This window comes from Diadema setosum, chromosome 10, assembly GCF_964275005.1.
Source record: "Diadema setosum chromosome 10, eeDiaSeto1, whole genome shotgun sequence".
Classification (NCBI taxonomy): Eukaryota; Metazoa; Echinodermata; class Echinoidea; order Diadematoida; family Diadematidae; genus Diadema; species Diadema setosum.
The window spans coordinates 31,276,365-31,420,543 of NC_092694.1; the positions used below are offsets into that span (position 1 = coordinate 31,276,365).

Genomic DNA, 144,179 nt, shown 5'->3' on the forward strand with positions numbered 1-144,179 from the left:
ATGCAACAGACCTACACATAATGCATCAATAATGTGATATCTTGAAAATGTTTTAAATCACTGATCCGAAAGGGATCTTTAACGTGAATAAAAACTAAACTAGTACTAGTAACAGTTTTCTTCATATTTGTGTGCATGTAGTATGTGTGTGAGTGTGAGTGTGTTTGTGTGTGTGTGAGTGTGTGTGTGCATAGACTCAAACAGAGACAGAAAGAAATCATCAACAAATCATTGTTGTCTTGTACAGGTCCAACAGAGTGAGATTCTGTGTGTGATACTAGTAATCAATAAATCATTTATACCCGATTTTTTTTTTATCATTTCTCATTGTTCAAACCGATGTGGGAGGTGTGAAGTGCAAACATTATCATTTCGATTTGAATATTCAATCATTCTTTTGAAACCATGCAAAGTATTTTTCGGCATGAAATATGTAAAATTTGAATATGTCGGACGTATGAAGTTTTGTCGACGTTCGCATCCTTCGCAAATCGTTTACCAGTGTTTACCATTCGTATTCTATATAGTCTGCAAAAGATCGACAAATGGGCAAGGGGGTTCGGAAGCGTCGTCAACTCTTTGTGGGTATCGTTTTTAGTTCTGCAGGAGTTCCAAAAACAGAAAGGACATTTCATGTGAATTTTTTATCCTTCTGAGGTGATTTGCTCGTGATTTGTTCTTGAAAATGTCTTTAAAGCCTCGTCATATGTGCCTGACGTGCGCTATCTTCGTGAAACCCCAAACAGATCCCGATATGGAGAAGTCTCGTGTATAACGTTCCGCGAAAGCAGAGAAGTTTTGTTTTTTATCATTAATTTCGACAGATCCGAAAACTATTCGTGTACTTTTTGAGACATTCTCACGAACATTTGGGGCATGTTTGGGGGCAAATCCGCAACAAATGACGTCTGACTAATATGAAGCGCATGGCCGAGGTGTGTTACTTCATAATGACTTCATTTCATTTTATTCAATTTGACTCCATTTCATTTATTAGGTTTTCTACTAATTGAAATCATATCATACATCTGCACATCAAACAATACAGATATGTTTTTGTTTTTGTTTTGTTTTTGTTTTGTATGTGTTTTGTTTGTTTTTTGAAAACCCGTAAAGTGAATGAAATGTCACTTGGGAACGACCTATGGGGGGGGGGGGAAGGGGCTACAGGTAAGCAGATATTTGTAGCGGTAAGTCCTCAGAAAGGAAATCGGAACACACACACACAAAAAAAAAAACAACAACAACACAACACGCATGCATTCGTGCTCAACCAACGCACAACAGAGCTAAATGAAAGAGAGAGTAAAGCCTCACATCCAACTGACCCGCTGTCAGCAACTTCCTAAAGTCACTTTCTCGCTCTACTCTTCTAGTATGGTTAATAGTCTCTGTGGGCTTGATCTTTAATGTATCGATTGATCTAGGCTTTTAACTTTTAGTTGTCTCGTCTCTTTCCTCCTATTTCTGTTTCTTCTTTCACCCTTTTTTCCCCTTCTTTTCTCATTTCCCGCACACTTGCAGTTTTAAGTTATTCATTTTTTTCCCTTTTCCCTGCGCCCACACAGTACAAGCACAGTCTTTTGAGTGGGTGCCTCCATTTTTTTTTCTTCACAGAATGTTTAAATATGTTCGTATGAAAAATGCCTCACTTTGTGATGACTACTGACATGTACATTCCTTGCTACCTATGCATCCCTCCTTGAAATGCATGTCGAATTTATACTTTTGTACATTCTGTTGAAAGAAGTGAAAATAAAACCTTTGAATTGAAATTGAATTGAATTGTAAGACCAGCTATAGTGTAACTCAGATGAGTTGTACAGCCATCTTCTCTGATGAAAAATATATAGAACAGTCAAACAAGCAAACAAAGAAACAAAAAGAGAAAAGAAGGTTTTATTTGACTTCAACCCAAGACCGCTGTCTATACTCTCCTTGGAAACATTCTGTCCGTGATTATTGGAAAATTTGCGTTGCTCCCAGTTTAGTCACGTGATCTTCGTGTATGTGACTTGCCCTAGTTCAGCAATGTTACACACGGCATTGGCACATACGTCGCGAGAACGGCACACAAACTGCGCACAAGAATGGTTTTCGACTCCGTTGTCGGAACACATTCGGAGGAAATCTCCAAATGTCGGACTTCGCCATGTTTTGTTTGTCGACATTCGCATGCTTAGCAAATTATTCTCCGGCTCAGTGAAAAATTCCCTCATAAGGCTGTCACCGAAGACCGTATAGTGTATTGTATGTAATTTTCAAGAGTGTTAAGGTACAACGAGCGCCTCAGGAGCTAAGTTCATACATGACGGTACAAAAAAAAAAAAAAAAAAAAAAAAAAAGGACAGCCCATACTCGATCGCGATCGTATCTGCATCCATCTGGGGTACGGTACCGCTAAACGCGTCGAGGTCTCCCGGCTAGGACGGTAACCATGGTAACGAAGACGAAATAGAGGAACCAAGCAAGCAATATCAGCGGCTGCTTAAAGATCCTCCGGGAATTTACATCCATGATAGCCTGCGGGAATGAGATCCTCCGGGAATTTACATCCATGATAGCCTGCGGGAATGGAAAAAGCAGCAGTTGGGAGGGGATAGACGCAGGGAGAAGCGCAAGATGTTCTAATCCATGTGGAGCACCTCCTACAGTATAATAGGGCTAAACTAGACAATAATACGCTGTGATGCAAACTTCGTCATGTATATCTCAGAGGTTAGACCTATGAACTCCAAATCTGATTTAATGTTGTTATGATGCATGTGATTTCTCTAAAGGCACACCAATTTTGTCATTTAGTTTCTATGTTCTCATCAATACAACACATCTATATAATAGAAACTAGAATGGACCTAACGTTAGGGTTCTTTTTACTTGAACTAGATGTAGGAATTAACAACTGCTAAGCTGTCTTTCATTATTGTGCCTAAATTTCTTGTCGAATTCGAGATTGTTTTATATCTAATCTAGATCTACATGGATTTTTTGGGAAGGCAAACAACGGTGCTCCATGAAAACAAATAACGCTGAGCCGTGATACCGTGGTGCCGTGGGAGAGGTTCTTTATCCCGGATGTTCCTTAATCCGGAAATAAACAGGGCCCGCTACTTCGAGCATTTGTGGCTTTAATCCGAAAAAACAGAAGAAAAGGGCCCATTAATTCAGTACTCCGAACGTTCGTTATTCTGAAGATGAAATAAGGTTCGTTAATCTGAAAAGGGAATAGGGTTCGTTATTCCGAAAATTGAATAATCTTTCGGGAAGGGGAGTCCTCGTTTCTGTCGAGTAAAAGTAAATGAGGATGGGAAAAGGCTGATCTATGAAGAAGTCTAGAGACTGAATTTCTTGTCAAATTCGAGTTTGTTTGTTTTTTTAATCTAATCTAGATCTACATGGATTAGAGGAAAGATTTGTTGCAGAGACAGGTGACGAACTCTTCCAGTGTATCAAGTCATGTGTAGTTGCCTGTTTGTATCAAAGCGAAGGGCGGACCTGTACTCTCTGCAAGTGTTATTATCACTTACTATACTTAACGGTTTTATGGAAAGACTTTCATGAGAAAACAGAAAGATATTTGGTTATTTAGTTAAGATATTTGGGGCGGGGGTATCAACATTGTACAATAATATTGCGTTTCTCTAGTTCTCTCCTTTTTTCTTCTTTTTTTTCAGAACATGACTGTCTTTATGTTGTTTCTCAAGTGTATTACACACAAAAAACAACAACTGCAAATTTTAATTGAATAAGAATTGTCTTTTCGGCTTGCCTCGCAGCTAACTTATGCTTGGATGCTGTGGATGATGGTACCCGGAGCTCTGGCCATGGTACCCACCTACTGCGACGCTGGTAAGCCAAAGGAGCATTATCAGACCTTGATCGCAGCTTAATCGCCGCAATGAGTGCGCGTATCTCTGGCTTCAGTCCTGTCTGTTGCTGGATGATGTTTTCTTTTTTCCTTTTTTTTCCCCCTGTTTTTCTAGTTAATAGACCTATTGATAGTTTCCTTGCGTAATAATTCACTTTGGTTAGATTATGTTCGACCCAAACTTCAGTAGCCCTCTACCATGGAATCTGCATGTCCCATACAATGTTTGTAAAAGATGAAATATAATTTTAAAGGGCTCTTTAAAACGATTTATTGAAAGGGAGGAAAACCCGATATCGCGCTGGGTGTGGGAACTAGTTTCACTGCTCATAGCGTCTAGAAGTGGCTAGAGGTTTTAAGATCGTGAAATAAATGAAAAACTGAACTGACTGAACTGAACTAAAACAACATGCACCCATTGATGAACTCCCAAAAAGATCTTCTCGAAATGTTCATTTTACTGATCCTGAGGTTCACGTCTTCTACACACTTGATCCCACGCCAGATCAGTCTAAAAATGGCCCCGAATCACCGGCGCCCTACTACACGGGATGGTATAATTCGGATACTCCTTTAGACGGTACCGACAATGAAACCTTGGCGTCCGTGAAGTTGGTAAGCACCTGATTTCAGAGCTTTGTTTATGTTGCGTTTGGTGTGTGCGTGTGTGCGTGTCTTCCACGTGCAGACTTCAAAGAATCTCACATTTTGGATATCTATTGGTAAAAAAGGACTTTGGTGTTTAAACTTTTTCGCTTATTGTCAACATAAATTGCTTTATTTGAATCACTTCAAGCTGTCGCTGATTACCATTTTCTCCTCTCTCTCTCTCTCTCTCTCTCTCTCTCGCTGTTTTGATTAATTACGCTGTCTTCTTATACTTACTCGGAACTGGAGGGGGCATACTTTAAAACTTCATACCCATTTTAGTCGCGGAACAATGGGAATACAGTAAAATTACATTCTTGCGCATCTCGACTTACATGTATCACATACATTGGTGAATATCTTCTTCTTCTTCTTCTTCTTCTTCTTCTTCTTCTTCGTCTTGTTATTCTTTTTTTTTCTTTATCTTCTTCTTTCTTTCTTTCTTTCTTTTTTTTTTTTTTTTTTTTTTTGTTCAAAGCAGGTTTTGTTTCTTCAGCACCGGATATCGATTCCTGACATGGTTATCATGTTGCGTGTACTTAATAACTTTTACAAGAATATACTTCACTATGCTTCACAGATTGATGCGGGCGTGTGCGACTCGCCGATCCGGACGGAATGCCGGGTGCGTATCTCACAGATAACTTCGGGAGCAGCAGGCCAAGATTTATCTCAAGACTGCGGCAATGCATCGAGCGGGCTCGTGTGCGAGGATGCAGAGCAGGCGCCCGGAGAAGAGTGCTTCGACTACGAGATCAGATTTTGGTGTCCTCCGGCGACAGGTGTGTCCATGGCATTTATTGGTGGCGTCCGTGGTGATGAGGATGCCGATTATTATCATTATCATTATCATTATCATTATCGTCAATATTCTTATTGTTATTACAATGGAGCAGTTATAGGGCCGACTGAAGAGTCTGTTTGCAAAAACCGATAAGTCCATATTTGTCAAATGGAGATAGTTGCCATTAAAGGTCAAGAAAAATAAAGAGAATAAGAAATTTTTGCTTCTTTTGGCCATAACTTCAAAAATATACCTTAATATGTACTGTCCAATATATCATTTAAAAGGTATTATTTGTACTTTATGACAGAGACCGTACTTCAAAATCTTCAAAAATGGAGTTATCGGTTTTTGCAAACAAACTCTGCAACTATTACTGTGAACATCGTTATTGCTGTGTTATCAGTTTTACTCTTTATCCCTTTCAGCGGCGAGGTGGCTCAGTGAGTATCGTACTTTTAATCGAATGTCTTAATTCAAGCGAGCCTTGTGTGTTATTATGTAGTCTAAAAGAGGCAAAATACTCTGTTTCTCGCATGAGATATAAAAACGGCGGTCCAGTGTATGAAAGAGTCACAACCCACGCACGTGAAAGAACCCTCTCCATTCATTCATCGTGAAGTGGTCCGCCCCAAGCACTCACAACTGAACCCCATGGAAGACCAGGTAGTGCAGCAGGCTGACTATGGGTTATCCAGCCATAATATCGGACAGAAAAATGAAATCAAAACAAACAAACAAACCCTCCTGAAATCATCCAGTTCTGTTACAGTTTTACGCCCATAGGTGCTGTAGCCTAACATGTGCCTTTGTGGTTAACCTCGGAGTCGAGAGTATGCAATGCAGTGGGTTACGTAGCATAAAGGACAGAGTACTGATATCGTTGCTCTTGTCGTTGTTCTCAGAGACGTAATACAAGCCATTTACCTGTTCAAAGCAGCAATTATGTGTAGCTTCATTAGTACGACTCCGCGTATGATTTTGGCAGACGCTCTCCCAGCTCCGACTCTGCACTGGGAGTGGAACGGTCGGACCTCGGCGTCAGACAGGGCTCCAACTGACTGCACAGGCCGCAAGAAGATCACATCTACCATTTATAGCAGCTCCGCCAAAGGTCCCGATGGAGTCCTCGACAACGTGACGAGAAGCTCGCTGATCCTGAACGAGGCGCATAACGCCTCGAGACACGTTTGCGTCACCCGTAACGACAGGACCGCCATGGTCGACCTGGGGAACTTTGCCGGTCTCTGCGTGACAGAACCGAGCTGTTGCACATCCGTAAGCTCGAATTGTACCAATCTATTATGGGACTAATCCAAATGAGGGAAAAAAAGTAGAGAATAATGATTTGCAAATGGGAAATGGCATTCAACACAGACATACTAAAGCTTTTCGACATGCACTCATCAGAGTAAAATCGCATGAATGAACAGAAAGCCAGAAACGAAACAATATAAAGGAAGCGAAGGATTTGTAAATGGAAATTTTGAAATTGGAACATTCCGCTTGAGTATCTGGGAATGAGAAAGAAAAAAATAAACACTTGTAATTTCATGTGTTTGTAACTGTGTTTGTCTTTTGACGATAATGTGTGTCAGTGTTTTAGGATATGAAAATGACAGTAATAACACAAGTCATGTAGAATATGCGATGTCGTCTTGGACACACTTAAACAAAAAGTGTGAACTAAATCGGGCTTAATGTACAATACCTACAAGTGGATAATTATGGAACCCCCTTGGTTTGATCTTGTATTTTGGTTTTTGGGGGCCCTATGACACTTATTTAAAGAAACGTGCGCTCCCCAGATTGTTGTGGTCTTTCATTACCTTGTTTATTGCTGTTGAATTAACATCTAAGTATTATTATGTTGATTACCATAGCGTAAATATTTCGCTTACAATGTATTGATATTTTGTACGACAGGTACGCAGAACACATCTCTTCTAAGTCATCAGGCGCATGTTCTGCAAAAATTCGAGACTTTTTTTCTTTCTTTCTGTGTATCATAACAGGGCCTCACCTTCAGTCTGTGGATGAACATCATCAGCGAGCCGACTGCTATTACGACTATTATTACTTCCGGTGGTCATAAACTGAAAAAGCGTGGATTTTTCCTGAGGAGTATGCATGTGTTTACTATCATATCAGTACACAGTTAAAATTAAGTTTCTTACTATTCTATATATTGGTGGAGTGTTCAATACATGACATTCACTGCAATAGTAAACCACAACGCCAGCATGTAATTGCCGTTGGACAGTTTCTGATGCCTTTGATGTCGTCACCATGTACCTATTAATCTCGCAATATTCATTTCGTCTATTTAACTCAGACAAGGGGTCGTTGCTCTTCATACTCGGGCCAATATAGGTCTTAGTTAGAATCGTGTCCATTGACATGACTGACGCCCTCTGATGTCCAAGGTGTTATGTAAACAAACATAGTGTGTGATGTTGTTTTTCTTGCATGAGATCAAGATTTCGCATCTGGTGGGGGAAATTGATTCATTCAACGAATCTAATCACCGATTAAAAGAGCGTCTCATCTTTCATCTAGCGAGAAAACTTGATCACCAGTTTGCATTAAACTGTATTTCGTCGATATAACTCGATTGGGTTCTGTTCAAGCTTTGCTGGTGTGTTTAGTAGTGTGTTATGGTTGGCTGGTATATAGGCCTATAAGCACTCTAGACTATCATACAAGAGATTCATTTAATTGTTCACTTAATAATCACATAGTGAACAGGGCGCAGAAATGTAGGATAACAAAAACACTTATAACATGAGAGGAAATTGAGGGAAAACATGAACGTGACTAAAGCAGCAAATAACACCATTAAAAACAAATCATGGTGACTGAAATAACTACTCAAACAAAAAATCAGTCATGCTCAATAAAGATTCTCATAAAGATACTGGAAATACTGTAATCGGGGCGCTACAATTATCGTCAATTCGTCCTGAAAACAAAAACAATCATGGAAGCAAGATAAAAATTTGAGGTTCACACCTGAACCTTTACCCCCCCCCCCCTCCGAATAATATCTTGCTTTCATTTAATATGCCTTGTCCGCTTTGGACTACTTAACATAAAATGTAAGTCGGAATTTCGCAGATTTGGTATTTGTTGCATGTTCATCGTGTCACTGCCAGGGACATCAAGCCTGGTGGTAGTGTCGCTGCCCGGAAAGCAGTAGATGACAGGTTCGAGTCACATTGGCTCCTTTTTCCGACATGCTTGTTAATTTACAGATCAGCAGTTGCGACCTTAACAAATTTCATTAGTAGAGGGAGACAAATTGAAGAAACTCACACCTGAAAAACAATCATCTTCATCTAGTTCACTTTGATTGTTTACAGACTATAACCCATTCTCACCAACATGCAGCTAAGCAAGGCGAGCTTCTCCGCGTGGAAGTTAACTTTGATGGAAAGAGACTTTGGACGCCCAAGTTTGAGGAAGTTCCAGTGACTTACGGAAACTGGGCACACTACACCATCACCTGGAACACCAATGAGAGAATCTTCTTCATCAACGGAGTAAATGTGTTCGACGACAACGAAATACCTGGCTCTCTTTCTGGCCAGGAAAGTGGTTACGAGTCGCTGACTGCATTCGGAGTTCTTTACCAAGTGTTCGACCCAGAAAGAATTCCAAACATGATGCTCAGTGATCTCAAGATATTTTACACGGAATTCAACGAATCTCAGGTCGAAAAGCTATACCAGGAGGAGGTTGGCTGTAAGTATATTTGGTTGTCTCTTGAATGCACTAAAGCTTCTTCCATAATGATCCGAGCCCGTAAAACATGTAAAGGAATGGGAGCAACCATATAATATTGCACAGGATATCTCCACTATTGTAACAAACACGCCTGCTGTATGTAACTAAGTACCTAAAATTGAAGAGTCTTTTCTTTATTTTCTATTTTGCAAATAAACACTTAAAGCATATTGGACATGGTCATAGTTAACCTTTCCAAGTTTTTGAGAATGGCGTTTAGTTTAATTTCCATAATCTTATTAAAGTCGTATTCAATGGGATATACGGTTTGAGGAGTAATGTTTATCCAGCATCTTCACACAAGCATGCATGCTTGGTTACTTTAAAAACAACAGCATTCTGTTATAAAATTTACCAACGGGAAAAACCTTTTTCTTTTTCCAGTTATCTATGGCAGCAGATCATTTTTTTTTTTTTTGGGGGGGGGGGGTTGGTAACAAGGTCAATGCCCCTTACCGATTTTTTTTTTGTTTTTTTCTTCTTCTTCTCTTGTTGACCAGCCAAAAAAAGTGGGGAGGGCTGCGCCCCCCCCCCCCCCCATCCCACCCGCCGGTCCTTCCCTGCGGAACAAGTCAGTAAAAAAGGCGTGGGAGAAAACAAAAAAGATATGAAAACAGTAGACGACCCAGTTCATTATTATAATCGATTTTTAAACAACATCGCAATCGTCGTTTACAAAATGATACAGAGAAGCCATGTCGCATATATGTGACAACAATTCAAGATATTTCCTCCCCCCCCCCCCCTCACTGCAGCACTCTCCGTCAGTTCCGAAGACAATGTCCGCATCCTGTACAATCGCCAGGTCAGTGACCCCTCTGACCCGAACCTCCTTGTTGAATGTCTGGCGAGGGGGCCGTCGCAGAACAACGAACCGACCATCAACTGGTACATACTGGATGAGGACGGTTTAACCTGGTTAGCGCTGAATCAATCCGCTTTTAACTACACGCGGTACGACAGCAGCGTGTCCAACAACTACAGAACACGATCTGCCGTTCAGCTGATTCAGTATACCCGGAACCAATCAATTGTCTGTGAGGCGGTTGACAAATCAACGCTAGCGGCCCAGTCTGAAGGTGTCACAGCTACAGGTAGAGGATGATGATGTTGAAATGATAAAGATTATTATTTTTATTATTATTATTATTATTATGATGATGATGGTGGTTATTATGATTATTATTATTGTTATTATTATTATTATTATTATTATTATTATTATTATCATTATTTCCATCATAATCATTATAGTGATAACAATATATTGTAATTTAAATTTTCCATTTCGTAGTTTCTTCAAGAAAATAGGACCTTTATATTGATGTGCGCAAAACAGGAGGCCTAATTTATTCACAATATTATGGGAAGAGGAACTCGTTTATCATGGTCATAGCGTAAATTAATCGGAACCGGAAATCTGACAATACAGTGGGGGAAAAGCATCTTGGAACTAATGGTAACATACATAAATTAAATAATAGGAGCAATGTATGGCCAACAATAAGTTGGGATAACGCCAAATTGGAAACAGGAAACCGATGACATAATGAATGCTAAGAAGGAGGTGTTTCGTAGGCCTACATGTCTTGGTTGGTATAATATGTGGTAGTCCTACACTATGTAGATCGAGGACGGACTGTATTATCACATCATCATTGATAGCCGCTGGTAGGCCCTGTTTTCAATCAACTCCCTAAAGGACACTGCCTCAAAATGTCATCTTGCCAAATTTAAACATTACGGGCCCACGGGAAAGAGAGAGATGGGAAGGAGTTGAGAGCCAAGGAATGTGGCACTTTACAACGGATTAAGAGCCCATACATAGTCACCATGAATGTTGCGTAACCATACTCTGCCCTTATCTCAATTTACATGCAAATTGCTTTTGCGACTTTCTTGCAGGTTACTCGTATTCGTGGACCCAATGGTTCAGCACAGACAATCCAAATGGTACTGGTGACATCGAAAGTATCATTTCCCTGCATCAGGTAAGTGCAAATTATACCAGGAAACACATGGGATGTTATAGTTTTGGTTGAGATTGGGCTTCAGGTTTTTTACTTTCTTGTAAGATAGAAATTAGAGAAATTACTTATTAGATATGAAAGAACATGTACCGACAATGTAGAAGAAGTTTATTGAATGAGAAGCGGACTTGAAATCGCCCAGATCTCCATGAACAAATCTGCCCTAATAAAAGATGAGTCCCGCCTTTTATTAGGACTTTGTTTTGGATATTGTCAGCCATTTCCAAACCGATTTTCATCAAATAAACTTCCTTCATATTGTATGTTCTTTCATATTTCATAATCAGTTTCTCATTATTTTACCCAAAAAAAAAAAAAAAATACAAAATTGAAGATCTATCTCAATCAAAATCTGCACCAGCCTTTAACAGTCCAGATAGTATCCCATTCAAAAGACACACACGGAGTGAATAGACCTATATGCTGAAATTTTTGTTATACGCTAATTATTACTACACGAGAACCCCAAAAATATCATTTCATTCGATTTTATCAAAAACTGAAAAAGCACTTAATTAGTGTATTAACATTATGCAGAAATAAGATGGTGCCAGACACACCTCGGAATGTGAGTGCCAGGTAAGAAAAAAAAAAAATAATGATGATAAATAAATGCTATTAATGATATGAAGATCAAAATACGAACAGGATGCAAGTTACGCCATTAAGGCAAGATTGGTATGATATTCGAATCATTGATCTAATATGCTGTAAAGAGAACCCGCTTCCGTTCACCAAGGAAACCTGCGAAGAGCCGACAGACATCGAGTGCCGAGCGAAGTACACTCAGGTTCCCGCCAATGCCACAATGCAACTTCTCGCTGTCGCTTGCACGTTAGAGGGCGGGCTTGCGTGCGTCAATTCCCAACAGAGCTCCGGTGATAATTTCACCTGTTTCGACTATGAAGTGCGACTACTGTGTCCACAAGGTAATTTTTTACATTGCGGTTCCTCGAATTGAGATGTTTACTCAGAATATCAGACAGCTTTTGCAGATTACCGGGTTTTTTTGAGACACTTTCGAACATGTCTTAAAAATCGTACGTAATAATGATTTTTAAAAACCCACCGAAATAACTTCATTTATGTCCAAAAAGATAAGCAACAGTTGACTGTCACTCAAAAACACTGTTTATGTCATGTTGATCTCTGATATTATATTAATTGTATAGTTTACGTAATTCGCGGTCATCATGCAAAGCAGACCACCAAAAGTTACTTCCTTGAAATTTTGATTCCGAGTAATAGCGATCGGATAATCAACATCGACCAGCTCCACTATTGGGTCATAACTCTTTGCTACATCTTTGTCATTAAGGTGTCACATATTAACATGATAGCATGATTATCAAGTGTAAATCACCATCGTTGACATTGATAGGATTCAAATTAAGATGAACAGAAAGTACAAGCATATTATCATGTTTTTATATCTAGTAAAGTCACGGACACTTGAATTATACAAAGAAGGCACAAAATTGTGTAAAGTAAAGTGTCTGGATTATTAACAGAAGAATATCGCATTTTTGCTATGTTGAAATACTGGAAGTTTAGTATATTTACCATCAACACTTCAAATCAAAGGGATTCTATTTTCTGCTTTTCTTTGTTTTGGGTTGTTTTGGTTTTTTTTTTTGTACTTTGAACCTTCCGATTTTCATGATACGCGCATGCTGCTGTGCTATGGTCTTTTATAATGGACCCATAGGCTTCAATTCAGCGATACTCTCTGGAGTTTGTGGTCAAACTGGTAGCAAAATAATTCGTGTGCACATTGACATGTCTCATTGTGTGTGTGTGTGTGTTTGTGTGTGTGTGTGCGTGTGCGTGTGTCTGTGTATGTGTGTGTATGTTTGTCTGTGTGCTTGTTTCTAAACTCGTGCACAGAACCTTTGTACTGGACGGAATGGTTCGATGTGGACCAAGATGAGAGCGACGGACAAAATGAGGAATTTTCAACTCACCTTCAACTCGTGAGTGTTTTTTTTTAATCATAGCCAATAATTTTATGTTTAGATAGTTTTCCCTTTCTCGTATCCAATGTTAGTACATAATACTGTATACGTATATAATGCATATAAGATTATATAACATTCTGTGAAGAGTTTGATCGAAAAACGGTTTAGACGCCTGAGCATTTTAGAGTAAGTCTAACATCAGAGAGAGCAAAATTAAGCCTTTTCAGTGATACATCACTTGTTACATAAGTAAAAATACTCTTGAATTTAATATGATCACAACTATCCCATGGTTATTTCCTCGTCTTATTTTGGTTTCTTTGTTTGTTTGTTTGTTTGTTTGTTTGTTTGTTTGTTTGTTTGTTTGTTTGTTTTTTTTTTGGGGGGGGGGGCAACTTTAATCTCAAATATATCAAATATATTATATAGAATCCAGAATGAACGTTTCATTTTATATTATATCCCCCCCCCCCCCAACAAAAAAGAAAAATCAATATGAGTCTGATTTTAACAAGATATTAATTGTTGCACTTGTAAACTGTTCGTCTTTTTGTTTTTGAAATCACGTTATTTCCTTTTCCCAATAGTCATTTTACCTGACTGATGAAAGAAAATGTCTATTAAAAAAGACTTGCTTATATAGTGTAGTGGAATCATGGGCTATCCAGCCATCTTCTCAGATGAAAAATGAACAAAAAAAAACAAACAAACAAACAAACTTGTGATGCGACACATCTAATTTGCATAAATAAGTGAGTGTGACCTGTATCACCGTTCATACGAAGGTACACTTTGATTTCAGCCATGGACTATGTAAATTTCGCCTGCACTGCTATGCGTCACATACGGCTCAGGCCAAGACATCCAGTAGGCCTACTGAACGAAAGCTGACACGCGTTTTGCAAGCGCGCCCATTTCAATCTTGTTTTAGTTCATAGACAATTGATTTAAACTGTGAATTTGATTGAAATTGTCTTTATGAATTTGGAACATTTTGTCTCACTAGCTTCAACTGCAGACGTGTTTAATGTATACAAGCAATAACATAAACTGACGTGAGTGTCGTTAATCTTTATCTTCAGAGTAACACAACGCTATGCTCGGCTCCCCTCTTCGCCCAGTGTCGGGAAGTGGGGTCAAAGGTCATCTGGACGCCTACCGCAAATCGTCTCTCTTATCCTTACGTCTGTACGACCGACGGACTCGTGTGTCTTACGGCAGAAAACAGTGGTTGCCATGACTACGAGGTCCGCTATGCCTGTCCTTACAACGAAGGTGTGGATTTTTTTTTTCTCCTATGTATTAGTACAATGATTTACCCGGAGATTACATGAATAACAACATCTGTTCCTTGCAAGAGCTCATGAAGTACAAATTCTATTTTGATTATAGGGTATTCAAGGATAATGAATTTGTATTTCACAAAAGGAGCTACACACTAATGAGATGTAAGTCTTTACATTTCAGAAATGTAATTTCGGGGCTTGAACTGCAATTGCTTTGTAAACGATCAATTATGCTGTAAGAACTTTTCAGTGGGACATTATTTTCATGAAGCATTATTTTTGCTCTGACAAATTTGTCGGACAAATTTGCTCTCAGCCAATCAGATGCAAGGATTTGATTAGCTTATAACAGTTTGACAGAAAAAAAATATCCGACACTACGCCTCATGAAATGCCCCCCCCCCCCCCGTGTACTACTCCTATATTATATTATGTATATTACAATTACATACATACATTACAACTACGTACATACAAATCGTGTATTGGTCTATTCCATGATTCATTATGTCCTATGCACATTATCTTTTGGTTCTCCATATCATTGTTGATATGGTTGTGGAGCAGTGAAGTCCTCCGGTGAATACTGGGATCTCAGCGGCCGAACCTCCGTCGACGGCCCTGACCCTGGCGACTGCTCGACCCACACCACCAACATGGTATATTCTAACACAGGAAGAGCTAGCACGAGTAACCCCGGCTTGAGCTACACCGACGCCCCTGCGCAGGTTCAACCTCTTATTACCACTAGAAATCAAGCTATTTCAATGACAGTGTTCCTCAGAAGGAGTATACAACTTCTATTCAAAACCGTTCTTTAACTTGATAGTCGTATGAGTTTCTTTTTGTCTTATTTTCTTCGTCATTTTCGCATTTGTTTTTTTTTTATTCCTCGTCTTTTTTCACCTCTTTGTAGTTTTGAGTTTCGTTTTGTCTCAAGTTCTTCGTCATTTTCTCGCCTTTTTCATTACTCGCCTTGTTTTTACCACGTTTGTCATTCCTTTTTGTCTATTTCCTCTCACTTTTTTCTATTTTTATTTAAAAGTATGTTCTTCTCCATAGAATTAATATCGTCACTTTGGAAGGTTTTTCTCCTTCAGTATTTTCTTCTTGTTGTCTAATGTCTTCCCTGTCTTTAATGAACATGTCTATCACATGTCATTATTTCTGCCTTTCTGTCGATCCTCCATCCTGCCCATCATCCCAAACTTTTCCTTTCTTCTTACAAGAAGTTTTAGATATGCTTTTGAAAGGAGAGAACGAAGGAGGGTAAGTAGGAAGAATAAGGAAAATTATAGGACAACTGTAGGAAGGGAAGAAGGAATAAGAAATGAGAAGAGGAATCATAAATAGAAGGGAGGAGAGATACCACATTTCAACCATAAAAATGTCTTACCATCTGCATCTATCACCCTTTCTGCAAGGCAATGCATGGCGTGATACTCCTGAGATTACGTTCTTCACTGTTATGCATGCAGATGAGCCAGAAATGCGCCGTGAAAACCAGCGGCACGGCAGGCATCGACCTCGGAGATTTCTCCGGCGAGTGTTTGTCGAAGATCGGCTGGTGTCGTGACGGCATGACTGTATCCATGTGGCTTCGGCAGTTCACCGATGCTAGCGGAGGAGACGTGGTGCTCTTCGGCAGTGGCGGGGAAAGAATCTCGGGCGATGCGTACGGCTACGACGCATCGAACGGATTCATCTTCTCTCAAATGAGTACGCAGGTGGGGTATACACACTATGAAGTACGTCACTCTTTTTACCCACGCCGATGAAAATCGGCAGGGGGTCATGTAATTTCCTATTTGGCTTTTTTAATTATTATTTTTACAGTTAATGCAGATATCGAACAAACTCCAGTTGGACCTATAACTGTGTTTTGAATACAACAGTTACAGGATAGAAGAAATTATTCATTTTTAGGGAAAACAGGAGGAAAATGTTTGATAACTCTGTGACCGTTTTTGTCTTTACTGCTTCCACTGTGGTCAAACAGCTTATCTGGAAATAGAGCGCGCGGGCTTCCTTGGATGCCAAAGCTACATTGTGCCATGAACATGACCAATAACGAATGGGTTAGTGACTTCGTTATTCCGAAGTTGCGTTATTCCGAATGTTCCCTAATCCGTCAAATGAATTAAATGAAGTTCGTGATTTAAAAGAAAAAGTAAAGGTTCTTTATTCCGATTTATTTGTTCGCACTTTTTCATTTTCAGATTTATGAACCTTACAATAGTCGGATAAACGAATCCACGGAATGACGATCCTTATTTAATGTAAGCAATAAATGCTTGTGATAGACGGTTTTAAGGCTTGGGTCATCCCACGAGACCCGACACCAACGAGTCGTACCACCCACGAGTTCGACATTGAAAATAAGTCCACAAGTCTTACAGGCCACAAATCATACAGCCCATAAATTTGACATCTAGGTAAGCAAGGCCCACGAGTTTGACACTAGGCTAAAACGTCCGACGAGACCGAAATTGCATCACTGGGCTTAATGTGTCGATCTTGTTGATATTTTTTTTTATTTTTTTTTTAGTAGTGTCGATCTCGTGGGCCTTGTTTGCTTAGTGTCGAACTCTTGGACCTGTTTTCCTATAGTGTCGAACTCGTGGACTGTATGACTCGTGGGCTGTGTAACTCGTGGGCTGTATGATTTGTGGATGTCGAACGTACACCCTTCATCCTCTCCCTACCCCCATCCCGAAGAACATAAGGTGTCTTGTTTTAGTGTAGTAACTTCCTAAGAGTATTCGATGGAAACTAGGACAAAAATCAAAACAACACTTTAGGAGAAAAAAAAAATCCAGAACAAAACCATAGTGGGTAAGATCAACTTCTATCATTTGTACAAACATAAAAGACATAAACAAGCAAAAGAGTTACAAATGAAAAAATACTCTGTTATAGTAACGTTCTCTGTCACCCCTTTCTCTTCTTTCTCTTTATCTATATATCTATTTACACTGTATATATCCATCCATCTATCCATCTATATCATATATATATATATATATATATATATATATATATATATATAAAATCTACCTCTCTATCAATCATCTATCTCTTTCTATCTATCTATCTATCTATCTATCTATCTATTTGTCTATGTATAAATCATCTATCTGTATTTATGTAGATATTTATGTATTTATCTATCTATCTATCATCTATTTTTTATCTCTATCTATCGATCTATCCACCTATCTATAATCTAGTAATCATCTATCTGTATTTATTCATTTATCTATCTATCTATCTATCAATCTATCTATCAATCTATCCACCTATCTATCTATCTATCTACCTATCTATCTATCTATCTATCTATCTACCTATCTATCCACCTATCTATCTACCTACCTAATGTCTGCTCTTTCTATCTGTTTATCTCTTTCTTCTTTTTCTGTCCTCCTGCCAGTTTCTTCAAAATGGTTTCATGCTCTGGTGCTTGGTATTGTAATTCCAGAATTACGTCGTGAACTTTAGGAGCGACAACCTTGTGAGGACCATACCCGAGTTCAGCGCCGAGCTTTCGAACGGAGAATGGCACCACGTGACCCTCACGTTCGATGACGTCACAGGTGGCAACGTTTACATCGACGGTGAACTTAAAGGTGCGCTTCGGATATCCATCCATTTTTTTGCCGTTGCTGCTCCTGGAAATATTGTACATGTATAACTCTTCACATTAGTACTTTATAGCTCTTCCGTTTGTTTAGCATCCTTAATTGTACAGCGTATCAGAAAGACGAGAAATTTTACGGCCAAGAATATTACAACGGTAAATGCAAGGTATATTTACTTTCATCTCCATTTTTCAATGCACTTACATTTCATTTCGAAAGAGGAAAATGGGCTGTTGGTGTCATAATTTAGATGAAATATCAAAGGATACAAAATTGCAGTAAGAATTTGACCGACAATTGCACGATGAAAATTAATGTAATTATATACCTTTCTCTGTATGTGCAACGTGGGAATATTGTTACACGCGAAATTTGCATGTGAGCTATGGTTCCTATGAGTAAAGGATACTTATGAGTAAAGGATACTTGAAATGAACGTATAAGGAAACATATAGCATATGAAAGATGTGGATAGGGCCTGCATCGTTTATTAAGTAAAGAAACATTTCGTGGACATCAAGGTGACGTATTGAAAAGAAAAAAGAGTATACTTACTATATCAGTTAAAATTTCTCTAACGTTTAACGGTGATTATTATCAATGTGTTAAAGGGATGGTACAGTATTGGTGGAGATGAGAATTGGGCTTTTAACTTTTTGCGAGATACCAAGAAAACACTAATGATATAGTACAGAGCATACCATTTAAAGAGGAAATCAAAGTTTATTAGATGAAAATCGGGTTTGGCATGGCTGAATCATCTAAAAACAAAGTAAAACAAAGCGATCGTAATGAAGTGTGGGTCCCACACTTCATTATAAGAATCGCTCTTTCTTTCTTTCTTTTTTTGATATCTCAGCCATTTCAAAACCAATTTTTATCAAATAAACGTTGAATTCCTCATAGAATTACATGCTCTTTCATATTTCACAGAAGGTTTCTCATTATCTCACCAAAAAATGTTAGAAACCTGGAATTAGGTCTCAACCAAAACTATACGATCCCTTTAACATTCATTGTCGCAGGTAGCACGGATGCACCAGTGGAGGAATTTAATGGTCAAGACAGTCTCAGTAACTTCATTCTCGGCTCATCGAATCAAGATACAAACTTTGCCGACGCGGCCTACAGCGACGTGAGGTTCTTCTATACAACACTCTCTGGAGACGAGGTTGCGTCACTCTATTACTGCGGCGTGACGAGTAAGACGTTACTTCATTTTGCTGTGTAAAATATATATAATATCAAAATGGTATATTCATGAAATAGTTTGTGATTGGTTGCATTTCAACAAAGTGATACTCACAGTTTGCGTTTAAGGCACAAAGCTGGCTACGGAAATACTGCATAATCATGAATCATTGCATGAGTGCACAGGTTATACAGTGTATGTTCCATGAATAAAGAATTATAATCCGCTCTGCCATGTAATATTGTCGAATTTTGAGCATGTGTACCCCTCTTAAGTGAGCGCGTTTTTGGAGAGTTTTTGCATCTTGGCCAGCCAATTGGAAATCTACCTCTAAATGTTCAAGTTGACTTTACGAAAACAAGGAAATACGGAGAAAATTTTCCACTGTGTTATCTTTAATTCTATCTATCATAGAGTCGACTTCAAGATGGAAAAGAAAATTTAATTTTGAACAATTATAATTTGGTATCGTACATTCGAGATTATACATTATGTCAATGATGTAAGTGAATCGTGTCATACTGGAAACGAGGTTATTAAATGTAGTAAAGTACGAATGTACGAAACGTCACGCGATGTACGTCACGTGAAGTATATACGAGAAGTAAATCTATTGGGATCATCTTTTTACAGCTCATCACTGCTTGCTCACCTGTAGAAACAATTTTATTAGGAAAACACGTAAAAGAAAATACAGAGACACTCGTATAGTAAGCGCATAAAGTTATTCCGGCTACAATATTTGGTAGAGTGGCTATGTCGAGAGTGGGTGGACAGAGGATTGCAAGAAGTTATAGTTCAAGAAATGATATCAGGAAGCAATTTTTTTAGTCAAAACCTTGTTTGCCGTTCTTAACTTTACTTCTTTGTTGTTGTTGTTGTTGTGTTGGTTGTTATGCCTCCGCCACGAAGTGGTGCCGGAGGCATTATGTTTTCGGGTTGTCCGTCCGTCCGTCCTTCCGTCCGTCCGTAATGAATTTTGTGGACAGGGTAACTATCAAAACCTTTTGAGGTATCCTAATGAAACTTGAGATGTATGTGTATTAGGGGGTGAAGTTGTGCCTATCAACTTTTGGGTGCACATGCTCAAGGTCAAAGGCCAAAAGGTCAAGGTCAAATACATAAAATTTTACTATTTCCACCATATCTATGCAATGCCTGAAGATATTTTCTTGAAACTTAGTGTATACATGTATTACCCAATTAAGATTCTCTGGTGAAAGTTTGGGTAATGAGGTCAAAGGTCAAAGGTCAAAAGGTCAAGTAAAAATATTAAAACTTCACCTTTTTTCTTTGTACCTTGGAAATTGTTCAAGTTATCTTCATGGAACATAGTATATATATGGTTGGGGTACCACCTATCGGCAGGGCACCTTCCCATCGGCACCCAGCGTATCATGGCTGTTTGCGTATAGAACGAAAAGGTACGCGCGGGATTAAGTGTCATAAGCTATAAAGACATTAAAAACGAAGAAACGAAAATCAAACTCAAACAAACCAAGCTAAAAATTACACATCCGCTCAGTAACGACGCATGGCTGTGAAATTCACGTGTATTACCTATATGCGCTGAAATTCACGTGTATTACCTATGCTGTGAAATTCACGTGTATACCTATGGAGGGGAGGGGGTGCCGATCGCAAGGTTCCCTTTTTAGCTGCACGCAGAAAACGGAACGCACGCACTAAAATTGCGCTATTTTAAAACGGAGATTCATAATCAACGAGACGGTCACGACATTCAAAACTGCAGTATTTATGGCATATTTGAGGTAAGAATTAGGCGAATTTGTGTTATATTTTTAGAATAAACAAGCTACAGATCCTTAGGGTGACGATAGGTGGTACCCCCAACCCTACATGTACTGACTGGCAGTGATTATCTAGAGCATTTAGGATTCATGGGGTCAAAGGTCAAGGGCAACCCTTCAAAATTTTACTATTTCCCTCATGTTTATGCAATGCCAGCAGGATTATTATTATTATTATTTTTTTTTTTTTTACACTCGGTGTATGCATACGTATAACCTAATAGAGATTGTCTGGAAAGTTTGTTTTTTTTTCTTTTGTTTTTGCTTCAAAGGTCAAAAGGTCAAAGATCAAGTGAAAGTGCTGAACTAATTTTTTCCTCCATATCTCGGAAGTGGCTCAAGTTATCTTGAAACGTACTACATACTTATGCATGTTCTGCCTGACAGTGATTATCTTATGAATTTTAGGGTCAAAGGCCAGATGAAAATGGTAACAATTTGCTATATATTCAATACAGAAATTGCACTTTTTCCCCATACCTTGAAAATGACTCAATGCATAAACATATGAATGGGTCAAAGTCAAGTTAAAGTCCTTAAATCCCAAATACATGCTCTCCTACTCATCCAATTAAACCTAGGTCAAGGAAGGTGAACATTCAATACATTTGTGACAAACTTGTCATTTTAATATTTTGCCAATTTTTGAAAATGTAATCACACATTGTCCACATGTACTATCTACACCTAATAGGAGAATCATGCATTATGGCGGAGGCATACCAGTCGCCATAGCGACATTTCTAGTTGTGACTGTTGCTGTTATTTTTGTGTTCGTTTGTTGTCGTAATTTTGAATGTCAAGCCATGGAGCCCGAGGTTTTATCCATTACACGAATAAGTGGCTACTGCGACGCAGACCTTGTACTGACTTGTGATGTCAAAGGTTATCCCATAACTGACATCGTGTGGTCACGGACTCAGAGCATCACTCCGCCAATGACCGTCGAGGTTCTATCCGATGGCTCTGACGACATCGAGATAACCAATCAGAGGTCGGCTTGTGTCACAACCTCCAGTCTACGCGTGACCGGATTCGCCCTTTGGCCACTGGCTAATGGGACGACTTTCGTATGTTCTGGCCAATACCATGACAAATCGTCCATGAATACAACCGTCGTGCATTTGCGTATGTATTCTCAATTAATTTTTGTGTCATGCTTTGATCTCCCTTTCGCTATTGCATCATTGCAGAAGTTCAACTTTTTGCAGCCACATTTTGTAAAGTTGTACGAAAAAAGCAAATAAGACGTTTTATTATTTTCCAAAAGAAAATCATGGACACATTAATAATTTACATTACATACATGTATATATGTATATGTGTGTGTGTGTGTGTGTGTGTGTGTGTGTGTGTGTTGTGTGTGTATGTATATATATATATATATATATATATATATATATATATATAAGCAAAGTACATGGAGAGGCTTGAAGAAATGACGTCATTGTGCCATCCAATTTTCAATGCAATTTTGTCCTTTGCCACGATTGTGCAATAATAAGACGGCAGGAGTAAAAACTGCGCTACTGATTTCATATTTTACCTTCTTCAGAAGACGTACTGACAGAGTCTTATGTCACAGGACACTACAATTTTACTCACCTTTTTTACTGGATGGAATGCGATCTCACGTTTATTGGTTTGGAACCCAATGTCACATGGGGAACACCGGAGGGCGCTAGCCTATCGGCGTCAGTGGATGAGTATGACGTGATGACGGAAATTCCAATGGCAGGCAGTTTGGTGTCGACGTTGATCATCAATTCCACTGACTCTTCTCGCTTTGACGGAACATACACCTGTACAGCGGCGTGTGGATACCAGCAGGTGTCGAACAGCACCAACGTCCAATATGGTAAAGGCATTTATCTCTACATATTTTTATCTTGTCACACAGTAGGAGTAGTGCGATGCTGAGTGCTCTTATATTCTTCTTTTTCTTTTTTGTTTTTGTTGTGAGCTTTGAGAACCTTTCGAGAGTTTGTCCGAATAAGAGATCTCGGTCGAGTGAAATCGAGGCATACATGGGAAGAAACTGAGGACAGAGATCAGCTGTTTTGAAACCTGTAAGGCTCGACATGAGGCACATGCAGATAATGCTGGCACAGGGGTCTCGGGACGGATTGTGATATGTGTGCGGGGGAGAGGAGGGGGTGGTCGTTCTATAGGGGGTAATAAGGAGCAAGGTCAAGGGACAATGCTGTTTTTTTTTTCCTTTCCCTCCTCTACCCCCCCCCCCCCTCCTTCGATGGGTGAAACCTTTGGGTAAAACCCCGTGATTTTGTTTTGTTTTGTTTCGGTTTTTTTTTTTTGTTTTTTTTTTTTGGGGGGGGGGGTGGTTGGTTGGTCATGTTGGTTGGATGTCAGTTATTAGTCGGGTGCCGTCGTCGTCGACCACGTGTGGTTAAAGGGGGCAAATCGCAAAGCATTAATTTAGCGCGGGTTTTGGTTGCACTATGCGGAGAGATACGTTCAGGTTCAAAGCCTCTAGAAATTATTAAATAGCAACCAACGCATTGGTTTAATGTACAGTGTATAGTGACTCTCATGGTTCTGGTACAGAGCAGTTAGGATTCGAATCCCGTCTCATGGGCCTCACGTGTTGCGTGTTCACCAATTATCATTTCTCTGGTCCAATCCTATACATGGGTGACTAATAATGCTAAGGTAATGTTGACAGAAGGAACAGTGAAACACTGCAGACACTTACCAATATTCTGAGATAATTAAGGGAAGATTATAATGTGTCTCATTTTACGCAGTGGACGCCTTTAATCTGACACACATCATGGGATACTATGACGACACTCTCCTGTTTTATTGGATGGAATGCGCGTTGTCCTTCGTGGGTCCCACACCACACGTCGTCTGGGTGAAACCGAATGGCGGTGAGGTAGTGGATGGAGATGGAGACTACAACCTCACACTAACAGTGACCAATCAGAGCTTGGTGGCGGGCCTGACAATCGACTCAACGAACTACGCCCTCTACGATGGCACATACACATGTAAAGTGGTGTCGGGATATCGGAAGAAATATTATGACGTCACGGTCGAGTATGGTAAATGTTCAATCATAATTTCTCATAATATGTTAGCTCAGGACTTTATGAGTATAACGGAGTTTGAAGCCATCGAAATCATAGATTATTTTCGAGAATTACACTTTACTACATTTTGTGATGTTGTTTGTCGCACTTTAAAGAGGTTTTTGAGTACCTATGAAAGAATATGATATAAAATGTGAGAACTTGATTACACTATCATAGAGCACAAACAAAATTTTTAGTTGCTCATATCCACAAATTTGCAATGAATGGCATAGTGGGTTGTTTGATGCAAACTTATTGGAAGTTATTAAAGAATTTTAAGCTTCAACATTTTATTTCCGTTTTTCTCTCTCTGAACTCAGTTCACACACTACCTAAGCCAAGCGTAAATGGGCACTACAACTTTACCCATCTGTTTTACTGGATGGAGTGCACCCTCACCTTCACAGGTGTCCAGCCCACTGTCGTGTGGACAACACCAGAGGGCGCTAACGTGACGACGAGTGCGGGCGACTACGACCTGACGCTCGACATGAAGAGCGACAGTATCGTTTCTGTGTTGAAGATCCAGTCTACAAATTATAGCCTCTGTGATGGAACTTATACCTGTAAGGCCGTACGCGGACTGCAGACAGTCGAAAGTAACGTCACCGTAGAGTATGGTGAGTGACTGGGCCTTGGATCGGTAAAAAAAAAAATCAGACATAAAAGGGAAGTCGCCATGATCGACCCCAACGTCGTCCAGAATTCGTGCCTCCTGCTACATATAAATACTTATGCTTTAGCGCGGCCAAATTTTGGCAAGGGAGGTCAAACCTTGGAGAGGGATTTTTAACCTAACTTTTACTGCAGCTATGCGACATTACCTGTGGAATTCGAAAATGCATCAACCATTGTTAGCGTTGTCTGGGGCAAATTTTTATACAACAACAACAACAACATTAGCCATTGTGCATCTTAATGCCTTCTTTTTAAAGTTTCAGTCTACATGAAGTAGGCCTACGTGGTATTTCTAAACAACTGAAATCTTTAAAAATCATGACCTATTACCCGCTCATTTCACCATTTTATCGTCATGTTCTGTCATTAGGAATACAAAGAAGGAAAGTTAATTACATTGACATATACTTCTTTGAATTGGTATCATTGATACTTCATACATCATTCTTGAAGTGTGAAAAGGGAAAAACAGGGACACGGAGGAAAACTACAGTGCGTATCAAAAAAAAAAGGTAATCCAACTTTGGAGGGCTACTTTTTTTATAATTGTCAGCTATGGAGAGTGCAGTGTTGATTGAGATGAAAGGGGAACTCTTCCTCTTTCCATTCGCTGGTGTTTTCACGAACCGGCACAGCCGGCCCCGGAGCCGCGAAAGTAAGTTTCGAGATAATTGCGTTTGAAGTTTTTGCCTTTGCAAAATCCATGATTGCGCCTATATTTCACGTCCAGTTACCTAAATATCACACTGCACGACAGATTAGGAGTTGTTTGTGTGTTTCATGTTCTTGGTTCATCGTGAAAAACAAAAGTTTCGTTGAAATATCGGGCAAAGTCCGTCGTGCCGGTTCGTGAAAACACAAAAACACGTAAACAACGCTTCCAATATTTTCACGAACCGGCACCGTCGGCCGTGCCGCTTCGATTCTTCGCGCATGGTGCGGATTTCATTTTTCACGAAGTGACACCATCGGCGCGCAAGCGCTGCGCGTTAGGTTATCTTCATCATTTCTCATAGCCGCGCGCGCACATAATCGAGCGCGCGCATTAGCGATGCTCCTATGTATACTAGTGATATGAATTGGGTATCAAGATTTTGTTTGATACTTTTTTTTTTCTTTCCCCCTTCTAAATCTCTCATCCATTCGCAGAAAGGCATTATTATTGAGTTGTTTTTCATTATATTACACATTGATTATTGCTCTCAGCTCATTGCATCGGTCTTTTTGCACATTATTTCGAATCATAATTTTCAAGATTCACTCTCTTCCTCGGAGCATTACTGTATCTCGTGCTATAACCACGAAGCATGTTGTTTTCGAATATGAAATGTAATCAGTTTGCTCTATTGCTTTGTGAATGTGTCATTCTTGTAATGAAAATAATTCTGTGCTGGTAATACTCTCTTTCACTCTCTTTTCCACCCTTTCTTTCTCTTTCTTTCTCTCTCTCCCTCACACACACGCAAACACACACATACATACAAACACACAATCCCTCTCTCTATTTATTTCCTACACGTGACACCTTACAAATCTTTTTAAATTACATAAAAACTAAATGAGCTTTACTTGGGTATCTTTTCTCATTCATAGATTTATTACCACGTGTGTACACGAGTTATAAATATGGCTTTTCAATAAACTATACGTGGATCATACTACTCATATAATGCAGATTCCAACTTGAATGAAGTTAAGGTACAGTACATTACCTTTCATTTATTTTTCAGATGTAACGAAGGTTTCTGTTATGTTCTAACATTTATACCAAGCTCTGTATGTATCATCCACCTTGATGATATCTATATTTCAGAGCATTCAGGGTACTACAATATTTCTTTTTTTTTTGTAGATTCAAAAAATGTTATTCAGACGTATGAGACTAGACAGACGCTTGCCTTTAAAGCCCTAAAATCTTACAAAATAATGACCAAAATGTTCCACCTCCTTCCATATCCCATCACCTAACTTCAACCTGGTCAAATCTGTTTACCAAACATTGACTAGAATCAATCTAGAATTTGATGATAATACAAGTACATAATTACAAAGACACTAGCTGATTTGGTATGGATAACCTTCTTCATATTAAAGGCAATACAATCTCGTAGACAGTGACTGAACTATTTGATGTTTAAATTGCTGTGACAGTTCACAAAGTGTATTATAAATCTTCTGCAAACAGTCTTGATCTTCCCTAATTTTGTAAAAGTTTGTAAGCACTCATATTATGCACAGTATGTGCCTGAAATTTTATTCATTACCATACCATGTTATTTTGCAAGATATAAAAATCCTCATGTTTCCCTTTCTTTTCTCTCACTGCTAGAGGATACCATATCCAAAGTTCCTTATCTAAGCTCAGTATGAAGTGGCTATCAGATCTGCATTTACTCATTATTGTTTCAAAAATATGCAATATAAAAAGACATAGATAATGATGTCTAGGCCATAATTTCTGATGTGGACACAGACTGCAATAATATGGCTATGTATTGCAGTACATCTATCATCCAAGAAAACATTTTCTGTCAAAGTTTATTAGGCATTTTTTAGTTGCAGAGAGAGAGCAAGCAGAGGAAATGTAAGCATCCAATTGTTTATATCCCTCTTGCAGTCTACTAATACCTTTCTAACTTGCACAACTTGACTTGACTTGGTTTATGTCTGCTGTGGGTGTCACAGGTGCTGGGGTAGGCATAATTCAAAAATACTGAAAATTGTTTATGGGTTTGGCTTAATGGTGGCTGGGCTAAGGGAGACAAAATGAATAGTTTGATGGGAGAGCTGGTTCATAAACAAAGTAAAAGAAGAGACATCTATATGGTATTTGACATTGCTATGGTTTTGTTGTGAAAAGCACTGTTTTAAGTCAGAGAGGGGAAGCATAATACAGTGGAAATTGAGGATGGCATCAATGTGACAAAGCAGTATAGAGAGACCCGTGGATTGATGGTCATCAAGAGTAATGTCAGTGAATTAGGTGACAGTGAGAGATACAGTATGTAGGATTAATGTCCCTTAATGTCTCCTTGATTCTTTCACATACAAAATTTTGAAAATTTGAGACTTTACTGATAAACGCACAGCAGTACATTCAGTTCATGGTTTCTTAATGTGACATGTTGACCTTGTCATTAATTACTTTGTGGATTGTCAGTCAAACAGATACAGAGATTACAAGCTATTCCAAACTCTGCTGCAAGAGTAGTGTCCAAATTATAAAAAAAAATGAACAAAAATTTCACCAGTGCTAAGAAGCTTGCACTAGCTTCCAGTCAAAATTCATATACAGATCAAAATGTTGATATTAACTTTTGAATCCACACTATTTGAAAGAACTACTTTAAACAGGAAACACACCAGAGAGAAACCTTCGTTCAAAAGGTAGTGACTTATTTGTTATTCTGAATAAAAAAGCAATGGCATACATTTGCTTGTAATGTCTCTACCATTACAGTCTAAACGTGAAAAAAAGGTATCATTGTAATTGCAATTGTATGTTTTTGTTCAATCATTTCTATCCTTGAGCACAAAAGGCATCATACAGAATGTTTCCATATGCTATATATTAAAGCACTGTTGATTATTATAATTATTACTATTTTTATTGTTATGATTATGATTATGATGATGATGATGATGATTATTATTATTATTATTATCATTATCAAAAATGATGTCCTACTTTATGACACCACTACCCCCTCCCCCATTTCTGCACACATACAAACCCAAAGTCATTAAATAGAAAATCAAAAAGAACATCGAAATAATGTTCTGCTAGAACCTGCCTGTCCATTCATAAAGCACACACTCTTGTGAATAGTTTGATGCTGCTGTGTGGAGCAACTCTGTGATTGTGGTGAAATATTGCTATGATCTCCTTCCACAATGATCCCATGGCTTGGATTTTAGTGCAGATGTTCAGCTCAGCCACCCTAGTCATTTGTAGCTGTTTCGGGTTTCTCTTGGCTTTCTCCAGTAGACAGTTGTTATCTGCTTCTCTCCCTATGCAAAGAGGAACAATTGTTTTTCACAGACAATGTTACTTCTCCATTGCAGAGGAGAATGATGACATTTGATACAAAAGTCATAACATACTTCTTAATTAATTTTACACATTTCTAAAACTCCACCGATTTCCCTAAGAAAATAATTATATGATAATGTTCCTTTCATATCAACACTTTGGTAATGTTTTACTCAAAAGTGCTAATGCATTTTTTTTTATCATAAAGTTTAAATCAATGTGATAATGTGCATAACAAGACTGTAGTAGGATTACACCTAATTGTCCATTGACACTGGATTTTCTTAGTAATTGTCTATGACAAAATAAAACCAAATACTACATGAAAAGGTGTTGCATGGATTGCTGTTTATTGATCTTGCTCACCTGTAGCATGGTGCACAATGTAACCTTTGAGTGCAGTAAGAAGAGGATGCTACGCCAGACGAAATGGTGAATGAACATATTGTTGACTAGAATCAGGAGCAGAACTAAAGTAAAGAATAAAGAAAGCAGGACATCACAAGTGAAAATCAGTGACACAGTCAATTCCACGTAAGTAATGTCTCAGACATTTGACTTCTGAGTGAACAAAGAAAAAAGCACATTGACATGAGTAAAACTATAAATGTATATTGAGACAGTTAATTTTCATCGTCTCTGCCAAGAATTTGTCACGCAGTATGTGCCATTGACTTTTGCAAAGTTGATGGTATCTCATATCAGTACAGAGTGTATAACTGTTCTTCCTCATCTCCCTTGCCCCCCCCCCCCCAATTAAAAAAAAATAAAAACACAACAATAATCAAACTAACAATAAAAAACTACAGTTACAACAGTCCTGAAAGATACATGACACTGAAGAAATGCATACTGCTACCACATCAAAATCAGACTGAGGGACAACATTGCCTTTATACCAAAATGCAACATGACTACAGATAATTAGATGTCAAAATGTTGGATTCCATGTTATGTCAGTGCTTCACATTCATAAAACTACAAATACAGTTGTAATTAAAGAAAGAGTAAGACAAAACATTTATTTCAGTATGTGGCAAATCATATTAGGAATATCATTATTACTAGTAGTGTGCCTGCACTGTCTATTACACACTGGTCTGTCTAATTTACTCTAAATCCTTGACAGATAGCAATGTAACTTACGGTTCTTGTTCAAGCTTGAGATGATAGGAGAAATCTGCAGGAATGTGGTATGGAGTACAATACTGTAAAGTAGCCCATCATCGAAGGACAGCACTCATTTCATTCCAGTCTGCAAGTTGTTGGGTTGTCCACACAAATGCCTCAATATCTGTTTGTAATGAAAGATGAATGAAAGATGTCAGTCACATGAAACTCCATCACTACCAGTTCTGTAAGATCATAAAATTGATGCACAGATTTGCAAAACATCACACTGCCCCCCCCCCCCCCCATCCCTTTCAGGTCTATATGTTACAGCTTACCAGAATCTGAAGTTCACGAACGTCTCTCTGGTTTAATTTTACAATTTGCCCAGCTCCGAATCGCTAGCCTCCATCCCCCCCCCCCAAAAAAAAAAAAAAAACCCTCTGTGTTTCAAATAACCACAGATTGTAGAAAATCAAAACAAACAAAATGAAAAATCGCAACTAAGGCAAAAAGTACTTGCCACGTATAGGCCAATTACGTCTTACATTGAGGCTTTTAGGCTCATAATATAGCATGATAGAACAATTTATGAATTCATGTGCTGAGCATAAACGTTGCACAGGAGTTTTTTGTTTTGTTTTGTTTTTGTTTTTTGTTTTTTGCTTGTTGTCTATCCATTATTCCAAATCAGATTTGCTGGTACGGTATTCTTGACAACATTATCAAACTCTTCATTGTTGTTGGTAATGCCTCAATTAGACAGGGAGGTGGGAAGAGGACCTCCCTGATTTAACGTTAGACTTTTAGCAGAAGTAACTCTAAAATCATTTTTTTTTTCATTGAGAATTCAAAGGTAATCAAAACAATTATTTTAGTATGTGGCAAATCATACTAGTAATATTATTATTACTAGTAGTGTGCCTGCACGGTCTATTACACACTGGTCTGTCTAATTTACTCTAACTCCTTGACAGATAGCAATGTAACTTACGGGTCTTGTTCAAGCTTGAGATGATAGGAGAAATCTGCAGGAATGCGGTATGGAGTACAATACTGTAAAGTAGCCGATCATGGAAGGATGGCTCACTCATTTCATTCCAGTCTGCAAGTTGTTGGGTTGTCCACACAAAAGCCTCAATATCTGTTTGTAATGGAAGATGAATGAGAGAGTCACATGAAACTCCATCACTACCAGTTCTGCAAGATCATAAAATTGATGCACAGATTTGCAAAACATCACACTGCCCCCCCCCCCCCCCCCATCCCTTTCAGGTCTATATTCTACGGCTTACCAGAATCTGAAGTTTATGAACAATGAACATCTCTTTGATTTAATTTTACAATTTGCCCAGCTCCGAATCCCCAGCCTCCATCCCCCCCCCCCCGAAAAAACCCTAGTGTTTCAAAGAACCATAGATTGTAGAAAATAAAAACAAACAAAACGAAAAATTGCAAACTAAGGCAAAAGTACTTGCCACGTATAGGCCAATTACGACCACAATGAGGCTTTAGGCTCATAATATAGCATGATAGAACAATTTATAAATTCAGGTGCTGAGCATAAACGTTGCATTTTGCTTGTTGTCTATCCAAATCAAATTTGCTGTTACGGTATTCTCGACAACATTATCAAAGTCTTCATTGTTGTTGGTAACGCCTGAATTTAGACAGGGAGGTGGGAAGAGGACCTCCCTGATTTAACGTTAGACTTTTAGCAGAAGTAACTCTAAAATCTTTCTTTTTTTTTCATTGAGAATTCAAAGGCAGTCAGTGAAATAACATCACTTTTAGAGTAACCTGGACAGGTAACCTGCACAGGTCAAGAACACTATTAACACTGTAACACTGTTAACTATCTTAATTAGATCTTGAAGTTGTAGGCCTAGATATAGACTCCCTTAAATGGATCTAAATTCCTGGAAGATTCAGACATAATCAAGTAAGATACGAGAGTTAAATCAGTCTAGGCCTACCTGCCACCTGGGAAGTAGGTCGTTGCATTACATATTTGAGCTCGTAATACAGGAAACAATAAAACTTCACAATATATCACCAGTTAGTGCGTTTAAGATTCGATGCAAATGTGAGACGTGTTCATTTGACTTTAGTTCTCGAGAATCACTTTCCCTGCCTATTCTCCACTTACACCGAATAATAGATGTGGGACTGCACACGTAGATAACGAACCTAGGACAGCGCCAAACGAAGTCAATGTGATCTGCAAGAATACATATTTACGCTGTTTTGATATTCTAATTCCTCATTCATAAATCTACATTCAAGAATGTGAAAAATGAACAATTAAAGTTTCAATACAGAGCGAAATGTAACTTTACCGATTTCATCTGTCTACCTTCCGTTGCTCTGGGCGCAGCCATTTTAGACGCGCGCGTACGAGGACGTTTGGCAGATGAATGATTTATGATGACGTCCGGCGTATACGCACCATCAACCCGCGATCGTGCCACTTCGTGAAAATCGTAGACCGACCAGTCGAAGTTTTCACGAAGTGACACGGTCGTTATTATTACGTAATTATTTGAGATTGAGGTTCAAAAATTTGTCAGGTTGTAGATCTCGGTATTTACTATCATAATATGCAAAAATCTTAAAATCGAAAATTTACTCGATTTTGGCCGGTCGTGCCACTTCGTGAAAACACCGACGCATTGATACCTATTTATGTTGACAAATGTCATGCATGACTGAGCACATGAACTTTAAAGACAACAATGACAAATTGCACGTTTTCCAAGTTTGCATGTTACTGTGAAGGAACAATGCATATCTTACTGCATGGATGAGATCTGTCAATGGAGGTGGTCGAATCATCAGGCCAGCCTGCATGACTGCAGGTTTGTGTTAAGGGTTTCTTCTAACCATTTATGGTTCATAGCCTTCAACATGACCACGTTGTTGTAAACTTGGTCCTTCCCATAAAGGCTAAACCATTATCCATTTTTCTCTCTTCACATTTAAGACATGGTTTGTCGCTGCAAGCTATGTGTTGAATATGAACAGAGAAAATGGATTGTTTGGGTTGGCCTCTGTGGGAGTGACTTTAGATATCCAACAGGTGGCAATCTTAAAGGTATATGAACCATAAAAGGTTAGGAAAAAAAAACCCTAACCACAAACCCTAAACACAAATCTGCATTCGTACAGGCTGGCCTCTTTGGCCACTTTCATTGACAGAGCTCATCCATGCAGTGAGACATGCATTGTTCCTTCACAATAACACGCAAACTTGGAAAAAGTGCAATTTGTCATTGTTGTCTTTAAAGTTCATGTGCTCAGTCATGCATGACATTTATCAACATAAATAGGTATCAATGAAAAGAGGAAGAGTTCCCCTTTCCTCACATCTAACAGAGTGCTCTCAGTAGCTGATAATTATGAAATAGTAGCCCTCCAAAGTTGGATTACCTTTTTTTGATACGCACTGTATATTAAGAAATTTATTTTCCCCATGAATACAGCTTATACGGGCGACCTGTTCATCAACGTAACACAAGGTTTTACTCTTGGTGATGACGTACGTGTCACGTGTTCAGCGCTCGACGGGGAGTCTGTGAGTGACATAACATGGTCCAAGATGAATGATCAATGTGAGCATTTATCATTTTCTTTTCAAATTTGTGCCACTTTCATAAATTTATAGTATTGTAAGTGTATATGACATTACAGGGCATCGATAAATGTGACACTTTAAGGCTATACAACCCGAATTTCCACATCCCATCATAGGAAAAAGAAAGCAAAGAGTGATATTCTATAAACCCTTAAATATCTTTGTAGCTCTAAAGAATTTCAAACAAAGTGAAGTGGAATAAGCAACAGTAAACGGACTTGTAACCACACACAGAAGACAGACATTTGGAAGGCAACACTTTGAAACTCAGTATAATGGATATTTAGCTCTTCTGCTCACGGCGACCAAACTGGAAAACAAAGGAAACAACTTTAAATGATATCGGGCTCAGCACTGTTCATAATTGCACAAACCAGCCCTCGGTGGTGGAAACACTTTACTTGAATAAATGTCATTTGCTCCAAAAGGAAGAATGAAAGAAAGATAAAAAAAAAAACTTAATTGCGATTAAAGATAGCAATTCTTATAGTCTACAATAGAGATTTGTTCTCCCATTACCAATCTCAGCACAATTTTGACACATTTTACTAGAAATGGCATGTAATATTATGGTCTTCTGAATGTGACGATATACACTTCCCAGCAGCTATTTTTCCATACCCTTCACTAACTTCTATGTTACATTGTGAATATAATTCAGCTCACTTCACTCCAGTCACACAAAATGACATCATCAAAGTGACCGAGGTCAGAGGTCAAGGGGAGTTCACGAGTTATCTTCACATCTCGCTGTTCTCCCGGCTGGACGAGGGGACGTACAAGTGCGCCGTGAACGGAGGGTCCAATGCGCGACGGATAACAGTCACTGCCCCCGCAGGTAAGATAACATTCTGTAATGTAAAGTGTGAGGGGATGTACTTTCTTTTTATCTTCTGACAGATTAGTGAACCGCATGGAGTGTCCGTGTAATGTGTGTTGTCGTTGCTGTTGTCGTCGTCGTCGTCGTTCTTCTTCTTCTTGTTGTTTTGTAACAACGAGCCTACAGAGTGCTGAAGGAATACATGTAACGACGCGGCCAAGTCATGGAAAGGAGTTATTTTCCATTAAACTAATATTTTTGTTACTTATCACTTTTGTTCCCTTAAAAATGTGTAATTTAAGGCAAGAGTGCATTCTCGTTAAAATAACTGTAACGGGAGTTCATCATTTGTGTATATGTCGTCGGCAAAGAGCACAATTCGTTTGGCCTCGTGAATGTTCATTCCTTAGACCCTCAACTGCTGACTACACTGAGACAGCGACTCGTATAGGAGTTGCATGGTCTCGCCTTTGTCTTCTTCCTCATCTCATGAAGGAGATCAACTATAATAATATTGCGTTAGCAGGTTTTCAGGTTGCTGTGAAGAAGATCACTGGAACAACTGGATAGAGTTAATATAACGTTTTTAATGCGATTAACAGGGGCGGATCCAAGAATTCCGTAAAGGGGAGGCGCCTTTACAAAATCAAAGGGGGTGCACGCCCCCTTTTTATTTTTAATTCTGATTAATTGTCCTCTTTCTAGACACAGCAGGAGAAGCAAATCGACCATGAAGTCTTTGTCGTTCCAAGTGGCCATGACCCGTTGTGATGATGAATGCATTAATTTTAGTTTTAGACGGCTATCTAGGTACTTGCGATGTGTTCACATCTTAACCTGCTAACTTCAAGTCCCACCGTTTATTACAGCTGCATGGCAGGTCACCCATATCCTGGGTGAGGCTAATCTTTACGCATGAATGTCGTTCATTTAATGTTGACAGGCAATTAGTCGACCCATCAGGTTGACGGGTGGTGCAGCATTGTTTTTACAGAAACACGTCATAAGTTGACGATGAAATTCCGCAAGGCATACACGCCATTTTCCGTGTGCATGGCAGTGATGAGTATAAACTGTTTCTGTTGACTTAATTATATTTTGATAAGTATAGGTAGATCTAGCAGCAATGAACTCACCTAAAAGACTTGTCTGTGTAGATCTATGTCAATCGCTGCTGCAGCTGCAAGCTCTTCAAGCTGATTGATGGTGTAATTGTCAAACAACTGGTGATAAGACCACAGGGAAAGAGCCCACCACGGGACCGATTGGGGGCACCTCGACAACGATTGGATTCTGCTGGTCAGCTGCTAGCGGCTCTCTCGCGTCGTGACCTTTGCGGCTACGGCTGTGAATCCACAATCTTTGTAATCAGATGCTTCATCACCACGACGTCGTTTAACTTTCCATGTAACAGAAGCTGTGGAAAATCCATACCGTTTGGTAAGTGATTTATGCAAAAAAAAAAAAAAAAAAAAAAAAATGGGGGAGGGGGCATACTCAAATAAGCAAATTTTATAGATTTTTTTTTTCTATTTCTGTCTTTTCAGGCGCAAAAATTATGATGCCCCCTCCCTCGGGTTATACAGGTACCTGGATTTTGACCAAACTATAAGCAGATATCATCGCGGGGACGGGGATCATAGTATGTACAAAAGGCAATTAATTTATTTTGGTTTCTCTTAGGGGGCCCTACAGTGGGGCACAAATATCCCTGTTCCAAGTGAGCTAATCGTTTTCTTGTCTTACATTGGGTTTTAGCTTCTTTTGGAATAAAAGTTTCTTGAGTTTGACCAAACATGGCAGGAATCAATTGAGAAGGGGGGGGGGCGCTAGAAGGGTGTTGTCCAAGAGCCTGCCGCAACCCCTTATCCCAAGGTTTAACGCCTGTAACCTGTGTTTTGCATAATATTATGATTATAGACCTAGAGTTGTCATTTGTGTCATTAAAATAATGATCAATAGATTAAACAGAGCCCAATCGCACGACAGAAAATAATACTAAGGGTACGGTGCCGTTAGGGGTCTAGGGCAATTACCCCGGACCTTTCACCTGACACTAACCCTAATCCTAATCCTAACCATAACCCAAGTTTAATTCTCTAACCGGGGGGGGGGGGGGGGGGGGGTAATTTTATTGCCCTGGATACGGCCATTAGATCAAATGTGTATAGCGCCACCTTGTGCCTGCAGATCGGACACTGGAGATTGGCAAATTCGCAAACGGGAGCGGATCACGGCCGGAGATGAACTGAGAGATCAAGTTTTCGACCGAGAACACATCTCCTGAGGAAAATCAGTAAGTCCTACTTGCTGGTAGCGTGTTTGGAATCTAGTTAAACGCTCATGGTATCATTTAGTTGCTCAATAGGCTGTTTTAGTTTGCATATCCACGACTCCATGTCCACACTCATCCACACACAGAGCCAGTGCAGTTCAGATTTCCATAGTCCCACATGTTACTTTAGATGTTAGAATAGGAATACACTACCGGTATATAGGATACAGCAGCACAGGCTTGTGCGTTGTGGATCTGGGCCCCATTTCATAAAGAGTTGATATGATGGCAAATCTTGCTGGAATGGCAATTGTCATGGTGACAACAAGAACCCAGCTCCCTGATTGGCTGTTGCTATGGGAAGTTGCCATTCCAGCAAGAGTTGCTGGTGACATGCTGTGAGTGTGACAATGGAATGCTAGCCCGACCAGAGACGCTGTGCGCTAGCGCTAGCACAGCATTTGACGGTGTGTGATACACATATCTACTAAACCCCTCGAACACGGCCACACAACAACAAAACTGTTGAAAATTTCTACATTCTTATCACAAATTTTACGAATCACTCACGTGAATTGAGATGCTTGAACTATGAGCATGGTATTTCAGTCCATAGTGAGCCCTCGTAGTCACGCAGTATACACTGAGCAAAAAGTCCAATCTTAACCCGGAATGCTGTGATCATCGCTGGGCCATTTAAAATAAACCTTTCCCAGCTTTGAACGATGTAAATTGCGCTGCTAGAGTTTGTACGCCCGCGAAGTGGACAGCGCCCTCTTTGCCCAGTGCTGCGCCGACATTTCGAATCATTTCTGCGATTTCTACGATTTCTGCGGCCTACAGGATTAAAAAAGGTGTAACTTTTGGTAAGTTGTATTATGAGGTTATCAAGATCAATACCTGAAAACGGTAGCTTAGTAAATAGATAAAGTTTTCACCTTATGTAGTCTCAGTAACAAATGTGCAGTAAATTCAAAATCGAGTCGGCGCCCCGGAATCCTGAGATTACGTAGTGTCCACACCGTACAGCCCTGTCGCGACTTACACTTGTGTACAGCGACAGGGCTGTGTATAGTTAGTGACTTGCTAACCTAACAACTTTTATTAATTATGAAGAAATGGGGCCCTGGCTGGAATGGTAATTTGCGTAGTAGAGGAACATCAACATGTCGCAGCAGATCACAAGGAAGCAGATTCAGCTAAGTTCCACTTCATTAGGTCAGGTCAGGCCACTTTGTTAATATGAGACAAGATAAGGAGATCAATATTACACCAATATACACAACAAAATTAGCGCTCACGTAAATTTGCACTAGATTATAGATCTGGCGTAAAGCCCCCAGTTTTCGGCCAGCCTCGGAGTGGAGTCAAGAATCCGGACACTTACTGTAATATCACTTATCACAATCCAGCAAATTCTCTTGTCACAACATGCGTATAAAACATCACTTCACATACTGGCACTGTCGCTCACAGTGGGAAAGTGCCTTATTCACCTCCAAAAATCCATCTACAATCCCAAATCCCATCAAAAATGCAGAATGCAGAATCGGCGCAACTTTTCTAATCATTACGCTCGCATGAATTAAGGTCACCAAAACAAGTACTTACAAAATGAAGAAATATGCCATTTTGTTGCAAGATTTTTCGCTTATTGCAATCTCGGGAAGAGTGTGACATTGGACCTGATATCCTCAAAAACACAAAGAAAAACAAAATCTCTGTATCGTTGGACCTACTACTCATCGACCGCCTAATTTTTATTTGCTTGATAAGGATACAACACTGAAATTCACATAAAAACTTGACGTACGGTACGTGATTTAGAAAATCCAGCACTATCAAATGCTGTTGTTCCCTTTTCAATTCAAAGTTTCAGTGCAAAAATATTGTCGTCGAACTTGCGTGGCCTCTTTTCAGCTCCCCGCGGTGCCGCTCCTTTTTTAGATCGACCACTGTTTTTGCATTGACAATGCACACAAACCGAGTTGTATTGAGCACCGTGTTGTACGAAGCTTTTTAGAAAATGCATTGACATTACATTACGATTTGGTTAAAATATTCATTCGAAATTTTCTCCTTGATTAAAACCATTAATGAACAGTGAATTTTTGCGTTTTCCCACACATTCTCGTCAACGGTCAAAGCCAATACATTTTTAGGTGCTCTGCGCGCAGTGCAGTTGTGTACTAAGCGTTCTGTGCGTCAAAACCACGGGGTCGGTTTGAAGAAGGGTGGTCGATGTGTAGCAGAGCTACCATACATGCCGATGCATTGTATAAATGTAGAACCTACAAGGGTTGAATGCAAGTGCCGACTCGCCAGAATTTGGACACCAACAGGCGCTGCAACATCCCCGATGCAACCTTGCACCAACAAGGTATGGCGCAGCGCATTTTTCAGCTGCCTTGAACACGCATCTACACCTAGCGCGCATCCGAATTCGTTAGAGGTTGAATGGATTCTGGTGAATGTAGGTGATAATATTTTGGGATTTTGTGAAATTTTAAGATGTATTTAACAAAATCAACATTGACCTAAAAATAATTTTATGTGTTTAACATACATTGTTGTAGATGTGGTTTTGTATTATTTGAGTTGAACAAATATTGCAGAAAAGCTTAAGTGTCCAAAAACTGGTGGTTTTATTCTAGACAAGAAATAAAACATGTCACATTGCAATGAATACTTTTCTCATTTCAAGAAACTGCCCCCTCAAAAAAAGGCAAATAAAAGTAATACCATATTATTGATAAACACACCCTAAATCAGTGATGTAAGCTTACCACGTACATGTACGTTTCTATCCGCACTGTAGAGTGGTAGGCAGATACAATGTGACAAAGACTTCTGAACAACAACATATATTAATAGATTGTCAAAGTGCCGTGCACTGTGCTTGCATGTGGTGTAGACTTCTGAACAACAACATACATTAATAGATTGTCAAAGTGCCGCTCACTGTGCTTGCATACAATGGTGTAGATCATCAGTTTATTTTAAGTAGGCTCAAAATGATCTGCTCTAATGCAGTGTTTTGTCAACCAGATGGATCACATAAAGTAAGCAATCATGATGTACAATCCACAATTATTATCATCTGAGTGTTCTAATTATGAATTGGTTTAATAGGAGAATGAAGGCTGTGTTGTGCACTGTCAAAACCACAGCTTTGCTGTGAAAGACTTAGATAGGTAATGTGTAGCTGTGATTTGTACCATGACATAATCCACAGGTTCATGGGAAAGCATTGCAAGAGATGAAACGATTATCTTCTGTGACCATACATCTCTTCATGATATCGCTTAAAAGCATGCATTTATGGCTATACCATGTACCATGCTTTTTTCATATATGTATCTACCCAAATTATTTTCCCGTATTTTCTTTGCCTTGTTTCAAATGTTCTTTTGCATCCTAAGAAATGCCGCTGTTCAGGATTTACGAGTTTGACAAGTACTATACCACACATCAGGGTGTAGACTACGGAGGGCTGCCTGATCCCAAGTGCAAGAACTACGAAGCAGACTTCCTCAGGTGTGCGGCCAAAATCGGGGCGCTGCGGGCCGAGAAGGAGTGCAGTATAGAGATCGAAGACTTCCGAGAATGCGTGACGGGATCGAAGAGGGTAAGACCCTTACCAATGCTGTCTTGCATGGTATATCATGAGTAACGGTGGTTGTGTTACTCGCTGAGGAAGAAGCCGTTACAGTTAGAAAACTAAAAAAAAAAGGAGGAAAACAAATATACCATATAAGGATTTAGGCTAGCCCAGTGTTGTGTGAACATGAAAGTAGGGTTGTCAAATTGTGTCAAGACCCTGAGGTCAATGAAAATGGTGAAACAATACGTGTCTGCTCTTTAGAAATATTCTTCCAGAATGCCTCTAGCAACATATGCAGTGAAGGACAGTAAATCAGTGGGATCAAAAAAGACAAAGATAGAAGGGAACGATGAGCGATGACAATGACTGTCTACTTTCTTCCCTTTTGAATGTTGTGCAATTTATTCATTGAAGAATCGCAATGTGACCAAACCCATTCATTCTACCAAAAGCGTATTGAAGGGTGAACAATGAAATGAGAACACTGTTTTCTTGGTCATACACAAATACCCTTTTCAACCTGTTGAGGAAGAGCTGATTTTGCTACAATACGCGTTTCCCATAGACACTTGCGTGAGTATACCCGGGACTCGTCCTGAACAGGTTAAAGATGAAAATGTGAGCATGATCCTTTCTTCCATCCCAACTTCAGTATCAATGTGTTTGAGCACTGGTGAAAGCACTATTTTACAAACCACTTCATTTTTTATCACAGTGTATGCCTTCTGGCATTTAAGCCTCAACAATGCATTTGGCATTTTTTTTTTTTCAGAATTTTGTCACTGAAATTCAAATAACATCATGTACAATGTTTTCCTAAATTAGATATGAACGTATAATTGTGTGCACTCCTGTTATAACGAACACGGTATAACGAAGTAAAAATTCAGGCTGCAATATTATCCACTCTATATATTTTTATTGTTTATTTGTTTGGTTATAATGAAATTTCGATATAAAAAAAAAATATATCAGTCCCGAGGACTTTGTTATAATGGGAGTCCACTGTAATTTTATTGTCTATACCCCTATCAAGTGATATCTGTCATAACTGAGAAGATTGCTGGATGCAGACTTCCTTCATATGTTAATATTTGTTGTTTAACTTGCAAAGAGGTATGTACAGTGCATTTAGAGTCTGAAGTTTAATTTCGATGAAGAAATTGTCTTTACCATTTGATGAATTAGCTAGAGACAAAAGATGTCCCCATATTTATTTGATGTGTCACAGCATTGTTTTCATGTGGATGTACATGTAGTTCAAATGAAAAGCAGTGTAAAATGCTAGTGAAGTCAGGTCAAAGGTCAACTGGATGTACACACATACACACACCACCACCACCACACAACATGTGAAAATTAATCAGTGCCTGAATAAGATTGCACATCTGTCAGATTTCTAACCATTTCTTTCCCCTGTTTTCTTCTTGACTATTCTTTATACTTCCAGTTGGACAGGATAAGGACCATCATGAAACGTCGAGACCAGCTTGTCAAGGAAGGGAAATACACACCGCCTCCGAAACAAAATTGATTTTTCCTTAGTTGCATATCTTAGATTAGACAAAGATTTTTATGATGTCTACCATCACTCCATCTCCTCTTCAGTCATATTTATAAGTCCCGTAGAAAGCTAGGGAATTCATGATTAGTGGAGATGAAGGAATGGAAATACAGAGTCACATGTGCTTTGCTGACAAGTTCCAAAAGGAAGGCATGTTTTTGGACATAGAGTGACTCAGCAAGCAAAGGCACAGGCTCAGACTGTCATAAGTTTTATGTAAATACTTCGCTACAGATGTATGAAAGGTACAAATGCATCGAGTGCTTGAGGTTTCATGAACCTACTTTTGAAAAGCAAATAAATGCCTGGATACATTATGTCAAGAGCCATGCCATCATGAGATTCCGTGACTTGAACTCTATCTTGTCCAATTTTGTAAAAGTTGCCAATATTCTCTCGAATTATTCTTCCTTCTACAAAACTCTACCTGGAGTAATTCAGCCTTCAGCTATGAGAATTGAACTTTTTCCCTCATTACCACAATTTGGCATAATGTAAAATATGAACTGTATATTTCTATGTACAGTGTATTTCAGTTCATTCAATACAATGGTACCATCTCTTCAAGGTGGTTAAATACCCGTCTTTAAGAATCTGATGTGATTCCATGTATATGATGAGGACACTGGAGGCATTTCTGTGCCCAGTGACATGTCTAATTGTGTGTTTCAACATACGAAGTGTTCAATGATAGACATAAAGCACAGGAACTGTTTTTACTATTGTCAGTGATTTCATTGTATCTGTTCTATGAAATGTCCCAATAAACTTTGTGCACTGGCATTTGAACAGTCATGCATACATGTCTGACAGAGATCGTCTCACTTTCAACAGTTTGTCTGATTTAGAGTACCAAATTTTCCTTAAGTTTAAAAAGATGTAGCGAGCTTTTACTAAATAAAGGTAGACTCCTTGATGTTCAGGTAACAGCTGTCGTAATCATGCCACATGTGCTATATATGGCACATGATATAAGTGGTCAGAAACTAGCTCTCAGATATCAGTTTGTAATGCAATTCCAGTATTGTGTGCAAGGTCATGTTTTGGTTCTATTCAGCGACATTAGCTCCAGTGCACGGGTGAGTTAAACTAGTGTGCAAGACTGGTTTAACACACGGGAAGATAACAATGTCTTTGTGTGTGTGTATGTGAGAGGCATGTTAATATGAAACCCATGTCACTCTCAAGTAGCCTCTAATGGAGTAAAATGGAAATACGATTCCTAGTGAATATTTCACTGAAATCAGACACGACGCAAACTTGCAACAAATTCATCACATTTTTTTTTTTTTTTTTTTCGTAGACACAGAGACATGGGACATACAGGGTAGAAAGACAAGTAAGGAGTGATGCTATGGCCTAACGAACCTTTGCTTCATTCCACAGAACTTCATTAAATTGCAATTTATTTTTCGTGAACTCAAAATGAATTTACAATCACAAAGTGTTTATGGACAAGTGCTTCACATCCAGTTTGAGAATTTAGCAATGAAGTCTGTAAAGGGAAAGGGGGTCATAGAGGATTAGTGTTTGACAAAAAAAAAAAAAGTTATGTGGCAATGATGACCATTACTTAGCTTGCATACTGTGATATGACCAAATATACATGTAGCTGTTTGCTTGCTCATTTTGATTGTATAAACTCCATAACATCCCAAGTGGATGTTCTTTCTTTCCAGTTTATCATGAAACTTTTGCCGCCATGTTTGTTTCCTCTTACCGTAAGTCAATTCTAACACATGTAAAGCAAGTTTCCTGTACAAGTAATTCACAAGTGATTATTTTTTTTTTTTTAAATCAATGCATTATGAGATGTGTGAGGGGCAGAGTACTTCTCAAATGCGAAACCAATGAATTGTGTATTTGTGTGTTTGTTTCTGTTTGTGCTTGCTGGTCTTTGTGTGTGTGTGTGTTTTTTTTTTTTTTTGTTTGTTTGTTTTTTTTGTTGGCTGGGAAATGCATTTGCAGGTGAAGTCCCCCCCCCCCCAAAAAAAAAAAACAAACAAACAAACAAACAAAAAACATATATATATATATATATATATATATATATATATATATATATATATGTATATAAATTATGGATTCAGTGAATGCTGAAAGATTGGTTGGGTAAAATTTGAGGAAAATGAGGCAAACCATTCAAAAATGAAAGCCTTTGAATGGGTTTGTCTAATGCTATGTGCTGCCCTCTGTTGTCAGGAACCCAAACAATTTATGATGTCACTGCCAATGAAAAGTGATTGATGTATATGTAGGACATTGAAAGAGCACTTGATGCAGCTCCTCTAGAAGGTATGGAGAACAAATAAATTTACGTCTCTATGACAAATGGAAAGAATGTGTACTTTCCGTGAAAATTAACACTTTTAAGATCTTTTTCTTTATATCAGAGTTATATTACTGCAGACCTTTCATCAAGAGAGAGCAGCACCTGGAATTGAAAACAATTTACACAGACAGTTCATACATTTTGGCACAGTGTGAACAATTTTCATCAAACATTTGCAGAACCTTTGACTAATGCTTGTACACTCTTGTACACTGAATCCACCCTAGGTAAACTCCCCTTTGAATTGTGTAATGTATTTTGAGGCACTTCATGTGGGTTGTAATGATAGTAAAATGACTGAAAAAAAAAAACGAATGTATGAATTTTCATAAAAAAACAAACAAATGTATTTGATTTTATACTCTGGAGAGAGACAAGAATGAAGATGTGAAAGGAAGGAAATTGATTTAAAAGATTTAAAAAAAAAATGTTCTTTTTTATTTCTCTCATGCAAGTAAGCCAACCTCCTGAAAATAGAGTGGGATGTATTCACGATTTTTAATCATTCCAAAACACAGCTGGAATCTTTTGAAGAGCTAAACACAAAGCCTAGTACATGGTATTCAGGGCCACACAAAATGGATCATATCCCTCCAGAAAATTACATACAGACGTAATTGCATGCATCGATTTTAAGAACAAGTATAATTTGCAGCTTTTGTCTTTGAAAACATTGAGAATTATGTCATCACAGATTGTTTGTTTGTTTGTTGTTGTTGTTGTTTTTTTTTGGGGGGGAGGGGGGCTTCAGATTAAATAAAGACAAAGTTTTTATCTTACATACAACCTGTATGTCCATGATGTTCTATTCAGGGATGAGTATTATGTCGTTAAATTTTGTGAGTGAGCAGGAGGATGCAAATCAAATAATTAAAGAAAATTATTGGGAAATGTAGACCTGTGCGCCATACCTGCTTTTGTCCCTGTTCATCTTCTCATAATATTCTCCTGCATCTCCACTTTCCTTTCTTTATTTTATATTGTCACCATCATTTTCAACATTGTCACTTCCATTACACATCGACATATTTTGTGGTGATTTCATTTTCTTTTTGCCGGGGGAGCTGGCATGCAGTACGAGGTGCGATGCGATAACATGATGATGCGATCGATTACGTGTTAACCGGCGATAGTCACGTGACAGATCATCGGATCGGAATGTCCGACAGTCGGTGCAGTTACTTTGAGAGACAAGCCACTTCGAAACGTCAGGATTTTACGCTGTTCGTTGAGGTAATTTCACCGTATTACACTTGATTTGTGCCCTGTTTGATCCTCTTCATGACAACATAATTTTATATGCAGCTGTGATTATGACGAGGTCTGTATACCGAGTTGAAAATAGGCTGAGCAAGTATGGGCGGATTCGTTCGCCAGTAGGCAGTGGTGTGTGTAAGCTGCAATCGGCAGCGCAAGTGGTGGCTAGTTGGGGCTCGTGTGGCCAGCAGTGGAGTGAACGGAAGGTGGTGGTGTTCGCCCTATGGCTTAGCTTATGTGTGTTGTGAGCATGTGGAGGACGTGGATCGCCCCTCTTAAAAACATTCGTCCTAAGTTTCTTCTTTTTGTGTTTCTAAACGATACAAATACGTCGATGTAATGAAGTCCAAAATCACCTCTTTCAACCTTGTTACTCCACAACATGCTCTTAAAAACCACGTATTTCCCGAGTGTGTGCTGTGCTGTGTATTTAGTGCGCGAGATAACGGTAATGGGTGGAAACATTTGGCGTCGCCGTTCCATGACAACTCTCCAGCTGTGTGTATGCGGCCAGCAGAGGGGCAGTGCAACGGACCGTGCCGTGCGTGCTATGTACACAGGCGCGGTAGGTACAGTAGTGCCTTGCCCAACTTGACCAAAGTTCGCTCCTTGCTATTAAAAAAATTCTCATAAAGTTGTTGAATACTGTACTCTGTCATTGTTGCTCAAGCTGTTATGAATCCATTTGATCTATGTTTGTGTGTGTGAACACTTGTGCAGATATGCAGGTTATATTGATCATGAAGATTTCATAGCCAATTTGAGACATCCGATCTAGGCCTACACTTCATTGGGGTTATTAACTCAATGAAGTAGGGCCTACGTATGAATGCTTATAAATACTTTCATTTTCTTTGTCATTTGTGATTGAGATTTTATTTATTATGAATTGCCATTGGTTTCAAATTGTTGTCACAATCATTCATACATTGTAAGCGTCAAATGTCATTACTATAATATAGGTCTACTTTCGAGGATATAATACACTGTATTTTAGGATCAAACAACTGATTTCAAACTATTGTATTTTAGGTTTTTGCATAAAATGTGTATAAATGTGTACAATGTACATCATGTACAGTGTACCCCATACCAAAGAAGTTCAGTATTATGACACATGGCCTTTCATACAGAATGGTTTTAATGTGTTTAGCTATCTATTCTTGTGTCAAATCCCTGGAATTCTACCTTTTCTTTTTTATTACTTGTATGGGCATATTCATGCACACTAATCACAGGTTTATTGTTTCCCTAACAAGAAGGAAATAAGTTTGAACTCCACAGACAAGAAGTTATATAACAAACACTCACAGTGTACAATTGTACATCATAACTACTACAAAGTTGTCCATACATATGCCATGAATGTTTATCATTATTATTTTTGTTGGGGGGGGGGGGGCGCTTACCTCTGACCTCTTGCACAAAAAGCAGTTTCTTGCACTTGTATTAAAATCACACAGTTTAGTCTTCAAACAATTATTTTATGAGTGGAAAAATGAACAAAGGAAATGGAATTCCATCGTGATTGGAACTACCCGAGACCTGGACCGGATTGCCAGCCCGGTGCTCTACCGACTGAGCTATAGAAAGCCCTACAATGTACATGTACATGCAGTTCAGTGTCCGTCCCAGAAACCCCTACAACTGTAGTTCTCAATGCTCGAATGGTCAGAAGCAATATAGCAGTGTGTTTGTGTGTGACACACATGCACACACTTGAACCTGGCATAACCCAAAGGATAATTCGACTTGGGGATAAATGCGAGGAATCACCAAAGTGATGGAGCTTTTTGAGTATGTAACACACGCAAACAGAAGAAAACTGACCAGGTACAATGTATGAATATAATTTATCAGTGGAAAAAAAGGACACAATTATTTTGGCGTGTACAGTCATTTAGCATGAGAAGACAATGCATGAATCATTAGAATACATGTGAGAGAACATGACTAGATATTCATGTCACATAGTGGTGTCAGATACTGCTGTGAAATGGAAATTTCCAATGTAAAGAGAAGCTGTCAGAGTACCAAAAAGTGCTGCTTCAACAAAAGTGCCTTAAGTACAAGTACATACACTGTATTGTAAGTTTTTTGTTTGTTTGTTTGTTTGTTTGTTTTTAGGGCTCATTTCAATATCTTTTCCCTGCTCTCTCTATGACTTCCTACAGTGTACACTGTACATTGTGACTCAGGCTGGCTTGTTTTCCTTAAAACTTCACTTCTACAAGGTACATGTACACCTTGTAATAGGGTGTCGGATCGTGCCCTTCCTACCTTCGGACCATTGCGCGCCCTATCTCACAACACGCAACTCCCATAGGACGCCGTGCAAACGCGAGGTGCGCCGATTTTGGCAAGCGATTTTGAGTGGATTTCGCCTTTATTGAGTTTTCCACAGTCGATGCCGACCTCAAATCCTAACAAATTTGGTATCATATGAAAGAAGGAGTTTGTCTCCATCATGTATTAGAGCGCTGGTACATGAATCCGCCAATAAATAGGTGTAAATTTTCTTAGAAACACGTTTATCCCCATATCTCAGCATCTACTTCGGTACTTGCACCAGCGTGTGGCATGTGAGTAGTTTAGGATATGCTGAATCCGATGGTGTGGTTAGTTTTTCGCTAGCTCCACGTCTTCGACTGTGGATTTTGCCTTGAAAGCACCCCTTGCAATAATTTTTCGGCTGCAGCGAACGTTCAAGGCGTGGCTTCGTATGCAAGGATCCATGGTAACTTTCGCATATTTGGGGTCATGCATATTTAAATTCAACACGCAACGCAGCCACATGGCGTTCGCGGCGCGAAGCTGGATTGCGTGTGCATGATGTGTGTATGTAGAACGCCTGTGTGTGTGTGTGATGTGTGTGTGTGTGTGTGTGTGTACCATACGTATACATACGACCGCGTCTGTTGCAGTGCTACTCCCCGCTATCGCTGCACAGCGCAGCCAGGCTAGGCAGCGCAGCAACAGGAACATGCCAGCTACGCAGCAGGCATGCAACGCAGCCGCCGGGCACGCGCTGTCGACCTAGCTAGCTTGTGTTGCTACAGCGCTACCCCGGTCGACAGCATGATTGTGCAACGCACGATGTTTGATACACACTGATTCCACACCACAGTTTACAAATGGACAATGCTAAATGCCACGTGCCTTCGTGTAGACTCAATACATACAACCACAGTCACAAACAAAACACTATTGACAACAACTCAGACAGCCGATGTGGCAGTTATCGCAAACAAATAAGTTGTATGCATACGTAGGCGTAGAGCCACAGCTCGATCGTAAATGAGCAATTTCTTCCCAGGCCTACGCGTGGAAGACACGATTGAACGGGAAACTGTGAGTACGATCGAGTAGACCTACAATTTTTGTATTACGAATACCGATATTTGTTACTGAACTTCAAATCGAGGTTTTTTTCAAAAGATTACTATAGCCTGTAGGCTCTTTAATGCTTTTATGGATGGTGGTAATTTGGCATCATTTTCACGCAAGAAGCTGCTGGACGACATGCTTCCTGTACAGCGCTGGCATCACTCACATGCATGGTCACGGTGCCTGCATGTGCGTGGCGATATCCGCGAGCTGCTAATGTACTGATACTGCAGCGCGATTGCGAGGCTAGCTGCCCGAGGTAGCACTGCGCGGCTAGCTGGCGCATAATTCTCGCACGCCGACAAGAGCATGCTTTCGCGCTAGCTTTATCGCGATGATTGAGGGGTTGTGTGGGTCTGTAGTGTAAACAACTGCGCTGTGTGGCACGGTAAGGGTAGCGAGCACATACAAATGTGTACACACACACACACACACACACACATACATACACAAACACCACATGCGGTGTGACGACATTGTGGGGGAGTGGCTTCAGCGCTTGTTACGCGTATTTTCTAACCGCTGTACGCTCATTATCCGATCGCTCGAGATCCACACGCGAATGCAACTTTCCGGCGTACTGATTTGGACACATTTTGGAGCGTTCTCGGAGAAAAGTGGGGTAATATTGCTTTGATTTGAAAGTTAAATTTCTCGAGATAGAAACATCGTTTCGCCATGAAATTTGAAATGTGTCTTAATGATGTAATCCTCTTTCATATAAAATAGTTCACAATTCGTTTTTCAGAGAATTTCAAAAGTTACAAAAATGCTCCAGACACCCTACTTGTAACTCTGAGTGTGCCATCTATAGGTAGTATTCCTGACTTACCTATCTAACATCCTACTAATAACATGGATTTCTTTTCCATGATGATTTCTTTTCTTTTTTTTTTTATTGTGCTTGATTAAACATCTCCACAAAAGAATACATTGTTTTTGGAAATATTCAATTTCATGTGAAAATGCCATCGTCCATTAGATTATTTCCCATCCCAAGTGCAGTTTGCTGAAATCAGCTCAGTGCAACAAAATTGATAACCCTCCATGATCGCACAAGAATATCCACATTTTGTACAGTGTACAATGTACCACACATGGTTACACTGTACATACATGTACATGGATTGTTGACAAAATCATAAACTACACTTGTACAACTGTATGGTATATTGTTCAGTTCCACCTGTACCATCCAAAGGAAGAGTCATGTGCATTGTAATTTCTATTGTATATTTAGGTTTGATAATGCTGATTTTTGATTGCCAAATTCCAATGCCATAATCACATACATTCCAGAACCCGTCATTCTCTCTTTCACATCATATTACATCAACACTTTTACTGTATTGAAATTGTGCATTTTGACTTTCAATGTTGCTTTATACAGTATTTTGTGCAGTTTGTGCAGGCCTCCCTTTGATTTTCCCACTTTTGGAAGAATTTGCATTTTGTAAATATTTTTTATTTTTTTATTTTTTTTTAGAAAGATAAATTTTTACATGCAAACTTGAAATGAGTAGAGGAAAAAGTCCATTGTTGATTCCATCACTGGTCATGTAAGGCCAAGTAAAAAAAGAAACCAGTTTCTCGTCCTCGCGCGCATCGATTTTGGCCGCCGCATCAATTTTTTTACTATTTACTATTTTCAAAATGGCGCTGAAAATACCAAGAAATTCATAATTCTCGTCCCAGCCCGCTCCCCGCCCGCATCGAATTTCAGTTGCCGCATTGACTTTTTTTGATATTTACTTTTTTTTTTTGGCCGCCAATCGTGATTTCTCATTGCTAAATACGCCTTGCGTCCTCTATTTAGTACAGCTGTAGCTTCTGTAGTGCGTACATTGTATGTAAAACGCATGCATTTCACACTGCGAGCGAGCTCGGCAAGAAGGAATGACCCACAAAGCCTTCGAACTGTAGTTGGATGGGCGCGCGGCGGGCCTGGGCTGGCTATGTGATGTATATGTACAGCGCACTCGGTACGTCGTGAACGCGATAGCGGCAACATTTTTTTTTCGAACAATCGCTCATATTCCAGGCATATTTCGCGCATTGTTCATATTTTTCCCCGTTTCTCATATTTTAAGCGGATGAATTGTACTGTGCAAATGCTTGTGAGGATTGTATCGAGTTTGTATGTATACATTTTCATGTCATTGTGACTATGTGCATGCGTGTGCAGTGTCGGAAGGTACGGTGCCAGTGCAGTGGCTGGCCGTGCGGGCGCGTATGCGTAAGCTGTCAGGGTCCCCATCCCATCTGGTCTGTCAGCTGTCTGCACGCACGCATGAACACATTCGAATGTGTAGAGGCCCAAATACTCTGCTCTGTACAAACATTGCATCTGACGGCGATATCCTAGTTTGTATTCTATTTTGAAGAGAATATGAATGCGCTTTTCCAGCAAATGTAGGATTTTTAAATGGGTGTATCTACAAAATGAATAACTTTTCCACGGATTCTGGTTTGTCTTGTATTTCTGCGGGATACTTTTCTTTACGATGTAAATTCATAGACACGGCCGTGAGTCGTATCACCTGTAGTGTGATTGAATCATTCATCATCCAAATGATGAGTGATTATCAAATGTCTTTTTAGAACATGAAGAAACATCTTTAAATGTTTAATGCTATAATGCCATATCAGTATCATTTTGATATCCATGTACCGGCCAGTTTCCGGTTGAGTGTGCTACAATTTTACTGTGAAGAGATGCAGATAGGCCTACATCGTGTACAGCGCAGCTGTGTGGACACAAAAAGTCACAAACACCAATGATAAATAAAGCAGTGTTTTGAATATCATGGAATTTATTTCAGTCATACATTACTTTGTTGATAGAGTGTTTTATACCTGTATCAATTAATAGCACAATACATCAGAATTGCAAGTACACTGGTATCAGAAATGCCATTACAACACTAAATACCAGTGTTAAGATGGTCATTTTCCCTTGATATCTGTAGTGGAAAGGGAAAGCAAATGTATTTCTGCATGCATGAAGTTTCATTTCAAGTATGGTACATATTTATATCTATTTGTTTGAAAATGCACAGAGTGCTAGCAAGACATACACTGGTCTCTCATAACACAGCTACCGCATACCAGAGTGATATTTCATTTCATAAATTGGATATAGAAAATAGTAAAGCCCTCTCTCGTTACCTTTCTCAGAATTACCGGACGAGAAACACATGTTACTTTCATTTTGACAATCCTCGAAAAAATAGTAAGATATCAAATAGTAAGGACCTCCCTCATCGCCTTGCTCAAAAAACCCAGACGAGAAACTACTTTCTTTTTTTTTACTTGGCCTAATGTAAATTTGAGTACTTTCATTGAATTTGCACCATTTGTTGAGGTATTGCTACATTTATTCTAACAGATTTTTCTTCAATAAAGTACACATACTATGTACATATACAAATAGGAAGGTGAATTTCATCTTTAAGTGTTTGTTTGTTTGTTTATCAGGCTTTAGCATTAGCAGTGTGTGTGTGTGTGTGTGTGTGTGTGTGTGTGTGTGTGTGTGTGTTTGATTGTGTTTTTTGTGGTGGGGGGGGGGGGAGAAAGAGCAATTCTTTACCAATGCTTTGTTCAAACAACACAAAATTGGAATCCAAGTGATGACAATGGTATACGGAAACAGATCTGTAAACACAAGGAGAAAGTGCCAACATTTTATGTGTCTGAAGTGCAGAGCGCAATCTATTCAGTGTGTATACAACAAGGGTCAACTACAAGATATTGGAACACTTGGGAGTGACATTGGCAATCCTGTATCAAAGTAGCTGATACTAGCCTGTAAATGACATAAATTCTGAAAATAATGGCACACAATTACATGCTATTTTCTAATCGATTCATAGCATCAAGGAATAAATTAAACAGGAAAGGAAAACAGATACATGTTTTGTTTTGTTTTTTCTTCCCAGTGGCTCAAAAACCACCTGGTGGTGGCAGTTTGTTTTCATGTGTTAAAGGTAATGTGATTAGCACCAACTCCAGTTCTGCTCTATGTTGTCAAGCTTCATGCTGTACAGTGTATACGAACACATACTGCATTCTCATATTTCTGGGCTTTCATACCAAATTATATGTGGACAAAAAAGAAAGAAAGGGAAATCAAGTCCGTCTGAATAAGGCCAGGTTCCAGCTGAGGTGAATAAAGTCATTATTAAAGGAACCTTGACGTGTTGAGATACCCCATGAATGTTAGAGCAGAGCACAAAATACTAAAATGTAAAGAAATGTACAACCCAAAACCTAAATGTAATAGTAAACAACATGCTGCAAAATGTTAACTGGTATTTTGACAAATTCCATGTTCAGTCAAAGTATAATAGCTGCATGTAGAAACATGATATTCTACTAATCGTATGTCTGCATTCCGAGATCAGCCCTAATATTTGATCCTCTACATCATGCATGTCCTTTAATGTTGGCTTCAAGAGTTCATGTGAAAGCCAATCCACTGTGTACACAAAGTGCATGGCTACTGCACATGCCACACAGACCGGCCTGTCGTATCAAGTTCCAAACAATCCGAACAACGATTAGGATTGATCAGCCTCTCAATTTTCTCTCTCCCTTTATCTCTCCCTCCCTCTCCCTCATTCTCTCTTTTCTCTTTATGTCTGTCTGTATGTCTGTCTCCCTCTCTATGTCTGTTTTAATCTTCTTCTCGATGTGTATCTTTAACTCAATCTCTTCATCTGTCTGTTTATTATCCCACTCTCCAGTGTCTTTGCTCTTTCTGTCGTCATCTCGCTTTGTCTTGATCTCTGCAACAATCTTTCAAGAGTGCAATCTTTTTGTTTCATCTGAGCGCTGGCTGGGCTGGGATGTCTCCTGCTATTACTGATAGTTTACTGTAGCTTCAAAATGCACTTTTCAGTTTCTTCATGGAAAGCATCCCTTTTTCCATTTTGATACATTGTATCTCCTATAATTATGGTCTTGCACTCTTTTTATTTCTTGCACATTCCTTTCTGGTGTGCTTGGTTTATGAAGTCTGTTGCCATGGAGATGACTTACATTCCTTCTCCCATTTTAAATGCAATTCAATATCATGTTGAGGTACATTTGTATAAAAAGTAAATAGAATCAAATCATATGAAGATGACAACAGAAAACAAACATACAGACAGACAGACAGACAGACAAACAGTAAACCTGAATTAATTTGGACCAGAATTGTATCACAAATAATTTTGTTGATGACGCTTAATAACAGCAAGACTGATTTACAAAGGGAACCTAGTAATCGACCTTGTATATCAATACTTCTTATAATTATGTGTCACGGTGTAAAACATTAGCTTTTAACCAAAACCCCAAGAGAAATGGGGATTGAGTTATAAAGCCGGTTAGGGTGGGGGGGGGGGGTTCGGGCCCCCACCTTTTTTTTTTTTGCACCATATAAGGTGTCACCACTTTGGGCCCCCCACACTTTTTTTTTTTTTTTTTTTTTACCCGGCAGTGCATAAGTGGCACTAGAAAGAAATGGATAGAAGCTTTGAAGTGTGACTGCGGTATTAAAGGTTATGTTTTTGCACTGAAGACTTTTTTTTGAGCTCACCTGAGCCAAAGGCTTAAGTGAGCTATTGTGATCTCTCTTCGTCCGGCATCCGTCGTGCGTCGTCCGATGTCCGGCGTCCGGCGTCCGGCATGCATAAACTTTTACATTTTCATCTTCTTCTTGAGAAGCCCTTGACCGATTTTCACCAAACTTGGCAGGTAGCATCCCTAGGGGGATAGGATCTCAATTTGTTCAAGTGGGCACCATACCCCACCTGGGGGGCCCCCAGAGGGGCCCAACCCCCCAAAATTAAGGAATCTTTAAAAATCTTCTTCTCTAGAACCAGAAGTGATAGAGCTAAGTTAATACTATGAATTAGCACATTGATGACTTTAGTTTCAAATTTGTTCATGGCGGAATCAGGGATGCCCCCCTTGGGATCCAGGGGAGGGGGGTGGGGAGGGGTCCTAAAGGGGCCCAAATTGTACATTTTCATCTTTTTCTTGAAAATGCCATTATGAATTTTCACCAAAGTTGGCAGGTAGCATCCCTAGGGGGATAGAATCTCAATTCCATCAAATGGGCACCATGCTGCACCTGGGGGCCCCAGGGGTCCCCCACCCCCTTCCTGTAAGGAATCTTTATAGATTTTCTCTAGAGCTGGAAGTGATTGAGCTAAGTTTAATACAATGAGTCAGTATATTGATGACTATTGTTTCAGGTTTGTTCATGGGAGAATCAGGGGTGCCCCCACCCCCTTGGGACCCAAGGAAGCGGGATGGGATGGGGGGGGGATCCAAATGTGGGCCTAAATTTTCATCTTTTTGCTGAAAACAACATGATGGATTTTCACCAGACTTGTCAAGTAGGGCAATTCCGCAGTTACAATTGTAGGTGGACATGACATGGATAAAAGAAATGTGCCTCTTTATCTTACCCTTTAATCTAGGTATCAACTAATGCCATGGATGTTCACCAATCATTAGGGTCTTTCAAATTCAGTAGATTTTATTATGCCTCCGCCAACGAAGTGGCCGGAGGCATTATGTTTTCGGGTCGTCCGTCCGTCCGTACGTCCGTACGTCCGTCTGTCCCGTTTTGTTTTTGTCGATATCTCAAGAACCGTGTGGTGGTTTTGCATCAAACTTGGTATGAGGGTATATCCTTGGGAGATGATACTTTATGTGAATTTTAGGGTCACAGGGTCAAAGGTCGAAGGTCACAGGTTATTTTGTGAAAAAAAATTGAAATTTCATGTTTTTCTCCATATCTCGCAAATGGTTCAAGGTATCTTCATGGAACTTTATATGCTTGTACCGATGGGCAGTGATTATCTAGGGAAGTTGGGGGTCATGGGTCAAAGGTCATGGGTCAAAGGTCAAGGTCAACTCCTCAAAATATAACTACTTTCCTTATATTTATGCAGTGCCTGAAGGATTTTTTAAAACTTGATGTATGCATGTATAACCCAATATATATTCTGTGGGAAGTTTCTTGCCAAAAGGTCAAAGGTCAAAGGTCAAGTGAAAGTGCTAAATTGCACTTTTTCTTCCATATCTCAAAAATAACTCAAGGTATTGTCATGAAACTTACATATTTATGCATGTTCTACCTAACAGTAATTCTCTTTGGAACTGTGGGGTCAAAGGTCAAAGGCCAGGTTTCAATGATACTATTTTACCATTTGATACTGAAATTATACTTTTTCTCAATACCTTGAAAATTACTCAATGCATAAACTTGTAAAAGGGTCAAAAGTCAAGTGAAAATCATCAGTTCCCCCAAATACCTGCACTCTGACGTTTTAATCATTCATCCAATTGAACCTAGTTCTAGGAAAGTGAACATTCAGCACATTTGTGGCAAACCTGTCATTTTAATATTTTGCCAATTGTGTGAAACTTTCATCACACATTGTCAAGACATTGTACTATAGACCTATTAGGAGAACCATGTATTATGGTGGAGGCATACACCAGTCGCCGTAGCGACATTTCTAGTTTTTCGTATTCATTGATTTTGTGAGAGCTAAAACCATCATTTAAAATGTACATGTGGGACTGGGGACGCTGAAATTCACTGAAATGCAAATTACAGTGGGTTCCTTTGAAATTTTTTCCTCAAAGTTTTGCTAAAGGGTAAAAGATGAATACATTTAAATACTCCAGAAGTCATGTGACATTTTTTCAATTACAAAAGGGTGAAATGACCTGCAGAATTACTCGGACAAATGTAACGTTACTAACCGTAACGTTAGTAACCATGCTTTTGGGGGTCTAGCTAAAAAATTATTGGTCGAACTGCTAAAAAAATTTGCATGAAGATTTGTCATGATGCAATAATTGAAATTAATGCAACACTTTGTTAGAAGTAACTTGAATTTTTGCACACTTTTTGTTACAAGACATTGATTTTTTTGTCATGTCCTTTTTTCGTAACGTTACTAACCAGCTCTTTAAGTTGCTATAGCAATTCTAATATTTCTTGGATTGTCTTCATTCTTTTCTGTATCATAAGCCTGGGAAGGATGAACATGTTTTTGACATAATTTTGACTTGAAGTGAATAAATGGTAATTTAGTGGTAAAAACAAATATCTAAATTTGTTCAAATGTAACGTTACTAACCGCGGAATTGCCCAGTAGCATTCCCATAGGGATAAGATCTCAAAGTGTTTGAATGGGCGCCATGCTTTCCTTGGGGGCCCCAGGGGGTCGAAACCTCCTAAATTAATGAATATTAAATGATATTTTTTCTCTAGTTCTAATCAAAAGTGATAGGGCTTTAAGTCTTTTTTCCCAAGCTGCATAATCCAATGTTCTATAAAGTACAGTGTACTTGGCAGATATTTTTACCAGTGTGATGGAATATGTAAATGGACACCATGCCCCCATTCTCAAAGCTATCCCCACCATAAGTTTCCAATGTTCTCAGGTAAGAGTCTGCAAGAATGCATGAAGGTGAACTTGCGATACTCAGGTGAGCACGTGACCCCCGGGTCTCTTGGTTTTTTTTTTTTTTTTTTTGCTTGTCATCTGAAGAAAACTGGAAGTGAAATGAGAAAGGTAACAGCTGAAGACCTTCATTTTTTTTTTTCTTTGTGTTTTTTTTTTTGTTTTTTGTTTTTGTTTTTTGCTTGTCAGCTGAAGAAACCCTGAAGTGGAATGAGAAAGATTAGCTCAAAACTTTTTTTTTCTTGTTTAATAGCTCATGAAACCTGCAAGTGGCCCCCCCCCCCTTTTCATTTTTGAAAAAGTTCCGCCGGCGGTGATAACGCCCTTATCTTTCTCAAATGACGATATGTTGGTGTGGCTTTGACTTCTGAAATACAGTTCACCAGGACTCCTCACAAACCAAATTAAGATAAAAGTCATCATCATGACATACAAGGTATTTGTATGCGTATTTTTAATACTTTCTTCAAATGCTGGCAGCTGAAAATGAAACAAATCAAAAACAAACTGTGTATCATATAAATGTATTTTGTCTGACAGTATGAAATAAATGCACTAATTAAAAGAAAAGAAGAAGAAGAGGAGGAAAACCCACCAGCACATTTTGGACAAGCTTCTTTCAGTAATTTGTATGATGGATTAGAGAATAACCACCAAGTTTTACTACCTCCTTGACCTCATCTAGTTCTCCATTTCCTGTCTCTTTTCTCTTTGCCATGATTATCTCTCGTTTTATTACTAATATTAGACCCAACTGCACATATTTCAGTCTTTGAGCCATCTCCCCTTCCATACATCTCCCTCTCTTTCTCTCCCTTTCCCGCTCTCTCTCCGGACTAATCAGTCTGAGAGTGTCGTAATCACTAGTGACGAGTTTAATATCAGTCACAGTTCTGCCGCCTTTGGCCCCAGTTTGGGGGGGGGGGGGAGGCAGACTGGCCATGGGTAATACAATGTAGGTTACATGTCTAAAGCTGAAGTATGATTTGCTGCCACTTTATTTCAGAAGGGACTTGCATACAATGTATACATGTACTGTGAGGAAGACATTATACTGTAAAACGAGGAATGTTCGCGTGCATTTTAATTTTGCAAATTTCGCGAGCACCAAGATTCGCAAAATTAAAATGCACGCGAAATTTCTTGTTTACACTATATGCATTGAACGCCAGTGGCAATTCGCGAAAATTTCATGCCACGGAAAAGGCCGTCGGCTCCAATTCGCGAAAATTTCGTACCGCGAATATATCATGTTTTACAGTAATGTACAGTACTTTGCTAGAAAGTGAAGGCTGGCCAAGTCCCATCGCTGCGGAAGATCAATGGGTTTTCCCCTCTCTTCGTGAGAGGGGCCATATCAAAAGTCCTCCTGAGTGATATACATGTACAGTATATTTCTATAATGTGTAATAGTGAAAGATACAGTATGCTGTGAGATATAATAAAAAATTACAGTTGTAGGTCTACAGTACAATTAGTGCACTTGGCCAGTTTACTTTTAAGAGGACATTTCTTCTGAGCGCCTAGTATTAAGCTGTGCAGCTAAGCTGCTCCTGTTATAATTTAGGACTTCCAGAATTAATTTTTTCAATATATTCTAGATAGTCACTGCCATGTTAGGCAAGCCTTAGGAAATCTCTTTGTTTGTCACATAGAGCAGTCTTTGCTAATGTACAATGCATACATGTTTAAATGCACTAAAGTTGTTTTTGTAAATGTTATTAAACCAAACTCTTGTGTTATGCGAGAGTACGCCGTAGATAACTTTTGTTATAAAGTGGTAAGCCCTATTTGAAAGATTCAGTTTACTCTAGAGTTGGTTTTAAATTGTTGCTAGAGTGTACAGTATGTAGAAATGTTCATACATGATTCGGCACGCCGTACACTGGGGTACCGTTGTAACCCGGGGTGCCGCGTTATATAGCGCCATCTCATGCCCATTATTTATAATGCGTATCCGAATTCAGACACGCCGATTCTGAATTCGGATACGGCAAAGTCGTTGCAATGAACTAGCACCATATAGGTGTTTTTCGAAGTACACTTGCATGCATTAATTGATGCATAATCATAAATGAGAAAACATTTTTGTGCATAATAATACTAAAAAGTATTTTGACACATTTTTTGGTAAGCCAGGGTACAGCGCTGAAAAAAAAAATAATTAATTCAACAAAATGGTGAATTTTCATTTGGTACCCCAGGGTACCAAATACTGCATCACATGTGTAACTGACATGTTGAGACACTGATCAGGTGTCGTATATTTTTATCGCTCATTGGCCTTGATTTGTCATAATTTGCAGTTACTTGTTTATAAATGTGGTATGTAGCCCCAAAGTCAGACCATTCTTTTTTTTTTCTTTTATTCTGTCATGTACACGATTGTAAACTTATTATTTTTTCACTCCCTGAATACTTCTTCTGTATGGGATATATTTTTCAATTTCTTGCGTTTTAAAGACACTGGGAATGATTTTTTTGTTGTTTTTTGTGGTTTTTGTTTTTGTCAAGATAGAAGTCCTCTAGACAGTCAGCCAAGTGAAAATGGATGAAGTATTGGCTCAAGAAAAGATGGTAATACAGTGTATACTGCATGGTCATTCAGTAGAACGGCTTATTACGAGGTACAAAACAGATTTAGCGCTTTCGTAATCTTTACCCGATTGTTAGATTGCAGAAGGTGAGAGAAGGGAGTTTGACCAATTGCAATCTAGTGTAGTATAGTGGTACGGTGTACATGTGCATGCAGCACTAAAAAAAAAAAAAAAAAACTTGTGGGATATAGATCTGTTTGATGACTGGTTGCATTTGTTCATCCGTCATCCCTGGCTTCACGTCAGTGACTCCAGGGAGGATTAATGGTTTGTCTTCCGCTGAGGTAGAGAAGGGTACTTGAATTCCAGCGTCTTTTGTGTTCCTTGGCCGTCAGGGTTGTGCAGTGTGAGCACTTGTTATTCTTTGCTTTGTCCTTCCTTTTACCCCCCTCAGGTATTGGTGAAGATGTCATAATATCACTTTATGCACAAGTGTGTGTGTGTGGGGGGGGGGGGCAGGTTTAGGGAACAAATTGTAGTGACCTCGTAGCATTCATGTGTAAAGGGAGGAGGGATTGAGTGGGACTACTGTAATACAGAAATGTGGTTGGACTGACTGGATGCTGTGTGATTACTCTGATCTTGCATTGCATTAAAAGTTACTTCTTTAACCCCCCTCCTTTACTGACATTTAAAACTTGTGATATTCTAGATAGAAGATGTGATTTATTGATGACAGTTAGCTAGACAACCTGTACCTAAAACTACCTGAAATATGGCCAGAAATTCTGCATGCCTTGGAATTATTTCAAACCAGGTTCGCACCAAGTTTGCTGCCTTGATTTGCAGAAAATGGGCTTTACAGTGTACACCCTACAGAAATATTGTGATTTTATTACTTGTCTTCTGTTTTATCTTGTATACTGCAGCTATTACATGTGATGATGTAGTTGCAATTTTGAGATTCCAACGTTAGCCAATCTCTGGACTACAGTGTACGTTTGGGACTGGCATTCATGGTAGGCCTTATATTCTTCATTGCAAGTGTAGTACCATCAATGTCAAAATATTTTAAACCCTATTTATCCTCAGAAGACCGAGACCAAAGACAGAAATATAAGCAAAATAAATCATGAACAGGAGATTGCATTTAGAATGATCACCTTTCAGATGAGGATGCATCAATGGCCCCTCCACTCATCAGTAACATTGATTTAAAAAAAAAGAGGAAAAAAGATATAAAGTACACTTGTACATGTAACAGACCTGGGGGGGGGGGGGGGAGGATACAGTTGTTTTGCTGAACAGTGAACTCAGTCATTGCTTTGCTACTCATTAATTTAATGGACTTGTATGAAGTCACATCAATGGATGCATATATTTCCCTTTAATAGAAAGAACACTCTGACCCAGTGCAATTACTTTTAGAGTGCCAGAAATGGAAATCTAGTTTGTCTCTATTAAAGACAAAAAAAGGAAAAAAATTATGAAATGGGTATTGCCTGATTTCTGCAAAGCAATAAAGATTGGTTCCATCTACTATTAATTCACCATGCTGTTGAGACAAAAACATATACTATTTAAGTGCTGGAACACAGTGGTTTGGTTCTTATAATTGCCTCATCACAATCCAGCCCCCAAGAAGTTATTCGGGTCGAAAAACAAGGTATTTGTCATCTACATAGTGGTCATTGACACTCATCATATGCCGGGATAATGTAAATTGTCGTCTTAAAAACCATATTGATCGGACTAAAGGCTCTTCCTCCGCCTATTCAAGTGGAGCGCCAGATCAATAGACGAGGGAAGTTCTAGCCATGCCTGGCGTGCTTATCCACCTTTTTGACGTGCAGAATACAATGGATGGCTACTTTTAGCTTCATTAGAATGGAAAAGTGCATTCTTTACACTAAATTGACTCCGTGGATTCCTTTCATCAACGAGCACTCCCCCGTCCAGAACTCATCACTCCATGGTTTCCACACTGGGTGGAGAATGCAGTGTGTGTGATTCCTTCTTTCTCATATTAAAAGAGGTTTTCAACAGCCTGGTTTCCCATTAACATCAAGTACCTTGTAGTTTACTTGACACTTTTTAAATGAGAATAATAATGATTAAACACGCTTTGATGGCAATATTGAGTACTACGCGTGTTCAAATGAAGATGAATCTGTATCAAACAAAAGCGCACTATTTTATTAGCAAACAGTACAATACAGCATACAACTGTACATTGTATGTCTACACAATGATGTATATGACCACACGGTTTGGGACTTTGTCCTGACTCAACATCAAGCCATTTTCTCCACTCTTCATAGTTTGTTTCAAGACCTATGAAGACGCTCAGATTGCAAAATTGTCTATAATACAAAATTATGAAAAATATTGTGAATATTCAAACCTCAAGCTATGGTACATTTAAACAAAACAATACAAAACTCCTCGGGTGCCAAAAAGCTTTTAAGGGAAACTGACAAACTAAATCATTCACCAGGTTATGTTTAATGACATAAAGCATTTTTATAGAGCCATAATGCTGTCATAGAGGACTACAGCTATTTTCCTTTTTTTTTTTTATTTCTTACTAGGTCTTGAAGTTATAACTGTTTTACAATAACAAGTTTATGGAACTGTCTGTGAATTTTAAGGGAGATAGGACAAGGTATTGATGATGGAATCTTGGAATGCTGCAACCAAGGGGTGTGAAAGAGAGGAGATTTTACCTCCCCAAGGCTGCTGTTGAGGAATTATGACCCATCCGAGATAGCTTCATGAAATCCCTTGTACGCAGGGATCAGGCATTCAGGAATACTCATGCTACCGAAGTCAACATCCATTTTGCTTTATAAGACGCAGTTCAAAAAGAAACATACATTTGAAGTTCAGGTGTGAGTTTCTTCAGTTTGTCTCCCTCTACAAATTAAATTTGTTAATTTATAGATCAGCAGTTGCGATCTTAACAAATTTAATTTGTAGAGGGAGACAAACTGAAGAAACTCACACCTGAACCTTCACCCCTCTGAATAATATTCTTCTTTCATTTATCATACATTTAAAGTATGAGAAAACAGGTAACCTTGCCTTCAATAGGCAAATAATCTCCAGAAATCACCAGCTGTGCATCTTTAGTATGGAAAATACTTGTTCTGAGTCTGTTGATGTTTTTGATTTAAATACTCTTAACAAATCTTTCAAGTCCTTTTTGAAAAAAAAAAGATATTACAGTTATGAACACAATATGAACACATCGTCAGCTGTGACATGTAAACCCTAGAAATGGAAGGTCAATATTAAAATCTAAATGCCCATCTTTGTTTGTATAATATACAGTGCACTCCCATTATTCAATATGGTTAAAATAACAAAATTCCAGAGTTACAACGAAGTAAAATTTCAGGCCGCAAAATTATCCGCTCTTTGTTCTTTATTGTTTGTTTAACAAAATTTCGATAAGAAGAAAATTGCCGGTCCTGAGGACTTTGTTATAATGGGAGTCCACTGTATTTGAATGTGCTCCAAACTGATGTAGGAGCTCATCTTTTTTTTTATTTGTTTATTTGTTTGTTTGCTGTTTTGTTTTTTTTTGAAATAAGAAATTAAATCTCAGCCCGCTGTTACATGTCCTGTTCTGAATATTATAAGACATTGAAATTCATCCTTTCGTCTGTGTGTGTGTGTGTGTACAAAGTACATGTATGTATGTTTGTATGTACAGTTGTGAATGCAAGTCACTGTGTATATAAAGCCAGCTGTAATGCATTACAGTTATGATTCAGTCTCCAATTTGTGTGAGGAGTGGAGTGTGGTAGATCGTTAGCACAAATAGTCTCAAAATTCTTGAGCTTTATAGCGGCGAAGGTTTCCCCTAAAGAACCCACAAGGGAGGTTGTGCAGCGTAATGGGGGCTGTCTTTGTTCTTGGTCAGGGCATAAATGAACAAACATGCAAAGTGGTACTTTACAACTTAAGCGAAATTAGTGTTTGGTTTCCCCCTTCTTTTTTTTTCTTCTTGGTGGGTTTTTGGGTTTTTTTTTTGTTTCTTTTTTTTTTTGTTTTTTTTTTGCCAGCATTGTGTACAAGTAGATGCAGGTGGGCAACACTCTGTTGTATCTCAAGATTTCCCCGAAGAGATGATACCATTTTTTTCTTTTTCTTTTTTTTTTCACAGAAAATGCATGAAATATCTCTGTATCTCTATTATAAATGAACAATATCTCTCTCTTTCCCTCTGTAGTGAGTACTGTTATTTGGAATAGCATACTACATTATGTATAGGTATGAAGATTTTTTCTTGCATTGTACATTGTACAACATGTATGTAGGCACAATTGGTGTATTAGATTTGTTTGAGCAGCAAAGCTGTTCCATGAACTGCATTTCTATCAAACATTGGACAATGACAAGTGAAATATTTAGTAGCAACCATGGCAAAAGCTAAGAGGAAACCAATGAGTCATAAACATTGTTGATGTGGCAGTGGTATAGAGCAAAAATGTAGTCACTGAATGTACAATGCACAAAGTACACTATACTCTCTCTGTATAAAACCATAATACAGTGTACAATCTCGATGCATTCTTGTGCATTCTCTTCCGGTTACATGTGGAATCAATTTGTGTTATAAAAATGCACTTGAGGATAACCCATGGAATACATGTATGCATGATACACATCCAAACGCAGCAAGGTCTACATTAATCAATTTTTACATTCTTTTTTACATATTATCCATTGTACAAATTTGTACATAGAGCTACTGTTACAGTGTAGTAATCTTCTCTTTGTTACTTTGCAGGTAAGAGAAGTCTACATTGTTTGAGCTGTTAAATACTGTTCTCTGTTGTCAATACAGTTGTACAACAAATTCATTATATTTTCTTGATACAAATTACATGCATTTTGCATGATTATTGATATTCTGTGTGTGAGTGTGTTTGTGTGTGTGTGTGTTTGCTTTGCCAATTTCAGTGAACTTTGCTTGTTTGTTTATAAATTCTTTAGCAGATAAGTTGCATTTTTATTTAAATGAAATTCAACTTGCCAGACAAAATTTGAAAAAAAAAAAAAGACCGCAAAAGGTTCCATGCTGACGTTGACCTTTCTAGATTCTGTACTTACAAAACTTGTGTAACGAGTACTCAACAACTACACTCAATTGCATGTATTGAGGAATGATTAGATAGTACATGATGTTTTGTTCATTTTCACTGATGCTTAGTTTTTTTTCTTTTATACAGAAAATTTGGCCAAGAGCTAGACAGCAGCTGTAAAGTCACATGAGGAAGGGCAACCTGTTTGTTTGTGACAGGTGATATTCTCCACTGTGCAGCCCTGTGGAGAGAAAAGTACAGTACCTCACAGTGCTGTCAGACCAATCAGAGCGGAGCAGGCTTGACCTCTCAGAAACTTTTAGCCAATCAGGGACTTGCCTGAACTGAACTGAAATATTAAACCAATTCACAATGAAGGAGGAGGACATAGAGATAGCCATCAAGGTGGTGATCGTCGGCAACGGAGCGGTGGGGAAGTCGAGCATGATCCAGAGGTACTGTAAAGGCATTTTCACAAAGGACTACAAGAAAACAATAGGGGTGGACTTCCTTGAAAGACAAATAGAGTGAGTATACATACCAGTGCATCAATTGGAATTTTCTAGTCTGTTGTATAGAAAAGGGACTTCTATTCCCTATTTGTCATTTTTCTTTTTCCCAGCATCAGTCATGTATTATTTTTTTATTTTTATTCAGTTCAGTTTGTTAAATTCTAACCACCATGAAAAATGTACAACTGTTTATTTACACCGTAAAACATGCCGACTGCAAGTCGTTTGCCAAGACATTTCAAGTTTTCATTTTTTTAATGTTATGGTATGTACATGCTTGCCCATGTCTATGTGGAACTCATTATTATTTCTTGGAAGATGCTTGCCCTGAGCAGAAACTGCTTTTTCTACAAATGAAAATGTTGATTGTCTATCAGGAGAGAGTACATCAAAGAATACATGTAAATTGCAGCTCTTGTAACACCCTTTGTAGCCTCAGTTGACTACAAATTGTACTTTTCAGGCAGAGCTGTACTTCAGTTATTTGCTTTAAATGGACATACTAAAAGCTTTCTCAGTATGTTTTTTTTTTTCTTTCTTTGATATTTATGGTAGATTAATTTGACATATATTGCTTTTTGATATAAAGAAGCATTATGAAGTAATGATTATCAATGAAGGTGGTAGTAGTTTGTATGATTATATAATGATGATAATGATGATAATTATACTCGTAGTGATATCACAGCAACTTGCAGCAAATTCTGCACCAGCAAATATCAGTGAGCAGCTTTTCTTTTTTTTTTTAATTGGTCCATGAGCACTTTCAATTACAATGGTGTACGTGGTGTAGATCCAACCATTTTGTGGACGTGTATGAATGTATTCTCTGCAGTCACTGATGGGTGTCAAACTGTATGTGCAAAAGGGCCCTGCTGTAAGCCACAAAAGTTTATGTTACTTTAATACAAAGGTCAAAGGTCATTCTCCGTGACCTCACAACTCTCCGCAGATCCTTGAGTGGTGTGTGGTAGTAGCTGGAAACAAATCCTGTTTGTGCTTCCAGAGTGTACACTGTAATTCTATACCGAGTACGCTACAAAGTGTACACTTTTTACAATGTACGCTACGAAAATGTATATCGTACTCTGGGTTTGGGAGTGGGCAGGTGTGAGTTAATACACAAACCGGTATGGTGAGGGCTACGTATTGTTCTGTATTAAATGAGGAAAGCTTTTGTTGTTTCAAGAAAATGACATTTAATTTCGTCTTCATCAGTGGTCTGTTAACAAAAACAATTAAAGTTGTGTCAAAATCGGATGTTAATTTTTATTCCTGTTTTAAGTTTAATGTCAACCACACAATCATGGACCAATACAGCAGCCTGCATCCCTATCCTCTGCAATGAAGAACAAACACAACCATATGAAAGACAGTCAAATACTGGAAATACAGAAATGCATAGTTGCATATCAGTTTTAGTAGAGTCTAGAAATGATATGCTTTTATGCCATGCTAGCAGGGAGTACACTGTCATCTTTTAAGCAGTTCTGATGTCTGCAGGTGTAGATGAATAATGATCTGTCTCTGCTGTATCTCTTATTTTCTCATACCACTTCCTTTCTCTCCTTACTCCCTCATCTGTCTTCCTCCTACATGTATCCGTCTTCTTTCCTGTTAAAGATTTTGTTTGTCATTGGGAGCAGTGATTTAACAAATTTATGTTCAAATCGTCACATTTCAATTTGATCCATACTGTACAGTATGTGAGTGAGTTGTATCACAAAACGTCCTACTGTACCATGTATTAAAAAGATTTTGCAATAAAGCCTAAAGTATATTCTAAAGGAGATACCACTGTTTTTTTCACTAAACCACAACTGTGTAGATGGTTTATTCTAGAAGCAACTTTTATTTACGTTTTATTTAACAACATTCAACATTGTACTGATTAACAATTTTGCATTGGTTGTTTCTATCCCTAACTCACATTTTAGAACTTTTTTGAAGCACTAAATCTGGGTTTTTGTTTCATTTGCAAATGGTGAATGCTGCCTTTAAAATCCTCTCTGTGCCACCCTGTCCCTCACTCCATCTCGCAACACACGTATTTATTGTCGAATGTATCAGTTATTGGACTCGCATCGTGACTGTGACTGTGTGTGTTTAATATTCAAGACGGAGTGGAGTGTTGATCAACTTGATGCCTTAATTTCCCTTCGCAGATTCAATGATGAGGATGTGAGACTGATGCTGTGGGATACAGCTGGTCAGGAGGAATTTGATGCCATTACCAAATCATATTACCGAGGTGAGCAATCCCCCCCCCCCCACCCCCACTCTCTTCTCCATATCTCACTATCTCTCCTTCTCTCGTCTCTGCATCTCTTCTCTCCATAATCTCCCTTCCTTGTCTATCTGTTTTTTCCTCTAGAGCTGTCCTTATACTTCCATTTTCTTTCTTTTCTCTCTCTTTATATTCTCTCCTCTCTCTCATCTCTCTACATCTCTGTTTTTATCTCTCTTTCCTTTCTCTTCTTTCCATCTTTATCTTCTCTTCACTCTTTTTATATCATTCTTTTTTCTATCTTTTTCCGTCTCTCCCCACTTCCTCATTTCTTTTTTTTTCTTCTTTTCTATCTGTATCTTCTCTTCCTATCTCTTTTCCCTTCTCTCTGTATACAATTCTTTTCCTCTCCTTTTCTTTCTCTTCTCTCCGTCTTTATCTTCCTTCCTCTCTTCTTTCTATATCTCCATTTCTGTTTTTTTATCTCTTTCTATCTCTCCTCACTTCCTCTTGATTTCCTATCTCCACTCTGGCCCGAATTCACAAAGGTTGTTTAAATTTAAACCGTGGTTTATGTAAGCCACTCGTCTACGAAAGTACGAGTGACAGATTGTGTACACCAACATGCTACATCCAGTAACAAATGGGTGTTGATACATGCATGTCAAAGGTATGCTTATTTCACACTTATTTTAGACCATGGTCTTAAAGTTTAAACCACCTTTGTGCCTCTATCTTCATCCTCTATCTCTCTCATTTTTTTCCATCACTTCCTGTTATTTATTATCTCCTCTCCATCTCTTCCTGAGTACATGCTTCTCTCTCTCTTTTCCTGTTTCTTATTCTCTCTCTTCTCTTTCTATCATGTTCTTTCTCTCTCTCTTCTCTTTCTATCATGTTCTTTCTCTCTCTCTCTCCATCTCTCCCTCTCCATCTCTCCCTCTCCCTCATCTCCGCATCTCTCTCTCCTCCTTCATCCTCCTGTTCCATTACCGGTGTTGACAGGTAGGCGGAAGATGAAGACGAGTGTGGAGACTCTCCTATTTGGTTACCGATTCCAGCGAGAGGTAGAAATTTATTAAAGTGATACGCAATGACAAGATGTGTCTGGACCACTGGCAGCATCTTGGCAAATTGAGTTTTGAGCTCGTGAAAAGAAGTTGATGTTTGATTTCATAACATCACAGTACATGTATGTTTGCTTCCAAGGCTGAATGTTGGTGCCTGTGTAGTTGGGAAATTGTTCTCAGGGTTTTGGTGGAATTGAGTGCTTCATCTATTTTGGAACGCTCACATCAGATGGAAAATACAATTTACTGATTCATGGGCAAATTTTGTATTTGTTGCAGAGTTTTCATCATGTCCATATAAACTTACAGAAAAAGATGAATTTTAAAGGTACATGGTCCCGGTGGTTTAGTCAAGTGTGTACGCGGGCGCACGGCGCAAGTTTCCTATAGAGACCTACGCTATCGACTCCTCTTTAGTGCTCATGCTGTGGCCCACTTCCCCGAGTCCGAAGAAGTCCGATCCACTGTAGCCAGTGGTCCGATCACAGTTCGGCTCATGATTCGGCTGAGGGGATGACAGCTTTAGCAAACTTCTTTTGTGATGTCATAATAAGAAACACATATATGCACGCACCCTGGCATTACTACAGACTGCGCGATGCGCAGAGAAGACAACAAAGGCAACGTTTAGCAACACCTACGCGCTTTACTCTTGATGACAAGTCAACTTCGGCAGTCTTCGTATCAACGCTAACGATGATCGGCAGTTTCATCAACAGCGCCCTCTACACTACCGGGACTATGCACCTTCAAAGATGAATTTTGCTATAAAATTTTCATAATCACCATTTTTACAGTGTACATAGTTATTGCTGTACACTGTAGTATCACATACAAAAGATTATGAATATTATCATAAGATGAAAGGTGAGGTGCTTCCATAGAAGAACTCATGTTTTATTTCATTTCTGTGTGTTTGTTTTTTCTTTTTTTCATGGGTTCCAAACATCTGAAAACAATGAAAATATCAAGTTTTCTGCAATTTCCATGATAAGGCCTGAAGTATAGCAAATAATGTTATCCAACATGACATGGATAGCAAGGAAGGATTACTGTTGGTTGATTGTGCTATGGATGGATGCCATGTGATATTTTTGCACCAATCATTTTGAGATGGAAATATACCACAAAAGAAGCATTTAAACTTCATGAAACGGCCTTGTTCATTCTTTCAGAGAATCTAACATTGTGGGAATCAATTTACTTGATGATGAGATCAAATGTTTCTGCTTCAGTGGTTCCGTTTGTTGCCATGAATAATTTTTGTTTCCCACTGTAATTTAATTTCTTGCCTAGCGTTCTTGTCATGAACAGTGTAAACACATTGTGGTCTCTTCTTGCATGTCACCATGCATCCCAAAATGTTTAAAGGAATGGTGCATGTGACCATGCATCCCTAAATGTTTAAAGGAGCAGTGTAGGTGTAGATGGTTTAGGGTGCATAGGTGGCAAATTCATCATGTATTCTTAAGAGCTGGATTTGAAACTTGTATGTGTACAGCGAAAGCAGTGGAGTGAAATTATCAATCCTGTAGAGGGGAAATGAAGTCTGTGTTGAGGTTTAGAATTGACAGTGATACAGGCTTGGCTCAAAGTTGCAGGAAGAAAAACTTTAACATTTGACATGCCATCATTGGCTTGAATGTTGTAAAACTAAAAATCATATAACTGGACATGCAATCTATATGGTTTGGGTTAAAATGTAAAACCATTTAAATTTTTCTGTACATTGAAAAGCATGCATGAAGTACAGTTTCATGATTTATGTGCAAAATTTTGACTTTAATCAATATTCAAGTCAGAGGGGCAGGATGGATGAATTTTCATCTAAATTTGGCTCAGCAGCATAGTGAAGAAAGTTATTGAATTACAAGTTTGTTTATCTTTCTTTTTTTTTTAAGTTTGTTTTTACCACAGAGTGATATCGGTCACACCCAAAATTTTATGCAACTTTCTAGTGTGAGGGGAATCCTGTCAAATCCCTGCTTCCCTGTGCATTTGTATACAGACAGATATGTAAATTTACATTTTTTTTGATGAGGTACAATGTACAGTATAGCAACTGTAATCCTTTCCCCATTCAAGTCATAATTGCTGGATTATTGAAACAGTCAAAGATTGATATGAAGTATACAAGTTTTTCTTTTGGGGTGTCACATGAAGAAAAGGGGATGTGTAGTGAAGATTTGTGGGTAAATAGTGAGTCAGTGAGATGCTATGATCTTATTTGCATTTAGTTGCTATGTACTGATTTATTTGCTATAAATTGTGAAAACATGAAATTCAAGAACGACATATCTTTCTGAATTTTTTATCCAATTTTGACAAAACACAATATTTCACTGGGACCATTCTATTTGTTCTATTCATCAAGCCAACTGGAATGTGGTATTGGATTGCAAATTAGCAGATCTAGTTACCTACAGAACTACAGTGCAAGTGATTCTGATACTGTACAAGCTGAAATTTTCGCGGTGGTTTTATATTCGCGAATTTCGCGAATCGCCTTTGAACCGCGAAAATAACAACACACGAAAATAACAACGCGCAAGTAGTTACGTTCAGTTAGACCGTCGCAACCGCGAAATTAACAACACGCGCAAATGTCCTCCAAGTAGCAATTCGCGAAAATATCTGTACGCGAAAATTTCAGCTCGTACAGTATAAGAAGAGCAATGCAGCCAAAGTGCATAGTCTCTCCATACAGCTTGAGGTTGAGCCCACAAAACCACATACGACAGCTGTGTGCACTGTGCCTTTAAGCATAATATTCGTTCAACTGATGCATCAAAATGCTCAAAGTACAGTGTACAACGAAGAAAGGTTGGGAAATGTCATTGTACATGCACATTAGGTAGTGATGGTTTTGTTTCGTTTTGTATTGATACACTGCACTATACATACATGTATATCATTATCTTTAATAGTGATCAAACTCATTGTTGCCTGGCTAAACTGATAATGCTTTTTTGCTCACCACACTTTATTCTCACAAGTATAAAACAACCTGGTATGTATCCCAAGTGATCCAGAGTTTATTCTCCTTGCTTGACACGCAGCATTAATTCTGGGAGTTATCATTGCATAATGTCACAGCATGCGTCAAATTTGATCATGCTACAATGTTGTTGCCCTAGATTCATTTCATCTCTAATCCCTGGGGAGAAAAAGAAAAAGAAAAAATGTTTTACTTTCAATGCCTCAAGATTCTCATTTCCCTTTTATCCATCTTCCTACATCCGTCTCTTCATCTCTGCTCCTTACTCTTCATGTTTTCCTTCTCTGGTCTTCCTCTTTTGCCATCATCACTCTTTCCTACCTTCCTGCCTACCAGACATCATGCCTCTTTTTTTTTTTCAATCATTTATCCTCAACAGACTCAGACATTCTCCAAGTTGATACATTTGTCTGAGCACCATCCCCACCCCTTCATGGTAGCTCTTGCATTGTACATTTAAATATTTTTAATACAAAGGAGCAACTAATTCAGTATGATTTTGACTGGGTTTTTTTTTTGTATTTTTTTTTGCATGCAAAAATGTAGACTCTTGCGCAAAATAAATTGTGGAGTGTATAACGGAGTGGTCAGGTAGTATGTTTACACCAGTCATGTACTTATACCTTTCTTTTAACCCCAAATAAGACAGTGTGACTTTGAAATATCACATAATCTGTTTATTAACTTGATTTTGCAGTCTAAGTAATTCGTCCAACTTTTCTCGCTTCTGAATCCCCACATATGAATTTTTGCCTTCAGAATATATTTTTCAGGGGGTTTCAGAGTCTGCAGAGTTTGGCAGCTCTCAAGATGTTCAGACGCGAAAAAAAAAAAATATATATATATATAGAATGGTACAGCTACATTACAGTTGTATACCAAAACGGTATAGCTATATAATGAATTCATATGTCTCAACGCCGACTAACGAAATGGCATATTTAACAAAACAACATATTTTATAACAAAACGACGGTCAGAGCATTGTTTCGAACTAGAACTCGATAATGAATTGACAGCATTCCATTGTGTCCATTGTGTGTCTGAACAGTTGTATGGCGACCATAGAGCATGAAAGGTGACCCCATAACTGTCACTCATGACCATAAACAGCATGTGCAGTGGGGAACTGCACATACATTTGTATGATGTTTCCAGAACGGTCGAGATAAGTATCTGAACAGTCTGTCGGCGATACGATGATTCTTTAATACGTTGTTTCTTTATCGAGTTTTGGTATTAAATTGGCTTGCGTCGGAACAGGGGGTACATGTAAGTTACAAAATTGTGATTTGATATCCCTCGATTTGTGTACATCGCAGGTGCCCAGGCTGGTGTATTAGTCTTCTCAACGGTGGACAGAGATTCCTTTGAAGCCATCGACAAGTGGAGGGCAAAGGTCGAGGAAGAAGTCGGTAACATTCCACTGGTTCTCGTCCAGAACAAGATAGACCTTGTGGAGCAAGCCGTCCTAGAACCGTGAGTAGAGTTTATAGTCCCCAAATGCAATGGGATATGAAAGTTCATGATAAAAGTCATGCATAGAAACAATGTTAACATTTTTTTTTTTTCAATATAACATAGGTTGTACATGACAGTATGATTTACTGGCATGCCCTGCATGTCTATTTTTTCCCCTATTGTTTATAAAAGGGACAGTGTGTGAGGCAATTTTGCTTCCACCCACATTGTGCAATAGGCTTGTTCACAGCGCATACTATGTGTATTTCATTTTGTTTGACAAATTAGCAAACTTTTGTGAAGGAAGTTGGGGAAACGGAAGGTATGTTGTATTTTTCTGACGAAACCCATGACTGGGCCCCTTAAAGGCATAATTTATCATTTCCAGAAGAAACAAAAACCCAGCATTAGTGCTTTGAAATAGTTCTAAATTGTGAGTTAGAGGGATAGTAACAACCACTGTAAACATTTGAATCTGTATAATCGATGTTAAGTATTGTTAAATACACAAAATGTGAACAATAGTTATACTAGAAATGTTTCCAGACTAAACCGTCTACAGTTATGGTTTAATGAGAAAAATACTGATGATCTCCTTATATTTTAGGCTTTATTGCAAAAAAAAAAAAAAAAAATTATATGATAGGACGTTTTGTGACACAACAGACCTGCACATATGCATTAAATGTGATATCTTGAACATTTTCAAATCACTCTCCCAAAGGTAAACAGGACCTTTAAGTTTAAATAACTGTTGGCTATGATCAATATGATACTACTGTGATGTGTGTCTGTTCTTGTGTGTTTTATTAATACTCCTCTGGGCCTCTTTACCAAGGATGTCAGGTTCTTTTTGTTGTTGGTTGTCCGTCTGTTTCGTCCTACTACGCATTTGTCCATCTGTTCATCTCCCAACCAGCCTTTCATCTGCTATAGCATGTTTAGGATCTATCTAGCTTTGATTCTGCTGTGTTTATCAAAGTCAATCGTATACAATTAGCCAGAATTTCAACAAAACTTGGGATTCGTATTGTACAAATTTTGTGTGTACGTCTATGATAGGCAGCCTCATGGATCTGATGAGATTTATGAAAACAATCCTCTGAACTGAAGGGGTCAAGGGTCAAGGCTAGATTAAGATCTCAACTATCAATGCAGTCCCTCAGGAAACATTTGATGTGATGCTATCAAACACAGTCTGCATAATGTAGTACTGCAGAGAGAAGTAAGAAATTCTGAAGGGGGGGGGGGGCAATTCATTCAAACAGGATACAGAATGCATACGTGATGCATTTGTATACATGAGGCAAAGCATCTACTTAAAGATAGTGTTTCTCTCTTTCAGATATGTATTTTTTTTTTTTTTTTTGCATTGGTATAGAAGTAGATTACTTAGAATATTACTTTACCCATAATTTGTATGAAGCCACTGGTAAAAATTTCATTCAACAGCTCTTCCAAACAGAAACCTCTCAAAACATACATTCTATTGTTGTGATGTCTTTTTTTTAAGGCATCCTAGCCAAAATGGGGATGGAGGGAAAAGAAGAAAAAAATAGCACTGAAGGAACGATTTCTTTTGGTCATGTCCATGCTCTAATTTGAAAATGTGGGACAAGCAGAGTGCACTCCACTGATTTCCAATTGTCACTGACACAGTTTAATACAATTTTAGTGAAATAGGGAAGAGTCTGCAAATAGAGGCTGCAGACATACAATTCTCAGCCACTGCTCTCCGCCTCATTAGAAAATGTTGAAGCTTTCTTTCAAAAGAACTTTGCTCTGCAAAGGGCTCTCGCGGAGATGAGTGAAGCTCAAATGAGACCGTTGAGGCTGGACAGTGTACAGGTGAATTTCTCTAATTAGAAATGACTCGTGCACAGCAAGTCCAGACTGGAGTATTGATTTGTTGTCTTCAGCTCTGGCGAGGCCCGCTGCCGCTGCCGTTGTCTGTTTACCCTTCTTCCTCTTGTCGCGACATTGAATGCCCTCGCCTTGTGGGGTGTGTGGGGGCGGAGCATTTCTCCGGTCTTGAGTCGGATGCAGCGACAGTTTGCTCACCAGTGGTGTATGTGATGTGACTTCAGCGCATATAATCATGAGTAGCATGGCATAATTAGATGATGTCACCATTGTACATTCAACTTTGATATATACAGTTGTTATACATATTGTATGTTGTACCTGTGGAGGAACAATATGTTTTCATGTGCAATAGAAAGTGTACTCTTTGTGTCAGGACTTGGTGATATGACACTGGCTATTACGCAATTGTATATAAATGTAAACTGAATGCGATTGGTATCAATGAAATGTCTGTTTTATACATAACACATGAATTTGATTGCTTTAATATTTGAAGGGTTATGAGGTTCTGGAAAAGAAAAAGAAAAAGATACTCTGAATTTGAATACAATGATTGATTGGCCTGTTTTGATCTCCAGTCAATTGTGCAGTGTTCTACAAGGAGGTTTGCAATTATTGCAACTATTGCAAGTACAGGTACATTGTACTATGGCAAGAATGAAATGTGCACTGCTGATTATTAAATGGTTTTACATTCAGCCATTGTTACGGAAATCATGGGTCTGTTTTATATTATTTGCAGGTGTCATTATAAATATTGTAGCTGTTTGAAATGGGTCCTAGAAATTCATATAGCATTATTACAGGAGAGTGCGCATTGTAATCTGTTCACTTAAAATATACAAATGTTTACCCTTTTTTTGTTTTGCTTTACAAAATGTTTAAAGTTTAAGTATTTTGATGTATAGATGTTGCCAGAACTAGCCAGTTTAGTTAGATTCTTTGGCATTTTAGATGTGAAGCACACATTCTCACGCATTATAGATAAAAAGCTATTATTGTCCTCCACAAATTTAAAAAAAAAAATATGGAAGCTGAAGCATATCCACCTTTTTCCTTCTTTTTCATCAGGGCAATCAAACTTCTTTTTTGTTTCCCTAATGGGCATGCATGGAAACTCAAAATTTGAATATCAACAACCTATGGTCGTAATTAGATATATCTTGATTGATAGGAAGATGGAAAGGAGATATGGAACTTGGGCAGCTTGATGAATTTGTAGGCATTTGAGAGCCTTCCCTTTAGTCCTGATAGGATTTATTGGATGAGGGTGAACAATGCCATGAAGCCGAGTCCATCAAACAGTGACTATAAGTATAATACTCCAGAGTCACTGAATCCACTCACCCCACTCTGTGACAAATGCACAGTTTTTGTTGTTGTTTTTTCTACCTTTTCTGGAGATAATTACATTTGTATTTCCCCCAATGCAGAGAAATTGCAGGCTTTGTAACTCATCATGCAGTTGCAATAAAGAGCACACTCCATCTCAGAGCTCATCACTCAGTAGCCTTCCTTCCAGGACCTTGTGCTGTTTTTTTTTTTACCACTCCACTTGCAGTGTAATAAACAGCAATACAAATTCATGTATCAGAAATATGTGTTAAAAATTTAATAAAGGCCCTGTGTGTAGAACAACCCAGCTGTTGGGTTTCTGTGAGACAGAGAAGCAAGATTGAAAAAAAAAAGCAACAACCCATGTCTAAATGAGTATTGAAATGAATTTCAATGGAGATAAAAAAAAAAAACAACTTGCAGGCAAGAAGCAAGACTAGTCTCTGACTTCTGTATGCTGTATGTTCCTGTTTGTCAGTGATAATGATATTCATTCTGCAATGAATCAATATATCATAGGGACACTAATGTTTAATGAATGTAGTGCTTTGCAAGTGACAAGGCGTGTCTGTAACATAATTGATATCCCCTGAAGGTAGTAGTGTATTACATGTACACTTGTATGTTGTTACAGCTGCTCTTTCCACACATTACTGATGCAAGAGCGTATCATCCAAATTTTACAGCATAATGTACATGTAGCACATCAGTTGTTACGCACAAGTATCCACACACACACACGTTCATTCTGACATTGGATCTTCTATATCAATACATGCTGTTTGGATTGGTGTGAAATTACTGGGAAACATGGTTGTTGACAATCACAATGCCAATCAAAATGAATTTACCTTTCTATTTTTGTGGGGGGGGGGGTTGAAATTCACTGGGTCTTCATCTGCAGTGTACAATGAAACTTCTGTTGTAAAGACAGTGCATGGACAGTTTACAAGTTGTAGATATTAAAGAAGATGTCCCCCTTTTTGTCATAGAGCAGACTTCCCTACACACACGGATGTCTTCAAAGTAATGAATTCTTGTGTTGACTTGTTTTTGTTGCAACTGATTGACAAATTTCCCTACATCAATGAAGAGCAATTTGTCAATCAGTTGTAATACACTGATGTGGTTATTGATTGTGTAGCAGGTCAAAAATTATAAGAACATGAGGGAACAAATATCTATAGATGAGGGAAGATTTGAGACATGTACTGGTTATTATCCACGGGATGCATTTAATGCTTAATTTAATCATTTTTGTTTTCTAATGTACAGTTGGGTTTAATAATTTTTCAAGAGAATGTCTTCAGTATTGCTGACGCTTCAATTATACACAGCTACAATGTAGAGTGTTTGAGATCAGCCTGTTTTTGAGTTTTTTTAGATCAGCCTGTTTTTGATTTTTTTTTTAGATTTACATGTTCATGTTCCCCCAAACCAAAGTGAGACACTACAAACAAATTTTTTCCCCATTTTGTGAAATAAGTGAAGCAATTCATTCGTTTTTAATGAGATTTTTTTTTTACTTATTTTTTCTTTTTATGGAACTGTTCATGAACCCGATTTCTAGCAGTTTGATAAATCTTTAGAATTAATGACCGTCATGATTGATCGTGGATCGAGGTGGCTGATCTATCATTTCCTCTGTTGGCCAGCCCAGTGCAGCAATCATTGAGAGCTCATCCATCAGCCAGTGTAGGGATAAGGGAGATGAAGAGCTCCCTCTATAGTTCTCAGGGCCTTTGGGTATTGATGGATTTCAATATCGATATGGCTAGAACAGCAAGACATGATGAAGCCTCCAGAGAGATGATACAGAATCAGACACAACCGACACCAGAATACAGATATGTACCTTTAACCCATTGAGGACGAGTCCCAAGTAAACTAGGACAAGTGTCTATGGGAAATGCGTGTTGTAGCAAAAGCAGCCCATCCTTAATGGGTTAATAGGGATGTTTGTCTTTATAATGTAGCTGTGTGTATCGTTTGCCCTCATGTAAATGCTTACTATCACATGTTTCAGTGTGTCTTTCTCTTTTTCGTATTGTATGTTTTTTTCTCCTCTTGTTTTGTGATATCAACATCAGCTGTGTGTTTTCATACTTCACTCTGCGAACTGACTGTCATAATGTTATCAGTGTACAATGAGTTCAGTATGTCTTAACAGCGCATTTGTGTCTCTTTCATTTAGTCTTTCATCTCTCTCTCTCTCTTTTGATGCACTGCTGTATGTAGGGAGGAGGCAGAGGCGTTGGCGAAGCGGATGAAGCTACGGTTCTACCGCACATCCGTGAAGGAGAACCTGAATGTGGAAGACGTGTTCCGGTACCTGACGGAGAAGTACATAGAGCGCACGCGGTCAGCGGAGCCGGAGGACAACGCGACGCTAAGCGCTAAGATCGGTGAGGCACAGGGAGATGGAGACATGTTTCACAGATTTCTTTGTAGTATAAAGTTTCAACTCAATGCTGTGCTCATCCAGACAGCTGCTTCACTAAGCTCAAATATTCTATGTTCAGTTTAACTGATCTCTGGGACTATATGGCATTAATCAGTCCTCAGAGGTTAGGTACCATTTCGCTATAAAATAAGCCATTTGGGAACATTTCAACAATACCTTGCGCCCACCTTGCCACGTTTGAGAATACATCTTGAATGTCTGACATATCCTTCCCAAGTAGATCTGATCTGAATCAGTCCCAGCTTTTGGTTCATTGTACGGCTGATTTTCCAACGTTAAAAGTGAAACTGGGCCCAGATCAGCAAGCTATGATGAATATTTTGCGGAAAAAAGTAGAAAAACCAAAATTTCAGTTTTGTGAATAAGGTTTGTCAGCCAGCATGATGGTATGCTCAGTAGCATCAATTGTTTTTTGGTTTGCTCAAGGATATCAAAGTGAGAAGCACAAAGAAGAAAGAGGGCTTTAATATCACTGATGATGATCAGTGCATGACCATTTCAGAAAACGTAAGGAGTCTGATCGCAATAAGGGTTAACTCCATTCTTGTTAATATAAGATATTTGTGATTGAAACTGCTATAAAACAAAAGAAAAATGATAAAAAATAAGCTATATCTTAATCGTAACTTCAAGAATATTCCTTGTTATGTAACAAGTGAGGTATCTCTTGAAAGGTTTTGTTTTATTTTATCTGATTGTGGACTTACTTTAAAATGCTTAAAAATGACACTTAACTTCTATGGCAATCAAATTCTTCATGTGACTTGTTTATTGTTGCATACGAATACAATTGCTTCACATCTGACAGAGTAGTACATTCGTGCTCCATTATCCAGAAAAACTGCACTGTCATACTGTACATTTCTCAGAGTAGTCCACATTCAAAGTTTATCTGTAATTTGTGCCTTGAGTGAATTCTGGGTATTTCATGATTTTCTATCAAATTCTAGGTATTTTCAACACCACTGGTCCGTCCGCAACCTCGCCGCAAAGCGAAAGCAACGGCAACGACAACGGCAGTGCCAACCAGACGATACAACTGAAGCCAGTGAAGCAGCGAACAAAAGGAAAGAAGAATGCCTTCAGGTGTACGATACTGTGAATAGAGGGGGTCAGGCGTAGCGTAGTGCAAAATTAGTGATTCGTTTTTATATCTATTGTCAGCCACAAAAAGAAATGTACTAAATAAAAGAGAAAAAAAAAGTATAAGATTAAACTTTACATATTTGTATGTGAGGCTGATATATTGGTGCATCCCCAGGGATGGACAATAGAGAGCAGCCTTCATGTTTGAAGAAGAGAGCCCTTTGTTCTGGTAATGTGGCCAGCTTATAGGCAAAGGTGCCACATAGTCACCCAAGTCGCACAGCCCCGCCCCATCGATGCACGGGGTTATCACCCACATATGCATCCTTTGGAGAGTGGGGTTAAGGCCCCATCAATATCAAGTCTTTCTGTGCCGGGGACTTTGGACAGTGTGTAGAACGCTATGGGATTTACTGTGCCATTCGGCATTCACAGCACACAAAAGGATTTTGTAAAACGAGGAATTTTCGCGTGCATTTTAATTTCGCAAGTGACAAGATTCGCGAAATTAAAATGCACGCAAAAGTTCTTGTCTACACTATATGCATTGAATGCCAGTGGCAGTTTGCGAAAATTTCATGCCGCAAAAAAGGCCGTCGGCTCCAATTCGCGAATATATCATGTTTTACAGTAATCGAGGGCAGGCATGGAGATACGATGTGGAACTACTAGTTCTAGTTATAAAAATGCTGGCCATACTCTGAATGCAATGAAACCTCTAGCACCGAATATTGAATGGTAAGGGATATTTCTGAAATGTTTAACAACTTCCAGTACACAGGAAGGTGCATTTTTTATTATTATTATACTTTTTTTATCTTTTTCTCTTTTTTTGTCTCAGTGGTATGAAACCAAAGCTCAATATTTCTGTGATCTGATTATTGTACATGGCAGTGTGTGTCCTCATACCTCCTTGTTCTGTGCAGAGTCGATGACAAACAGTTACTTCGAATTGAATCTCTTTCCAGTGATGTCCAACTCAAGGTAATAGATGGTAAACCTGTAACCAGTCGAGAGCTGAGTTAACTGTGTGTTGTAGTTCTGTAGCTGTGGGCAGAAACGTATGCATGGCCCCCAGCGTAAAGAGCGCCCTCTACATGCTGTCCCCGTGCTCTTGTGCAGTGCTGCTCTTCATGTCAATTAAAATGAAAGCGTTTGATGTAGATTTTTTTTTTTTAAACCACTGTCTCAACTCGTTCTACTGGTTTGCGAAGGTACAGCATTGGCCCATTTTGCTAGTTAGCTTGAATCAAACGATATATGAATACTTTCTTTCTCATAATCCAGTTTGTGTATTCCCACCAACTGTATGTTGTAGATAACGCCTTGTGTACAAAAGTTTGCAGTCTCAGAACTCATTAAGTTATTCTGGATTTGATCATGTCATAAATTTCAATGTCAATTTCATTTAAAGACCTAGAGATGGAAATGAATATTGCTTTACCATGTGCGTTTGTAGGCGTTTGGTTCAAATCAGACTGGAATAGCCATGGCACTAGATACAATGTAGCACAGGCTTGCTGTTCTCCTTTCATTGGGTATGTATTAATGTAAATCATTTACACCGGAGGAGCTTTTTTTTTCTTCATGCATTTTTTGTTTTGTTTGAAATCCCAGTATAAGAGAAGTCTGGGTCTTGATCGGTGAAATATTTACACCAAAGTGGAATCAAGAGTGTTTCGTTTGGTCTCTTTACTTTTGTGGAAGACAATGAGAAACCATAATGTCATATGAAAACAAAAAAGTCTGTGTGTAATACTGTACGAGCTGAAATTTTCGCGTACAGATATTTTCGCGAATTGGTACTTCGAGGACATTTTCGCGTGTTGTTAATTTCGCGGTTGCGAGGGTCTAACTGAACTTTTATTTGCGCATTGTTATTTTCACGTGTTGTTATTTTCGCGATTCAAAGGCGATTCGCGAAAATAAAACCACCGTGAAAATTTCAGCTCGTACAGTAATGTGGCATTCTATGTAGGTAGGATGCATGAGGGGTGACAGAAAGATTGGATCGACAAGCTGTCAGCTGTAAGTTGTCAATCTGCCTTTTGTCCTGAGAACATTAATCACATCAGTACTTTGAATGTGTGAGAAGTTTAATACCCTTGTGGTGAATTTTTCACACAAAGAATGTTACAAGCACGTTAAAATGTTGGGATCCTGCCACGTTAAGTTCTCAATCTGCCTTTAATAATAATATTCTTGAGATCTACTACAGAAGTACTTGAGGAAACACCTTGATTTAATAGCAAACCTTCAAATTGAACCTTGCATTTTGAATTAAGCATTGATAAGCAGCTTGTATTCTTTTGAACTGCCGAACATTGATTCATTGTAGATGCTGCTGACTCGTATCATAAATTCATCGACCGTGAAAGTGCACGAAGCAAGATTCGTATGAACTCTGCCTGTCATCTGCAACATTTAAAGTTTCCTTAATGCATTAAACGACAAAAATGTGCCTGAAGAGATGTACTTCTAAATCTCCCTTGATTAAGGGGGATCAGTATAGAAGTCCCTTTTTATAAAAGTGAATTAATGGATAACTATCACCTGTAATAACTGACAGATTCATTTTTTCTTCCTAGTACTGTGATCTCCCTTCCATGCAATTCTGTTGTAGGGTACATGTACTTGTTAAAGATTTAGATATGAACATGAGTGGTCTGAGCACACTGTAAAATGATCGTACACTGTAGTAGCTTTACATCAGTGTAGAGAAGATACATGTGGGTCACATTCTAAGTTACTGAACAATATATGGGCTGTTACTGATCCATTTGTCTACAAATGATCTAAACATCCGTACTTTAATGTTTTTATGTGAGGACATTCCTTAGCTATTTTTGTAACATTGCACTGTCCATGTCATTTGATTATGATAGTAATGAACTTACAGATACCGTGAAGACGCTGAACTAACTTTTATATTGTTGTATTCAACCATTGATTTTGTATTCAAACTTTTTTGCCCTCCGCAAGCTTTATGAAATAAATGCAATTTATGGATTTGAGATTTGTGGAGAGAAAAGAATGCTCTGTATTCGCTTTTCAAACCGTCCATGTTTAATGTTTAATACCAATTAAATGAGTCTAACCGTAGTCTAAGCAATGGTATTGGTAGAAATGGTGTGAGTTTCATCTGAGAATTTTGGTTGAGAGTCTGTCCAAACTTTTATTTCCTCTGCTTATGCAAGCCGAGTGTACAAAGCAAATGGCGCTGTGAAAGTCGCTAGGATGTTAATTTTCCACTTTCCATGCTGAACTTCATCAGTAGGATTCACAAAATTAGAAGCATTTATAGCCATACTTTCCACTTGGCCTTTCAGCCATGTTGCATAGAATGTACATGTACTTGTAGCTTACAATACAAGTGGAAATTTTGCCACATTTCGCGTGGCATGAAAGTAGCAGAAAAATAAATGCACGCAAATTTTTTCTGCTTGTCATACATAAAGACTATTTTGAATATTGTTTTTTTTTTTGGGGGGGGGGGGAATCAAAAACATGCAGAATTCATCTTACCCAGGATACATGAAGTGTGAAATATTTTGTGAAAATTTCTACGTGACAGTGTTTGGGGGTAAGAGTGTTTACTCCACCTACAGTAAACATTTAATCTCCCTTGTGGTCCCACCTTTTGATTTGGCACAAAGCCCTAGTAGTTTCTGCAGGGCAGATTTATTTCACAATTGTCACAACTTACGATACAGTTACACAATGCGTCATGAAGCACGCATCTTTTGTCTATTTTGAAATGTGTTTTTGGATATAGATATAAGTTGACAGAACCTCCCAAAAGAGATTGTTTTAGTGTTCCAGAAATGGAGTATATAAGGTCAAAGCATTTTCAGCAATTTGTCAGTGTATTGTAAAATTGGAAATTCTCGCGGTGTTCAAATTTTTGTGCATTTTGTGCAACCAGAAGCCAGAGCAAAAAAAGAAACACACAACTATTTTTGTATGTCACATGTTCCAGTAATACATGTCTTGATTTTGTGGGATCAGAAAACACGCTGAAATTCATCTTACCCAGCAGAGGGCAAAAAATTACTCGTGTGAAAATAACCACTTTTACAGTAAGCGGTGAATCTCTCAAAGAAAATGATAGCCAGTGTGTGTTAGCTTCTAGAACCTGTTGATTGCTTGGCAGGCGCGTTGTTTGCGAGACGCTTGTAGGAGGATTTCATGAAATAGGATTTTAACATTCAAACGAATGCATGATGACAATATATTGTTCTCCATAATTATGACATGGTATATTGGTACATATGATGCACTTAATATTTGAATATGGAGTATGCTGAGCTCCATATTATTGGTACAGAAAACTCAAAATAAATATTTTTTTTTTTTTAGATTCAAGTACCCCCAAAATTGTATTGACAATAACATGAATGAATTGTCAAAGAATGGCATTCTTTTGTTGAATGAAGTAGATTTTTATATTTAGGAACATCTCTGTATATCATACCCGTGGATTGTATGCATGCTATTTAGAACTCCATTTAAACACGAAATACACCTGTACTGTATATCCAATATATCGTACATTATTACCAATTGTATCACACCCGGGTTTTTGATTTTGCGCAAGTGTGTATTAAAAGGACACGCGAGTGTTCCTGGTGGTGGGCTTTTTGTGTGTATTTTTTTTTTTTTGTGAGCCTGGTTAGCTCACATGGGTTTTTTGTTTTTAGCGTTCTGTCCATCTTGAAAGGTGGAGATTGTTACTGTGTGGTCCTTGTAGATAGAGAGCGTTAATATATGTATTTCATTCAGTAGCGAAGAAAACACACAAAATGAAATGAAAGGGTAAAATGGAAAATTTTCTTGTATTTACAGCATTCAGGTTCTATTAAAGTTCTACTCATCAGACATAAGCTTTAAAAAGGCACTAACAGTAGGCCTATGTTTTGACATTTTGACATGTAAAAGGTCATAAGAGTGACTAAAATTCAGAATTTTTCTTGCTTAGCATCAAGGAGGGGAGCTATCCAAAGCTGCTATGCAGTAGAGTTGCTTTCAGTTCATGATGAATTTCAAGCTTCTAGACCAGCTAGCAATGTCAGTCAATCGAAAGCAGGTGATTGGCTCACAGCCTTCTCTGACCAACCAATCAATTCATTTGAGTGCTGTCTTGAATATTTCAGCTGTGTATATTCTGTTGCACAAGTTCTGGAAGTGACAGTAATAAATGAATGCATGCTTGAGGGCGCTGTTCTTGGTAGCTGAAACTTGATATAAAAAAATACTGTAACAAAGGCATACTTTAATTTGTGACGGGGAGGAGGAATATCTTATATAAAACTATGCTGGAATGGATAGCCATGATAACTAGCCATTGGTACCATGATGACATCCATTTGAACCTAGCCTACATTGTACATGAGGAGGAGGATGCAGCTACATTGTATTGTCTTTGATGTTACGCTAAATGTCTGATGCACAGTACTATTGTCTTTGCTAAGCGATACGTCCGATGCGGCGAGACTACAAACAGAGGAAGCATCCACCGCCTATATCCATTCGTCTTGCTTTATTCGTTTTCTTGCTTTGATCGACTATGAATCAGTGGCAGATTTCGTATGAAAAACTGCAACCGATTCATCATCAGTGGCAAGAAAACAATGGCTAAAGCAAGACGAGTGGATATACATTGTAGGCAATGGATGCTTCATATAGTTTGCCACATCAGACGTATCGCTTTGATAGCAAAGACAATAGTCTTTGCCAAATCAGACGTTTAGCGTGCAGTAACTGTAAAGACCAAAGTTGAAGTTGAACCATGCTGAAAATTTTGTGTCTTCTGGATCAAATTAAGATGAGTTATTTTTTACAAACTGGAAGTCCAGGAACAGTTGCATCTTCTGTACGCCACATGGGCCAAAGATATGTGTAACATTGAATACTACCGTGTAAATGCAGGTTAAATGAGCTGCTGTCCATCATGAAATTCTCATAGTGCTACGCGTTTGGTTTCTTTTTGAAGGTACATGTACAATTGTAGTTCCTCATTGAAACAAAGAAATGCAAGTTGTCACATGTTACTTGGATCTAGGTGTGACGAGTTTACTCAGTGTTACAAGAAGCGATTGCTTTGCATACTGATCCACTAACTGCTTCCTACGCTAACTATAGGGAACAAAAATGAAAAATGATGAATGTATGCATAGATTTTTTTTTTTTTTTTTTTTTTTTTTGCACAAGCAAACATTGTTACACTAAACATGGATTGCGACAGATTTCATTAGTACGAAAGGAGATTACCGGTAAATTTGTCATTATTTCTCTAATGTAATTTGTCCATTTTAACAAGATTTTGTAATCTCAGAAAATTCTTGATGTGCCCAATATCTCGCTATAATGGTGTATGCCTATATTTTTCTTATGTATTAAAGCAGCACAGTGAAGAAGGAATGGGTTTGTAAACCACATACAGTGTAGGAATGTCTAATGTTGGAAACAAATTTCCTTGCCTATTGACTTCAAAATTGTCCATCGCATTGATACATGCAATTATGTCTCTTTATGTGAGATCAAACTTCCATCAGTTTTTGACATTTTTCTTTTTATGATAGAGATAAAACAATTATATAAAGAAATGAGCTACTGTAGGAGAGTCAACCAGGCCCTATGAGAATATACACTCGTTAATTTTTCCCTACAAGAAATTTCTCGTAGACCTGCAGTACACATGACCACCTATTTCCGTAGTTAAAAGTAATGGATTGTTTATGATGGTGAGGGTACTCGTGGACTTGTGATAAACCTTTATCAGAGGGTTTCATGCTATGAAATGCACCTTTGAATGAATTGTGTAAGTTAACTCTCGTATTGATCATATTATGTATGTTTCTTGTATAATTGAACACACCTTCTTTTGTATAAATACCAATTTTATTATTATGATCATTTACCAAAATTCTGTCGATATATACATTGTGTAAAATAAATGAAAATGGAGATACAATTCAAACGGAAAAATTTGTTTGCTTCAATCAATTCCATCACTGGCCTTGCGTTATATTAATGGGAAAATGGAGAGAGTGCTGATGTGTTGTCAGGGATTACTGCAAAGGTGGAAATTTTTACAGTGTGGACATTTTTAACTTGTGCATTTTGGCGCAACAGCTGAAACTAGCATGAAACTTAAAAACACAAAATTTGCTTGCTTTATATAATACAAGACAAAATTTTGATTTTGCAGAACTAAAAACATGCACATTTTTCATCTTACCTGGGCAAGTGTGAAAAATCACTCATCTGGAAATTTCCACTTTTACAGTAAATCATTTGATGTATGTTGTTTGGTATGCAAGGAAGAAAAATAACAAAAGGAACAGGAAAGTGATCATGTTGTTGATCAGGCAAATAAGTGAAAAAATGTTTTCTGTCAAAGTCAAGTTTGGGTAAATTCAAGGATAACAGAGACAGAGGCTTAAGATCCTGGCTTTCCTTATACTATCACATACAGTGTATATGGAAGATGTCATCAATATGTGCAGATTTGAGAATCCAATGTAGAAAATAAAAACATGGAATAAAAGAACTCTGTTGATTTTCAACCCACCTCCTCGTGGCACACGGATGAAATACAGTATTTTTTTTTTTTTTTGTTCCCCTGATTACCAGCCAATGCACACTCATATTTCAAGATTTGCTTGAAGTTGTATAATTATATGGAACATTGAATTTCTCCTGAACCAGAACACTGCCCAGCAACTACCAACTGCGTTTGTAGAATGTGACATGTTTTCAAACATGAAATGGATAAAATCTGACCTGTATCATACACACACACATGCGCACACACATGCCTACTCACACGTCACTGGCAATATCTGCAGTACAATGATGCTGCTACAATGTACTTTTTGCAATCTCAAAAATGCGAGACTCAAGCTGTTACGGGTTAATTCTTGTTGAAACATGTTTATTACTCTCGCTGTGCATCGCTCTGCACCAAAATACTTTTGACAAATTAATACAATTCACACATGCAACATTGCACACGAAAGACCAAGGTCCTGTCTGTACATGAGATTCAAGCAAAGCAGAAAAGCAGTTTAGAATACAGTATTCATCGCATAATCGGGACAGGTTGGGAGTAGCAAACACGGCCCCTTTAAGCGGGGTGCCCGATTTCGCGATGAGCACTCACCATACACTAACGGCATACGACATGTGCATGTAGTGCACACACACACACACACACACACACACACATGCATACTGACATACTGTACGTGTACATGTACATGAATACGTAACCACGCTACCCCTCGGCGCGACCTTAACTTTTGCCCATTCACAACTGTGGAAGATTGTGACGTACACACAGATCACAGTGTATTGAAAGTTGAAACACTCAGAGACGATTAATTTGGACTTTGCCCTCAAAGTGTATGACTGAGATTAAACAACGTACACAGCCTGAGCTGTGTGAGCGAGGCATGTTTTTTTATTGGATGTGAGTAGGAATTGCAAGCGAGCACATGGCTTTGCTTATGTAGGGGAGAAGAATGTTCGCGAAATCATGTGTTTCGCAATGGCATGGATACTTATGCACGGCGCTTTCGTGGCTACGCATGTACGTGTACTGGATGGACGGAGGTCAAAACACACCAGTCCGAAGCTTGCTTTGTAAGTTCGATGTAAAAGACAACTGATAGGGAATCTTTGAAATATTGTTGTGGTATTTTGGTAGATTGTTTGTGTAAAATATCAACAAAATCAAAGATTTCTTGAAGAAAAATTGTCCCGTTTATCAGAGGTCCACGCCCGATTATCCAGTGAAAATAACATGCATTGGAAATGTTTCTGGGAAGCGTATGTCATTTAAGCGAGGTTCCCGATTATCAGATGCCCGATTATGCGATGAATACTGTATCTTCTAAAGGCAAAGAGAGTCGGCTAGATATTTTACATCTCTGTCAGTTTGAGAATGAAAAAAAGAATGACTGAAAACTTTCAGATACGCTCAAAGCCACTGGCTCAATTTCAAAATGGTATATTCGACAAATGCATCCAATATTATACTTATTTGAAGCATTTGTGTTGTCACTTTATTGTAATTATCTACAAGAGCCTCACAATTCTCTGATATAAGCATGAAAGTAATTTTTGCAACTGAGTTCTTCAGAAGTTGTAACACATGTATATATCACACTCCAATTCTTACATTAATTGATAAAAAGTGTTCTACCATGACAACATTCAAAGTAACTTTGCATTTACTTGCTGGCAAATAAATAATGTACTGGTACTAGCATTAGAGGTCATAAGATGGTCATACAGTATGGGCAGATTTTCCAACTGAACTGCACTTTACGTCTCAAAATTATACATCCTATGACAAAATATTCAAAAAAAGTTAACAAAAAGCAGGATATAAAGTGCTTTTGCAACATGCCTTCCATGGTTACAATGTATGCCACGGCAGAAACGTTTATGGGAAAAACAAGCAATTGAAACTTGTAACACCCTTAATTCAGTAAATTCTTAAATTCTGCTCAGCGGTAGAAAGATCACATTGTTTGCTCTTTACATTTTTGCACACAGCTGTTGAACACTAGCATGAAAGGAATGAAGAGCAGAGGGGACAGCTTATCCATTAGCGCGGCGATTTCATGCTGTCACCGTGGCAACAGCATCCCACCTCACTACAATCTCCCAGGATTGTTTATATTAAAAGTACTCTGCATGTTGACATAGTTTGACTCATGAGGTTACACTGTGTGTTTTAACATCAAGTGGTAGAAATTTGCACCTTAAATTCCAAGGCCAGTTTAATCATAAAAAAGAGGGGGGAATCCATACCAAGGGGAAAGAGAGAGAGGGACTAGACGATTAAAAGTTTGTTGTGAATGCAATTGTAGTTGCAAATCCACATGTTGGCATTAAAAAAATTGCACATACAATCGTGTACTGTACAACCAGACATTAGTGGCATGAAACTTGTAAGTTGGAGCCGACAGTCTTTTTCGCAGCATGAAACTTCCGTGCATTGCCACTGGCATTCAATGCATTGTGTAGACAAAACTTTTCACAGATCATGCATTGAACATTCACAAATCTTGGCTCCTCGCAAAATTTGCTAAACTTTTATGCATGTAAATATTTGTTTTACAGTACGTATCTCCTGAAGAGATTTCCGAATTGGAGTAACATCAGAAAGACTCTGAAGAGAATATCAAAACTAAAATCAGTTAAATTCATTACTTACTATCCTATGGCACTCAAAAGATAAGGTATAAAATGACTGAGATTACTACCAGAAGGTGCAAAGCAATAATATGTGATCCTTTCTAGAAAAATCCACCATAGCTCTGCAGAATACCTGAAAGCAAATACAGTCTTTGACAGCCACTGAACTGGCCTGATTTTTTTTTTTCTTATTTTTTTTTTTCATTATACACATTAATCATGGAGTTCTTGAGAAAGACTAGATGTACAAACTCTGCAACTGTACGATCAGATTATTAGCACACACAAACATAACAACCAAGCACACATGGTGCCAATACATCGATGATTTCCTTTATAACTGGACACAAAGGGCCTTAAGAGGTTTCTGTCAACCTCTTCTTCAATCACCTACGTACTAGTAATATCTTAACATTCAGAATTACCCCCCCCCCCCCATACACACCCCTCTCTAGCTCTATTCTATCAGACTCTCTTTCTCTCTATTAAAGAATAAGAAAAGATACCTAAAACACTGCTACTACAGGAATATTGCCTTCTTTCATTTTTTTTTTTCTTTCTACGGTATACGTGTAAAAGATAATGTATGCCAAAAAAAACCTCATGAATCAATTTTCCTCCGAAACCTTTTGGTGTGTTCATCCTGTTCAAACTTGCAAGTATTAATTGGATTACTGCCCCCCTCCCCCCCCCCAAAAAAAAAAAATAATAATAATAATAATTGATATTCGACATTATCATTGCACAGATCAAAAAATTTGTGCTGTTTTACCATGCAGCATTTTACTATGACACATTCAAACCCCTTTCAAATCAGCTTAAATCATTCTGCAGGGCAAGTATTGTTCACTTTATCCCCCCCCCCCCCCCCCCCCGTTTCATAGAGCTGATCAAATCTGCATTAATTCTTTAGATAGCTTCAGATTAAGTGAAATCTTCTAACAAAATCCCCCCCCCAAAAAAAAAAAAAAAAAAAAAAAAAATGCTGTTGAATAATTTTAAATCGCTGCAGCATTTATTAGTACAAAACCAAGTGCAAACCCGCATCACCCCCTTCCCCTATAAAAATCCAGAACTGTAACCTTTTAATGCTTATGCTGTACATCTATATAACACATAATTTATACCATAGTGAAGTTGTTGCTCTTGCCTACTGAAAAATATATTCTCAACTAACACCTACTCTCATCCGAATACACATACATGAAATTGAATTTATAGATTTTAGACAAAACATATCCAGTACTGATGAAAGAGGAATAAGGACAGAAAGATTGATGGCATGTTGCATACAACTGACTTCCACTCAATAATGTGTATATTTTGGTTCTAAACTATGACACAGCCCATATCAAAGGTTTGGTCAAATTCAACTAAAAACGTGGCTTTGTGATACACGTACCAAGGTGACTTCGATGGACAAAAACCAATCACAAAACTTAATCAAAACAAACTAATATTTCCTGAACATGAGTTGTAGTAATGAGATAACAAACAAAAGAGTTATGTATGCTGTACATATGAAAGTTTAACCTTTAACACTTTACCTTGTACTCACCCTACTGGTCTTCAATTCACGGTTGGTTTGTTTAATACCAACTGCATATGTACAGTAACTCTGCTACGCTCTATGTACATTATTGTACGTGGTATGTATACCATGTAGATCAGTTTCTTCCTATCACATAATCTGTGCTTACCTTTTAAGGCAAACTTCTGATTAAGTATGAATCAGTAATTATTAAGATACCATTCTATGAATGCTTGGAATAAAGGATACATACATACAATCAACCTAGACTGATGAAAAATCACCACCAAGTCGCCTCAAAATGCTATATAGTGATGAGTCTGAGAAATCAATGACTTTATAGTGCTTAGTTTGACTCCAGGTGGGTATATTCACAACGAATTTTCAGAGGAAATCAATTTCTGGCAAAAAAAAAAAAGAAAAAAAAAGAGAGAAAATAACAATTACTACCTTTCATGTATCCAAAGTGATCTTGCTATTCACAAAAAAAAAAAAAAAAACTCCTGCAACTTTTTAAAGCAGTACTGCATAATAATATCATGTCAAAGATAATCCAACCCAGAGTAAATGCATCCATTTGAGGAATATTCAAATCATGTAGGATCGACTTTAAGCAAACAAGCATTAATTTGATTTTTTTTTTCTTCTTTTTTTAACATTGCTTCAGGTACACATGTATAATAGGAAGAGATTGCTGGGGGAGAAACATTGAATACTCAGTTTAAACAGTATATGCATGGCTTGCCAAGGTACTGTTGTGGTGATAAAACATCCAGGAAACCAAAGACTATTTATTTGACAGCATGTACACACAAAAATGAGCTTTACCTTTACCTAACACACACGCAGAAAAACAGACACACATCATGCTATAAAACACTCTTTCTAAGAAAAGCTAACTTTTGAACTGCAAACAATCAGCAGCAAAAAAAAAAAAAAAAAAAAAGGGGAAAAAAAAAGGGGGGAGCTAAACAAGAAATTATTCTCTGCTTTGTTGTCTGCAAGGATTGTCACTCCAGCATGCATTTACAAGTTTCAAGCAATTAAACTGTATTACATGTTGCTGTTGCAGTTTGTTGTTTTTTTTTTCTCCAATCTCTACTGATTGCATAACCTTGTAAAATACATACCGGGACACACACATGCACACACACAAACAGCACACAGACAGCACATACACTGTGAACAGTTTGATAGAATTTTTTCATTACTACAAAACAAACAACAGTAGTTGTGCCAACTTGTTTGTTCAACATCCAACATACTTTGAACAATTAAAAAACAAAAGACTGTTCAAAACACACTGAAAAATTGTAAACTGCACTTCATACTCTTTCCACAAAAGATGGAGACAATTACTGCAATTTGACTGTACAAAAAGGCAAGCTGTAAAATTGCAATGAATATAAATATCTTATCTATGAGGAAGGAATAAACCATTGATTTTTTTTTTTTTTTTTTTTTTTTTTTTTTTTACAGCTGTATACCAATATTACAGCATATGTACGATAGACGGACGGGCACAAAACATACCACCCAAGTCGATCCATGTGAACTGATACCAGGTAATAATATTAGAGTACACTGTATACCATCCCAACTCGCTCTTGCATGCCGAAGGGATGGGGGAAGGGATAGCATTCATCTGACCCCATTCTGCACTTTTCTCTTGTCAATGGGGTCATGTCACAGCAGATATCATTCATGTTGTGACTTCAATTTTGTGCAGATATTCTCTGTAAACATGCATCATGCATCAAAACAGTTCACCTTCTGTTTTAGCAGCATTTGAGCTGTAATCTCTTGAATTTGATGGGAAGAACAGTTATATTTGTACATGTATTCGATATCAGCATTCATTTTGTCATTGGCTTGGTAAGAACATTTTTATAGGCTACAATCAAGTCTGTTTGCTTGCTTCATTTCTGGCAACAAGATGATAATAACAACTTTCTGTTTTGTTCATATTTCCCCATAGATTTGCAAAATCTATACTTGAGGGCTATGATGAGGAAACATGTCTTAGTTTTTGTTTTATCATTTCTGTATTTTTTTAAAACAATTTTCATAGATGTAGACAGTCCAATAGTTAGAGGGCTGTAAAAGTCTGTCGGAGACTACTCTACATGTCAAGGCTTATTGCCCTGAGTGTTGAAAGAAATGCGTCTGAATCAGAAAAAGCATCCCACAACTTCTGGAGTTTCTTCCGGATCAGCTTCTGGTCTTCTGCGGCGCAGCCCAGCACGGCTCCCTGGAAGCGCTCATCAATGGGCCCCGCCTCCGACCACGGGAGGCAGCTGTTGAGGTAGAGCTGCAGCCGCTGCTTGCTCTTGGCGATGTCCCCCTTCAGCGTGTCAATGAGGTCGCTCAAGAGGTCCTTGACCTTCATCAGGGCCTGCTCCTGAGACGGACTGCGGATTGTCTGGATGTTGATGTCCACGGTCAGGCAGCGAGTGATGAGGCGGTCGATGAACAGCCCCAGCTCCTCCCTCTCAGCTATAAAAGAATGCAAAGAAAAACAATTATTAACCCATTGAGGACGAGTCCCGAGTATACTCAGGCAGGGTTCTATGGGAAATGCGTGTTGCAGCAAAATCAGTCCGTCTTCTATGGGTGTAATAAAAAGAGTCTCCCTGAAAGCAGACATAACTAATGCACTTTGTCCTTGATTGCTGTGGAATTAAAATGAGTCAGTGCCTTTTAAAAGTTCCTTTCATTCTAAACATCTGCACTGAAAACATGCATAAAATGAAAAGGATACAAGCAGGTGGTTCACTCGTCACTGTTTAAATCTAGTATTCCATCTAAGTTATGGATCGATATCATCTGAAAAGCCACAAGTACTTAAGTACTGAATGAAAAACAAAATATCATCCTGGACATTGCAATACACATAATACCAGAAGGACTAACCCTGGGGCGCTCCTTACAGTTAAGCTAGGGGCTGGTCGCAGTTATAGTAGGACATGGTTTACCTGTCAAAATCAAGACTTCAATGAGTTTTACAAGCAAATATTCAGATGCGCAATGTAGACTCCATACATATGGTCTATATATGTAGAAGCTCTGCCTAAGTTTTATCTGTGTAATAATCCTTGCATGTTGTTCCACTTTGTCATCATTTTGCTCAACCTGTCAAAAATATAAGGTTTACCTGGCCACTGTCGTGCACTTTCTCATTTTTCTGACTTTAGACAAGAATGAAAGAGAGAGAAAAAATGCATGAATTTTCATTTCAATGAGTTAAAATGTGATTCCGACAGAAAGACACACACAGTCGCGAGTCAGCAACCATTCAATCAATAAAATCATGTAACGTTAGGGATCTAGATATAGACAACCTAGGCTAGACTGACAACAGCATGACTTGGTTATTAAAGATTGCGGTTCACATTCAAGAGCAAGTTAACATTATGTTTGTAAGTTCATTATCAATTCCTGTAATCTTGCAGTTCAAAGAACTAAAATTCGATACATAGCAAGTTAACGAGGACTGATAAATCGGTCAGACATCAATTCACCTTCGGTGAGATGATCTATCGCTTCGCTTTGCATCATCGTATTCAGGGAGTCCAGCAATAACGTCTTTTCCTCGTCAATTGTTCTCGCCGCTTCACGCATCTTTTCTACTCTTACTTCAAGCTCATCAAGCGATCGCAGAAGGTAGTCACTAGGGTTTGCATCATCTTCACTTCTCTCGGCAATAGACAAATCTTTGCAGACGGCAGCCGACAAATTTTTGCAGTCAACGTTCTGCTCATCGGACAGCCCTGCTGAAGCAACCATTGTCGATGCGTCATCTCCTGAGCCCTCGGTTACTGGGGTTAGCTCATCCCCGGGAGTTTCGGCGTATGCCTCTGCGACGTTGCCGTTCTCTGCAGCTTGAGAAGCAGCTGACATTGTTATTCTAGAAGTTTCCAAATCGGTTGCGTAATTGCGGTCGCCGGTCGAACGAAAAGAGATGAACTTTAACAGGCATCTAAATCAGTCTGATTTGCTTGGAACCTTTAAATCTAGTGCTCTTGATGAAACGTTTCTATGTCTTGCAGAACTTTAGGTAGCTAACAAAATTCATTTTATCTTCGCAACACCAAGCTCCGCACCATGCTCGTGCGCGTGTGAGTACGAGTGCGATGAAAGGTTGGTCGTCACATACACAATTCTACAAAACACACGCATACACGTTCACACACACACGAAACGTAACACACACCCCACTGTCACACACACACACACATACGGTTCATGATCGAAGATAGAGAATGGAAGAACTAAGACAGCAAATTTCAATCACAATTGTTTTGTGTTACCAATTATTGCCAACTTGCAGTACACTTGCACCAAACTGATAGCAACCTTTCCCCGCCCGCCCGTGTTTTGTTTGTTTGTTTGTTGTTGTTGTTTTTTTCAATTTCAAGTTCAAGTTCAATTTCAATTTATTTTCACACAAATCATTCATATGTAGCACTGTTTTGTATAATTACAAAAAATTGAACTATGTTGATGTTTATGATTATGGAATGTTGCTTGGGAACTCTGCTTGAAAGCACAGCTTGTTAAACAAGGTCCCCTAAAAAAAGATATTACATGCAGATGAGTGGAAGTGATGTACAGTGTATTGCAAAATAAATAGAGGGCCGAGGTGGGAAACAAAAAACAAGAGGGAGGTGGGGAAGGAAGAGAAGAAAGAAATAAAACCAGAGAGAGTAGTGACATACAGTTCAGGTAGGAGTAACACTCTAATACACACATTGGTCATTAATTAAAGGTCATATTATCATCAATCATCATAAGATGCAAGGAGGTGTTCTTTTTTTTTTTTAATCTTTGCCTTTTTTAACCATAACCCGAGCTACTTAGTAGTTCTAAGGAGTAAATCCTATTGCAGCGCCAGCATGGCCTACATCCTTTATAGCTCCATGCTAGTACACTATTGAGTGTTTCCTTCAACACCAATCATTTCATGAATCCATATACAAAGACAATCATCGAGAGGTGACACCAAAAAGCACATGTAGGCTCCTATTGGGCACGCCATGCAGCAACGACACACGTATAATAGGCCTATTACGTTCATTGTAGACAGCACCGATCAAAAAACAAGCAACAACAACAAACTAAATCAAAATAGAAAAAGTGCAAAGAAAAAAAGCACTATATAATGCATATTACTCATTAAGAAAATTACAAACATATAGAAAATGTACTCATTACTTGTATTGAAAATATAACAACTGTAATGAGTAAGCTAGTTTATAAACTGAATGAAAAAAATTTAAAGTTCACCACTAGTATTCGTATGCCCATCATAACAATTCATTTATAGTTTCGGGCCATTATGCGGTAAATGGTTTGCTGGAGAATTGGAGAACACTCCCCTCATTCAGTGAAAAGGAGCCAAGCCTAACAATATCTATAGGACACTACTTCTAGCAACTTTCGGCTGAATTCGACTAATTAGGCCCTACAGAATCAAGACAGTCGTTCTGGCTTCTTACAGTTACACCAAGATATTTTTGCAAACATTCAAGAGAAATCATTGATGCGGCTCTGATTCTATAGTTTGTGAATTCCCCGATTCAGTATGCTTCTTTTACTGAGTTATGGTATACAAAATAATTAGATTTGACAGAATTCATGTATTATTGCGTTTAATTTTTTTTAATTGTGAATTGACCATGTTAAGGTCTTGAAATTGACTATATCTTTAATAACAATTTACGTAGAGATCAGTGACAGATATGAAAGGACCCGTTGGAGTATGATGACAATGACAATGACAATGACAATGAATTTTATATCGGGGGCATGGAAGAATAACAAACAGATAAATGTTTTATGGCAAAACAAAGCCATAAATAATGATGTAATACAAAAAGCATAATATTATATATACTATAATGTATATGTATGACGAATCATAAAATTGGCAACATACTAAGCCGCATATATAATAATTCGAGGCCATCATCAGCTACCCGATGAATACGAATAATTTGAACAAGGCCGAATCACAACGAAGGAGACACTGCACTGTTCCTAAACCTCTCTCAAAATGCCGGTGTACAACAGTAAGTCCCAAGCATTTTCGGAAAATTTATGTCACAATTTACACTCACTTTGGGGCTGGTTTAGTTCGTTATATCCGAAATGGTTTCAGAATATGGATATTTTCTTTGTGGATTGTCTGCCAAGTCATGCAATGGCACTGGTCTAGCGTGTGGTCCCATACATAGCAAAGTTTGTGTGTAAATTTTGCTTGTGGCAAACAATTAAAACACATAAAATTTTAGATTCTAGAAAACTAACGTTAGACATTGATTGTCATTGCATCGGCCATTAAAGGGATGATAGAATTAGAATTTTGTTTGAGATGGGGTTCAGCTTTTAACTTTTAGTAAGATGATTTAAAACCACTTATGAAGTATTCAAGAGCATATTTGCAATTTTTACAGGAAGTCAAACTTCAAAGTTTAAACTTTACTTCAAATAATTGATTATCATGAGTGACGTGACATTCATTCACCAGGCCAATCAGACCGGATTCATGTCATGAATCATGACAGTCATTCATCATTCAGCAAGCGCGATCGCTAGTGAAGCGTAGACTTGTAACATGTGTAACATTGACATTGTTAGTTTTAACTTACATGTACATTAGCACGCTGATTAGAAACTACGTAGATGCGATGGCCGATGGTTCAAGTCTATGAGTAACTATGCCGGTATATGACACATTGTGCCTGGTTGATGTTATTGATACCGCGACCGTTTGCAGAGACTCCAACCCCAAGCACCTTCTGATCTGGAGATTCTCCCGCCCGAAACCCCTAGCAAACGGGAGACTCCATGTTGATGTGTGCGAAGCACGTGTATAGGGTTCTAGATGTTCTCTGGTGCTATCTATAAGGCTTATTTTTTCAACATACGATAGCAATAAGTAAGAAATCCTTTCCACCGGGAGACACAGAGCCAGGGCGGGAGAAATCAAATCTCCAGCGGGAGAACGGGAGATTTTGCAAAAATGGGTTTTCGGCGGGAGATCTCCCGTCGAAAACGGGAGAGTTGGAGTCTCTGCGTTTGTTGACTGTTAAGTACTATCTATTTTATATGAGGTCAAAAAATGGTACAGAAATGTACATTGTACCTCACCCAGCTGGGCTGCAGCCAACATGTCCATATATAATTCTATAGAACTTTAGAAGACTAGGGTCGTAGGGACAGTGTCGGTGGTTATTAAGTATCTCGATCCCTACACTACTAGCTACAGCGTACTACATTACAAATTGTAGAACTCTATATCAATGAGAGGCTTTCTGTCTATCTTGGAGAACTGTCTAAGTAAAAAGATTTATTCAAGAAAAATTGAGCAAAGGAACTGGGATTCCATCACAATAGAATCCCATTTTCTTTGCCCAATTCACAAATTACTAAATTATATGATCAGTTGTTTCTGGTCAGTTTCCCTTTGTTTGCATACAGTTGTGATTTGTAAAAGAATGTTTTATGCTCGTAGATTGGAGAGTAATTATCCCAGTTTCTGGCTTTATGCAGGGCTCCACACTAACATTTATTTTTGATGGCCCAAAGGCAAACATCCCACCTTTTTTGGTGGCCCGATCAGGCCACCAAATTCTTCATTTCTGAAATTTTGGTGGCCCCGGGCCACCGGGCCACCTGGCCACCGTTAGTGTCGAGCCCTGCATTATGTATAATGTCAAAACACTTTTGCGACCTTGGAAATTTTCCACCCTCTCTGAAGAGACAGGAGAAATAATACGATCACTAATTGTATTTCGACTTTGACAAATGCAACTGACCACATGCAGAACACCCATATCAGCTCATTTATGATTTAGTGATTCGCATAGTCAAGAGTGACTACATGTACAATGTAGTCGATGTGAGAGGCAGAAGGGCACTCTTGCTCTCTCTCATCAATTCAAATTGACATCCAAAACACAATTTATATTACCGATTGATCTTGCAAACTAACAGGCTTGAGAGGCTTCCTTTGGGATTGTTGGGGGGTTTTTCAGCTAGAGAGCATCAGATGTGCTTATAGTCCCACTTAACAAAAGCGGTACAGTGTACACACGTAGTTACTCGCATGTGTTACGGTAAGTGAAAGTGCTCTCGCAGTTACAATTGTACATGTAATTGGGGGGTTTCATCAAGGAATGAAACTATTCCTGCTGCAAACAGGGATCTGTACTCTAAAACTCCTCCAAACAGACAGAATTTCCTTTATAGGCATGGCCATGGTCTCATGAAATATACAGTGTACTGCTCTGGTACACATGTATTAACTTATATGTGTTAGGTTTAGAATCTACTGATTTATATTGTAAAACCAGAAAAATTTTAGGCATGGAGCATGAATTAGTATCTACTGTTACATTTAATATAAAGTGTGTACAGTATGTGTAAGATGTCTTTAGACTGGATGTCTAAAGTTTTATGACTACAAGGCTGAAATTTTACCTGTTTTTATGATGTTTTCTTTTTATGATTTTTGTTCATAAATAATTGTTTTGCTGGAACACAATGATTATCTCTCCCACATCCCACCCCCCCCCCCTTTAGTTAACATCAAATGGGGGAAGGAGAAGTTCACTGATGTCCCCTGTAACACCGACGAGCCCCCGATGGTGCTGAAGGCGCAGGTCTTCACCCTGTCTGGCGTCTACCCAGAACGGCAGAAGATCATGCTAAAGGGGCAGGTACTCAAGGAGGAGTGGGGGAACATCAAGCTCAAAGATGTGAGTGACATGAATTTGAAAGTTCAGAACAAACCGACACAGAAAGCAAAGCACGTTGAACCCATAATATGTCTCATACTGAAGCTCCTTTGCAGTCTGCAGACATACAATGTATTAAAGGGGAAACTTGTGTCCCGATGTATATTTTGAGCATTTGAAAAGAAGTGACCAAGAGCCAGGTGGGGTGTTATGATATCTGAATATAGTGATGAAAAGCTACACTAGAAGTTACTGTGATTTGCTAGTACAAGAGGAAAATGGAATACTTGCAGAATGATTTAAAATTAGTTTTTGGCAAGCATAGATTCCCCCAAGTTACATGTGAAAAATGAGGTACTGTACAATATGTAGTGTAGTGTAATGTAGTGTTTTGTGGGGTACATGTACACAGCTGAATGTTTGTGTGTTGCACATACATTTGTATTAATTTATGGTCTGCTGATATCCCCCCTCCCCCCAATTCTGACTTTTTCTGATTTGTTTAACTTTTCTCAAAGCCATAGTGCCAGTTAAGGCATCTCCTTGCACTACAGTTTCACTGTAGAACATGATATATTCGCGGCACGAAATTTTCCTGAATTGGAGCCAACGGCCTTTTTCGTGGCATGAAATTTTCGCGAATTGCCTCTGGCGTTCAATGCATATAGTGTAGACAAGAAATTTTGCGAGCATTTTAATTTCGCGAGTCTTGGCGCTTGCAAAATTTGCAAAATTACAGTGTAGGCCCCTAATTACACTCTTAGCAGTTACTGAAATTTTAGACATTAATGTCACATTATTAATTGTTGTGGTTGTCAGAGATGCAACTTCGATGTATTGACCTTTCACCCTTTTAGCAAGGTCATAGTTCCCTCGTTTCCATTTGACTGCAAGATATTGCTATTACAAGGAAGTGATGTGGTCCTCTGTCTTATTGATTGGATCAGGTATACTCATAATATATGTGTGTGATATACTATACCATAAGCTGTTGTTTTCGCATACAGATATTATTTTCGCGAATGAGGAGGTCACAGGCATTTTCAAGAGATGTTGTTTTCGCGATTTGACACCAAGGCTATCATAAGTGTATTATTTTCCTAACGTGTGGCAACATTTTTAAATTTGCAATCCAACAGTTATTCGTAAAATTCACAATCCAACAGTAATTTGCGAAAATTACACCCTCGCAAAAATGATAAATTGTACAATGCATGTACATGTACTATATAAGCTGTTATTTTCACAAAGGTTTAATTTTCGCGAACTTCATGAATCACAGTTGGATCGCGAATTTAACAACACGCGAAAATGTCTCCATGCACTAGGGTAATAGTGCATTTACATTAGCATTGGCATCAATTCGCGAAAACAACGTCTCTTGAAAATGTCTATGACCTCCTCATTCGCGAAAATATCTGCATGCGAAAATAACAGCATACACAGCTTACATGATGTCAACGTTTTGATCTGTGCACTATCATCTGAATCTACATCTGTAGGGAATCACCCTACTGATGATGGGGTCGGCTGATGCACTGCCCCAGGCTCCCGAGCAGAAGACAGTCTTCATGGAAGATATGACGGAAGAACAGCTGGCCAGTGCTGTAAGATGCTGCTTTCCTCTGATTTATCTTTACTCTCCCCTCTCCCTTCTTTCTCCCTCTCTCTCTCTCTTTCATCATATTCTATTCTGTCGATATATCTCATTCTGTCTCGCCCTATCTGACAACCTGTCTGCATGACATATTATACAACCCTGTTGAAAAGACTGAATAAATAAATAAAAATAAATAAACACATAAAGGAATGTAGCTATTTGATTGGTCGATTGCCAATCACATGACATTCTATTAAGGGTGTCGTATTCATGTGCTGTTGTTGTTGTTATTTTCTTTGTTCATTCCCTTTTATATTCATTTTCAAACCTGGCCACACATGTACCATCAAAGTGGCAGGCTGTTTAATTTTCTAAGAGTATAAGTTTCCCTTGCAAACTTCTCCATTTGAATGAGTGATTGAGGGTGTATGGAGCTTTTCCAATTATTGACTAGTGGAAATTTTTCAAACTGTGCTTTTTTTTCTTTTGTTTTTAATTTTTTTAGATGGAACTGCCCTGTGGACTTAACAATCTAGGAAACACCTGTTACCTGAACGCTACCCTGCAGTGCCTCAGGAGTGTGCCAGAACTCAGAGAACAGCTCAAGTCGTAAGCATGCCAGATTGTCTTCTCGTATTGATTGAATTCTCTTGTTGGGATTTAGGATTCTTTCACTTGATATACCCTAACAATTGGTAAACCTATGTAAATGAATTGTATGATTCGCTCTTGCCAGTTTTATTTTGTTTTGTTTTGTTTTTGTGAAAGGAAAGAAGTTTGGAATAAGAAATGGGAATACACCTTCATTTTGGACAGTAAAGTAATTTCTTCCAATGCTCAGTTTCGATAACTGTTGATCTGAAAATGGTGGCATGACAACAGCCATTACTTTTTGTGTATTTGTGTGTGTGTGTATGTTTGTTCTGAGATAAACCTGCCTTTCATTGGGATATGGGGGAGAGGGGTTAGTATTGTGATCAAATTTGATATGATAGTGCAATGGTACTTTGAAAATATCTCCCTGCTGTGTTCACGATTGGGCTTATATTGAGACAAAACGTAAGCATGTGATCAAACTAGACATGATAAACTACAAACTTGCCACCCCCACCAGATTCGATGGCAAGATCAACCCGGGCCTTGCCTCCGCCGCCCCGGCCGAGTCGCTGACGGCAGCCATCAGGGACCTCTACGGAGCGATGGACAAGACGTCGGAAGCCTTCCCTCCTATCCTTCTCCTCCAGCTCTTGCATCTTGCCTTCCCGCACTTCGCTGAGAAGACAGAGCAGGGCGTCTTCCAGCAACAGGTGCGATGGTATCCATGGCAACCGGTGACCCCACCCCTGCCCATTTCATTAATATTTTTGTCCAAAATTTTTACTTATTTGGCATGAAATTTGATCTGCAGATGACAGGAGTGACTTATGAATGCTCAGTGAAAAGTCATTTCCTTCTTGACAACTGGAGATTATGGGTTGAATTATTGAAATGCAGTGTTGCAATGCACCTGCTAGTTGTTGTTTTGCATTGGCTGTTTCTTCATTTTGGCTCACTCGGTATATCCACATATCATATTATACATTTCAGTACTTCTGAAGGAAAGCAACTTTGACCGAATACAGGAAAACAAAATTTGAAAGCTGCATTTGCATTTGAAAGTTTGAAAACTATCAGTCAAGGTGCAAAATTCTTCTTGTGTGTAATATTAGTAATGCTTTCATGTTAGTGTTTTTATCTAGACCTGTAGGAGAGGGACTTTTCATTGATTGATTTAGAAGTGTTGTATGCATTTCTGTTTGGCTAACTCTATGAAGATCATTGTCCTAGAGCTCAAAGTGATCTCAAATGTTTCATTTTTACAGAAGGAACCACCCAAATCATAATGGCAATAATTTCTCATTGTCAAGATGTGTGTGATTTTCCCTCATTTTCAAGATGTCGATTTTGTGTAAAGGTTGGATTTTTGCCTTTTGCTGTATGTAGAAAGTACTTGAGTTCAGTTTTAATAGGAATGTGCTGGTATGGGACTGTTAGGACTGCCCGTGGTCCATTCTGTTTCTCTTTCCGATTGTACAAACCAGTATGTATTAATGAAATATGTTGCCAAACTTAGTGGAACCTCTGAAATCCTCTTAACCCACATTATGAACCGAAGGATGCCAACGAATGCTGGCTGCAACTTGTCCGAATGCTCCAACAAAAGCTGCCGGGGAGACCGGCCAGAGATGCACCGGCGCCAGAGGCCAGTGAGTCAGCCAAGTCCTTCATAGACCAGTACTTCGGTGCCAAGTTTGACAGCACGTATCCTTTTCCGACCACAGGTCTTCACTCTGAGAAGTCTGCCGTAGCAACTACTTGTGGCAAAACCCCCTCTCTTCCAATTATGCATTGCTGAAGATTACTGCTTGATTTACTTTTGTCTGTAAATGTTCCAAAGAATTCACAAGAGCATACCCTAAAAGGTGCTGGTCACTTTTATTCATGTGGCAAGTTGTTTGAATTAGCTTCCAAAAATTCAGATCAGATCTGTGAAGTCTCCCTGATTCTCAAGGTGGCTCCCTGAAAAAAGTGACAAAAATGCCTGTATCTGTTCCTGTCTTGACAAAAGGATACAAAAGTTGCCCGGACTGTGAATAATTTTAGTGTACAGGGTAACCCTGTTATAATAAGCTGCTTGGGACCGCGGAAATTTCTTTGTTTTTTATGGATTATCTTGATATATTAGGGATAAAACCAAGTGAATATAATAAGGAATGAGACCTGCAAAATAACATATTGTTACAGAATACTGGTATCAGGTATCTCACTTAAAATGACCTCGTTATGTTGAGGTCCCACTATATCGAGATACGTGAAACACACAGTTATCACCCTGATAGTTCTGTGATTTGATGCACAAAACTTGGAAGCCCTTTTTATGTGTATACATATAAAATTGTATATTGTGTATAATCATGTACACCCTGTATATTTCCTTAGCATTGCTCTTGGACTGATTCAGATTGAAGTGCATAGAGTCTGAAGATGAGCCACCTGTCAAGTCCCAGGAGACAATATATCAAATGAGCTGCTTTATATCCCAAGAAGTCAAATACCTTCACACGGGTCTCAAATTGGTAAGACAAAGTATTTGTTGTGATTCTTTTACAGTACATAAGAATGCAGTAAAAAAGAATAATAAAATAAAAACAAAAAATGGAACATGTGTATATGTACCCGCATTAGCCAGGATGTGTTCCTTCATGAGATTAAGTATTGTTTACTGTAAACGTGGACATTTTCGCGGTGTTGAAATTTTCATGCATTTCGCGCAACCAGAAACTAGCGTGAAAATGAAAGCACAGAAATATTTTTGCCTGCCATATGTTCCTGTACGTAGTGTCTTAATTCCGTGGAATTAAGACACTAAGTACAGGAACATATAAATTTCACGTGTATTTGATTCCGCGGAATTAAATACACGCGAAATTCTTCTCACCTGGCCAAGCGCTTAAAATTAGTCGCGCGAAAATATCCACGTTTACAGTATTCTCACACGTAACGCAAGTGCGTAATGCTCTTGTGACATTTGTTGTTGTTTCTTTTGTTTTGGCAGAGATTGCAGGAAGAAATAGAGAAGAATTCACCAACTCTCAACAGGAATGCCCACTACCTGAAAGAGGTAAAACATCATACAGATATTGCCTTGGTATAGGTGTAATATAACACTTGACTTCCTCGCGGGAGTTATATGTTCCCAAGGAGATTACATTTTCCAGAAGTGAGCAGCACTGATGAAAAATATTGAGCGTGTTTATACAGAGAAGCAAAATACCCGCTCATGCTGGCTCATGCCGGCTCATGCGAGAGGACCTCTCGAATTTTGCTCTGTATAAACACGGCGTATACCGGCATACGCCGCCAAATGCAGGCTCAAGCGAGAGGTTCCGTCCGCCACCTTTTGAGGTGGCCGATGCAAGAGGAGCCTCGCGTATTTTGCTGTGTGTTTATACAGATGACCGGAATTCGAGAGGTGACCGGAAAGCATGTATTTTAATATCTGTCATGATCGAACCACGTCTTCTCCTTCGTACTGAAAAACAGGATTTCAATTGATCATTTGGCCGGGTGGTTGTCAAGAGGAACGTTACAAGAATGACCTTCAAGCTTGGTGGTCCTGATGACTTTGCCGGTGCCATCTTGATTTTTTTAATTTTTTCCCATCATGCAATAAACTGCACTGCGAACGTGACCTATGCTTGACCCCAAAATTCGAGAGGTCCTGTTCAGCTGAGGTCCGCTCGCATTGGCTCGCATGAGCCGGTATTTTAACTTCTGTATAAACACGAGAAATAAGTGCTCATGCGGGAGGTAAAATACCGGCTCATGCGCGCCGATGCGAGAGGCTCCTGTATAAACACGCACATTGTCTCAAGGGAAAAATGTAACTTGTTAGGGACTCCTAAGTGACTGTGAGTATTATATTAAAGTGATAGACGAGGCAATATTTGTTATATGTGACCATGCATCACAAAACCAACAAAAAGTTGCACCCCTTGATTTTATATGAGGACTAAAACAAAGATGAAATGGGTCAACTGAGTCAATCTTGATTTTTTTTTTTTTCTGAAAGAGCTATTCTTCTTCTACATTATTCTTTAGTTTGGGATCATGACATGAATGGAAAGGTGTGTTTTCAGCAGTTTTTCTACAACCCTTTTTTGGGGGGAGAGTAAAATGATCAGGTATGTCTTAGGGGCGTCTTTTCATTTCTTGAAATCCTTTCCACACTCTTCACTTTCAAGTCTAATAACTTTTGAAAGGATTATGCTACTGCTTTGAAAGTTGGCATTAATCATGGACAGAATGTCTTAAAGGTACATGGTCCCGTTGGTTTAGTCAAATGCGCGTATGCGGGCGCACGGCGCAAGTTTCCTATAGAGACCTATGCTATCGACTCCTCTTTAGTGCTTACGCTGTGGCCCACTTCCCTGAGTCCGAAGAAGACCGATCCACTGTAGCCAGTGGTCGGATCACAGTTCGGCTCATGATTCGGCTGAGGGGATGACAGCTTTAGCAAACTTCTTTTGTGATGTCATAATAAAAAACACATATGCACTCACCCTGGCATTACTACAGACTGTGTGATGTGCAGAAAAGACAACAAAGGCAACGTTACTTAGCAACACCTATGCGCTTTACTCTTGATGACAGCTCAACTTTGGCAATCTTCGTATCAACGCTAACGGTGATCGGCAGTATCATCAACAGCGCCCTCTACACTACCGGGACTATGCACCTTTAATAGAAATGCTCAATTTCAGCTTGATCTGATAATCCCTTCATGTTGTTGTTCCGGTGGTTTTACATCCTGTGTTTTGTCCCTATCATCACACAGCTAGCATGGCTTGGTAAAGATTAAGCACTTGAATAGACCCTGTACTTCAGAGCCTCTTTTCTCAGTTCTTACTTTTCCAGAATGTGTGCTTTCTTTCCAGTATTAAGATTGGTTAGGAGAGTCCATTTGAATTGAGTTATAAATACATCATTTTACAGCTTAGAGTCCGCTCTTTCAGATTCTGCCCTAAACTAAAGATCCATGTCTGGCAACTTTTTGTTGGTTTTGTGATGCAGGGTCACATATTATATGGTCTACATAAATACACATCCTATCATTCTTACCCCATCAGCTGCCAGTCAAATTCTGGAATTATGTTTTCTGACATCACATCAGTGTTTCAATATACTGCATGTGTCACATAATGGCATTATGACCAATCACTGACCAGTATTTTTATTTATTTTTTTTAAATTTTATTATAATTATTATCATTTTTTTTTTTTTTTTTTTTTTTGGGGGGGGGGGGGACTAGATTATGTTGTTATGCAGTGTTATGCATAAATGTTGCAACTTGTGATTTTCTGTGATTGTTCCCTTTGCAGTCCAAAATCAGTAGGTTACCAGGGTACATGACAGTCCAATTTGTGAGGTTCTACTACAAGGAGAAGGAGCGCATCAATGCCAAAGTTCTGAAGGTGAGCGTCAGGATTTCTATGAAGTTACCAACTAGCTCAAATAGTGAAGTCTTTTCATATTTCTTTCTATCTCTTGTCTGAACATCTGTCTGTCTCACCTTGTTTTGATTACTCACTGTTGTTCTTTGTTCGTTTTGCCAGCTTTTATATGCCATAATTATGATTTGCATTGTGTGTGTTTACATGTATATGTGTTTGTTTTAAATGCTGTCTTCTACAACTTGTTTTTCAGAGAACAATTGCAATGATGCAATGAAAAATATTAATGATTTTATTTTTTTTTTTTTTAATGGTTGTAAAAGATATTTGGCATGTTTGGCATTTGCGCCTGTAAGCTCTGACATAGGCTGCGTTTATCAACTTTCCCCAGTTTAAACGACTTTCGAAAGCCCTTTCGATAGCCCTTTCGATAGCTCTTTCCATAGCCCTTTCGAAAGCCCTTTCCATAGCCCTTTCGAAAGCCCTGTCCACTCCCTGTACTATTAATATGCCGCTTGTTTTCGTCGGCTGCGTTTATCAACTTTTGATAGCCCTTTCCATAGCCCTTTCCATAGCCCTTTCGAGAGCCCTTTCCAAAGCCCTGACTGCCTGTACTATTAATGTGCCGCTTGTTTTCTCAGAAGGGACGGCGAAAAGCAATTACCATCATAAAGACATCTTCCTTTGAGAGTGACGAGTCATGATACAATGGCACATGAATCAATTGTCTTCTTATCTGTGAGGCAGCTCCAGTTTAGCACATACTTCAAATATTTCTGAGTAGCGGCATGAGACATGGGATCAAAGGGAATGAGACTGTTGTTACTCTATTTCTCAAACCTTGTTGGTGAAAGAAACACCTCCTTGTTCCAAGCATATGCGTGCATTACACACAGCTGTATGTATACACCTGTGTACACGTGCTCATGTGCACTTTATGTGGTGCGCGTCTTTTCAGAAACTGGAAACACATGGTTGCGTAACCGCAGTAGGGCGACCTAAAGGGCTTTCAAAACAGCTTTGCGTTTATCAACTTCAAAAGGCTTTTACAAACAGGTTTCTGATAACCTGTTTAGGAAACCTGTTTGGATCGTCACAAATTTCGGGCTTTCGAAAAGGCTTTCCTAAAGGGCTTTCAAAACAGCTTTGCGTTTTTCAACTCGTGAAAATTCCTTGAAAGCTGTTTGGATAACCTGTTTCTGCCGAGAAAGGAGAGTTGATAAACGCACCCTTTCGTAAAAGGCTTTCCTAAAGGGCTTTCAGAACAGCTTTGCGTTTATCAACTCGTAAAAATTCCTTGAAAGCTGTTTGGATAACCTGTTTCTGCCGAGAAAAGGAGTTGATAAACGCACCCATAAACACATGTTTATAATTTGAAGCAATGATATGTTATGATAAACAAGATTAGAATCAACACTTGCTGTCGGGCGAAAGCTCGGTGGTCTAGTGGAGATGACGCCTGTCCGGTGATCAGGAGGTCGTAGGTTCGAATCCTGCTCGAGTATGTATGCCCATGATTTTTTATCATGGCTACTACTAAAACACTGATCAATTCAGTGCTTATTTACGTCGATGTAGGGCAGTTTGTCAATCAGTTGCAATGAGAACATCTCGACGGAAGAATTTCGTCAATTTGAATAACAAAGTAGTACCCGCTGCATGCTATAAGGATTAGAATCAACACTTGCTGTCGGGCGAAAGCTCGGTGGTCTAGTGGAGATGACGCCTGTCCGGTGATCAGGAGGTCGTAGGTTCGAATCCTGCTCGAGTATGTACGCCCATGATTTTTTATCATGGCTACTACTAAAACACTGATCAATTCAGTGCTTATTTACGTCGATGTAGGGCAATTTGTCAATCAGTTGCAAAGAAACAAGTAATGCTGTGATCATAAAGAAACTTGCAATTCAACTTATGTATAGGGCTAACCCTTTGTTGTTGTTTTTATGCCTCCGCCACGAAGTGGTGCCGGAGGCATTATGTTTTCGGGTTGTCCGTCCGTCCGTACGTACGTCCGTCCGTACGTACGTACGTACGTCCGTACGTCTGTCCGCTTGGATCAAGCAAATTTCACCAAACTCTGTCAGAGGATGATGTATGATGGGGCAATTACTTGATTAGTTTTTTAGTGAAATCGGACAGAGGTCAAAGGTCAAAGATCAAGGTCAAATCCTAAAATTTATCTCTTTATGTGATAACTCAAAACTGGATGAAGCAGCTTTCACCAAACTTGGTCCAAGGATGATGTATGATGGGACAATTAGTTGAGTAGGTTTTAGGGACATTGGCAAGAGGTCAAAGGTCAAAAGGTCAAGGTCAAATGCTAAAAATGTTCCTATTTCCCCCATATCTATGCAATGCCCAAAGGTATTTTCTTGAAACTTAGTGTAGACATGTACTACTGCATAAAGATTCTCCAGAGAGAGTTTCATGTCAGAAGGTCAAAGGTCAAAAGGTCAAAGGTTAGGTGAAAATGTTGCAATATCACTTTTCTCGCAAATGGTTCAATGTATCTTCATGGAACTTGGTACATACGCATGTACTGACTGGCAGGGATTATCTAGGGAATTTAGGGGTCATGGGTCAGTAGTCAGGGGGTCAAAGGTCAAGGTCAATCCTCAAAATTTTACTATTTCCCTCATATACTAGTATATGCAATGCTTGCATTATTAGTTTAAAAACTTAATATATACATGCATTACCTAATGGAGATCCCCTGGGAAATTTCCAGCCAGAAGGTCAAAGGTTAAAGGTAGGGAATCCCATTTGCATGCCTTAAATGAAGAGTTGTATAAATACAGTGGTATGTTGAAGAGAGTATCATTTTAGAAACTCCCATAAAGTATTGAAAGTGGAAGGTAACATTTAGTACATTTTTATTGACCGTTAGATTTTGAATTGAATTTTTTTTTCGGGGCTCACCGTAAATTCCAGTACATTACTAGGCTACCTTTGCAGACCCATGCACTGCATGTGTGTCCATCATGTATATTTTGTGAAGAAAGTTCATCAAAACTTACAAACATTTCTATATATTCTTGCCACACACTCTATATGTTATTGCATCAGCTCTTATACTTTAAGATTTGTGTTTATAGATAAAAGATACAGAAGACTGCAACAAAAAGGCTTAAGTGTGGCTGACACACAGAACTACTGAGTAGTTGAGTTTTGTGCATTATTCAAATTGTAGATAACTGTTGACTTCCAAATTTCTCAGCAGTGGCCTAAACAAGTCCCCTGAGGTTCATATTTAATGTTTTGCTACATTTTGGGAGGTCTGTAAAAGGTATCCCCTACCTTTAAGGGTCAAAGGCCAGGTTTCAATGCCCCCCAAATAATCTATTTTGTACTGTAATTACACTCTTCATACCTTGGAAATTACTCAATGCATAAACTTATAAAAGGGTCCGTCAGAATTCAAGTAAAAATTTTCAATTCCCTAAATATGTGTACCTGCACTCTTAGACAATCATAGCAAACCCAGTTCAAGGAAAGTGAACATTCAAGATATTTCTGACAAATCTGTCATTTCAATATTTTGCCAGTTATGTGAAACTGTCATCACACATTGTGAAGACATTGTACTATACACCTATTTGGAGAATCATGCATTATGGCAGAGGCATCAGTTGCCATAGCGACATTTCTAGTTTCTATCTGTTTGTATCCCATATTTTGTTATTTTTCCAGGATATAAAGTACCCGATGACGTTAGACATGTTTGACCTTTGCACACCAGAGCTCCAAGAAAAGCTTGTTCCAGCCAGGGAGAAGTTCAAGGCCCTGGAGGACAAGAAAGTGGAAGAGGCTCAACAGGTGGGCGGAGTTTAGGTTGTCAGGGGGTTGGAATACTCATCTGTGATTGATTGACTGATGATTGTTTGCTACAGGAGTCAAGAAACAGATTCTGCTTTAAAGATTTCGTTGTTCTTGTTATGATTTTTCAATCCTTTCTTTGTTTTGTTGAAGTAATGTTATCTATATATTTACATATTGTGATTATTATTATTAATCATATATCTATTTGTTTTAATCTTTGTTTCATTTCAATGATTTATTTCGTTTTATTGTGGGTTGTTTGTTTGTTTGTTTGTTCATGTGTTGTTGTTTTGGGTTTTTTTTTTTCTGTTTTTTATTTTTTGTTTTTTAATGTGACATCTTTATGTGGAGAAAGATCCCCAGAACTATTTTTAAGAATATATGAAGGCAGATAAAGCGTAAAGAAGACCGACATATATTGTCAGAACAGGAATAATAAACTCAAAACCAGCGGCCTTGCTAGTATTTTGATGTTCAGCTTCTGCCATAATCTTGCACTGATGTCTCATTGGCTCAGTGCCCAGGGATGAACTTAACAAAGAACAAACAGGTAAACTGGAAACAGAGTCCTTACAATTATATATTTAAACATTCACCCGTATGAAAGATTTGATTGTTTGCAAACTCCTTATTCTTGAAGAGTTGCATCTACACACATACTAAACTTTGTCATCTGCTGAATTTGCATTGTTGATTTTATTTGTGTGCATAATGTTTTTAATACATTTATTCAGGCTAAACAAGCAGGCAAGACAGCAAAGCAAGTCCAAGACTACAGTGCAAAGAAGAATGTGAAGTATCTGCCATTTGACTTCCCTGATGGTGAGTTCACACTTGTCATTTCCTTTCGTGAGAGTAATTTGAACTTGGTCAGTGAAATTATTTAATTCGAGGAAAATTGAAACAAAGTCTGACAAATAAGAAACAAGACTGTTTGAGTGCCATCATTGAAAAGAGTCAAGCACTTTCAATGTTTTGACACTTCACAATGATCATCTGAGTGGTATAATGTGACTGCTGACTAGAATAGTACGACTTATAGTCAGTCCTGTTTCTCCACCCCCCCCCCCCCATCAACCAAATCATGCTTTCCAATGGGATTTGAATGAGGGGCAAGTACTTGTTGGTTGTGCAAAGCTTTGAGAAAAATACAGGCTTTTCTATTTAACCCCTCACAACATATGGAATCTTTGTAGTGACAAGAAATGTAAATTTAGAGAAAATTTTCACTGTAAGATCTCAGTGATCTTTGAACGATACTCTTGGGAATCTAGCAACACCAGAGGGGCATGCAAATGGCCAAGAAGCATGTCATAGCATAGATGTAAAAGTGGACAACAAGGAAATTGATAGAGAGCATGATCAATAATGTCATGAGTTTCAGCTTTCAGAAAATCAGGCAGTCATGTTAATACCTGATTCTGTGATATGTGACCTGCTACAACACAAAGATCCGAAAGTTGGGGAGGTTGATTTTCTAAAAATGACATGACATTATTCCTTTACTCTTCTGCTGTAATTTCATATATAACACGACTCATAAGATACTCGGTTGCGGAGATATCAATGTTTTTATGAGAGCATGTCAAGTGGTCTAGGAAATCAGTGTTTAAAGAAAACCACCTTCAAAGTTTTCCTCCCGATGCAATTGTGATCAAGGGGAGGTAAGACAGTTTTCATCTCTTGACTATAGAAGGTCTGCTCCTAGCAACCTCCACGATGTTCATTCTAGCTTAGTGCCAGCAGTCTATGCACGCCCAATCATTAACCAGGATGCCACGCACTGACCAATAAGATCACTCCCTCGTTGCTAGGGGCGGAGTCTATCTGCGGCGCTAAATCCAAATCTCTGGACACGTTTCTGTTCCATTGAAAGTCGCAAAATCATGGCTCAGAAAACGCTAATTTCTTGCCTTTCCTTTGATCATTTAGCTTGTAAATTTCAGCACATAATAGACAAATCATCAGATTACAAAATTATGTCAAAAACAGAAATTCAGTGGTGGTGACCAGTTTTGTTGATCTGGGGGGTGTTTCATCAACGTTTGTCAGCGCTGCCAATTGTCAGCGCTGACAGTTACAAAAAAATCCTTGGTTTTGATTGGCTGAGAGGCTCTGGTCACTGACTGTTACTATGGTGATTCAATTTGTCAGCGCTAACAAACGTTGATGAAACACCCCCCTGACCTCAAACTTGATTTTCTCAGCTCAGCCGTCAGCGACTTTTGGATCCTTTTGTTGTGGCGGGTCATATATTTTCTTTCAAAACTGCTTCATATGTTAACTGCATTGTGTGAATCCGCCTGTGATTCATTACTCTTCCTTGTTTCTCTATGTTGAACAGACATCGGCAGCAACAACAGTGGCTACTACGAGCTCCAGGCCGTGCTGACCCACCAGGGGAGGTCAAGTTCCTCCGGTCACTACGTGGCGTGGGTCCGAAGAAAAGAAGGTCAGTAGCTCCTGCTTACAATTGGACATAATGATACACATTTTCTGTATGGGGCACATCACTCATATTCAGTCTCTTTGCACTCTGTCACCTCCCACCGCAAAGCCGGGGGAATGAGTTCCCTTTACTTCTTAAATTCAGACTGTGTGTGGGGGTTTTCTTAAGGAACCCTGGAAAGTGGATGTAAAATCAGCCCTTGAAATTGAAGTTCATGTGATTTGCATGAGAATCACCTCTTTTAAAGGTACCAGCAAAGAACACAGCTTTGCCAACTTCCGATGGCTTCACAGAATGATACTGTACGAGCTGAAATTTTCGCGGTGGTTTTATTTTCGCGAATCGCCTTCGAACCACGAAAATAACAACACGCGAAAATAACAACGCGCGATTTACTAAGTTCAGTTAGACCCTCGTAACCGCGAAATAAACAACACGCGAAAATGTCCTCCAAGTAGCAATTCGCGAAAATATCTGTACGCGAAGATTTCAGCTCGTACAGTATTCAAATTAGATTGCATGATGTGTATGTATCTATTTACAACTATGCGTACATCTTTAGAATATGCAAGCTTGTATGCTTCCATTTGTGTGATGTATTTTTCATCATGTACCAGTCAAAACCACATTTGTTGTCATGATTGAACGGGTGATGAATACTCTTATCGTCATGTCATATTCTTCATTCGATTCATTCAGAAATGAAAGCAAAAAAATGCCAAAACAATTTATCACCCACATAAACATCTTATTGAAGAATCATGTGATATTCTTTCAGACGAGTGGATGAAGTTCGATGATGACACGGTAACGGGCATCCACAGCGAGGACATCTTGAAGCTGTCTGGAGGCGGGGACTGGCACTGCGCCTACGTCCTGATCTACGGACCCCGCAGACTGCCGGAGGAAGAGGCGCCCGCAGAAGAACCGATGGCATAGGAGGCCGCGCAGACACCGCATTCCATTCTTGAGTGACATATTTACCGTATACGCCGTATATTTTAGCAAGTCTATTTTTTTTTCGCAAATGGGCACTTGCTGACAAGTTCGTGAGTGGTTAGATTGGCAAATTGTGGAGTAATGAACAGAGAAATGTACGTTTGCATGTGGCATTGTGGTTGGATCAGAGTGAATATGTGGTGTGGTGTTAAATTCACAAGGAGCACCCCAGCTGCGAAATATGTAAGTAAAAACCGTGCGAAAAATATGTGGCATATACAGTATACAGTAGGGGAAATAATGGTTGGATGAGGAAAAGGATCAGAGTTAATAGGATGGTTTCAAAAGAATGTGAAAAATGATCTAGCAAACATTGTCAGAGATTTTTGCCGGAATTTATGCCAGAACCATGCAAGTATAAAACTCATGCTATACTTCTTGGGAAAGGAAAAGTTCCTTGCATGCATGAAGCACGGTCTACCTTTTCTGACGTAGGTAAAACTCCATCAGTTTAATACACTCGTATCCCCTTGGATGCCACACTAGTTTATGCAATGTAAAGCCTCATTTTGTTGGGTTGATTCTTCAGTTTGTGTATGTAAGAGCATGTCATGGTAAATTCAAGAATTGGGCAATCTCTTATTTTTCTGTGAGATGAGAAAGATTGCATTCTCATTTCACATTGGTTGTGTACAAAATCTACCGCATGATAGGGTGAGATGGTTCATTTGCATACCTCTGTGATGTAGCCTGGCATTCCATGATTGCATGGCGATTTATTTATACCGAGTATTGTAAAACGAGGAGTGTTCTTATACATTTTAATTTCGCGAATTTCACGAGAGCCAAGATTCGCAAAATTAAAATGCACACAAAAGTTCTTATCTACACTATACGCATTGAATGTTACAGGCAACTCATGAAAATTTCATGCCGCGAAAAAGGCCGTCGGCTCCAATTCGAGAAAATTTCATGCCACGAAAATATTGTGTTTTACAGGAGTCCTCCCACTATAGCTTACATATCGGCATATATCAACCAGATATATCCCACTGCCTTTCACTCTGATGATGTTCAGTGATGAATGAATGATTCGGGGGGGGGGGGGGGGGACGATGTTAGCTTATTACAAATAAAATGTGTTAATCACATGCCTCACCTCGTTCCATCCCTTCTGACTTTTTTGTTGAAGTTCAGTGATGAGGGGATGGATGAGAGAAAGATGGAGTAATGGTCTACAAGAATGTGTGGGGTGTGCAGACCAAGCAAAGTCCATGAGACATTTCATTGCTTTTCAACCCTTGTGACTCTTCAAAGAAGTCCAATGATAAAATGAATGCAAATCGATGATGATGTTGCAAACGATAATTATGGAAGAGGTATATCATGCCATCTCGAGGGTCGGCCTCTGCATGCAGTATTTTAACAGGGTTTGCCTGTCTCAGATATACATCTAATGCAAGAGACATGCAGGCTTATCTTTCCATGTGTTATAAAAACTTCAAGAGGTATACAATTTTGAGCTAATGGAAAAGAAAGTTTTCCATTATACAGAATTCGGGCGGACATTCATAACTGTGTGTAAACTGTAACTTATATTCTTACAAAGGCAATCTGTACCCTGTGGTGATTAACATCACAGATTACATTCATAAATGTCAGATGAATGTGCTTGTTCTTTCAAATGCATATGCCTAATTCTCTTTGCAGCTAAATGATATATTTCAATGTTATAAACACAGGCTTTCTTAAATCTAATTGCAATGTCGTGAAGCAAGAGTATATTGTCCAATGTTCTGAAGTCAGATTAGAATGAGTTAAAACTCACATTACCGGCTTGAATTGTTGACCGTCTCCTATAAACTGTATTAGATATAGTACCGGTATAAAGTATATTCAGTAATTGAAGACAGAAGTATTTTTCCATAAGTGAGAAAAGTTACCTGAATTGATATTTATTATGAGAAAAGAGTTGGGTTTTCATGAAGTTCATACAACCTTATTTAAATGCTTAGCTGGTGTTTTGAAAATATAGTGTCGTGGATATTGAGCTGATGTACTCACAATTTGGCATCTGTCAAGTTCTGGGTAAAATTTGCTGCAGAAGTTATGATCTTGTCACCATAACATTTGCCCCCCTGAATTTCATTTCATATCTTGTATTGGAGAAAGATTGTGTGGAACTGGTTAAAGTCACTGTTGTCCACACAAAATCAGACAGAAATTTATAAATTTGACAGTGAAATCGGAACTTCAATGTTTCAGAATGTGTTGCTGATTTTAGGGATCAGCTGTAGATTTTAAAGTTAGTAATGAAGAGGTTTCTGAAAATTCCACAAGTGAACCAATCATAAATGACCGGCAAAGGGATTAGTACAGAAAGATGATATTTAACTCAAACAAAGAAAAGTCCAAATTATGATAGAAAAATACATGGCACCAAACCACAGAAGAGGAGTGTTTGAGACTTGATGGCATAAATCTTGACTTCAGGGAAACAGGCTTTTTAACTTCAAAGATGGCACACAACTTTTTGATTTCTGCCAACAGTAAATGTGACTTTTAATAATGTTGGGTATGTCACTTACTATCTCGTGACAAGCTGAAAATTATTGTGTCCATTACTATCTGGCGATAGATTGGTATACTGGTGCTCTCTTCTTTTCACAAACATGTCAGACGTTTTATTCTTCTGCTTTAAATCTTGTTTTTCTGTCATTTATTTTAGTAGGCCAGTACAGCAGCAGCATGTCCTATGAGAGGCACTCATTAACAGTATAATTGTTCGGCAGACTTGAAAGTAGATTGTTTAATGAAGAGATGAAAGTACAGGGGAACCTCATGTTATAACAAGGTGCTTGGGATAGCTTAATTTTTCCTTGTTATACCATGTATCTTCTTATATCAGAGATAAAAAGAGAAGAATATATTACAGTTGAACCTCTATTATCCGGCCTCCCTTTATCCAGATCTCTCTATTATCCGGACGCAATCTCGCCGTGATATTTTTTTAACAATTACAGAAAGAAAGGGGGATTCCCAACTCCTTGAGAACTCCTACCCAAACACACATGAATTACATATTACTTCCAATATGATTAACATACATTGCATCAAATTTCCTTCCAAATTGCTTACCTTCAGACATTTCAACATCCCGAAACATCCCCAAATGTAACAATGAAAAGGTTGCAGTATACCCATTACTACATGTGGTACTACAATGGGCTTCATCAGTACATGTGTACGTATGTACATGTATAAAGCATTGAGTCTCCCGTATCCGGCCAAATCCCTTATCCGGATGAGCCCCGGTCCCGACTTGTCCGGATACGAGAGGTTCAACTGTAAAAGGAATGGGACCTGCAAAATTACTGTTATTTTCAGGTATCTCATTACATCTGACATCATTATGATGAGGCTCCACTGTAGTAAGTAGTAAACCTTGCCACGATTGTCGGGGAAAAGAGGCTGGGCCAGTCACACAAGGATTATATTCATTTCTGCCTCAGGTTGATGCTAGTATATCTTTACCTTCATCACTAAAAAGAGCGATAGAATTTTTGTTTTTTCTCTTTTTTTCCCCTTTTTTTTTTTGACTATCAATGGGCACGTACATACAAAATATATGAGCTGATTGTGTCATATTCTCACATCACCTTATGAGAAATTGCATGACAAAAATTGAAATTTTTATGGATTTTGTGGAGAGCGAAATGGGCAGCGGGAACGATAAACCTTGATTTAGTAATTGTGGAACCAGTTTGCAGTACAGTAATGTGTGTATTGTCTCAAGCTGTGAGGAATGTTTATCAAAATTGTGACATTGCATGGCCATTTCTTTGATGCCTGTAGTGGTGTAATCAAAGAATAAGGAAATATTTATACAGTGAATTTTGAACTACAAAAGGAAGATTTCAGCTTATGATATTTGTCAAACTACTTCCTTTCTCCCTTCTCTGTAACTTGATATGATATATGAATATGAATAAACCGTATCATCAGTTGCAGAACTCTTCAAGACCTGATTGAAAGATTGAAAGATGTGCCCAGTATTTTGTTTTTCACTAAAATTGTAATTTCTGTCATTTCAATACCAGTTCAGATTGATATTACTGGGTGTATGTGCCCAGTTTTTGTTTGTTTGTTTTTTTTTTCCCCAGGTAGTACCTTACGTGGGCTCTGTTTTATGAAGAGTTATAATTGATTATGTAGTTGATTTCTATTACAAGTCTGTGGCAGCCTGTGTGGTAAGGAAACTTATAATCGATTATATCTTTTGATAACACAGGGCCCAGTAATGGTCATGTGGTCATTACTGAGCGAAAGCTGCCATGTATTTCATTTGAAAATGTACATTTCTCAAGCACATCTTATGACTTTGCGTCTACTGTGTTTGAACTGTAAAGCCGATTGAAGCGAGCATTGATGATGTACATTAAAGTTCTTTAACTTCCAGCCACCTATGTACAATGAAATATCCTGTGTTCACATTGTGATATTTTTCTGCGTACCATTTCATCAGATTTTCTCCAAACCGTGTCTCTTTATTTCTCCTCTGCCAAAGAAAGTGGTTCCCATTTCATAAAGTGCAGGACAAACAGCATCCTTGTAGCCCGATTTATAATAAACACATGAGCACGAAAAGGTACTTTGGGTCTAGAGGTTAAGGGGATAGTATACTGTACGAGCTGAAATTTTCGCGGTGGTTTTATTTTCGCGAATTTCGCGAATCGCCTTTGAAAATAACAACACGCAAAAATAACAACGCGCAAATAACTATATTAAAGTTCAGTTAGACCCTCGCAACCGCGAAATTACCAACACACGAAAATGTCATCCAAGTAGCAATTTGCGAAAATATCTGTACGCGAAAATTTCAGCTCGTACAGTAGTTTTGGTTGAGACCTGGCTTTAGGTTTCTAACATTTTTCGGTGAGATAATGAAAAATTGCTTATGAAATGTGAAAGAACAAGTAATTCCAAGAGGAATATTGAGTTCATTTGATGAAAATTGGTTTTGAAATGGCTGAGATATCCAAAACAAAGCAATCCTAATAAAAGATGGGACCCACCTATTATTAGGATCGCTTTGTTTTACATGTACTTTGTTTTTTATGTATCTCAGCCATTTCAAAACAGACTTTCATCAGATAAACTTTGGATTCCTCTTAGAACGCTTTGCTCTGTAACATCTCATAAGTGGTTTCTTAGTTTCTCGCAAAAAGTTTAAAACTTATATCCTTATCTCAACCAATACTATACCATCCCTTTAATAACATTTATGAAATCCACTGAATTTTATGTTGAATTTTGTCTGTGGATCAGTGTACCTTTTGATCAGTATCAATATGTGCAACAATTCCAAATATATACATGTATTGCATTACAAATAAAACAATGGTCCTTTCCAAAGCAGACACAATTATGTGCACATGGTCTCTGCACAGCTTTCAGAGTGACTGCAATGAATCTTATAATTAGAATCAATTCTCATTTCAAAAATGTGGGTGACATTTGTTCATTTTGATCTGTGGAGACATTTGGCTTTATTACTCATGGTATTGATTCTCGCATATAGTCCATACATTACATGCCTGGTAGTCGCGAGCCTTTTGGTTCTCGCTGTCACTATTATTGTCTGTCTCTGTCCCTCTCTCGCTGTCTGTTAATCTGTCTGTCATTCTCCTCTTTTTCTCTGTACTTGCTCGTCTCTTAATACCTGCCTGTCTTTGTTTTTTTTTTCTCTCTCTCCTTGTTCTTTCTTTGTATTGTCTGTCTGTATGTCTGTGTACATGTGTGAAAAGCTCTCCCTCTCTCTCTCACTGTTTCTATCTCTATCTCTATTCTCGATCTATCTCTACCTCTCTGTACATCTATCTGTTTCTATCTCTCTCCATCTCTATCTGTATTCTCGATCTATCTCTACCTCTCTCTCCATCTATCTCTATCTCTCTCTCTCTCTCTTCTCGATCTATCTCTACCTCTCTCTCCATCTATCTCTATCTCTCTCTCTCTTCTCGATCTATCTCTACCTCTCTCTCCATCTATCTCTTTCTATGTATCTCTCTCTCTCTCTCTCCATCTATCTCTCTCTATATCTCTCTCTCTTCTCGATCTATCTCTACCTCTCTCTCCATCTACATGTATCTCTATCTATCTCTCTCTCTCTGTCTTCTGTCATATCCCCTCAACTCTGTAACATTGGGAAATCAGGCGCCGTGTAGGATGGCAGAAGTACAGTGCAATGATGTCGACGCCATACAACATTAGTGCCCTTCTGGCACTGACTGATGACACTTTTTGCAACAAGCTTTGTTCTGCTGAAAATCAACATTTGCTCCATATCTTCAACATGCTATTCTTGCCCATTGTTGGGCTTTAGTCTGATAAAATGAACTAATCATGAAGAGGAGACCTTAAAGTTACAACACTTTTTTTTTCTTTTCAAGCTGACTGGCAACAGAAAAGCTCATAAACAATACAAGTTCATGTTCATCAGACCTTTTTAATCACTCGGATTAATCCATAAACTCAATTCATTTGTATGGCACAGTTATCATTAACTATGGCAAACCAACTTCCATGTAGTTGTGATACTGATTTTTAAAGTATCATGACATTCAGCTGCATTGTTTCCTTTACAAATCAGTCTGTGTGGAATTAAGGCCTTCATCATTGCCACTCCAGTTTTATCTATCTATTATTCATTCATTCATTCATCCATCCATTCACTCATTCATCCATTCATCCATTCATTCATTCATTCATTCATTCATTCATTCATACATTCATACATTCATTCATCCATACATTCATTCATTCATCCATTCATTCATTTATCTCCAACAGAAACACGATTATAATTAAACAGATTATGATTGCAAAAAATAAGTATGTATATGAACACTACAATGTACAACAAACACAATTTATACATACTGGTATGCAATTGATATGGTAAAAAAAAAAATGAGTACATAAAAATTCTGAAATTGGGGAGGAATGCTAAAGACATGATTCAAGTACAGTGTACTCTAAATGAATGCATGAGTCCTGTAAGATGCCAAACTGATCATTGCATAGTCTTTGGATATATAAGGCCTCTGCTGCCTTGAATGTAGACTAAGTTGTTGTTTTGGTTTTGGTTTTAATGGCATGTATCATTCAGAATTGAGTATTTATGCAAGGCTACTTTTTTTTTATTTTTTTTAACTCCTTTTTTTTTAGTCAATTGGTGTGTTACATTATTTTCCTCATACACTTTGATAAGAATTTGATGGCCTTTTTGATGGCTATTTGGTCCCCTGATTGTTTGCTGACAAGATACTAGTACCTTCTGCATCAAGCAGTCTTCTCAGCAGAGAATTAATCTGCCCCCCCCCCCCCCCCTCCCCCCGGTACACAAACAATGGTCCAATGCTCTCCAAGTGTGCCATCACGATTAGTCTTGATTAGTCTTGATTCAGACACACATGGGATATAAGCCCAGACCACATTGATTAAAAGCTAATCATTGCAGAATATGCAGATATTGGCATACACTATAGATCCACTATCACTTACCCACCTTACGCTGATGAATTTCACAGATCCTCAGCTTTTTATACAGTGACTCTCAGTATAACTTCCCCAAACTTGCCCATACAATTACAAACAACAGAGTAATGACACATACATTGTAGCAGCGATTAGTTGATGATTTCATCGAATCCTGTATAAATCCTTTTGACTACCTATGTATTAATTAACTAATTCATACAGTGCACTCCCGTTGTATTGCATCACACTACAGAAGAAAAAGCATCCATATCAACTATTTGCGGCAACTCTATTCAGATAAAATGAGTACAACCTTTCCACTCTTGAAGCTCTTTGAATTTCTTTGCAGTTGATACATAGAGTGGATATCCCATATTGCAGACAGTCCCAAATATACACTCCATGGAGAATGCCCAGAGTGTGAAGCCAGCCCCTCAGTCTCCCAATCACCTCTTCCCTTTCTTCCACCTCGATGCCACTTTCTTCTCCTTCTTCTCCGTCAGCTGCTTCAGGAACTTGGTCTGCTTGGCCTTTTCTTCCGCGATGCGCTGCCTCTCAGCCTCCTTCTTCGCCTCGATCTCTGCCTGACGCTTCTTCTCAGCGAGCTCGATCAAGGCCCTGCGAAAAATGTGCAGCAACCACAATTTGGAAACTGGCATTTTGTTTCACTTTGATAACATCCTTAACATGCATTTGTGAAATGCATGGGATACCACATTAATTTCATTGCCACAAATGTTGCACATAGATTTATATCTGCACCTTGTCAGTTTAAAAGCATGGTGGTGGCTTCTCAACACAATTTTGTGAATAAGGCTGAAAGCTTCCAGAAACTCTCAGAGATATCAATGTACAAAATTGTATGTCGATCAACCCAAACGTATAACATACACAACCTACAAGGGGAAAGGGGAAATTTGCACTTTAAGTGGTGGATAATTGCATTACACTTCTTATCAAAGTACATTATTGTCTACATTTGGCATTTTAGAGGTGCATTAAAAAACATATTTTTGTTCACTTGATTTACATATTCAATGCAACACTAAATTCCCCACATTATGGATGGGCTAGTTCTGTATTATTAAAAGTGGTCATCCAACAATACACCAGGGGCCCGTTTCATAAAACTTGTCATCAGTGACAAACTGTCATAGATGTGACAAGCTACTGAAATCCTTGCATCTGATTGGCTGAGAGCAAATTTGTCACAGAAATGTGGCAGTTGTCACTGATGACAAGTTTTATGAAACGGGCCCCAGATTTTGTCCCATTTGTTGCACCAACGCTTGCTATTATATAAAGTGCTCAAACTCTCCCTACAAGTGCAAATCACATCTTAGTGCAGAGTCTACTTCAAGTTCTAGTAAAAACTTTTCACAGATTATGCCTTCACCAGTTCTCTAGATAATGATTATAGATATTATTAATTACATTGGATGGCTATATTTCATAAAATACCAGGGAAAATTGCACTTGTTAGGGCCAATATTTCATGGTATCATATTCATTGCCAGTCAATATAATGAAATCACCTATTCATCTAATAGAGAAGAAACATACGGGTGCATGGCAGGTAAGACCTACTCAGAGATAAAGGCGATGCAGTCATGGTGTCCATAGATCTCTGCAATCCTCTGTGGTGTGTCGCCATAATTGTCCTGGAGGTCAATGGGGGCGCCAGACTTGTACAGTGCCTTCAGTGCCAAGATTTTTCCTTGCTCACAAGCAAAATGGGCAGCAGACCATCCAGTGTCCGTCACTGCATCCAGTCTGGCCCCGTAACTAGCGAGGAGCCGGATGCTCTCTGAGTGACCTGAGCAAAAATCATATAGAAAAATTTTCAAGATTTCTACGATAGGAAATACTTCAACATTTCTCTTTTAGAGAATATATTTATAATTATTTATTTATGGTTAAACTAGCTTTGGTATAAATGTATGTATGTGTCTGTACCAATTATTGAAATACAGATCAATTAATTGAATAAATAATTAATGAATTATTCATGCATTCATCTACCATTTGCTTATATATGAATTAATCATTTATCATCATTATCATTAGACCACTTTTGGTATGCACTTCTGTCTGTGTCTGTACCAATTATAGATCAATTAATTAGATAATTAATGAATTTATTCATGTATTCATCTACACATGTATTCATTTATTTGCTTATGATTCTATCATTCACTCATGTATGTTCATTCATGTGATGCAAATCTAGAGCTACAAAATCTTGTGAACTTTGTCAAAAAAGTGTCAGTGACCATCAGTACCAAAAAGGGTTGTACATCTCTCTGGAGATTACATGTAGATGAAATCCTTTATCAAGTGCTGCAAAATATTGCATAAAATGTGACAGATACAGCACAGATATAATACCATAGAAAAGGCACATTTAAAATGCAATCATATTTGCTCAAAGGCAGCAAATTCTGGGTCTGCTTAATAGTCACAAATTAATACAACCTCTGCCAATACAGACTGAATACATGCCCAGAAAGTTTAGATGGTGGATACAAGAAAATAAGGTAGATAATACTGAAGAAGAAAGGGCATAGCAAAACAAAAGAATTCCAACTGTTACAGCAACAACAACAACAAAAGTTCTAAGCAAGGAATATGGACTTTGTAATCAGAGTCAACCTCACATAACTTACATCCATAAGGACGGGAGAAAAACTTAATTTTGACTGACACATTGGAATTGACACTTGGTTTCTCTTCCACTAATTAAGTCAATTCTTCGACTTGAGCGAGATGGGCTTGGGTGCTCAGGTTAACTGTACAATTCAACTGATGATGGTTAGTTGCATAGTAGCAGGGCCAGTGCAACTGGTGGGGGTGGGGGGTGGGGGAGAGCTCGGGGCTTGTCAGCTGATGAAACCAGGAAGTGGTATCAGAAATATAGACTGCCCCCCACCCCACACACACACAAGTTGTACACACACTTTTAAAATCACAGCGCCGGCGCCATGTAAGATGATTTCACACATGGAGGGTGAAAAAAAAAAAGAAAAAAGAAGAAGATGAAAAATATGATCACTCCTACCTCTTATGGCAGCCCAGTGAAGGGGACATCTTGAATTCCACTCCAAGTCGGGTCCATTGATGTCGTACTTCCCCGTAGCCAGGAGCGACTCAATGTGATCACTGTCTCCCGATGCTGCTGCTTCATGTAGTTCCGTCATGACATCAGTCACTGACGATTCTCCAGTACAATGTAGGTCTAACACTCAACAGGTCTGACAGGCTCATAAATGTCTGCAAATACAATGTAGAAACATTTTGTGTTGCATTTTGTACATGGTCTACATCACGTTACCACAGTGCAATGTGAGGTATGACTTTTGTTGTCATAGCGTTTCTACTTGAAACATGAGCCAACGAGGGAAAAAAAAAAAAGGGGTCCTCAGCTCATCTCTCCCCTTCCACCACTTCCGGGTTTCTCCTGCTGACAAGCCGTTCCACCGGCCATGCATATTTATAACTCTATACACAGCCCAGTCGCTGTATAAATCAAGCCGTGCTTCGCACAGCGTCTGGTCGGGCTAGTACAAGCGAAATGTTACTTATTTACACAGCTTGCAATTACAATATTTGCTATTTGTCTCTAGACTATTCTTCTTCCATTAAGTGCAGCTTTATGCTTGAAGATTACACACTGTAATGTGTGAGAGTGTGCAGCCGTATGTGTGCTCCACCAGTCAAATTCCACAAGTAGTGTATTTACAAAATATATACATGGAGTGCACGTACTAAAAACCCATAATTTCTCATATGAGATTCAGTTACGTCTCCCTCAAGAAGAACTTAAATGCCTCGAGGGAGGGTGAGTCAGCCAGGTCTGCTGGTAGATGGTTCCAGTCTCTGGCAGTTCGCATTCTGGGGAAAAAGGATGAGCTATAGATCTACACCAGATTGGTGCATAATGGTGTTCTGAAGTAGAAGTGGGAATCATGCCCTCTTGTATTGTAGAAGATGTTGATTTCTGAAGGTATTGCTGCCAGTCAATGTCTAGCTATTACATATAATTGTTATTTATTTCTATATTTTGAAAAAAAAAACACCTGACATCATGCAGACATGGTAATATTGGTATGGCCAATGGGGTTACAAATGCCATGCCATATTTGCAGTACCTGATACCATACCTAACCAGTTTAGTTCGGAAAGACCTGCTTCATATATCCATCATCAAGGATTATCTCATCAAGGTTCAAGATCTAACAATGACTAGTGTGAAAGGTCTAGAACCTAGCAGCGCAACGTTAGTTAGAATTCAGAACAGTGTTCTACCTCTTCATGCGTATACCGTTAGTTTAAACGTTACATAGGCCTATTCACTATTGAGCGCAACACCAGGGAGCTAGACAGTAGAAACGTTAGAGGTGGGAATTGATTATCCCACCTCCGGCCTCCCGGCTCCCTGGCAATACTCTTATGGCAGTGCGGTACAGACATAGTGCAGAATCTACAGCAATTTACATTTGTTACTACACACATTTATTACATGGAGAGGGTCTAACAATAGTCATGACGTTTGCCAAGGGATTGCACATATAGTTTGCAGCTAACAGTTAAAAGAAGTTACAAATTAATAGATCTAGACCATCTAAGCAAAATCTAAGTTACAAACAGGTTCTCACCTCAGGTTGATGTATCCATGACTCGCTTGTATACAAGTTTATGCTAATAAATGCTAGAATGTATTCCAGTCAGTATAAGATATTTTTTATTTATTTTCTACAATGATGACGTTAGTGAAGATAAAAATTAAAAAAAAAATAGTATTAATTCACCGGTTAAAACACTGAATTTGATTTGAAGAGTATATTTGTAATAAAAAGCAATTATATTGACAAAAATAGAGATAAAAGCTGTCACATGAGGTTAGTTGCGCTCTCAGTTTTTACAAATGACGTCATCGACGAAACTGGTCTACGTTTTATGAGAATCAGAAGACCAAACCAGCAGACAAATTCGAGGAAGTTTTGTTTTTAATTCACCCAAACCAAAGAAAAGCGGCTGAAATATGTTTGCAGGAGTACCGGTTACACAGAATTCAAGTGAGTTGGTTTCTTTTGTCTAAAATATCAGTAACAATGAGGTAGTCTGTTGTAACGTTAATGTGCGGGCTCGTTAGTTCAGTCCCACACCTTGTAATTTTTGCTAGTGTACAAAACTCTGCTCATATCTCATCTCATCTGGAGTCTGAGCTCTACTGTAGTCTAGCAGGCTCTAACATGGGTTAGTCCGTGCTGCGCTACGGCTACTCTAGCTCCATATTAAAGGAGAAGTCCGGACGATTTTGAATAAATTTCACCAAAATCTACATAAATCAAGGTCAAGGACCAAAATGACTAAGTTTCATCGAAAAATACCCTACCAACTCGCCACAATCGATTTTTTAGCATCACTATTAACACTAATTTTGAATCGTAACTGTTCGATTTCTGTATGCCGGCGAGAAAGATCACGTGACGGAGTGACGTATTAGCCCCACATTGCTTTTTGTTTGGAGCATCAGCTGGCTCGGGGAGCCCTGCTTGAGCAACGGCGATACGGGTCGGGCATGCAGCGGATGCACGCAGCACAGATGTGTCAAGTGTTTGGGTGTTCTAATAAACCGGGCGATGGCCAGAAGAAGAGTTTTGTTACCATTCCGAACCCAGAAAATGTGCGGGAAAGGTGCGCAAGATGGCTCTCCAATACAAGTTTGTCGTCAAAACTTACAAATACTACTCGATGCAGCCTCGTCATACTCCCCAATGGGGCTGCGCACTAGTGTAGCATTCAGAATCATGACAAGGTAGTATCGCGGATAAATATCAACTTGAAATTCGAAAAATTTCTTCAATTTCAATTTGAAGACTCACAAGTAAAGTTGAAGTATTGACAACAGGCTTCGGGCAATGCTTGGTTCTGCCAGTAGTCCCTTTCTGTTCGAATTAATGACTTAATTTGACTCGGTCGAGAGGAACCAGGGAGAGCTACATGTACACTGAATTGACGGCCAGCGCATCTTGTCCGGTTGTCAATGGATTTGAAATTTGTGCGCGTGTGATGTGTGCGCCTGTGCTGGCCGTCAATAATTCAGTGTATCTCTCCAAGGTTCCTCTCGACCGAGTCACATTTAAGTCATCAATTTGAACAGAAAGGGACTATTGGCAGAACCAAACGTTGTCCGAAGCCTGTTTTCAATACTTTAACTTTACTAGTAAGTCTTCAAATTGAAGAAATATTTCGATTTTAAGTTGATATTTATCCTCAATACTACCTTATCGTGATCCTGAATGCTACAGTACGCAGTCCCATTACGCTGTGTGTATTGGGCTGCTGGTCGCCGTTACCGGCGCGTATACTGGCGGCACGGTACTACTAGTATATAGTAGTATGATGAAGCTGGCGCTGGCATTTCTTCCGCGGTTCAAGTCACATGTATACTGTCATAATTTACCACCATCAGACACACTTAACAGTCTCGGACAACAAGAGAGGCAATAATTCTGAAATTGACAGACTGATTTCAGATTGTTCACACTCAGAAGTCGAAAAAACGATCGCGGATTGTGATAGCATTTGGCAGCAGCAGACGTAAATGTATGCCTGAGCAGCCTGATCACTCTGATGGCAACAATAGCCAATGCATTGTAAGTGATGGGGTGGACACTAATAAGTACGGCAGTATTACAATACATAAATATTTCAATTAAACGAAAATGTTATATAGCATTGTATCTATTTTACATTAATCTTTGATGGATTTTATATAGATATATACCGAAGATTATTTGAATAAAGGAATACAGCATTTGGCAACAGCACTCCTAAATCGGTGTACGGTCTCCTGCGGTAGCGCCAACAAGGCACACCTAGGCAGGCATGCAGATACCGCGCCACAGTCAGCAGTGCAATGGGAGATTGATGCGTAGCTGGGCTTCGCTCGCGGTGCTCTCAGCTGAGGAAACTGCGCCTGATACGTCACGCGCAATGCATCCTGGGACAGATAGTACGAAGGGCTGCTCGCGACGGATTCGAACATGAAGAATTACCTTATTTAAAAAAAAAATCATATCAAATGTACCTGATGGTCTTTTCTCGTCGGGAAAAGGGTAGTAGGTTCATGAAATATTGTTCTTTACACAAGAAACGGCTGATAATTGTCCGGACTTCCCCTTTAACTCTAACGTTAGGCCTAATACTGTAATAAAACTGCCATAGTATAATGGAGTGCGGTCACGATCGAGGCCTGGTTAATACGGCTAACTGTACCTGTATCTGCACTCCCCTGTATACTTGTAAAGTTGTGTAGACTAATTCTGTAGTATGCATGAAAGTACAAAGGTTCCTCTAGATGCTAAATAGTAAATTACATTACATGTTCATTCCAATATCATGGCTATGAATTTACACTTTGTTGTTATTATTTCTTTAAATTAATGATGAAATCAAAAAAATTCTAGATGTAATATTCAGTTTATATTCAGTTGCCGTAAAATAAAAGAACCTTTTTGTGTGTGTGTTTGCTTTGCCTGTTATTTTATGACAAGGTATTATTTCAGTCAGTCAAGTGTCTTCAAATTTACAAGACATTTTCCCTTTTCTTCTTTCCAGGTGCAGCCCCAAGCCATCGGCCAGAACTGTATGAGGTAAGAGTGTCTATGAAGAGTTTAGAGCTCTTATCTTAAATACATGAGAGTCATATTCATCTCATGTTTCATCTTGTATGGCTTTTGCAAACATAGTGCATACTTGAATACTACTACTTTACTACATTTATTGAAGTCTAGTAATCTGAAGACCTTCCAAGGATCAAGTAAATTAAGATCTGTTTTACTTTCAATGAGCAGTGTTTACAAATTTATTAATTAATTATTATTAATTGAATTTCTTAAATTTAGTCATTGAATCATTCTGAAACTGTTGATGTGATTGCATGGAAATATCCTGTGAATAATGAAGCATTTCCCAGCCACCCATGATCAGTATTTTCAAAGGATTTGTTTAAAAAGGAGTAAATTATACATTCATACCTACAATATTACACATATTTTGGAACAAAGAGCCTCTGTATGATGTTATCCCAAAGTTTGTGATTCAGTCACCAGTCTACAAATATGTTTTTCACATATTTTGCATGGACTATGATGCTGAACAAAACTGTAAAGATAATCACAGAAAGATAATGGATGTTTAAAAAAAAAATAATATATATATATATATATATATATATATATATATATATATATATCATTGTTTGTTTGGCAGGAGGTGAAGCTGTTTCGAAATGTGAGAGAAAGAGAGAAATATGACAACATGGCAGAACTGTTTGCTGTCATCAATACTTTGGAATGGCTGGAGAAGGCGTATATCAGAGACGCAGTACCAGCCAAAGAGTAAGTTCCTCTAAACGCAAACATATACCGAAGTGTTGATAAATAATGAAGTATTCTGTAGTTCATGAATACCTACCTACATGTAGATATGTCTACACTATATATATGATATGTAGAATGTATTATCTTCTCTTTTGTAATTATTTCATTTGTATGGTCTGTTCATAGTTGTTCACTGTTCTCATGGTCCTCAGTCACTCAGTGTCTAGTGTTTTCCTCTCAAGCGCAATTAGCATCATTGTTTGATGTAATGTGCACTCTGTAGGAAGCCACTCCTGATTGATATCATTATCATGTTAGAATTATTCTGTTAATCCTCCTTCTGCACTTGGTCTTGCAAATTCTATACAAACTGAAGAAGTAATCATAGTGATGGATACTTGCATGAAGGATTGTACAACATCACCCCATTTAAGAATGGTCCTGGTAGATGGTTTTGTTATATTTTGTTTTTGTACTTGTTTTGTTTGTTTGGTTAGTTGGTTTTGTTGTTGGTTGTTGCCATGTTTTTTTTTGTGTGTGTGTTTTGTTTTGTTTTTTGTTTTTGTTTTTGTTTTGTTTTTTTGTTTTGTTTTGTTTTTTTTTTTTGGGGGGGGGGGTTAATTTGGGTTTTTTATACCCCCGCCACACATAGTGTGAAGGGGGTATATAGGAATCACCGTGATGTTGATCGGGCGGGCGGGCGGGCGGTCGGTCTGTTGCAAAATCTTGCGTCGCGAACTCCTCCTACAGTTTTGAAGCAATTTAAATGAAAACTTAGGGTAAATGATGATATTGAGGTATAGATGTGCAAGACATGTTTTTTGTGTTTGTCGGACAATGCGTTGCCATGGTAACCATAATTTTACCAAAACTTTGTGGATTGAATAACTTCCATAGTATTTAAGCAATCAATTTCAAAATTGATATCTATGATGATCTATAGGTGTAGTTATGCAAGACACTCTTTGTGTTTGTACTTGACAAAGCGTTGCCATGGTAACCGCATGTTTTCTTCGAAATCTTGTGGAGTGAACAACTTCCACAGTTTTGAAGCAATTGAAATCAAATTTGTTAGGCATTATGGCCTTGAGGCATAGATGTGGAACACATAATTTTTCTGTTTGTCGCACAAAGCGTTGCCATGGTAACCACAATTTTACCAAAACCTTGTGAATTGAATAACTTCCACATTCAAGCAATTAAGGTCAAATTTAGTACGTATGATGATCGGGAGGTGTAGTTATGCAAGACACCAATGTGTTAGTATAAGAAAAATGTGTTGCCATGGTAACCACTCATTTTTGTATCAAATTGAACCATTTAGTTTGTATGAAGGTGAAATTTGGTGTGTATGATGCTCTTTAAGTGTAGTTTTGCAAAATGTCCTTGTATTTGTATCGGACAATGCGTTGCCATGGTAACTGCATGCTTGTTTGTTTTTTAAATCCTGTGGAGTGAACTTCTTCCACAGTTTTCAAGCAATCGAAACCAAATTTGGTAGGCATTATGGCCCTGAGGTATAGATATGGAACACAAAATTTTTGTGTTTGTCACACAAACCGTTGCCATGGTAAGCACAATTTTACCAAAACCTTGCAGATGGAAGAACTTTTCCATCATTCAAGCAATTAAAGTCAAATTTAGTATGTATCATGATCTAGAAGTGTAGTTTTGCAAGACACTAATGTGTTAGTATAAGGAAAATGTGTTGCCATGGTAACCACTCATTTTTGTATCAAAATAAACCATTCAAGCTATGAAGGTCAAATTTGGTGTGTATGATGGTCTTTAAGTGTATGCAAAAAAAATCCCTTGTGTTTGTATCAGACAATGCATTGCCATGGTAACCACACTTTTTACCCAAACCTTGTGGAACCAACTGTTACCATAGCACTCAAGCAACTGTGGTCACATTTTGTTTGTATGATTGCCCTCATGACATCACATACTATAAAGCAACACTAGGGGCAGGAGTATTAATCACCTTCAGTGATAATTCTAGTTGTTTTTGTTTTTATTTTGTTTTGTGGTTTTTTTTTTTCCTTAGTTACAATAGTTGCTGCAGTATACTGTAAAACCAGGCATTTTTACATGCATTTAAATCTTGCGCGGGCCAAGATCACAAACTTAAAATGCACACATAAGATCTTGTCAACACTCTATGAATTGAATGCCAACTGGTGGCAATTTGTGAAGATGTCATGCTGCAAATATTTCTGGTTTTACAGTACACCCTCATCACTGCAAAATGCACTGAAACATCATTCTTACTTGCTTTCATGTGTTATTATCTTGAATGCAGGTACACAGGGTCCTGTTCCAAACTCCTCATGCAGTACAAGGCAGCCTTCAGACACGTAAAAGGAGAATTCTCAACAGTAGATGACTTTATGAAGAAATACAGGGTAAGTTGTCAGCCCCACATTCATGGATGACTTCATATCCAAGAAATGTTCATGCCATTCAATTAGGCACATTTTGTATTTGCTGCCCAGTGTGTTCCCCCATCATTTCATTTATTTTATAAGTAATATCCTTGCACATATTTTGCTTTCTCTTGTACAGTCGACCTTAAGTTGACCTCACAGAAGTCAAATAATTGCCTAAGTTTAAGGTTTTTTCAGGTCCTCTTCTCTTTATGTTCTATTGATTTGAATCTCTCGTAGGAAAGTTGATTTTTCCCTAAAAGTCAAAGCTATTTCTTCAGTCCATATAGATTCAACTTGGGTAAGGTTGGCTGTATTGTATTACCTGAATTACTATGTGATACCTAAGATAGCACCCAACAAGTCAAAGACTGAGAGGACCATCAACAGGTCCAATCCTGGTCCTAAAAAGTTCAGTGTGATGTATCCACAGGGTGGTCAGTTTATGCGATTCAGATAAAATCTATTACCAGGATACTTCTGTTTCCAGTCAATGAGTTTAGACTTGAAGGCATTAAATGCATACTTGCCAACTAATAAGATTTTATCAGATTCAGTAAGATTTTTTACATTAAAGATAGCAAATAAGATTTTCTGTCAGAGAAATAAGATTTTGAAAAAATATTTAGATATACCTTTCATGTGTATTTTCTGAAGATTTGACTGAAAGTAAGATTTTTAACTTCAGTTTGCATATAAAATAAGATTTTTGCAATCCACGAGTAAGATATTTCATCTTGAAATGTTGGCAGGTATGTAACTGATGATGAACTATCAAAATGCTTTGATAAATGTTTTTGTCTTTCATGTATCATTTGCTTTGTATATTACGTTATTTCTGAATTCTCATTGTGTTCATAGATGAACTGCCCAGCAGCAATAGAAAGAATACAGGAGGACCGACCAATCACGATCAAGAAGGATGATGGGAACACAAGTGAATGCATAGCACAGATTGTTTCAGTAAGTCAGACCAGCGTGTAACGTCTTTGTGCTCCTATATCAGCATGTACAAAATGTACAGTTTTCAACAACTGAATACCGTTTCCATGTTATATAGATTTGGTTTTCTGTATAGGCCCACATTAATTGTAGAGTGCACCGGGAGATATTTTGTGCTACAATTGTACATGCGAACACCTCTGATAATTTTGACATCTGGTGAAATTAAGTACAGCAATGATGATGTGATGCATAAACTAATGTAAGTGATAAAGATGATGGTAATATTAACAAAAGCAAAAACCATCTTTAATATCATTATTGGTATTTTTTTCATCATGCAACTTAGCTGCGAAATGTGATTAGAAATATTTATTGAGGTCCTTTGATAGCTGAATATGAGTTCAATTTTCTGATTCAAGCAATCATGAGAATCATGCAAAATTTCAACTTAAAATCTACTGTAAAAGCACAAATTTTTGTGGTACACTAATTTCCCACATTTCGCGCTTCTCTTGGCTAGATCGAATTCTAAAACCTGTGAACATATCCTCACAATTTTCTCTGCACATTTTGAATGGGTTGACAATTGTGCAGTGTGAATTCAAGAACCCACAAATATATTTTTGAGCACCTCAGCGTGAAAAATTAATCATGCGAAAACATGGACGTTTACTATAGTTTGCTATTATGTAATCTGTGGATTCAGGTGTGTTTATTGTGGTGATGAGCAGTATCATTGTTGATGACAGATTCAGGGAAATGTCATGATAACATGGATGAAAAGGGGTTTAAAAAACAAAAACAAAAATATGAAGAGTTAAGACCTGTGAAATCACCTTGTTCGAGGAGTTTTTTTGTCATATCTGACCTCTTTATGAAGAGAATACTGTAAAAGTGGATATTTTCGCTGGAGTAATTTTCGCACTCTAGACATTAACTACTGGAATGTGTCGTACACAAACAATCAAGTACTTTTATTTTCGCGCTAGCTTGTGGTTGCGCAAAATAAGCGAAAATTTCCACTTTTACAGTACTCTGTATCATTGTTGATGACAACAAAATGTGTAATGACTGGAACATGTCCCTCCCATTTCAGCTATTCATCACAGTGATGGATAAGCTGCGTCTGGACATGAAGGCGGTGGACGAGGTCGAACCAGAGGTCAGGGAACTCATGGAGACGATGAGCAGGATGGGGTCGCTGCCCGCCGAGTACGACGGGAAGGACAAGATAAACAACTGGTATGGGACAACAGTGGGATATTATACAAATATTGCCTATTTAGAGGTGCAATATAACACTTAACATCCCAGGGGGAGTTACATTTTCCCAAGAGATTATATTTTCCATGAAGTGTGCAGTTTTAAGGAAAATGCTTTCTCAAGGGGGTAATATAACTCCCAAGGACATGTCGAATGTTGTATTACAATTGTAGACAAGGCAATATTTGATATATTTTATGGTCAACATAAATGCATGTGTCATTCAAGCCCTGTCGGCAGCCTGTCAAATTCAGAAATTATGATATGTTACCTGATGTGATGTTACTGGTGGCAATAGTTACGTTCAGACGGGAGCCCTTAACCTCGAAGTTAGGAAACTTCGAGGTTAGAGCTTGTAGTTAGGGACCGTGAAGACGTACTCGTAGTTAGCAAATCTCGAGGTTTGCTCGATGTTTCGAGCCACGAGAAATCTTATGGTTAGCGCTCTAACCACGAGCCGCGGGGGGGGGGGGGGGGGGGGGGGGGTCCCCACTCGTAGTTAAGCACAAAAAACAACGAACTCGAAGTTAAGAGTGACCTCGCCGTAATCTCCAGCCCCCACAATTTCCCTCTGCTTCTGGGTCAACCTCCCAAACGTACACCACATATACGTTACACGTGAAAAACCTATGACGCACGACACAACAACATCATCTTTTCTTCTCATGCGCTTGATCTCTGAAACTGAACACGTCGAACTCGCTACTGTATTCTATATTCTTCTCCGACGCTAAAAAAATGTTTTCGGCGAATATCTTCATAAAGGCATAATGTCATCAGTGCAGTGCTATCTCTGCATACCATGACAGAGAAAAAGAGTACCTGTAAGCAAGTCCAACAGGGTTGGACTAAAGAATAAAATAATAGACGCCTTGTTAGCAGTGTGGGCTGAGACTTCCAGTTTTGTGGTTTTAACATCGAGTGGGACCCACTCGTAGTTACGGGGGGCAGAAGCTTAACCTCGAGGTTTCGTAACCTCGAGGTTTCGTAACCTCGAGGTTACGATTCGTCGTGTGGACACACGTCGTAGTTAGGGGGCAAGAGCTAAACCTCGAGGTTTCCTAACCTTACGAAGTTGAATAATTACCGAAGTCTAAGGTCTTTTCAAGTCTTCTTCTCTTTATATTCTATTGATTTTAATCCCTCATAAGTCAAATTTTCCCTAAGTGGAAGTTATCATCTTAGTCCAAATAGATTTGACTTAGGCAAGATTAACTGTATAACAGCTTGCAGAGGATATTCAAAGATTTCTCTGTATACACAAAATCGAACTGTAAAGGCTTGTATTTGTGCGTCATTTTGATTATCTTTCAATTTTTTACCAGGGCCTTGATTTGTTGAAGATCTTTTTTCTTTATTTATTTATATATGATTTTTTTTTTCCTTTGAATACTGTAAAAATACAAATTCCATGTTGACAGAAGCCTTGCAATTGTCCTAACTTGTTTGAATCTATGTGATGATGCAGGTTGAAGACGATGAGCGCCATGAGGGCAGCAGACGAACTTTCGGAGGAGCAAATCAGGCAGCTCCTCTATGACCTCGACTCCGCGTACAACAGTTTCATGAGAACGCTGAGCGGCTCGGGGCAGTGAGGCAAATACTGGATTTAATATAATTTTTCTTGTTCCTGATGTATGTGTGCAGAAATAAAGTGCAAGTTCAGATCTCTCAGCCACACGTGTACATATTTTGGAATGGTGAAGACACCAAATGTGACCGTGCATCACAAAACGAACAAAAAGTCGCACACACTGATTTTGTTTGAGGACTGAAAATAGGTGAAATGGGTTAACCTAGCCGATCTTGACTTTTTCATATTTTCTGAAAGAGCAAGTCTTCTTCTACATTACGCTAAAAATTGGGATCATAAAACAGGCAGGAAAGTGTGTTTTTTAGCAATTTATCTCGAGCAGTTTTTTGGTAGAATCAGTGTGATTAATTGTGTCTTTAGAGTCCCCTTTTCATTTCTTAAAAACCGTGTACACACTCTTTTTCAATTCTAATAACTTTTGAAAGGATGATGCTACTGCTTTGAAAGTTGGCGTTAATTATGGACAGAATGTGTTAATAAGGGATGCTCAATTTCATTTTAATCTGATAATCCCTTCATTGTTGTTACTCTGGTGGTTTCAGTTCACACTTTTCCCGAGTGTGTGCTTTCTTTAACTGTAGATGGGTTAGGAGAGTCCATTTGATTTGAGTTATACACCATTTTAAAGCTTCGAGTCTGCTCTTTCAGAATATGCTCTTAACTAAAATTTCATGTCTGGCAACTTTGTGTTCGTTTTGTGATGCAGGGTCACATATGAAAATTGTGAATACAGAACCTGCTCCAGTCATTGTGTAATAATACCTCTTTATTTTTGATAAACATTGTATTTACCACTTTACCACAAATCTGTTATGCCACTAGGAATTCATAGCGTAACATTCTGCTATACTGCATATCTGAGAGAGGTTTGTTCGTTGTTAATTACTTCTTCAGTTATATCATCAGAATTTCTGTCCTTCAACTTTCAAACTCTTAAACACAATTTTTTGAGACTTTTCAAATTTTGTGTAAAATGCCCCTTTAAAGAATACATCAGTCCCCTCAAAAGAAAATATGAGTGAGCCACAATTGTTAGCATATGAAATAAGAAACAAACAAATGTATCATCTGTATAATTCGGTGAATTTGTTGCCACTTAATTCATATCTACCAGCCTTAAAGACATGCCATATATTAAGTTTTACAGAATGATTTTACTTTCCATTAAAAACTATAGAAATCATTAGTCACATGTAGATACTGTCTGTAGATAAAAAAAAAAGAGATGGTTTGTCTTCCATAAATAATTTGTGATTGGAAATCAATGTTAAGAAGAGGCAACAACAACAACAAAAAAGGAATATCTGGTATGTAACCTTGCTATGTGTCTGAATATTGATACATATCAATGATGTAAATATGGCCCTGTACTGTGCAAGCCTCATAAAGTAACTAACAACATTTCTTGATTTTGAAATTCATCAGACTCCTAACTGTTCAGTGAGTATGATATGCTCAATTTTGTTCAGAGAAACCTACCAGAAGAACAGTACGAAAGCTTGCCATTAGATGAACACACAGGTTGTGTTAAAATGAGCTTTGAATTTTATACGCACGTAAGCAGATAGGATGTTAGGCATTCAAGCACAATAGGGTAATTCAAGACACTATAGCAACATGCTGTAGTTGAACAAATCATTGTTTATTAAATGATAAGAAACATTAGGTATTAGACATTAAAATTCTGATGGGGAGTAGTAATGATGCCATATTTGTACCCTTTAATCTTTATATCCAAATTTCCCACCATGATCACCCTACTTTGCATTCCTCTCAGCTATAGGGTCTACAACTTCTTTCTTTCTTTCTTTCTTTCTTTCTTTCTTTCTTTCTTTCTTTCTTTTTTTTTTTGGGGGGGGGGGGGCAGTGACTGGTCACATATACAAGTATAATGATGTAATTTCCAAGGGTTTTGAGACTAGACTGAAAGTGAATTAAATTCTGTGTAGTTTGAAATTTTAAATTGCTCTGTAGACTTATTACTGATTCAGTTCAAGGTCTTACAATAACGGCATGTAAATGTAAATTATTTTGTTTCACGATGATGTATGATTACGTTCAGCGGCCATTATAGACACTCTAGTGTGGCTCAAAGGAAACTGGAGGAATTCTGTCATCTTCAGTGCTCATCTTGAAGAATGATTTAATGCCAACTTTAACAAATGCCATTTTAATTTCATCTTGCATTCTTGAGATGATACTTATTAGATGTATGGGAAATGATGGCATGGTAAGCTTTGCGAACGATCGTAAGGTTAATCAGTAATATGTGAACAGAAATTGCAACCCCAGACCACCCATAGTTCTGAATTCGGAGAAATGAAAAAATAAAAAATCTGAATTTTGACCATTCCCAGATCTTGTTTTTATATGATTTTTTTTTTTTTTTGTAAAGGATTGTTTTTTCTTGATAATTTTATTGCATGTATGATGCTCTTGCTCTTGCTTTCTTACTTATTAGCCGAATCATCCCTATTTCTCAGATAGAAAGGTTGGGTGGGCTACAACTCTGTACCAATTACAGCTTCAAATAAAGATGCACACATTCATTTTGCACATTTTTGCAGGTTGAAACTTATTTAACTGTAATGATAATTGCTACAATTTGTACTATATAAATATCGACAGAAAAGTACACTGCTGTGACTTACACTCTCAATACTTTCCTAATTGAGTCATGTGGGAGATATCCCATTACTGTTGTTGATTCATTTGTGAATTCTGAAACTATTCGATCTTGTTAAAGGAGACCTCCAGATGATTTTCAGACTTTTACATATGAACAGCTATAAATTGGTTACACGGGGTGCAGAGTTTCAGAATGTGTAGGCCCTAGTGATTAAGAAGGGGAATAGGAGTGTTTTCAAAATTTATAACAAATCACAATGAACAAGGATGATAACTTGGCAGCCTTACAACAAGAATACACAAGTTGGGGCTCAAGGAAGCAGAACAAAAGAAGAAGGCATACGTAAATTCTACACAGGTGAACTTGTTAAGCATGTGGTATTATAATGGAATTACAATGTTACATTTCTGAAATATGTATTTGAGGCTCCTATGTCATCATCTTTGTTCAGTGTAATTTGTTTTAGGTTTTCAGAGTATTGATTTCACTACTCAAGGACCACAATAAATTCCACAAATCTATACTTGCTGTCGATGTATGTACTACAGGATTTGAAATTATGAAAATCGTGTGGAATGCCCCTTTATCATAGCTGAAGCCCTTCTACAACTGTATTAAATGAAATACAGTTCTTGGTGAATGTTAATAATGGGCTGCATATTTATTTTGATAATTTTGTATAAGCTTTATGTTTTAATCATGTATAGATATACATGTACCGGTATCCATTTCCATGCCATATATCATTTAAAGTTGTGTAGCATTCTAGTGCAATTTGTAAAATAAAACTTACGTATCATCACAAGAAGACAGTTATTGTGCAGGTTATTTATTGAGGTACTCTTCATGATCACTTGAATTGGTTCAGTGTATTGGTTGAGCCACAAATTAACATTGTGTTGCTTAACGGTCAGTTTCTGTCACATATTTAAACATGTAATACTATATAAGTACTTAAACACTCAAAGTTACATGACTGTCCATGCACAGCACATGACAAAAGGGGAAAATGCATTTATATGCAAACTTTGACTAGAAATATTTATGACACTGAAGTATGTATAAGCAAGCAAAACATAAATGGTACAGACTTTCTACGCACAGTTTATACATGTCTGTAGCTTCACAATGTACTTTTCCCATTTACAATGACAATGATAAGGTATCTGAAGGTGTAAGCTATCCGTGTGTCTAAACAAACACCAATAAAGACACATCTACAACCTTTTCGCTATGTAAACATAGATTTGTGAGTATGCATCCAGTGCACACACGCAAACACACATTACAGTAATTGAATTTTCATGTTCACATGAGCCCCGGAGAAGAGAACATCTGGCATTGTTGTTGTTGTTGTTGTTGGTGGTGGTGGTGGTGTGTGTGTGTTTATCTTCTGTGAATGGACTTTATTTCACACTGTTTGCAAATCAGGTTTTACAATGAAGTAACTTGAGCCCATTCTATCGACTAGATGTTGTCTTTTGTAGAAGCGCGCAAACAACTCGCACTTTCTGATCACAACTCCCTCGGCATCCTCAATGTTGAAGCTGACGCACTCTGAGTTCGAGAGGCAGTACGTAGCGCATCCAGCAAGCGTGTCTACGTGGTGGACTTGGAGCAGTCCATTCCTCGTTGAGGGGAGGGCCCTGTCCAGTCCCAGAGCCACGTAACTTGCAGAACGAGTATTCCCAGATCGGTAGGAATCTGATGTGAGAGGGAGATATAAAGAAGGAGACCGAAACATGAAACAATAGTTCGTTGGTCACGTTTCTTTTAGTCCTTCTATTCGCACTGCTGTCATAATAATTGCACATTTGAGTATTACATGTATTATTTTTCCATGGATCGTAATAACATCGTACATGTACTGTGTAGCTCGATGGTGTTGACGCTAGAACAGTTTACAGGTGCCGTAAATACGTATAAGAAAATGATATTGTGAGAATGTCTGCGTACATAGACCTCTTAAAAGCTCAACGTATTGTCTTTTACTCATAATATGTCAAAGGGAAACAGTTCCATGACATTTACTCCTGCGACAGTTGCTCCCATGAAACATCTGAACATGAATTCTACCCACAAACATAACCCTGACGCTAATCCCAAATCCTCACATCAAACAAAATGTAAAAACTATAACAACCTGACCCTAAGTCTTTTTGAGAAAATAAAACCTGAACAACTGTGACAGGAGCGAAACGTAGAGTCACCATTTGAAACAAAGGGTCAAATATCTGTATCTAAAGTTGTTATCCAGCTGGAAGCTCGTCGGTAACCTGGAATGAAATGATCAGAAGTGAAGCAAAAAGGTCGTATGGATCGAGGATTGGAGAAACAAATGAACACATTGCTGCTACAATGTGTAAGAAGAAGAGAGATGGGGAAAGGGTTAACGTCATTGGTGTGTTGAAAGTCGTACTACAACAAAATACCGTAAAAGTTTGTGAAACAATCATGTTATGGATGAAGAATGTTACGAATAATTCACATTTACACCACCCGCGTGTGATTTTGATAGAGGATAAAACAAACATAACGAGACATCTGTTATGCAGTGTCGTTCAACATAGACATTCTTGAGATTTCATCACACATACATTCATATCTGTGGCTGGAAAATAACACAGAAATGACTATGCACCTATGCAGTAAATCATCAAAGTAATTTCATGTCATAAAACGCAGTAATAGATATATGTTTCCCAACTGCCCGTGATATAAACATAGTTATTCGCGATGAGAGAGAAAAGAAAACGGGAACAATATTCAACTTCACAATGGTCAACAAAGAGTTAAAAGAGTCTACACTACAGTGCACTCCCGTTACAACGAACAAGGTTGTAACGAAATTTCGTTATAACGAAGTAAAACTCGAATCTGGTCCCAAAATTATCGCCATTAAAGTCTATGGTACAAAATTCGCTTATAACGATCACGGTTATAGCGAAATTTTCGTTATAACGAAGTTTTTTCCGAGCACCACTGACAAAGAAACACAAAACAAATGTGCTCCGTTAGCACGAAATGCGGATCGCTTTCGAAAATACGTAGCGGAACAAGGCATTTACAGCGTCTCGGCATGGGCGAACGCGTCACATCACTGTGTGTTCGCTTGGTGTGTCACGCACAGTTTCCTAGGGGAACTTGCGTTATTGTAATACAATAATCTGATATTGATTAACTATTTGTTTTATCGGTCACATAGCTTTCCAGTGTATGACAAGTATTCAACAAACAGGATATCACATATGCGTGGCTTCCTTATTTTTGTTATATAATGTTATTGTATTTGTTCGGTTATAACGAAATTTCGTTGTAACGAAAGAAAACTGCCGGTCCCGAGCATTTCGTTATAACGGGAGTGCACTGTATAAGTGCACCTGTCCATGTTTCTTGAACGTCTTCATGAACTTCAACAATCTCTGCATACTTTGTTTCTGACATGTTCAAACAATGTACGATTACACACTGTATGCGATAAGCCACGAAAAGTAGAGAATTTAATTAACAAGACACAGCCACTGACAGCGAAATGATGAACAACCATTCTGCAGGTTGTCTTGACTTAAGCGTAACCATCAAAAGGAGATGATGCACACGTAGTAGCAGTTGGAAAATTAGAATGATGATTATCAATCAGTCAAAATGTAAACCAACCAGGATAGAAAGACTAAGATGCAAAAAGACGGTAATGCATGCATTGTGTTATACTTGCCATCTGCTACCATGAACAGAACGTATCATCTTACTTTTGAATATTTACCTGTCGAGAATCTTGGTGACGATCTCATTCATCAAGCTTTGCTTTTTAGTAGGTTCCATCGTATTTCTCTTTGCATCCTTTACGTTGATTGAAGATGACTCATCGACTGCTTTGTATGTTTGTATTCCTATTTCTTTTTGTATATATCCAAGCTGGACATTCTGTATTATTATATTTTGTTATATATCATGTATTTTCCATTGAGAAATAAGAAAATAAAATTGAAATTGAAATTGAAAATTGAAATTGAAATACTCACGTGAATTCCTTACCCATCCGTGCGCAAGGTGCATTGAACAGTTTTGAATGGTCGGTAGGAAGAAAATTGACAAATATAATAATATGATAAGAAAATCGTTGAGAAAATAGACAAACAAACATAGTAAAACAGTAAGTTCCACCCCTCCCAACACAATTGATGACGTC

At 38.5% G+C, this 144,179-nt stretch overlaps 7 protein-coding genes and 1 long non-coding RNA gene across 8 annotated transcripts; 5 read left to right on the top strand and 3 right to left on the bottom strand.

Moving 5' to 3' along the window:
• The first annotated feature begins 3,803 nt into the window (after positions 1–3,803).
• LOC140233935 (uncharacterized) lies at positions 3,804–35,753 on the top strand. Its single transcript, XM_072314023.1, has 22 exons — positions 3,804–3,849; positions 4,374–4,483; positions 5,097–5,298; positions 6,289–6,578; positions 7,316–7,424; positions 8,691–9,044; positions 9,842–10,180; positions 10,992–11,077; positions 11,856–12,045; positions 13,004–13,089; positions 14,157–14,349; positions 14,928–15,088; positions 15,839–16,087; positions 17,842–17,989; positions 19,027–19,203; positions 21,809–22,074; positions 22,682–22,862; positions 23,770–24,069; positions 24,420–24,719; positions 33,403–33,531; positions 34,216–34,392; positions 35,532–35,753. Exons 1-22 carry the CDS (start codon positions 3,804–3,806, stop codon positions 35,576–35,578), a joined length of 4,140 nt encoding a protein of 1,379 aa, XP_072170124.1. The 3' UTR covers positions 35,579–35,753.
• Positions 28,493–30,104, bottom strand: LOC140233672 (uncharacterized). Its single transcript, XR_011901562.1, has 3 exons — positions 29,957–30,104; positions 29,177–29,280; positions 28,493–28,788 (listed from the first exon to the last, which is right to left on the bottom strand). It is a non-coding gene; the product is annotated as an uncharacterized lncRNA (long non-coding RNA).
• An 819-nt stretch (positions 35,754–36,572) lies between the features above and the next one.
• On the top strand, positions 36,573–42,631 carry LOC140233671 (NADH dehydrogenase [ubiquinone] iron-sulfur protein 5-like). Its single transcript, XM_072313771.1, has 3 exons — positions 36,573–36,670; positions 40,072–40,277; positions 41,704–42,631. Exons 2-3 carry the CDS (start codon positions 40,074–40,076, stop codon positions 41,785–41,787), a joined length of 288 nt encoding a protein of 95 aa, XP_072169872.1. The 5' UTR covers positions 36,573–36,670; positions 40,072–40,073; the 3' UTR covers positions 41,788–42,631.
• Positions 42,632–45,302: 2,671 nt separating this feature from the next.
• Positions 45,303–80,375, top strand: LOC140234168 (ras-related protein Rab-23-like). Its single transcript, XM_072314240.1, has 6 exons — positions 45,303–45,382; positions 65,048–65,427; positions 67,578–67,663; positions 73,030–73,186; positions 78,608–78,774; positions 79,784–80,375. Exons 2-6 carry the CDS (start codon positions 65,273–65,275, stop codon positions 79,933–79,935), a joined length of 717 nt encoding a protein of 238 aa, XP_072170341.1. The 5' UTR covers positions 45,303–45,382; positions 65,048–65,272; the 3' UTR covers positions 79,936–80,375.
• A 12,229-nt stretch (positions 80,376–92,604) lies between these two features.
• LOC140234100 (BAG family molecular chaperone regulator 2-like) lies at positions 92,605–95,764 on the bottom strand. The gene is made up of 2 exons (XM_072314181.1): positions 95,181–95,764; positions 92,605–94,155 (listed from the first exon to the last, which is right to left on the bottom strand). The coding sequence occupies exons 1-2, from the start codon at positions 95,557–95,559 to the stop codon at positions 93,782–93,784; spliced, it is 753 nt and encodes a 250-aa protein (XP_072170282.1). The 5' UTR covers positions 95,560–95,764; the 3' UTR covers positions 92,605–93,781.
• A 1,950-nt stretch (positions 95,765–97,714) lies between these two features.
• Positions 97,715–116,282, top strand: LOC140233936 (ubiquitin carboxyl-terminal hydrolase 14-like). Its single transcript, XM_072314024.1, has 13 exons — positions 97,715–97,730; positions 100,246–100,421; positions 101,903–102,007; positions 102,506–102,609; positions 103,115–103,307; positions 104,156–104,301; positions 105,002–105,116; positions 105,596–105,661; positions 107,923–108,015; positions 111,688–111,813; positions 112,551–112,638; positions 114,161–114,268; positions 115,044–116,282. The coding sequence occupies exons 1-13, from the start codon at positions 97,715–97,717 to the stop codon at positions 115,202–115,204; spliced, it is 1,497 nt and encodes a 498-aa protein (XP_072170125.1). The 3' UTR covers positions 115,205–116,282.
• Positions 116,283–122,606: 6,324 nt separating this feature from the next.
• Positions 122,607–127,413, bottom strand: LOC140234282 (ankyrin repeat domain-containing protein 66-like). Its single transcript, XM_072314342.1, has 4 exons — positions 127,402–127,413; positions 125,805–126,016; positions 124,334–124,562; positions 122,607–123,364 (listed from the first exon to the last, which is right to left on the bottom strand). Exons 2-4 carry the CDS (start codon positions 125,941–125,943, stop codon positions 123,193–123,195), a joined length of 540 nt encoding a protein of 179 aa, XP_072170443.1. The 5' UTR covers positions 125,944–126,016; positions 127,402–127,413; the 3' UTR covers positions 122,607–123,192.
• A 295-nt stretch (positions 127,414–127,708) lies between these two features.
• On the top strand, positions 127,709–137,652 carry LOC140234195 (vacuolar protein sorting-associated protein 28 homolog). The gene is made up of 7 exons (XM_072314263.1): positions 127,709–127,821; positions 130,370–130,404; positions 131,024–131,151; positions 133,436–133,538; positions 134,421–134,522; positions 135,601–135,746; positions 137,236–137,652. The coding sequence occupies exons 1-7, from the start codon at positions 127,788–127,790 to the stop codon at positions 137,360–137,362; spliced, it is 675 nt and encodes a 224-aa protein (XP_072170364.1). The 5' UTR covers positions 127,709–127,787; the 3' UTR covers positions 137,363–137,652.
• Positions 137,653–144,179: the final 6,527 nt, after the last annotated feature.

Excerpts from the sequence above, each read along its gene's own strand:
- LOC140233935 (XM_072314023.1), top strand. The coding sequence starts at position 3,804 with ATGGTACCCGGAGCTCTGGCCATGGTACCCACCTACTGCGACGCTG. Across the intron at positions 3,850-4,373 it reads ACCCACCTACTGCGACGCTG|ATCAGTCTAAAAATGGCCCC; the intron begins GTAAGCCAAAGG and ends ATCCCACGCCAG. Across the intron at positions 24,070-24,419 it reads TGACGTCACGGTCGAGTATG|TTCACACACTACCTAAGCCA; the intron begins GTAAATGTTCAA and ends CTCTGAACTCAG.
- LOC140233671 (XM_072313771.1), top strand. The coding sequence starts at position 40,074 with ATGCCGCTGTTCAGGATTTACGAGTTTGACAAGTACTATACCACACAT. Across the intron at positions 40,278-41,703 it reads GCGTGACGGGATCGAAGAGG|TTGGACAGGATAAGGACCAT; the intron begins GTAAGACCCTTA and ends TTATACTTCCAG.
- LOC140234168 (XM_072314240.1), top strand. The coding sequence starts at position 65,273 with ATGAAGGAGGAGGACATAGAGATAGCCATCAAGGTGGTGATCGTCGGC. Across the intron at positions 65,428-67,577 it reads TTCCTTGAAAGACAAATAGA|ATTCAATGATGAGGATGTGA; the intron begins GTGAGTATACAT and ends TTCCCTTCGCAG. Across the intron at positions 78,775-79,783 it reads GACGCTAAGCGCTAAGATCG|GTATTTTCAACACCACTGGT; the intron begins GTGAGGCACAGG and ends ATCAAATTCTAG.
- LOC140234100 (XM_072314181.1), bottom strand. The coding sequence starts at position 95,559 with ATGTCAGCTGCTTCTCAAGCTGCAGAGAACGGCAACGTCGCAGAGGCA. Across the intron at positions 94,156-95,180 it reads GATAGATCATCTCACCGAAG|CTGAGAGGGAGGAGCTGGGG; the intron begins GTGAATTGATGT and ends ATTCTTTTATAG.
- LOC140233936 (XM_072314024.1), top strand. Across the intron at positions 105,117-105,595 it reads TTCACACGGGTCTCAAATTG|AGATTGCAGGAAGAAATAGA; the intron begins GTAAGACAAAGT and ends TTGTTTTGGCAG. Across the intron at positions 111,814-112,550 it reads AAGTGGAAGAGGCTCAACAG|GCTAAACAAGCAGGCAAGAC; the intron begins GTGGGCGGAGTT and ends ACATTTATTCAG.
- LOC140234282 (XM_072314342.1), bottom strand. The coding sequence starts at position 125,943 with ATGACGGAACTACATGAAGCAGCAGCATCGGGAGACAGTGATCACATT. Across the intron at positions 124,563-125,804 it reads TCACTGGGCTGCCATAAGAG|GTCACTCAGAGAGCATCCGG; the intron begins GTAGGAGTGATC and ends ATTTTTGCTCAG. Across the intron at positions 123,365-124,333 it reads TGCATCGCCTTTATCTCTGA|GGCCTTGATCGAGCTCGCTG; the intron begins GTAGGTCTTACC and ends CATTTTTCGCAG.
- LOC140234195 (XM_072314263.1), top strand. The coding sequence starts at position 127,788 with ATGTTTGCAGGAGTACCGGTTACACAGAATTCAA. Across the intron at positions 130,405-131,023 it reads ATCGGCCAGAACTGTATGAG|GAGGTGAAGCTGTTTCGAAA; the intron begins GTAAGAGTGTCT and ends TTTGTTTGGCAG. Across the intron at positions 134,523-135,600 it reads GCATAGCACAGATTGTTTCA|CTATTCATCACAGTGATGGA; the intron begins GTAAGTCAGACC and ends CTCCCATTTCAG.